Raw genomic sequence first — 144,179 nt, 5'->3', positions numbered from 1 at the left:
CAACAGGCAGTAAAATATATGGTAGTTTCGCTCCTCTGAGGCCTGGGAAAAATAAAAGTTTATGGCGACAGAAGAGGAAAGAAAATATGCTTAAGCCTTTCTGAGAAATCAAGAGCCGCATTTAGAGTGGATCATGATTAATAGCATGTTTTTCTCCCTGAGCACAGTTGTTTAAAAATCTCACCAAGCAGATCGAAACACCAACAACACACTCCAGAGGTGTCCTTCAGGGGATTTTATGAGCTTACAGTATCGACCTTTCCGGCGTAGAGATAACAGACAGGCAGGATCTGTTTGGCTGGAGCTACCTCACCTGATGGCACACTCGAGACTTTTCCAGGAGGTACTGCTCCACACGAGCGCCTTCGATCACCCCGTCTTTGTTGAAGAAGATCTCCAAGTACTTGCCGAAGCGGCTGGAGTTGTCGTTGCGGATTGTTTTGGCGTTCCCAAAAGCTGAAAGAAGCAGGAAACCATGGTGTTTTAAAAAAAAAAAAAATCCACGACGTCTGCTTTGTTTGTTCACACGAGCCTAAGGGGAGCTAACAATGGATCGACACTAACTTTGTTTAGTCCGCCTTTTATAGAACGCTGGTTTGTTTGAATAGAAAGTCCGGTTCGTTTGGGGAGGTGTGAATGCACAATCCAATTCTGATGCGGACCAAAAAAAGGAAACTCCGGTCCACATCAGTCTGATTGAAGTGAACTCTGGTGCGATTCGAATGCATGTGTGAACGCCAAGCGAACCAGAGACTGCTCCAAAAACAGGCAGTGTCCAACAACACAGGGCATTCTGGGTAAATAATACCAAAAACAAACGCTTGTGTCTAGCGATACCTTGTGCTCTTTTACCAGTGACAAATGAGAAATCCTACAACTGCTCAAATTTGATGTTACTCTATTTTTGTTAACATTTTCTGAAGGAGGAAGTTGCACTCAGTGTCTTCTGAGGCTTTTGTGTCGTTTCCTTCAGTGGTTCTTGGTGCAGAGGAGGGAAACAGGTTCTTCAATTAGTTTGGGTCGATTGACAGAGTGCAGTGTGAAAGCAAACCGCACCATCTGAAAATGTTGAAAAACAAACGTTCCAACACTGCTTCCCAATCAAACCAGGTCTACCAGACTATCAGTTGTAAAAACACTCTAAAGGTGCTGCTGGCGTACCTTCCAGAATCGGGTTGGACTGCAGGATCTGATTTTCGATCGATTGCTGGGAGAGTTGCCCGCTGACCGCTGCCAAGTACTGGAGGATCAATTTTGTGCTCTCCGTCTTCCCAGCTCCGGATTCCCCGCTGAGAGAAAAGCAGAGAACATGGATGAACAGGAAGCAAGGGAATACAAACAAGAGCAGCGTAACCCAAGGCAACGCGTGGCAGTCTCCGACCTGATGATGCAGCACTGGTTTCTGAGGTTGCGCATCATGTTGAAGTAGCAGGACTCAGCGATGGCAAAGATGTGCGGGGGGAGTTCTCCGAGCTTCCGGCTGTGATATAAATCCACCTGCAGAACGGCAGGAGGTTCACACCGGGAACATGATTGGTGGAGACGGCTGCAGGTTGTAATGGATGGAGATAAGAGGCAGAAACCTACCTGCTCGGGTGAGTATATCGGAAAATCCTGGTAGGGATTCACTGCCACCAAAACGGAACCTATGAAGGTCTGGAGAACAAAAGAATAAAATGATCTGTGGTCAGCAGAAGAAAAATATGGTTTGATATGAGGAGAAGGATCAAAGGTTTCCTATTTATGAATATATAAATTGCAAAAATAAATTGAAAGTATAGAATAAATGCAGAAAAACAAAAATCCTTCACACTGAGTGTCAAGAGCTTAGCTTGATTGTGTTTGGAAAACCTCTGTGATACACCCTTGTTGAGATTATTTCAACTTTTTTTTTTCCCCACCTTCAATGTGACATATTTGTACAGTTCAAAACAGAACATGTTTTAATGTTTTCAGCATTCAGTCCTTTTGAGTTCACAGCTGCCATCAGTTACAGAGAATCTGATTAACCAGGAATAAAGCTAAATCCTCTGCTGGGATTTTTCTGAAATTTGCATAGTTGCTTATCTTTAGCTAAAGCTATTGCAGAGAGGTCATTAGCTATTGTTAGCAAGCAGCCAATAGCTGTTGTTATCTATTGTTAGCAAGCAGCCAATAGCTGTTGTTATCTATTAGCTATTGTTATGGTTGTGTACCAGGTTGTGGTACAAAACAATGTTCTAATAGCTAGCTGTTAGCTGTGTACTAAAGGGCGTACACCCACACAACCAGGTTATAGCAGCCACATAGTTATTTTCTTCAACGGATTTATTTTTCCTTTAAGTTGTACAGAGTATGTGTCTATTAAAAGATAGGGAAAGTGATTATTTTTTATTTTGGTCTCATCTTCTATTTTACAAAGATCCACCAAATGTATTTTTGGGTAGAAATTGTATTTCCAAAGAAAGACATTTGAGTAACTAGTGTGCAATGCCAGCCTGGTGGCTCAATAAAAATATTCTAACTAGGTGAATACTCATATAATTTCATTACCCAGGCAGTTATTCTACTTATTTTTCTGTAGAAACCTTTAATAGATGGCTCCACATGAACAAACTGGTGTGTAAAGTAGCGTATTTTCCGGAAACGAAAGGGAAAATCTTCCACGGTGTTTTTTTCCTGAGCGAGCGTGTGACTCACGTAGATGTGGCCTTGCTTGTGTCTGAGCAGCAGGTTCCTGAGGAGGGCAGCCTCCGTCATGTCCCCGAGCTTGATCATGTCATCCACCCCCTCCACAGATGTCGGGTGCATGATCTTGAGCGAGGCTTCCTCCTCCAGGGACAGGGGCCGCTCCTGAGGGAACATCGAGAGAAAACACGCACGGTGGCAGATGGAGACATTTTTTATTTTTTTTCCTTCTTTTTCTCGTCATCAGTGGTTACGTACATTTCCCTCATCGTCCACCAGTAGCCTCTGACCAGATGGCGTTTCTTTGACCCGGGCTCCAATGGGCACCCCGATCTTTGAGTCCACCCAGACCCATTCTCCCTGGAAACAAAACAATGGCAAACTCATTGACAGCTTCGTGTAGTTTCTGGTATTCTACAGGCTACTGTGTGGCTAGGTTTTAGGAATAGACACAGAGGTGATGTAACAGCCAGATCTGATAAGCTAACTTTTTAAACATAAAATATAAACACAAGACACCATATAGTCTTACCTTTCTCAGCATCTTGAATTAGGCGTTTCCAGCTCCCTGAAATAAATCCAAATGTGAAATCCGCAAGTTTCTCAAGTTAACTTTGAGCTGTGTCACCGTAATTCATTGTGTTCAACAAAGTCCACTTGTGAGTTCTGAGTTAAATTGTCAAATATTTAGAGGGGGGAGGAGAAAAAAAGAGAAAAATACACCATAAACCAAAAATAATTAGGAAGAATACCCCTGGATCCTTTGGTTCGTGATCCTCATTAAGCCTCCCGACTTGGCTTGAGCTCGTTTAGTAGCCGACTCAGTATAAGGAAGGAGGAAGCACAGCTCTTCTATGACTGATGGACAGTTTATGGTGCTTTGACTTTGGACTGGCTCTGACGGGAAGGAAATGAAACTTGGAGGTGAACAGCTGTCTTCCCCTTTAATGAGCTCTTTCTGAATCCGCCCTCGTCCCCAGGGTGGCATTTTGTCAATTCTTTCCCCCTCAACTTGAAAGAAACTTTTGTAAAATCACTGCCTTTGTTTGAACACCGTGCAAACAACGGTTTGATTGACGCAGGGGAAAACAGGCATCCAAATGCTGAGACTAAATCTATGAAGTTTTAGTATAGAAAGCTGCCACGACATCAGCATCGATGCTTCTGTTATTTAATAGTTTACATAAACAGCCTTGACGTCGATTTTCCAGGGTCAGTGGTGAAATGAGTTTATGTCCAGCCTTTGGACCCTGCTTGTGTAAATCCAAGGAGGCGTAAGGGAGCATCTCACTGCCACACCAATAAAGATAAACGGCAGAGCTTAAAAACTCCTTCCTCCTGGTCTTATAGCTTCACTCAGGAGTTCAACCCTGACTGGTGACGTTTTTTCTGCTCACTGGATCAGCAAGTCAAATGTAAGACTTAAGATGCGTTTAATGCCACTTTGAGTTAAATCGAAGCCCACAAAACATATAAACATAGGAGATGGTTGGATTACAATCAAGCATGGCATATATTGATACATTTCTGTAGTACGTTTGTGGCTCCCGAGGCTTTGTGCTTCTCACACGGTATGTCGTCACCTTTCTAAAATAATGGCCTACGTTATTTTTTATTATTTTTTTTTTTACCAAAAATAATTTGGGCAATAAATAAATAAATAAATAAATCACCACCTCTTTTTTTTCCCCCACAAGATTTTTTAGGCAAAAAACAAAAACATTTTTGGCGAAAAAATATTACTCGGGAGGGGGGGGGCCATTATCTTTATGAATGTGACGGTATGTTTCTTTACAACCTTAACCCCCTAATGCCAAGCTTTTATTTATGCTCATAACTTCGTAACGTCGTTCAGGCAACTGGCTATAATGTGTACTTACCCATAACAGACAAAAAAAGAAAAAAGCCAGCTGGGAAGTGTATTTTGGCTGCTGGCGACCAGCAGCCGCCTCGTGTCACAGAACAAGAGTGAAGATGTCTGCGCGTGACTCAGACTTTTCCCTGACATAAAACTTTGGGAGAATATGCGAGATTAAATTGTCCCGCCACGACGTGTTTAAGATTTGTGATCAGCATGTTTAAGACCATTTAAGTTTTTTCATGACTTCTTATGTGGCACAAAAAGTGGGTATGCACTACGCAAGGCATACCCACTGCTCCACAGGGGGCGCCAAAACAATGATGGAAAATGATTCCTACTCAATAACGTGCTAAGGAAGGAGTTTTTTATTTTTAATTTTTTTTTATTTCATTACCGATTATTCACCAGCGTCACTGTGATCAGGCTCTGATGAAGACCTCCCAGGAAGTCGGGCATCCCTGAATGTCCCAACAAGCTAACAACAACAACAACAGAATGTTTACTTGAAGTATTCTGGTGGCTGCTCTAGCTGTCAGTATCTTAACCAACACACCCAAACTACAGCAGCAGTTTCTGTCCGGCTTATTGGTGAAATCCCTCATCATTGTACATTAATATTGGTCCCGCCCCATTATCAGAGTGATACTGCACCACGGCATTTATCGCTAATTGATAGAAGACACGCCTTGGAAACAAACATGGGTCTTATCTGTTTATCCGCTTTAAGTAAACAGCATAGGTATGTGTGCCAGCTTGTTGGTGAGTAATGAGCAGAACTGATGACTCGATGTTCTCCCTGTCCTGGATTAGACATTGTATCCCCCTCCCTCTCTTCAGCGACTCCGCCAAAGACAAGTGAAACCTAAATAAAACAACACAGTTTGGGTTAATAAGTGTATTGTTCTGAAGCCACAAACAAAAAAGACATTTGAATACAATCTTTGGGAGACAGAGTGAACAAACATTAAATGCTGAACATCTAGGTTGTAATTGACAAGACGACGTTTTCAAAAGGTTTACAAAAATCCGCTTTTGGATTTTATTTTCTCCTGTGACTAAATCACAATTTTCTACCGTCACTTATGTAAAATTAACAATTGAAAATCATCCAGGTAGTTCTTAAAAAAAAAAAAAGTGACAATCTTAAAAAAAAGAGGCCGAAACAGTAGTCTGCGGTGCCCAGTCTCTCCTGATTTAATCATTTGTTTAAGACTCAAATTAATGTTTGATTAAGGACAAGTGGATTGCTGCTGCAGAAATCTAATCTGTAAATCTGTTAGAGCAAAAAGAAGAAAAAAAAAATAGGAGAAGAAAGCAGTCGCAGTTGGAAGCACGCTTGCAAAGAAGAAATTCATTAAGGCCTCAAAGGCCACCCGCGTTTTAGCAGCTTTCACATTCAAGTCATTCCAAGGAGTTTCAGCTTTGGCTTGACTGGCACGCTGAACCAAGAGAGCGTGAAGTTTTGTTTAGACAGCAACAACACGTCAGATCCTATTTTACTTTATTTTATTTTTTTAGTAACTGAAATAAAAGTCTTGTGAGCTTCTAAACAGACACCTGCAGAGATCCTCTTTTCTTCAGAACAATAACACATAAAATGTAAACAGAAACTCTTAGGGGTTTGAAAGCTAAAAGTGACTCTTTAAAAACAAACCAAAAACGCTGCATTATTATTATTATTATTTTTAATACTATTAACTCTTCATTCTAATTTCTAATAGGACTCCATACATATCAGCGTATAGCTCCTCTCAGAAGTTAACTTCCACTCATCGCTGGTAGGATTTCCACGTTCACTTCAGAGTTTATCTGAAACTTTCTACTTGTATTGAATTCATAGTACAATATCCAACTTCAATTCTTCTGCAGACAACAACTGGGTGAATGAATGAGTGAGAATTTAGAGAAGTATTTATACGATTGATTTAAAGCCCACTCCCACTAAGATACTGATAAATAACCCTTGGCACACTGCAGACAAACTGTGGCTTGTGGCATAATTCTGGGTGGGGTGTCCAAACTATTTGCCAAGTGTGTCAACATTGCAGATTTAAAAGTAGTCGCGGATAAAAAAAAAAAACAACAAAAAAATAAAAACCCCAACCTAAAATCAGGCAAATAAAAGAAGCCCAAAATTCATAATAGATTCAAAACGTGAAAGCAATTTTTATGACGGTGTATTAGGGCCATTGTAGACAGGGAAAAAAAGGAGTAAATTTCCACCATTCTAGAAAAAATTTCAAAGGAAATTCTTGGACTTCAAATGTCCAAGATTTTTGTAGAGATTATTCTCAAAATTTCCTCTTTCTGGCATAAATTTATTACTTTCTACTACTTTAATTGTGCAAGTTTGCTGTACTAAAAGAAAGACGCATAGATTTAATTTTCTATTGGGCTTGATCAAATAAATTTAGTTTCAAGAATTAGAACAGAGTTTGGGCCGCTTTCTTTCGAAATGCTTGCTATGTGTAGCCAAGCTTAAGGCAAAATAAAAGCTGGTTTGTGTGCAGTGAAGTTGGCTTTTTAGTAAAATAATAATAACTTGGTTTTATCTTTTGTTAAAACTTAGTCATAAGAAGACAAATACTTTGTGTTATAAGTTACATTTTCCTGTGTAAGAAAATTATGTTGGTAACAATTTTTACCCTGATTACAAATTAAAAGTCTCCATCTGCATCGACAGGCCAAATTCGAATCATTTTTGAACTACAGTTGGGGGGAACGCACAAAATCAGTCCAAGAGCCACAAGGGGTACATGGGCCGCACTTTGGACATCATTAAACTAATCCTCTCATCAGAAATAGCACTAGAATTGGTTTCCAGCACATATTACTCAAAAGAAAAAAGGAAGAGAAAAGAGAAGAGTTGCAGTCGGAGGAAATTTTTACAGCCTGATCTTTGTCCTGAAGGACCAGACTCAGGCGGCGGAAAAATAGGTCACAATGTTCAGGAGAAACCCAGGAACTACAGAGGTCAAAGTTGACTGCAAGCTCTCGTTTTTCAATATTTTAGCATCTACACTGCTCATAAACCAAGTGTTATTTGGTCTAGTTCCTGGTGCAAATATCTTAGTGTTATTGAAATAAGACAAAACTCACTTACATGTGACTTTTCAGCCAGAAACAGGAGCTTGATTCAAGTAAACAATTCCTTAATATTGATGAAAAAGTTCTAGTTTCATTGACAGATTATTTGACTATTACTTAAGATATTTTTTCCCCCATTTTATAGGTGAAACAATCTGCCAGTGAAAGAAATGTGTTTTCAACAGTATTAAGGAATTATTGAATTAAAACAAGCTCATATTTCTTGATGAAAAGTTACTTGTAAGTGAGTTTTGTCTTATTTTAAGTGCAATCAGATATTTGCACTAGAAACTAGACCAGAAATACTTGCAAAAGTGCAAAAGCTATGTCTGGACCAGGAAACCAACTATTTTAAATGAATCTGGTAAGAGTGGAAAAATATCCATCCAGATTTGCACCTGATAGATTTTCTACAAAGTCCAAAAGGGTTTTAAAGCAAATACTGAAGGGTGTGTATGAATACATTTGATCCAGTTTGAGTAAATTTGTATTTTGAAGGAAATGCTAACTTCTGTTTTAAAAGGAAAAAAAAAAAGAAATTTAATTTGTACATGGTATCAAATATACCAAACATTTGCTCGTGTATGTAAACTTCTGATTGGTACCACATGTCAACGTCGACGTCCAGATGAAAGAGCAAATAATATGCTACAAGTTTGCTATCGTTTCACCATTTGAGTCGTGCTGGTCAAAATTCGTCCGAGCGCAAAAGCTGGTAGAGTGTAATACAACGCGGGTTCTTGTGAGGGTACGTCTAACACAAAAGCTTTTTTCCTCCCTTTTTTATAGAAAAATGTCACCAATGTCAAACTGAAACAAGGTTTCAAAATCTGGTTTCATAAATGAAACTGAACTAAAATCACAGCACGTCAAAACTGACCTAATCTGGTCAAAAAAATAATTAAAGATCCTTTCTGCCATATTCAGAAAGTTCCAGAAAAGTGTTTGAATCTTCCATGTACACAGAAACACTTAACACCTTTTAGTAAGATTCACACTGCAGCTGCCCATTTTCCAGAACACTAACTGGCAGATTCTGAATCTTTTAAAGATAATCTAGTGAAATTAACAACATAAATGCCGTTTGTCCGATGTAAAGAGAGCTGAACATTGAAATATTTATGCTATATGGTGATGGAAACGTTTTCTAGGAGCCTACGACCTTGGAGAGTGGGCAGCTGCTGAGTGAGGTCAGTTAAAAAGACTAAAAACTAAACCTTCATGAAATCTTTTCCTTTCACAGGAATTGTGCTGAGGTTTGACTCTGATAGGACGGCGGCTACAACGCAGAACCACATCTAAGCTCACAATCACACTCCTTCTGAACAAAACGAAAATGTGCAAGTCTCAATTTTCTGCAAGGTGTTGTTTTATGAAGCAATCTTTTCTGGCCTCTTGAGCAACGCGCTGTATTTCAGAGGCACTTCATCCGTCTTGAGCTGCACGTCCACCACAGAGAAGATGGAAATTACCTGGGGAGAAAAAAAACAATACCATCGATTTGCTTCCATGTAATCTTGATGCATCTTTGCTTTTACGTCAACTGACTCAAATATAAGATAAAATGAAAAGACGTCACGCACCGATCGACTTTTTTCACTTCCGATGCGATAACTGAAGTTTAGTATCGGCCGAAACCGATCTGACACAGAAAAGCAACTCGAAATTGACTTAAGTTTCTTTTAAGCAGACATATAAATGTAATAAATCCCAAATTGATTTAATAACCCTGCACTACAACAGCACGCTTAAATACTCCAACAGCGTCACAAGCTTGGTCAAACACGTAAAAACAACTTTAATTTGTTCAGTCAGTGCAATTAGGAGTAGAACCGCCAATGTAAAATAAATAATAAAGAAACTGAAACTGACAGTCGGTTACATAATGATGAAACGTAAAAATAAACTGCAACAAACTTTCTTTCAAATGGTTCAGAAAGTTAAATTAGGAATTGCAAATATAGTGTAAAATAAGTAATAAAGCATGACGTGGCTCAGAGCAAAATGCATAGAATTAGACTGAATAGATTTGCCCTTATGGATCGGACACATTGTCACCAATACCCGATCTACAATTTCTTTCAATATTTGGAACAATATAGATATTAATATCGGATCGATACAAATACTAAAATCGGATCGGTGCATTTGAATGAAAACATCACTGTTTGCTCCATGAAAGCATCACTTTTTTTTAAAATTAAATGCAGATAAAGAAAAAAAAAGAATCACACTCCTTTATGTAACTGGTTTCCTTGAGAAGCCTATATGTTGTTCAAGAGCAATATTTGTGTTTATGGGGCTATGATTGCTGTGTCATATGATTGCAGTCGTACAGTTACCTAGAAAGAATGCAAAGAAGCTATAAATACTGTTTTTATCATTACTTTTATCATTATCACATTAGTGCCACACGATATTGCTTTCTATAAGCTGTCAAAACGTACAATTTGTCAGGGTCCTGAAACAGTTTAAGGCTAAAAGTGCCATTTCTTTGCTTACAAATGTAAATAACATGGTGTAGATTTAATAAAAATGGATTTTCTCATCATTAGTTCCTTTGGACCTTTAACCTCATCAAGAAATCAGATTTGAACCTTTGAACACGACGCCTAATAACCTACCATTTGCAGTTTTCTATGTTGGTTTATTAATGCTAAGCACGTTAACCGTCAATATAAGAGACAAAGCTCTATAATTATTTTACTGAAGTATTTAATCATGCTTTTATCATCTTCATATTAAAAGAAGAGAAATTCAAATCATCAAAAATTGGCATCGGAAGGTAAAAGCCATAAAAATCTTTAGTGGATATCTAAACTCTAACATAATTTGTAATAAAAGAATGAACGTCTTAAAGATGTAAATAAAAAGAAATCATGGAGTAAAAAATTAACATTACAGAGTTAAAGAGTGAAAATTATGAGCCGACAATCTGAACATTTGTTCAAACTTCTTCAAATGAGTCGTGTTACTGACACTGCGAATACAAAAATATAAAATGTTATGTTAATTGGCGTAATAATGTAAAAACTTAAATAATAAACAACTTTTTTTCTTTTTTTTACTGTTTCTTATCTGATCTAATTCCTAAAGACAGTTAGTTCAACTTATCTAAAGTTGCAGCAATAGTTTAATATTTTTTAACTGAACAGTTAAAGTTAATCTAACTTAACCGAGTTGAAGCAGCAACAAGGAAACTAGACTGACTCAAGTTGAGTCAGCAAATATTTTGATGACAGAGTATATTTCACTGCTAACCAGAAAACCGATGATATTAGAAACTCTAAATGTGTCTGTGTGGTTCTCACCTGCTCCACAGGGGGACTTTCTTCATCGTCACTCGTCCAGACCAGCACGAGCTGCGGGACCTTCTCCACCTTCCGGTAGCGGTACGAGTCCAAGCCCGCGATGGACTGACAGAGAAGAGAAATGATTTAAAAACCGCTCCATAAAACACCACTTATTACTGTAAAAATGAAGGTTTTACAGGCAATGTGTGAAAGAAATGGTCGTAATACCATCTCAGACAAAAAAAAAAAAAAAAAGTTTAAAGAAAGTGAAATCTGGACTTAAAAATAATACGCAGCAAAAACACATTTTTAAAAAATTGGGATTAAACCAGCATGAGTGATGTTGTTTGAGCTGACCTTGCAGTAGATGCGTTTCTGGACCCCGTATTTGATAACCAGAACGTCAAAGGACTTATCCAGCACACCCATCACCATGGCGTTGGACTCCAGTGGGCCACACTCCTGTGGAGCAAAACAACAAAATACTTACAACGCATGGACATGAGGACATTTATTTTAACACCCATTTCACTGCTTTACATCAGCACACTGCAGGGATCGATGAAGCATTTGGGCTGAAGAGTGAAAATAATTGAAAACATTATTAGGTCGTGCCTGAATTTGCCTTAAAGCACCATAGGATGTATGCTGGACTCCATTTTATCTTCCCGAATAATGATTATATTGGCTACAGAAGGTCCACCTTAGTGTACTGGGCTATTTGATAAGCATGGTGGCGGAATGCATGGTATCATTATCATGCTGTTAATGTGTCTCACTGCCAGTGGTCCTGATGTTTTGAACAAAATAGTTTAAATATTTAACTCAAGTCTATAAAAAAAAAATTAAGACGGAAATTGTGGCCATGCTAAAAAAAAAAAAAAAGTCAAAAAGCCGTAACATCACGAGAAGAGAGTCACAATATTACGGGAGTAAAGTCAATGTTTCAAGAATAAAGTTGAAACCAGAAGAATGTCGTATTATTATGACTTCATTCTCATAACTCTACGACTTTACTCTTGTAAAATTATGATTTTATTCTCATAATTTCAGTTTTGAAGTTTGAAGTATAATAATTTTTTGGTTATCGTTTCTTTAATGGAAATCAAAAACTTCACGTCGCCCACCTTCACAAACACTCCGAAGTAAAGCTCAGAGCTGAGCTCCTGCACTTTCTTGGACAAAGTCTTCTTGTCGTTGCAGTGCGACGCCCGTATTTGGACTTCCTCTGTCGACAGGCCCAAACGAGGCCCGAGGTCTGTGTGCAAACGTTCAGCAATGAAAAACAAACATTACAAACAAGGCGGATAAGGGAAAAGCACGTGAAGACGATAAAGGAGAAACAGTGGCAGACAGAAAACAAAACAAATGCATCGGGTGATCTGGAGGTCTGGGTGTGTTTTTCTGTCCCTCCTTCAGACAACAGAGGCAGCCATTTATATATTTTTCTTTGCGTCGTTTGTGGGACGTACTCAGAGACGCCGCCAGCAGCCGGTGCACGATGATGTCAGGGTAGCGCCTGATGGGCGATGTGAAGTGTGTGTAGAGGGGAACGTTGAGAGCGTAGTGCTGAAAATGTTCCCTCTGCAGCCTCGTACCAGTACAGAAGTACAAGGCCAGCTGAGGACACAAACAGCACACATCCTTACTGCGTCTTCCTTTTTATCAGTAATGTTAATGGTGATGGAGCCATGTTGGAGAAATGTTCATTCAGAGCAAAAACACTTAATGAAATACTCATTTTTCATTACACAAAATGTTTTTCCTCCCTTTTAAAATCAGTGTTTTTTTTTAAAGTAATAATTTTGGGTACTTGTGACAGCCTTACATGAATCTAACTGAAGCATTTGCTTAATTGAAGCTTTAAATTGTTAGTGAATCGATGTTCTAGTTAATAATCTGAGACTTTCAGTTTCACTTGGGTCTAAATATTACGTGACACAGATGGGTCCATCTCTTTCATGTCTGGAAGTGATTCATATTCATCTTTAGATAAAAAATTTAAAAAATCAATCTATAAAGCTCACTGTTGCATCTAGGCGCCGACTTTTGGAGGGCAGCCATTCTCCATAGCAACCAATACCTGCCATCAATACCGAGCGATTGTCACAGAGCAATGCTGGGAAAATTAAAAAAAAAACAAAACTTTTCTGTCCTACCATCACAAATGTAAAACATGGAGTTTGTGTGCTTTGGTTAGATGAGAGTAGGATCGAGTTTTCCTATAAAGTAGCCTTTGGAATGAAGCTGCTTGTTTATGCCATTAATAAAACACTTAAATGAAAGAAGAATGGTGATTTGTTCTGACCTGCATGGGTCTGGAGCACATGTTATTAAGGACTTGTCTCCTGTAAACCGAGTACTCGTCATCTCCATAAATGGCACAGAGGCTCTTCTGTTGGGTGGAGAAACACCGGAGACATTTTACTGAGCATCATCAGACAGATTTAGCTCATTTAGAAAAAATTAAAAATCCGAATAGGTTTTCACCATTTCTTATTTAAAAAGCAAAGCTACTGACGTGTATGGTTCCTGCAGAGGTGAAGTCCATGTTCAGGCCCAGCTGGTTGCACAGAACCTCCAGCTCCTTCACCAGCTTGGCTTTGGGCGGCGGGTGGCGCCGCAGCAGCGCCAGCGTAGGGAACGCTCTGTAAATGTGGGTCGCTGTGGCCATGTTAGCCAGCAGCATGAACTCCTCCACCAGCCTAAAGCAACAAAACAAGACTAATTCAGAGATGTCTCTCCAAAAAAAAAATTACAATTTTCCAAATATGAGGAGAAAAACAATTTGTGATGTTTCAAAAATGAGTTCAATAGAGGATTCTCACTTGTTGCAGTCTCTGTATTCGTAAATGTAACAACCTTGGGGCGTCATGGTCTCTTTGTCAAGTGTGAAAGAAAGTTTTGGCTGAAACAAACAGAACATGAAACACACAGTTGGATCTGGGTTTGGATGATTGACTTCTGCCTCAATAATGGGTCGCTTTATTTAACTGCATAAAGAAATTTCTTGGGAGATTAGAGCTGGGACAAAAGACACCAAGGGTTGAGAATGTTCTTGCTCCACATGGCTACTGTTGAGGCCAACAGTGAAATGCGCTGACCTGGTCCAGTCTAAGAGCGCCCCCTAGAAAGCGTTGAGCTCGAAGGTTCTTGGCAATAGAGTGCAGGTGGAGCACGGCTTGGTGGATCTCGTCGACGGTGTGCTCGGCGTCGATGGGCGGAAGCTCGTCGGGAGGGAATAACCTCTCGGGAGCCTCGATCAATCGCTGAGCGTTGTCGTAGCTCAGCTTCACACAGGAGTGCATGACCGAGCGGCCGAACCACTCGTCCAGGATCTAAAGACGCAGGTTACGTTTGGTTTAATGGAACATTGTCAAAAACGCACTTTTGTTTTTAACCGAGGCAGGAACCATGTTTTCGTTCACGCATACCTTTCCCTCGGGTGTGAGTTTCCAGATGACGGAGAAGGTGAGTCTGTCGGTGAGAGGATTCAGGCTGCACAGCTCCTCGCACAGCAGCCTGGGCAGCATGGGCACCACCTTAAGCAAAGTCAGTTGTCGTTTGTCGTTTAGCGTGAAAAATTTCTACATCGTGGGAAGAATTTTGCTTAACCGTTTTCTGAATAAAATTTAAATTAATGTTACATAAAAAAAAAGAACCTGACGGTGTTATCAGAAATGTTACTTTTACTATTTTCATCGCTTCCATAAGAGCGTCAATAAATGTCAGTTAATTTGAAATTTTGATTAAACCCGGGTTATAATGTGCAATTTAAATCTCACTCCCTTAATAAGTGGCATCCTGAAGAAGCCTATTTCAAATGGAAATGGTTTTCAGGAACAGTATTTGTGTCGCTTACCTAAAAAGAAAAGTAGTAAATTGTTTTTTATTGCAATTTTTATAATTATTGCAATAGTGTCACAAAATATCGTGATAAAAGTCATAAGTCCATATCGCCCACCTCTACACCAAAACCTCAAAAAGAATAGAGAATTTAAAAAAATTATACAAAAATCAAAGAATAAAAAAGTCCAGTAAAACCATCTCACTCCAACAAATACACAACCAATGTCTCTGACGGACCTGGGTTCACTGCATACTAACCATTTGAACGAGATAAACGCTGGTGGCTCTTTGGGAGGCCATGTTGTCAAGCGAGGTGCCTTCCTTCACAAAATAGCTGACGTCAGCGATGTGAACTCCGACCTCAAAGTTGCCTGGGATTAAAAATTGCGTTTTAACTCTGCGTGCTTTCAGTATCACACACAAGCTGGACAGAAAGTAGCTAAGTGGAGGAGAACTAAGAGAGTTTGTGAAAGAGCAAAAATGCTAATCTTTCTCTGGTAATCAGCCTTCAAATATGGTGTAACGTGGAATTTATAACGTTGTGCTTCAATTGGTGTCAGAAAAAAAAGGATATTTCACATTTTACTAAGATGAACATATTTAAGTTCTCGGAGCTGCAGTTTCCAAGCTTCCCCTCTCATGCGACTCCCACACTCAGATCCTTCAGACTAGCCAGCAGCAATTAGTAAACACCTGGTAGAACTGCACATCTGCTGAGTTCATTATAGGAGCTACTTCTCAGTGCAATGCTGGTAAAAACGTTGTTAAACGGTTGATAGAGGAACCATGTTGTGATGACTTCCTGAAAGTAGAGTTTCAAAAAGTCGTGTTTGCTATATAGCATTTTTATAACAATTCAAGGTAAAAGCTTCTTGATAGTGCTATAAAATGTGCCTAAGAATACATAAAACTGTCTCTTTAAAAAAAAAAGTTTTAATTTTGGTAAATGCCATCATACCATGAAAACCTGGCATGTTTACTGAAGCTCATCTTACAGTGAGAATCTCATTTTGACTCATGCCTGGTTATTATTATGAGAAACATTTTACTCTTTTCAGCTTACTTCTATGCAATAGGTTACATCTGTCCATCTGTGACTGAATTGTATAATAATAAATAGTCTAAAGCAAACAGATTGAAACTGTAGTTTCCTCTTAAAGGGGCTAACAGAGTGTGATGGGCAGCAGCGTACCGTCTGGGAGTTGTTTACAAGACAGGGCGTCGTCCAGGTCTCTGGCAGTGGCAGGATCGATCGTGAAGATACACTCCTTCCTAAAAAAAAAATATATATATATATATTTATATATAAGTAATATATGTATTCAACATCATGAGTCATATTCCCAATGAAAACAGAATTTGGGGTTCTACCGGAGGTCCCTCCTCTTTTCAATCTCCTCTGGTGGGATGGTCCACGGGAGCGTCTTAGGAAGACAGTCCAACACCTCTTGTGGGAACTCTGAAAAATCCACGTTGTACTCGATCATGATTCCTTCCGTCTCCGGCTCAATCTCTCCTGCTTGACCCAGGGTCTTAGCAAGTCGGCTAAAAGGAGAGAATAAAAGAACGAAAACAAAAAGATAAAAAAGTAGTAGGTAGAGCTTTCGAATACCAACAAGTTCCTTGCCATCATTTCAAAGTGATTCCTCACCCTTCGGCAAAGTTGCTGTCGGCTGCCCAGTCGGTGATCTGGCAGATCAACAGGGTCTTGGCGAAGTCGCCCGGGTTGGCTCTGAACTCTGCGGGACAGTCGTCGAGTTTGACGTTTATTCGTGGCACCCGGTGGTCTACGGGAGAGAACATGGCGAAGGGCTTGTCTGGTAGGAACTTCAGATGGCCTGTGACGGCTCGGGAGTGTTTTCTCTCAACGATGTAAACCACCTGGTAGGTAAAGGCACAGGACTCTGAATTAATAAACTACAACTTTACTGACCTTGCGTAAATGTTGGCCACCTGCCAGAAGAAGCAAATTCATCTCTTCATCTCTTTAAGACAATGATGTGCGTTTCTAATACAAATGTGCACGAAATACTGTCAAAATTCTGCTAATGTCAAAAAACACTAACTTTGATACAACTGAAAGACAAAAATCACCTCATTTAGCACAAAATCCTTTGTCAAAAAAAAGTGTGCTTTTTTTAAATTATTCTCTTATTTCCATTAAGCAAATTTATTCTTGTGATTCCAATTTGCACAGTCACTAGCTGCTGAAAACGCAGCTAATGACGAGGATGATAAGGGAGGTAAAAAGATCCAGAGCTCACTGTGAGAGAACTCCTCCATAGTCAACATAGCAACCATTAGACGCTGTATATGCAGGAAAGCAGCTTTGGACTCCAGGTGATTATGGCATAAAACAAAGCATAGACATAAAGAAAACTCCTCCTGCCAACTGAAAGGTACAGTGGAGGATTTATGATGCTGTGGGCAAGTTCCCAAGCCTTTGAGCCCAGTGTAGAGGAGAACCCAGGAATCAGGACTGAAAATAAAAGTCTTTGCAAAGGGAATGTTTGTTCTCTTGGGAGGAACTCAAACACGAAGAAAGAAGCCAATGTAGGAAACCCGACGTACTTTAGCCGTCTTTTGGAGGATGTCAGCGTTGGCTCGGGATGTTGAAGGATCTTCCAGATGTTCCCCTGAGACAAGATGAAAGTACTAGTACGAGTGTCGTAGTGCACGCTTACAACAGACACATTATTTCTTTTACTGCAGCTGATTTGCACATGACCCCACTTCTCCACAGTACCGGTGTCAGCGCAAGAGACATCAGGACGGTTCCTAAGCACTTCCTCCGGGTCGTTCGACTGGTCCTCCGCTCTGACATTAGGACTCGGGCCGTGCCCTGCGCTCTTCTGGGCCGTTCGCAGCACATGCTCCGTCTGTGTGTCCGACTCACTGGTGCCGTCGCAGTCGGTGTCAGACTTCACCACCTGCAGAGACAAGTATTCAACCTTTTTCAGCAATGGAATGGACTGGAGTGTTTAACCGAACACTGGAGGATGTTAAAACCTTAATGTGCTGTTGAAATTTATGAGAAAATGTGGGGCTGTGGCAAAGTTATAAAAGAATAACATTAAGTAACTTTTATATTCCATATTTATTGCGCTTTCGAGCTAGTTTTGTAACATCATAAAATATTTATTGAGGTACCAATAAATACCAACTTTTAACCAATTAACCATTGTGTTTTTCAACCAAAGAAGTCGATATTTTGTGTAATACTAGCTACTGCTGATCATATTCAATGTGTTAGTGGTGGAAATTAGGATCCAACTGATGTAAAATTATATCTGTATCCTCATTTCAGATTTGTAGCCTAGTTAGATTAGCCATCAGTGCATGCAACCACCTTGGTGGTCGTGTTGTGATTGAAGTGGCTTATGATAAACACACGGTTTCTGCAGGATTCACCAACTCAAATTTAACACCTTGTTGGACCATTGTGAATGAAATGTAAGACCTGAATCACAACAAATGTACAATAAATACAGAGATTAATTTTGTAAAAAAATGTTTTACAATACTTTAACTAACCCGTGATGAAAACAATAAATATTAGCAGCTACTTAGCGCAACCGCCTTGAGTCACAGAACGCAATGAAGATGTCTGCCTGACAGAAAAGCCCCGCGACAAAAATCCCCCAAAAAACACCAAACATATAAGAGATTAAATACTGTAGTTCCGCCACAACAAAATGTAACAGCTATGATTAACGTATTAAAGGTCAACATAAAAAATTCACTTTAGATAAATTTTAAACTTTTTAAGGATGCGCAGACACCCTGATAAGTTCAGCTGGTGAAAAACAAACTCACAAGTTTATTGAATTCAATCATCCTCCATCAAAATCATGTTCAGAGTCAAACAAAAATCAACCATAAATCAACATTTTAATCGCACAATCACCTCAATGACCATCTATATTTTTTAAACAGTAAAAGGATCACTGTTAGTCACTTCAGGTTTCACCTTCCACTGTTCCCGAGGGAGAATCTGAATCACCACTATGTCTCCGTTAAGCGCCCTGTTGCGGGCAACGACTCCGTCCAGGAAAAGATCACGCGCGTCGTCCTGGAAACATAAAAACATGGCCCTGGTTTTCTAACCGCCTTCGTTTAAACATAAAGGATCCAAACTACACCGTAGTTCGGGGTCGTACTATAAAGAGGTTTGCATTTGAACTTACAGGAGACGGAATAAAGGCTTCATTGTAATTCTTGGGATTGATTCTTAATTGTCCCTGGAGAGGAAAGAGAAAGAAATTACTCAAGCACATCAGTTAGAGATAAATAATCTCTAGTTGAGAAGAAATGCAGTGGGGCGATAGTGCCACCTTTTTGCGGCTCATACCTGGTAAAGCTCTCCTCTTTTCAGGCCATGGGAAACCTCCTCCAAGCTCATGTAGGACTCAAACACCTGCTTCTTTGATCTCCCGTCTCCTTTGTTCTTACCCTTCGCGCCTAGAGAATTTCCTCCTATAGCCGAAAAAGATTTCACTCAGGGACATACTGACCTAATAGTGACAAAGAAGATTTTTCTTTTAAGCAAGAAGGACCAAGAAGTCTCCTAGAACTAACCTGCAGGCTGCTGAGGTTTACCCTGTTTTGGTTTAGGACTCGGTGTTTGAGGATCAGCGGATAATTTTAAAACCACCTCCCTGTTTTTCTCCTCCTCTGGTTTCTTCGGTTGGTTTTTTTTCTTCGACTTCCTCCCTTTCTCTTGCTCCTGCTCGCTTGCACCAGCGTTCGTTGTTGGGGTCTGAGGCCCGGCATAGACCTCGGCTGCCTTGAGGCCAGCGCTTTTGTTTGGATCATCCCTTTTCTTTTGCTGTTTCTGCTGTTTCTTTGGGCCGTTGCCTCGCGAACCGGCAAGCTCCTCGCCGGATTCGATGTCTCCGTCCTGGCTGGTGGTGGTGTCCCTCCTCTGGCCCCGTCGTTGTCGCTCACTCACACCTGGCTTCCTTTCGCACTCCTGCTGGTCACTATGACTGCTTAACTTCTCCATATATAAGGACAGTGAACTCTCTTCCCCTTTCTTTTTTGAGGAGGACGGAGAGAACTCGCTTGAGTCGGGGAACTCGATCAGCACATGGTCCTTTTTTTGTTGTGGCAAGTTAAGCCTGTCGCTGTGTGCTTGGAGCGACGCGCTGGAGCCGTTTTCCTCCTTTTGGGTTAACGAGTCCTGTGCGTACTGTGCTAGATAGGAAGCGAACATACTGCTGCGGTGCTGGCTCAGCAGCCTGGCGTAGGCGTCCTTTGGAGGAGTCGCCGCCGACTGATTCTGGCTGCGCCTCATCCCTCGATGCCGCTTGGTCTTGTTGGACTGCTGAGCAGGATCCATAAGACAGTCCTTCAAGGGGCTTTTTCTGCCACGACATGGAAACAATGAACAGTTGATATCTTGGTAGATGTCAAGCAAAAAATTAAAATAAAGTTTAAAAAAAAATACAGGAGATAAAAATATTTTAAAAAGGGCAAAGACATTTACGCCAGAAAAACATAAATAACCACAAAACAAGGGTAAGTGAAGATTACTTTCTTGAAGACAATTGATAATAATGCCAGTAAATTAAGATATTATTTTAAAGTAAATAATTATTCAAATCTAACTAGTCATTGTCAATCCGATATGCTTGTCGGATGTGCCTGTTGCACCGAAAATCGGTGGTATTTTATTGATATTGTCAAAACAATTTAATATCTAATGCAACGTGACTAGGATTGCAAACAATCGACTTACTATTAATTGTTGATTAATGGTTTATTAGATTAAAATTAGTTCCAATAGAACCCTCTGGTGCTCTTAAAAGACCAGGTCAATTGGACCTTGCAAGCTTTTTATTATTTTTGTGTGCGTGTGGTTTCGGGAAGTGACGGTCTGACAGGATACATGTCCAATCTGACATCTACCGCAAAGATGGCGGGGCCACTCCAGAACGGGAAAGAGAAACTGGTCCAAACAGAGTCGGTTTGGGAAACATAAACACTCAAGTTCCTTGAGTTTCACCTTAATAGCGCTCATTCAGCCGAGATGCATTGTGGAGCAGCGTAGACTTCTCATTCAAAAATGATTGATGTGCTACGAAGGTGAGGATGTGATGACAGAAAAGCAAAGGGCATAACAGAAAAATTTTATACTTAACAAACAAAAAACATGATGCCATTAAGCAAGGTTGATTTTGAGGGTTGTTGCAAGTTAATACAGACAAAATAAACATTTATGATTTTTTTTCCCCCCTGTAATTTCACTGACAAATTTAGCAAAAGTAGAGTGAAATGTGTGGCTTAAGATTGGACCACAAAAACACCTCAAAGCAACCGTCAGCACGGTGATAATTTGACATTGTTTTACCCACACTTGAGACAATCACAACCTTATAGGTAGAGCAAAGTACGGTAGAGCCAAATGTAGGAGCCATTTCTCCGACTGGTGAAATCGGGTCATCAACATGACAATGAAAGTGGCCCAGTCAAAGCCCAAACCTAAACTTGATTAAAATGCTGTGGTGAGGCACTAGAGGGCTGTGCATTCAGTAAAACTGAGCAAACCTCAGTGTGATATAAAAGCCCTCCTGAATGATGTGGAAGACATGCAGGTCATTATTTAACCTTCATTCAGGGAAAATGCCAGCAGCTGTTTGGCTTGCTTTTGTAACTTGGGCACAATGAAGCTTGTGAACACCTGCTATTCATTTGTCATATTTAAATTCAAGAAAACACATTTTAAAAAAATACTTAAACATGGACTCTGGACCCAATAAGAGCCAGTAAACACTACGTTTTAATCGCAGACAACACGAAACATTCACCATTTGACTAACTCCGGTTTAAATGGCTCTGTTAGAACTAGCCTTTGCTAACAGTTAGCAGTGAATGAGCTACTTTAAACGTCAAATTGTTGCTTAAACCTTCACTGCCGACGTCTCTTGTCTGAGAGAAAACGACATGCTTTGCAGTAAACAAGAAGCGAAACAATGTAACGACTGTCAAAGTGTCTGATAAAGATATTACCTCTCGCTGACTGTGATGTAGGTTATATGAAGCTAGCGTTTGTCGCTAGAACGTTACAATACCGTGCACTCACTTCCTCCGTCGTCATTGGTTGGTTACATACGCGCTGCATTTGAGTGCTTTGGAAAATGTAGGAACAGTCGCGAACGTCACATTTATTGTGCGACCAGTACCTGCTGCAAAGCAAACGGAAAAACTCAACTGCTTTCGGGGCTATCTAGTCGTTAGATGTCTGGTATATAGGTTTTGAAAAAGAAGTTAAAATTAATACCTTCAGGACACTGACTCCAATGAGTCTCCCTGTGGTGTACGTCATTAACCTCTAGATGGCAGCAAGTCATTATTTGACGGTCAGAAACTGGAGGAAATTATAGTTGGTTGTGTAAACAGCATATCGTGTGATTTGCCAGGAATATTATCATATCAGAAATGTCTTTGTGTTAAAGTTGAATGGGTGGTGAGATTCGCAGAGTCTTAAGTTTATCGCCATATTAAAAATGGGAGATTCCAGCTTTGTTCTGGCGAGCACCTTCCACGCGTGACTGTTCCTCCTTCATAGTACGAGGCAACTTTGAAGGTCGTCAGCGTGGGTGTGCTTTTGAGTAAACACGAACTAGGTGTATGTGTGGAATCAGATGAGCCATCTGTGAGTATTATGTGAATCAGAATCCCATCTTGTAACTTTAAAAGAGACCCAGAAATGCTCGGAAAGCCCACACAAAAACATTTACACACACGGATGATCTTTCTTTTTCATCCTCTTCTTTTAATTCGTGATATTTGAAATCCCACTCACTATGTATTGCAGCATTAGATTCACTCTGCATCTACATCTGTTCACCATAGCTAACATGTATTGTATAAATGAGCTTCAAATTAAGAATTGGTATTACAGATATTTGTACTGAAGTAAAGTGAGAGAAAAGAAACCCACAAACAACAAAAAAGGCCTTACAAATACAACCAAAAAAGGGGGAAAAAAACATAATTTGGCACCTTATAATATGCTGGTGATGGACACTGACCATTTGACATATTAACGTTTGTAGTTTTAAAATGACTTGTGTTTACTCCTGCCTTCTAAACTAACATTTTTTTCAGTAACACACAATGTCTTACCAACATAACATTGCCCCTTAGACTTCACAACTTTGGTTTGCTTTATTGACATTTTCTGTGATAAACTGAGAAAAAGTGAAGCTAGCTAGCTAGCGAATAGATCTATCTATCTAGCTAAACCTTTTCTCAGTTTATCACAGCTAGATAGATAGATAGATAGATAGATAGATAGATAGATAGATAGTGTTAAGGAAAATAATTATTTTCTGGTGCTTAATACAGTTAATCTTACGACATGTGTAAAGGTATAGCCAACACTCTTATTTGGAACAGTTTCTGTTAAGCATTTGGGAATTCAGCTGAAGAAGCAGGCCGAAGCAGGGCCCTTTGCCTCCCCCACACACAAAGCAATAAAATTTACATTCCAATGGGAGTGGGGACTTCGGAGGTGTCTGTGAAATCTCATCTTAGGACGTTTGGCGTCAGGGATCTGCCCGTATCAGACGGAGATGAGCACGGAGTGGTCCGCCCTGTTGCTTGGACAAAAAACAGACACCTTTGCCACAATGAGGGGAGGTTTCAAGTTTTTCTGAGTTCCTGAGGGAGTTTCTCTGAGTGGTCGAACAACAGAACGCCTTCTTTGCATATATAAAATAGGGAAACACCTCTTTCATTTAAAAGTACAGGTCAGCAAGCGAACAGAGAGTTTTTTCCATCTTTTTCTCCACGTGGGCGCCTTTTGTCTGTCTCTGTGTTTCGTGTTGTCTGTTTCCCCTTGTCTGTATAAAATGTATATCTCTGTATCTCTGCAGCTCTGTTAACGGATTCATGCGTTGCTTTGTATGAATTAAACTCTGTGATCTGTGACGTCAACACGCTTTGTTGTTTCGTTTTAGCAGCACGCGGTCGCTGCACGTCGCCCACGGAGAACGTCACTCGCCAGGGACTCGGAGAGAAAAGAGGAAAGAGCCAAAACTTTTTGTCCACAGCTAGCATTAAATTGATCCTCTTTTTTAATAATAGATAGATAGATAGATAGATAGATAGATAGATAGATAGATAGATAGATAGATAGATAGATAGATAGATAGATAGAGCTTTCGAGTTAATGTGAGCAAAAAAATGTGAATTGCTTTAGAGAATTTTAATTTTAATAATTTTAAATGATTCAATTCATTTTAATCTTTTTTTCTTTGTTTTTCCATTATTTCTTGATGACCTTTTTGCTCTTCTTAAGCAAAAGTAGTCTAAAGTAGTTTGGTAAACACCTCATTTTAAAATTTTTTTATTTTGCTGTATCTTCATATTTTATGGTCTACTGCATCCTAAGGGGGAAAAAAAATCTCATTGAATATCATTCATTCACCTTAAGCTCAGCTTTGTGAGCACACACAGAGATAATTTTGTGTCATGTTTTACCGCAGAGACTGAAACTCTGACACTTTAAAATCATGAAAAGTCTACTTGTGGTGAACAAAACACAACTTTGTGAGATCTGGAGGTTTAAAACAGCGTGTCTGAGCTTGGTTCGTCGATGTTCCGCTGCAGCTCACTGCACGGCTGCACCAGTGAAACATGGCTGCTGCGTGCAGGAAAACAAAGTGTCGCAGGAACAAGGAATGTGCTCTTCCCCTCTTCTGAGCAAAGCTAAAAGAACCTCTGGGAGAACGTGGGTGAAAGAACGGCCGCCTCTGCAAGTGTTGCGCTCGTATGGGCCCAAGTTGGAACGCATGCAGATGAAGCAGCAAATTCCCATCAAATATTTATCAAGCCAGGGGAGGCAGCAAAGCCTTAAAAAAAATGAAGATAAAATGGGAAGCAGGGGCTGTCACTTTGCACTCTTCCTCACCAAAACTATGTTCTCTCTAAACCTTTGTATTATTATCCATTAGAAGATGATTGAGTATTTAGAGCTGGGGAGTGTAACTTTTATTAAAAATGTGTGTTTTTACATATTTATTAAAATTCTCTTTATGGCATGTTACAGATAATCTGTAAAAAAAGGCTCCTCCTCCCCATACCAACTGCAGAAATACACCACTCAGTCAGAAACAACCAATCACAGCCAGGAGGAGGATCTTAGTGCTCTCAATCACTCTCATTCTCACCCCGTCCCATTTCTCTATGCTATGCTACGAATGCTAGCAGGCATTCGTAGCAGTAAAAAAGCTCCTCACTGCATTGTAATCATCAGGTTGCTGAAAGTGGCTAAGTCTTCACACATTTTAAGTCTGTAAACATAATATCAGAGAATGTTTTGTAGCTTTTCAACGTTTACATTGTTTATGTATGCAGTACTGGCTCGAGTTTATGTAGTCTGATAAATGGTAAAAACCTGCATAGAGTCACTTTTAGTTTTTATTTGGTCCATCAGCCTTCAAAGTCTTCAAGTAATGGTGGATGTTTTTAAAATCCTTCAAAAGTACATGATTTAACAAATGCAGTGCCTTGTAAATTTATTAACACTTGTTGAACTGCATAGAGTCACTTAAAGCTCCTCCTGCTTCTCCCAATACCAATGCTAGTTAGCATGCTAGTTAGCATAACCGCTGATGTTGACGGATAAACGATTTTCCTGGAAAGGTAAATTGCTTCTCTGCCATTAGCACATTTAGCAGAGAGTACATGAGGTTTATTGACTTCACTAAGACCCTCCTCCTGGCTCTGATTGGTTGATTTTGATCTGGAGCGGTGCATTTCTTTAGCAATAGTATAAGGGAGGAAGTCGAGGTGCTTGATTTTTACAGATTATCTGACTAATATTATACTGTCATGACATAGTGACAGTTTTGACAATTATGTTTAATAAAAGAAAAAAAAGATATATTTCTGTAAAAGTGCAGATTTTAGGCAATCTGCACAAAAAAAAGGATTTTGCAAGAACATTCATCATGGTTACCTGGTTAAAAAAAGGAACAACCAACAAACAAAACAAAAAAACATGTCTGGCTCACATATTTTTAATCACACTATCATATGCTGTAATTGTAGGCAGCAGTAGACTCACATGCCCAGAGAGGCTCGAGCCCATGGTGCAGCGAGGACTCCGTGCCATCACCTTCCAGTGCCTTGGCAACGGCCTGCAAGTCACCCCGGGCGAGCTGCGCTCTTTAACGCCAATTCACAATCAAGGGCTGACTTCTGATCATCAGCACCCAGAGAGCATTGGAGCACCGTGAGATTGATGTGCGCATGCAGAGACACACACGCACACGCCCACACACGAACGCACACAACTAGAGATAACACTGTCTCGGTTTTCTGTCAGGCAGAGACAGTCAGGTGGTGTGTGTGTGTGTTGGGACAGAAATAGGCAACACAGATTGGCATCTCTACTATCATGTGGCAAATAAATAAATGGCTAATCACATAACTTCCACCGACCACTTCTGTGTGTATAAATTACATCAGTGTAGCTGTTTATGCACTGAATAGCTGCTGTGGTAATATGTGGCTGTAATTTGATCTAATTGTCTTAATAGAGACATTACGCATCCGGACACAGCGTCATATTTTAAAGGACATTTTGAAAAGAGAAAAAGAAATCTCATCATCACCTCACATCAAATCAGGAATTCAATGCTGATGTGAACGTAACTTAATTTGTGTGTGCTGTTTTGTTTTTCAATCTAGGACAAATTGTCCTTAAGTTTATTGTTGTTATTATTACCTTTATTTAACCAGGAGAGTCTCAGCTAGATTATAAACTTCTTTTTCAAAAAGAGTCCTAGCGAAGAGGCAGTAATGTAAAGCCTGTGTGAAACCTCAGTTAAAAAAGAAGTTCCTCTACCGCCTCCATCTTCTGGTCAGCATCAACCAATTAGATCCAGAAGGAGTGTCTTAGCGCTGTCAATCATCCTTGTGAACATGTTGTGTAATGTGCTAATGGCGGAGAAACAGGAAAACTGTTTATCGGTGGCCATGCTAACTAAATTTAGCATTCGTGGCAGGCTCGGTTGTGGTAAACCAGCAGAGAGAATGGGGGAAGGTTGTGAGCTATGCTACACAAGCATGATTGACAGCGCTAAGACCCTCCTCTTGGCTTTGATTGGTTCTTTCTCACCCGAAGCAGTATATTTATGTGGGTGATAGAAGAAGCACGGTGAGGAGGCAGAGGAGATTGTGGGTTTTTTTTTTTCACATGACATGTCATGACATAGTTATAGTTTAAACAGCTATATAAAAACAAGACCATCTATAATAACACATACTGTGTCTTTAAGTTACTATAAAACACAGATCCACAATAACTGCTTAAGATGCAAAAGATCTTTAAAAAAAAGTCAGAAAGAAACCAGCGTTCCCATTTGAGTAATTTAATCGCAGGAAGAAAAAAAAAATCTGCAGTTCTGTGAAGGCCTCAGAGGTTTGTTGGAGGACAATAGAGAACAAATTGCATCCAAAAGACAGAGGAACACATCAGACAGGGGAGAGGTCTGAAGCAGGGTTAGGTTATAAAAACAACATCACAGACGTTGGAGCTCTCACAGAGCTCTGCTTGACGACCATGTGGAATATGAGGTGCTTTGATGAAAGCTGAATGCTCTGGCCTCCGTGCACATCCCCGTGTGAGGCAGAAAACAAACCCGGCCCATTGTGTTGGCATCGTGTTGGCACCACTGAGCTCAAGGCCAAACGTTTCTTTAGCAGGGAGGCAGATGTTCAGAGTAATTGGAAGCAGAATACAGAGGAAACTTGGAGGGGAAACTGTTTGAAGTTACAAAACACTTGAGACTGGGGCATAGATTTACCTAGACCAGAAGACAACGGTCCAAATCACTTACCTAGAGATACAATTACAATAGTTTAATTGAAAGAGAATGGAGCTCCAAGTTAAAAAAAAGACAGTCTTGAGAATCTCACTTCACTTCATTCAGTTTGAAAATGAATTCCTGTTTCTATTTGCCTCCGGTTCTCCACCAACAACAACCTCCTCCTGTCTTCCCCCTCAGGGAAGCGGTCTACTCTCAGCACCGGACAGCTCCCAGTGTGTTCCCACGCCCCGCCCACCGCTCCTGCAGACGCGCGCTGAGAAACAACCACACACACAGAAGACGGCGCGCGCGCGCGCACACCGTGGGCGACGCTTAGCATCGCTAGGTTGTTTTTATTGGGAGGGGACTGAAGTTCGGGAACATTTCGGTGCCGCTCCTCTCTTCCACGGCACCACTCCGCTCCCGGGGAGAAGTGTTCGTAGATTTAACGGAGTTCCGAGGATTTTTTTTTCTTCTTCTCTTTTTTTCCGGACAGCCAGCAGCTTTATGAAAGTCTACGCTTTCCTTTGAAGCCCCAGATTAGAAGTGGTGGTGACGGGGATTCCTGTCGTAACTGGCGACGTAATGGCTATAAAATTCAGGACCTTCTGTGGTTTGTGTTCGACAAAGACTTTCTAATAGCAGCATTGAGAGACACCCAGAGAAAAAGAGAGGCAGAGAGAGAGAGAGAGAGAGAGGATTTGGCGATGAGCGCAGCTTGCCAGGTGCCCGCGGTGTCTCCTCTGCGCCTGTGAGGAACCACCATGGCTCTCATCCTCTTCGCGCTGCTTCTGCACACCGGGCTCGTTCTGGGATCAAACTACGGCTACGTGGAGTGGTCGGATAACGACAGGGACGAGAAGCACCCGCCGGCGCCGTTCAGCACGCAGAGCGTCAACAAGGAGCCGCCCCACCGTCCCACTCCGCACCCGCTGCAGCCGACGGAGCGCGCGGTGGTCGCGCACAAAATCGAGGAGGATCTCCCCCGGGTGGTGACGGCTTTCCTGCACACGGGAGACTCCTCGGCGCTGAGGCAGGTCAACTGCTCTCGGCGGTATGAGCTGAGCAGCCTGCGCGGCGGCCTCCACGTCGCCTCCCACTACTCCCTGCACAGCGTCCTGGACACGGTGGCGCACGCGACCAACTTCCTCAACATGATCCTGCAAACCAACAGGTCCCGCGAGCGAACCTTCCGCGGGGACACGGGCTGGTACCACGCGCTGGTTCAGAGCATCCTCGAGGGGGACCCGAAGATCCACCGGGCGGTGGTGACCCTGCACGCGGACGCGCCGACGACCCCCGGCCCCCACGTTTTCCTCCAGGCGACCAGGACCGGAAACGAGGTGGTGCTGCAGGACCTCTCCGGGTCCGCGCACCGCCGCCTGAAGAACAGGAGCCCGGAGTCCGACTGGTTCCACGACTTCAGGGACGTGAGGAGACCGCAGGCGCACAGCGGCGTCCCCGAGGGCTCGGGCTCCGGCGGCGGGAGTTACCTTCTGAACAAGAGCCAGATCAAATGGTCCGCACCGTACCTGGAGTGTGAGCACGGGGCTTTCGTTCCGTACTGGCTGCTCACCTTGTCGGCTGGGTTTTATGGACTGAAAAGCAACTCGGCGCCAGAATTCAGGTGAGAGAAAAATGCAAAAATATTGTTTTATTAGTAGTAGCAATATTACTGGTATTATTATTCTAGACTAGGGAAAACGTGCGACACTTAATGAACACACTGCCAAATGTAACATGTCGCAAAAGTTTTCACACCACTTGGACTTGTTAACTTTCCGGCGCTTTAAAGCACACACTAATTATATTTTATTAGGACTCTTCTTTTTGTGAGAAATCAACACAAAGTAGTTTAAGAAATTGCAAAGTAGGAAGAAAATTAGATGTTGTTTTCAAAAGCTTTAACACCAAACAACCTGAAAAGTGTGGCGTGGTGTGGTGTGGAATCAACACACACCACAGGGTCTGGACAAACCATTTCCATACGTTGCATTAAGGAGCCGTGGGAATTGGAAATGTCGTTTAAAAGAGAAAATATGCACACAAAAAAAACGAACCCTCCTCCCCCAAAAAACCCAACTTTGAATCAGACAAGGTTATTATTTTAACGTATTATTTTTTTTTTTTTACTTTTTCTGGTAAATCTTGTGTCTCTTAAGGTTCAAAATTTCATTTAGTTTCAAATTTTTTCAGTTTTAAATATGTTTCTGGCGTAAATTTTTTAAAATCAATTTTTTAAAATTTATATTACTTTAGAATGTTATTACCTTATCAAAACTGTACGTGGAGTTTTACCTTGATTCTTTCGTGCTTGTTTGAGAAATCCTTGAATCTCCCATGGCAACCATTCAGCGGTAGAAAGATGATCCTCATCCTCAGGGCTTCCGATCTTCTGCCTCACAGAACAACCCTCCTCCGCGACTGCACCACTCAGCTCCTTCAGACTAGCCAGCAGCAATTAGCAAACACCTGGTGGAATTGCGGATCTGCTGAGCTCATTATATGAGCTACATTTCAGCGCAACACTGGTAAAAACATTGTTAAAGGGTTAATAGAGGAGAAATGTTGTGTTGACTTCCTAAAGGCGTAGTGTTGAAAGGCCAGAAGTTTCTTAAAGCGACAGAAGCTCAATTTAAAGGCATTAAATACAATGTCAAATTTTGTTTAAGTCATATTTGATACATACAGAATTTATTTTAGAACAACTGAATGTAACATAGTTACTTGATTGTGCTATAAAATGCCACTATGTGGCTGGAAAACACATAATGCTGCCCCTTTAAACAAATTTTATGGCCTCAATTTTGCTGCATAGTTATTGTGTTGACAGATTCTCCCACCTGAGCCGCTTCTCCAAGATTATTTCCGGATAGTAACATGATAGAATGAGCCCAGGGACGTGTAACTCATTGCATATTTGACAATAAATAATGACAGTCGATGCAGACACGGCCCTGCAGGTTTTTAGCCCTGTTAACAGATGGGAGTAAAGACATCTTCCCAGACGCCAGTAGACCCTCTTCATTTAACATTCCTACCTGTCAAAGCACAACTGTGCTGCCTATAATTTGATGAACACTAGAGGATTTATACAGCGTGTCTTTATGAAGGCGTCAAGCTTAGCTGGTTGTGGATGACGGGGAGGAAGAGCAGAAGAGGGAGGGCAGCACTTACACACAACTGGCTCGTATTTCAAGCCACCAGTCTAAGAGCGTCTTGAAACAATCGATACAATCATGAATAAACGATGAAATATCAGCAATTCAGAGCCACTGTCTGCTGCATCAGTGAGCAGAGGTGTATCCTTAACTTGTCTGTGTCAGTATAATAATTTATGATTAGTTACAAAGTAATCTCAGCCAAATACTTTGATAAGTATTAAAGATTATTGTGGCAGTAGTGGCCTTTTTTTGGTGATTCAGACAGAAAACAGGCAAAGAAAAGATGAATTTTGGCCAATATTAACAATCGATATCTTTTACCACCTTGTTGTGGACAGTGAAAGTAAAAACTATAGTGATGCAGCAGAGGATTGTGGGTAGTTTAAGTGAAGCAGAAAAGCGATGGTGAAGAGGGCAGTGTGGTTGTTTTTTCCACAAGTTGTCAAAAAGGGTTAGTGAAATATACACAATATTGGTAAATACTGGTTATCGGCCGTAAGAACAATATTAGAATCACATATCAATATCGACCAAAATTTTTATATGGCTGCATCCTTAGAAGAGAGGAAGAAATGTGGCAAATGTCAGGAGTCGAGCCAAATCAAAATCAAAATTCAGACAAGAAGACAGAATGGTTGTAGATTTTATAATTGAAGAAAAAACATACAAAATGGTAGCGAATGTGGAGAAACAGGATGACACAGAGCCAACTGGAGTTCAATTGAGAGACCAGTGGAAAACAGAAGAGCTTTGTTTCCATTTACCACAAAATTGCGTGAGTTGAAATTCTGAAAAAAAATTAATTTGCTTAATGGAAACATGCCAATTCTGGGAAAAAATAGCTCAAGTTTTTCGATAAAAAGTTGTGCTATAATGAGGTGGCTTTTCAGCCGTATTGAAATAGATATATTTAGCAAAACTCTTTTGGAAACACCTTTTTCACAAGTCATCTGATCAACAGCCGGATGTTACTACTGGTGAAAATAATGAAGGAGACAACAGGAAATAATAGGTGGATGATGGTTTGTTTTTGGTTTTTTTGGACAATGTGCAGCTGGCTCCAGCAGAGCTCTCACAAAATGTTGTGTGTCATTTGAACGTGTTGAATCCATAGCTCTTCTGTAAAATCACAGACTACACTTGCAGACATAGCCGCTCCAAAGAATAAGGCGATTGTCACTCCAACGCCTGAATAAGACACCATATGTTTCCTCTGACGGCTGAAATACGAATATATTTCATGTAAGTGTTTACATCTATCGCTGCCATGATTTTTGATGAAATATTGCATAAACAATAGAATAGAATAGAATAGAATTAAGCTTATTCATGTGTGATTTTAATTTCTCTTTTTATTTAATGGAAACAGAGCAATTGCCAAATTGTTATAAGTTTTGACATTCGCAGAATATCGACAAAGATTTGTGCACCTTTTTAATGAAAACGCCGCTAATGTAACTTTAGTCCTTAAATATACTGATTAGAGAGTGGACATAACCAGACGAGCGAGTGACAAGTTAGTGGATGCAGCTGGAGAAAGGAGCAGGTAGAGGCAAATGAGGAAGAGATTAACAGCTGGGAAAGGGAGCACACTGGAAGGCTGAGGTGAAAAATAAGCCAATCCAGCAGGATGCAAAGGTGAAATGAAACCTCATCTAATGTACCAGTCAACAGAAAGAAATACTAATATAAACAAACAAATCCAAAACACAATCAGACTAACTGAACTGACACCTGGGATACACTAAGATCTCCCATAATGAAAAAAAAAACCCAATAAACTTTTGATTAAAATATGGACATAAGTGACACCAATGGATCATACCTAACACATTGAGGACCAACGTATAACATCCGCTCTGTCGCAACATCACACGCCGCTGAGATGTTCGCAAATCTTTTCAAATCAACGTTAAACCTAATTAAGTCTCATACACACAAACTAGTCTTTACTTTGGAGAAGGCATTCAAACCAGGAAGTTCTGTTTCACGTCTAGGCAACAGTAGATTCGTCCGTCCGTCCGTTTAGCAGATCCCAAAAATGCTTACTTGGATTAAACCCTGGAATAATAAAAGATCAAATTGAACGAGTTGATCTCCACTCCTTCCTCAACAAGAAAGTTTTATTCTGCTGACAGAGCTCCCTGCCATCAGGGAATACAGTCTCTGTAAAGTTAAGAGATGCTTGACATTGTTAACATCCATCTAAAAAGCAGAGCCTCAGGTTTCTCAGCAGAACATTATCTGAATTATCAAGCTGCAAGCATCGTCTTACTTTATCTCCACAGTGCCGTGTTCTACAGAGTAGGTGAGTAACATGCTTGATTAGGGACATTCAGATAATGTAAAGGTTATTGCGACTCTTGAGAAGGTTTTTATCCATTGATCCAGGCAGGAGTTCGTACATACCCTGAAACGGTTGTAATTTCAGTGAATCGTGGTTCGACTAATTACTGACTTAGGGGATTGAATACAAAAACACATCACATACTGTATTTAACTGTAAAATAACCTAAAAATAGTGTTTTTCATTTTCATTCTAGTTTATAATTATGCAGCATTTTGTGTTGCCCAGAAAATTTCCTACAGAACCAAAAGGTAAAAAAGCTCCAGTGATATGAAAATTTCATTAAAGTTACAGTATGTAACGTTTATAAAGAACATGTTTTTTTTTTGTCACCATGTTGTTATAGAAACAACCAGTCAGAGCCAGGAGGAGGTTCTTAATGCTGTCAATCAATCTCATGTACTCACTGCTAAATGTGCTAACGGTGGATAAACTGATGACGGTTCATCTGCCGTCATCAATGGGTATGCTAACTAGCCTTAGCATTCACAACAGGATTTGAAAAGCTGTAGCGGTAACAGAGAGCAGGGAGCAGAGAGATGGCAGGGCGAGGGTGATTATGAGATTGTGATTGACAGCTCTAAGCCCCGCCCCGTGACTCTGATTGGTTGTTTCAAGTTAGCTCTGGAAGCGCTGGGAATCATTAAGAAAAGAAAGTAGTTTCTTTTCTTAATGAAAAAAAAGTCTTTCTCTTTTCATTAAAGAAGAGGACTTAAGAGGACTTTAATGAAAAGTCATTTCATTACTCCTTTAATGAAAAGCGGGCAGAGAAGCTAAATTCTTTTCTCAGATTATTTCCTACCATGCTCTGACAACATAGTCACAGTTTAAACAACTATTTAAAATATATATATACTCTTAACAAAACATAAATGACCACAGTTCCAACAGGATGGCTAGTGAAGTCTTAACTGCAGCTGCAGAAGACAAGATATGTGAGGGAGTCACAGCCAACTTGTGGTTTAAGTATCTTTGCGAAACCACCGGTTTTAGCTTTTTGGGGGATGCTAAAACCAAAAAGCTTAAAGCTCTGTTCTGACCGCTACTTATGAGTTAAGCATCTTTCTCAAAGCCCACATGCGGTTTCAAACTGGCTGCAGCAGTTGTGCCTCACTCTGATGTCTCTGGCTCGTCCCCGCAAATTATGAGCAGCCTGCCTGGGACGTCGCACAAATAAAACAATCGAGGGACTGCTGCGAGGGTGTTTATTATGCTGGGAGATGTGAACAACCTGCTTGCTTTATTTTATCCCGAAGACATCTGGAAAAACAGGGTGATTAAGTACATGAAGCGAACAAATTCATTATTAAATCAATCGACTTGTTTTGCCTCTGCCAAGAAAGGGCTGGGTGGGTTTAAATGATTTTGGCATTACACAAGCTGGCATTTAGAAGCAGAAAAGTCAGGCATTAAATCTAATTTGTATAGTTCCAGGTCAGTGTAGAGAGAGTGCAGCTACTATATAGAGCAGTAATGCAGTAAGACGCTGCATTTTTAATGGGGGGATTTTGAAGAGAAAGGGTTTCTTTTTTCCATTAAATGGAAAAATGTGAGGAAAAAAGTAAAACATTAACTTTTTTGCAGCATTTTGGAGCATTGGAACATTGAGGAGATTGTCAGGATCTGGGATTTTTTGAGTTATTTTAGAGTTTGTTTCTGTGTCCCTTAGTTTGTGATTTTCAGTAGATCAGTCTTATTTCTGTTTTTACTTTAGTTCAGTCCTTTCTTAATGATTCTAGTTTATGTCTATTTCTTGTGACTAGTTATTCTTTTTTACTCTTAGTTTAATTATGTTTACTGAGTCCTGTTAGTCTTTTATGTTAGATTAATTTTCCTAGTTCCCCTATTGTGCCATTTTCGTTCTCTCTCTCCATCTCTCTCTCTCCTCACACCTGCAACTTGTTCGTGAATTAGTCTGGTCTATTGTTTCAGTATTCACACTCCCAGTATTTAATCACCTCTCTCATTCCTCCTCACCGATTTCTCCTGTTGAACCTCGTTACTTCCCTGGATTATCCTGCTGGCTTTTTGTTCTGGATTCTTGTTTTTGTCTGACTCTGGCTCCCTGTGTTCCCTGTGAAGCTCTTTTGTTCGTCAATTTTATTTCATTAAATCATCATCATCTGCTCAATGCCTCTGCCGCTCTGCGTTTGGGTCATCTTTAAACAACACATTATTTGTTGTTTTAAGATGTCCTTATGAGCATACAGTTGAAATCAGAAGTTTACATACACCAGATAAAAAGACTCAAACCTTTTTTGTTTCACTAACAGTAAATTAGATCAAACTTATCTTGTTTTAGGTCAGTTAAAATTACTGAAATTATTTCTAGTCCAGTGATTCTTGGTGCAGCGAACCCCACAGGGGAGGGGGATTTGTAGCTTTTTCAATTGGTTCGGTTTGTTGGACAGTGTAGTGTGAAAGCAAGCCGCACCAGCTGAAAATATAACAAATCAAACCGGGTCTATCAGGCGTAAAAACACCCTTCAAACTGAAAAGATTAGGATGTAACCTTTCAAGGCAAGCAAACATTGGCAAAACAAAAAAATAAATAAAACACAGAAGTGAGGTGAATTATTGGGCTGTGTTTCCTTTGCAAAATTCAACACAGAAAGATTCATGTGTTTAAGAGCTCTCAGAATAAGCTGTAAGGTCAGTAGCCAAGCGGGGAAAAAGCACACCAAGACAAATTGAGTTCAGTGCAAAGAAGTTGCCAGAAGTGTCACACTCCCATCCTCTCTTGACTTTCTGTAATCCATTGGTCTCTGCAGCTTCCTCCGCGCCAATCCCTAGTCTTGAGATGAAGCTCCTAAAAATAGAAGCAAAGTCGGGTTCGGACCGAACATCACGAGCCGTTGCCTAATTCCACCACGTCTTCTCCACCCCGAATCAGCCTCCCTCTGAGTCGGCTTCACACGGACAGACCTTAAGGCTCCGTAAAGCCGATCAAAATTCAAGCGGAGACGTTTGGGTTTGTTGCGAAATGTGGAGGCATTACCGTGAGGAAGGGAGAGTGCCTCGAGGCGGCTGCTTAACACAGATTACTCAACATTCAGGAGCGCTGTTGAAGGTTGAAATGATTGCTTCCTTCAGGCTCTCTGCCAAGTGCCAGAGCTGACTGGAAAGGTGCAACAAACAGCAATCACGGCTCTTTCAGAAGCGAAACGTAGCTCAGACCTTTGAGTAAAATACAGCAAATGTGTCTCTGACAGACTTGGTAAAGTTGGACGAGCAGCGAAATAATAAAGAGCAAACCAATGGAAGGCCTAACATGTTCTGCAGAAACTCGTACGGCCGTACTTCCTGAAACTTGTGCAGTATTTTACCGTCCGATATCAACACGTTTTTTTGTCTTTCTCGATGAATGATAGCGACTATCGCGTCTTGCCATGGTTGTTTGTTCCTCTTCCCAGCAGGCAGATGGAGATAACAGGTGTCAGGCTCCACATCACAGTAAAGGATAGCGAGAGTGTGTGTGATTGTGCAGCCTTTCTTTGTGATGGAGAAGGAGACAGCAGAGTGTAATCACAGAAGATTGAGCCTCCTGAATAAATGTTTGTGTGTGAAGAAAGAGAGAGACAGAGAGAGGGAGACAGTCACGGACGGATATAGAAACCGGGCTCGGCTCCAAACACTGCAGGTTAGACGGAAAACATTAAGCTGAACTAAACTCAATCGGTTATATAAGCAGGCCGAGGTGTATCGCTCAAGCTTTTCGGGAGAGTTCAAGCCCATGCATTTCACATTAAGACTCTGTTGCAAAGGTTTTCAGCCTCTGTGTCCAGAAATACTTGTTACATTGTCCTGAGATCTAGGAAACAGGACTAACAGAGACTTTGTATGTGAGGAATTGTGTAAAATCAACTTTTTTTGCTTTATTTCACACTATGTTATTCCCTCATCAGAAGCATGCAAAGAGTGTTGCTTTGATTCTTTCATGCATCTTTGAGAAATCCTTCAATCTCCCATGGCAACCATTGGAGGGTGCCTGCACGCTATTTCAGCTCCTCCAGACTAGCGACAGCAGCAATTAGCAGGCCTGCTGAGCTCGTCATAGAAACAAATTCTTAGTCCAACGCTCCTACAAACAGTTGTAAACAGCATCATGGAGGAGCATTGTTGTGATAACGTGCTGAAGACGGAGTGTCGGAAACAAACAGGCGCTTCTTAAAGAGACAGAGTCCAATTTCAAGGTGTCAAATTGCAAAGTCAGATGCCTTTTAAGTTATCTTTGACACACAGCATTTTTATAACAATTGAAGGTAACATAATTACTTGATTGTGCTATAAAACGGCAGTATGTGAGTAGGAAATGCATGATACTGCACAATTAAATCAGAAATTGTGCTAATTCAGTTCAATTCAATTTAATTTTTTTTTCATGTTTGGTGACACTGGATGAAAAAGGTGGAACAGCATCCCAAACTGTGAGGCACAGAAGGTGGCATCTATATTTTGAGTAGACGTTTTGCTTTAGGAGGGACTGGTGCGCTTCACAAATTAGATGGCATTATGAAGAAAGAATATTATGCAGAAATTTGGAAGCCAGGAAGTAAAGGTTTGGACGTAGAGGATCTTTGAAGTGGAAAACGACCTTAAGCATACCACCAGATTAGCTACAAAGTGACTTAAGGGCAACAAAGGCAATGCTTTTGAGTAGAAAACACAAAACTCTGATCTGAGTTGCTTATGTTGGAATGTAAGCAAACTGTTGTTTGTAGGATCATACCCAAAACATTTGACCTATGTTGACCTATGTTATGTAGTTTAAAAGGTAGCCCTAAATTGAGAACATTTATTTAAAATGATTTATCAAAACATTTAATATTTCTATTTGGCCTAAAGCAGAAAGTAAATGTCTAGTAGTGTGAAAATATTTTTTTTACACTGTATTTACATCTTGGGTTATATTTCCATATATTTTCTCGGGTCACTATAGATTATTGTGACTTTGTGTGGATCAGAAAAACCCACAATAAATTAAAACTGGCCCACACCCAATTCTCTTTTCTCTGCAAAAATCCTTGAGGTTGTGTGTTACACAATCACTGCACCTTGGAAAAGAAATGGGTTGAATAAATCAAAGCCCAAAATTTCACTAAAGATGTGCATCTTTAAAAAGCCCACATTGATGTTTCGCAGAGAAAAATACAAGGAGGAAATGTGTAGGAACAATTCGTTTGCACAATTAGACATTTTGCTTTAATTGACAAAGCATGCTCATCACATTAGTAGTTTAACCCCCCATAGACACCAATTCCATAAAAAACATAATATTTTTTAGCAAAAACACACAAAACATTCACAGCAAAGACGTTTCTAAATCATTTCAAAGTGATTACAGTTAGTCATTGTTAGTTACATCAGAAGATTACCTAGCGGAAAATCAAATTTAATCTGACTCCAGTTTTTATTCTGGAATGTTTATATCTGCTCTTCGTCATCTTCATCTCCATCGCTCTGCATTTCTTTCCCATTTCGATCCACTTCTTTCAATTATTGCTGCCTCCAACAGATTTGGCCTGACTTCCTCTGAGAATGGCTCTTCTTGTTAATTTCCGTGTCTTTCATTCCAGCCTCCCGAGTCTCTGCGTTTTCCTCTGGCCTCTTGTCCCTCTTGTGATTTATCTAATCTAAAGCAATTTTGTCGGCTCTTCTTTGTCTCCCATGGTTCACTTGGGTCCTTTTCCCCGTCTACCCTCTCATGTACCTCAATTATTTCCCGTCTCATCTTTTATTTTATTTTTTTTTACTCTTACAACATTAATCTAATTCAGCATTCTCATTTTCATTTTTATATGTCCAACTCCCCACTGATTTCCATGCAGTGATTTACATTTCCTTTTTCTTATCTCTTCCTGTTCTGTTTTTTATTTTTTTCATCAACAGGGGGGTTATTCGTGTGGATGTGAACCTTCAGGATGTGGATATTGACCAGTGTTCCAGCAGTGGCTGGTTTGCCGGGACTCATCGCTGTAATCTCACCAGCATGGAGGTCAGTGTCCGCAAAACAAAAAGCCGGAGGGATTCTTTGTTTCACATTTTCTTGCTCTACACCACTACATTGTACCTCTGGTTGTGTGCTTAGATAATTGAATATTTTAGCTAAACCTTTCACGTGTGGATACTGAAACCTAACTTAGCATAGGCTTGCTTTTTGGGGGGAAAAAAAACAAAAACAAAACGCTAGCCACTGAAAAATTCAAGATGGCTGCCGTGGTCATCAAAGAAAATATATTTTTGTGTTAAATTTGCCAATATTTGCCACAGATGAATACTTTTGGTGTAGAATCCCACATTATTCAACCCATAGTAGTTTTATTTACAGATACTTTTATAATTTTCCAAGATGGCCACCATGGTTGTCATGGAAAAATAAGTTTGCCCTAACATCACCTATTAGATGGATGTGTTTCGTGTCAAATCATATTACATAATAATAATGGTGTCATAATCATAGCTTACATATTTTGAGCAATATAAATCATATGTATTTTCTTGATCTTTTGCTCCCATTTTCTGGTGGACATTTTTCAAAATGGCCACAATGGTTGTAATGGAGAACATATGTTTGAAATAGAATCCTAGAAAAAAGTTAGGTTTACTAACCACTAATGGACTAAATAAAAATCTTATCCATGCTAAACAGCTAAACACATAAAATTAGCAGAAGTTGGTAACGCTAAGTCGGAAAACATAAAAAATGAGCGCCACTCATGCTAAATTGCTAAGTATTAGCACATCAAATAGAAGCTAATGCTAACCACTAAGATGTCTATTTCTGTCACATATTCATCTCCTTCCAGCTGGCGACTGGTGTGAGACTTGCAAAGAGGAAAGCTCTCAGTTTCTGCTTTTGTTACATATTATTCCTCTAAAGCTGTGTGAATAGAATGACCACAGTTGAACACATATATGGCATAAAATTCATCCACATTATGAAAATGGGCAACCTTTTATGTCAATAATTGGTTTAAAAGGCTCAAATTGTGGCAATCTTGAAAAATGGCTGTCACTTTGAAATTCAATTGTCAAATGGGAAATATGAAAAAAATACGACCTGAGGAGTAATCACGCTAGTTTTTATGCTTGTATCCGCACTTGAAATACTTTTACAGTAACATGCTGCACCTTGTTGTCCTGCTACGAGCCTGGCTCTTCTGCAGGATTTAACAGGCTATCTACCATCCTGTATTCAATTTCTCTACCTTCAAATCAATTCTAATGGCTTTGCACACATTATATGACATCTGAAGTACCAATGTAAATGGAGGTTGAATACAAATTTACGGCACACCTTTCAGATTTTTTTTTCAGGGGATATAAATACTTTGAGCCACTTTGAGCCAGATCAATTTGTCATAATATTGGATCTTTTTTTATTCACGCTCAGTCACTTTTGATCAAGACGGCCTGTACATGATGCTATGAATCAGAAAAGTCCAATTTGTTGAGCAAAAGCTTAAAGAAGACATCTGGCTGTAGCTTTTTAAATGATTTTTTTTTTGTTTCACACCACTTTGCTCACTTTGAGAGCACCAGCTGAAAGAGCAAAGCCATAATTCTGCTCACGTAAAATATGAATCCATGAAAGGCTGGGTAGGATGGAGGCTTTAAAGAGTTTTAAGATGCGCTCCTGAAGTATTTTAATAATTAACACCGTGTTTTGATTTTATCAAGAAGGTGTTTTTCTGACATAATATTCTCTGAAAGGTGCTTCACTAGAGAGTGTGCCCTCCCCACTTAAGAAACTAACAAAATACCAAGTTAAAGGTTGTGATGTCTTAATAAGTCATTATTCATTATTGTTCATCACCTGAATTCATTATTTTTGGCATACACAGAGCCAGTATGGGCATGAACTGTTTTTTTATTTGATCACATTACAAAAGCAAACAAAATGCGTTTTATTGGCATTTTATCTGACAGTATAAAGCAAAACGAGGCATTGTAGTAAAGTGGTAGGGTCATTTTATTCAGTTTATTTTAATAGCGCCAATTTGCAAAAAATAATAAAATAAAAGATGATAAAAAATAATAAACTGGGCCTAATTAAAAGAGTAGAATGCATAAAAACACTATTCAGTATCTGGAATAAAGCCAATGCTATGAATAATCTTGAACACAGATCAAGACCAGATCAACATAAAATTTTGAATCTTTAGCAAGATTTGAGAATTGATGGTCACAGATGATTACCATCTGATCTGACTGAGCTATTTTCTAAATTAGAACGAATAACATTTCCGACTCTGGATGTGCAAAGCTGGCTGACAGGGCCGGACTTAAAACAATGTGGACCCCTGGGCCGGAGCCAGTTTTTGAGTTTTGGTGCCTTGTGCACTAAGGAAAAATGATTTTACTGAAGCAGATTACAGGTAGTCTTCCACATCAGCATATAGAAATAGGTAGCCAATAACTCCATGTTGTTCCCAAAGAAATTTACTATAACATTATAATTTTCAAATATTTATTTTCATATATATTTTCAAATATATATTGTTTATAGTAGTACAAATCCCAAAAAGTATTAATAAAACTCACCTAATTTAGTAGTTTTATACTAAGTAAAATATTTGCAATATATGCATTAAAAAAAAAAATCTTTGGTCCCGCTCCCAAAAATCTGGGCCCTGGGCTACTTCCCTTGTGAACCCTTTCTATAGTCTGATCCAGCTGGCAGAGATATTACCCAAATAAAGACCAGAATCAATGATTACATGCATTTTTTTTCTAATGGTATTGGCTAAGTGAGACTCAATACAAAATGACACACTTTTTTAGACTTTGATCACCGCAAAGATAATAGAAATACCTTTAAAATACATAAAAATGTCTCTCTACCCGACTATTTGAAACAATCTTGAGGTGTGAATACTGTCAATAGGCGCTGGACGTGGACGGCCCCTCCATGGGGGTTACGATGAAGAACACGTGTTGTCAAGGAGGGCTGGTGTAAATAAGAGCCGCTTTCAGCGTAACCGCTGAGCTGGAACCAGCGGCAGGCATACATCACGTTTTGCCACATTGACTGATGACAGAACGGCATAACGGGGGAGATGGATGTGCATGTTTGGCGCGCTGGAGGAGCGGCTCCAGGCTGTTTATATGCGAGCGGATTCGCCCTCACCTTCGCTGCAGCGTGTCTGTAGCACAGTGCTGGTTCTGGATGAGGCGATGCAGGGGAGAGGGGCTGTGCAGGCATGTTGCTGGCATTAGGATGTATAATGCATGCAGCGTAACGGATTGCAGAGAGATGAGCTGAATAATTAACCACGTTCTTGGTATGTGGACCCCCCACATACCCATGTTTGTATGTAGTTAGACGGTTGATGGGAGGGTTTTTTAATGTTTGACCCCCTGCATTGTTTAAATTTTTATAAGCCACTCTCAGCTGGTGGTAGCTGTCTGCTCCAATATGACGGGTGCTGTTTCTGCTGCACAGATGGTGCTTCTGTTTGTATGGCATCTTCTGTCCTCATCACAGGGAGCTCAAAATAAAGGCTTTATTTTCTTCTTATTATTATTGTTCTTCTCTTTTCACCAAACCCAGTCTGAGTAGCACATTGCATTCAGCAAAGAAAAAATAATAGACACCTTATCTCATAATCTCATAGTGACATGTTTTTTTTTGTTACTATGACAAAAGGTGTCTATTTGTTTTCTTTGGTAAATGCAGCGAGCACAGCTCATATTTATGCAAGCCACAACTACAGGTTGTGTTTCCTGTCGGCTGACGTACACTGAAAAACTAAAAAATGCATTAATTGGTCACGAGTAATAAAAAATAATAAAGTTAATCAAATTTCCTTTTTGTGTTTAAAGTTAAGAAATTAATTTGGATAAACTTAATTTGATTACTTGTGACTTATTTACACAATGTTTTGCACTGTCTTTATTAGGTGGAGGTTAATAAATTTGAATATCACCAAAAAGTTTATTTATTTTTGTAATTTAGTACAAAATAGATACTCATATTTACGTATAGTCATTCTGCACAGCGATATGGATTTCAGCTGATAAAATTTAGCCTCTCATATGTGAGAACTGTTTTTACTGTTGCAATACAGCATGCGTTTTTAGACTATCACTGCCTGGAATCCATTATTAGCTAAATTAACTAATATAAATACTTGAAATTTGTTACTACGTGTGTAATGAATCATTTCATTTTTAATTGAAATAAATTAGCTTTTTGACAACATTCTAAGTTTCTGAGATGCATCTCTATTTGTGTATGGAATATGCATATTTGTAATGAATCATTTTTCAAAAAACAAAATCGTGCTTCTCCAAATGTGAATAGAAAAAACTTCAGACAATTCAGTTTTAGATGGTGTAGTAGAGTAACATTCACTACTGTTCTCTGATTGCCATTTTAGAAAACACGGTCAAACAAAAGCCAACATGAGCAGAAAATGAAACCCGGAAAAACCTAGAGAATTACGACCAGATTCATATTCACTCAGTAAGCAATAAGAGCAACAACTGTTTCTGGTATTTAGCTAATTAGTCATCACCAGATGTTCGCTGTGTTTAAACAGCCGGATGATGATGGTTTTAAAGTGGGAGCAGAAATTAGTATTTGTTTTGGTGCTCAAACAGCGTCCTCTTGGCTGACAATGGCGAAAGTTCTGGAAGAAACCAGCATAATAAATAGAAGAGGATATGATAGTTGGTTTAGTGGAGACAGGAAAGAAATGGGAGATTAAATTGGAAGATCAGAAATGTTACATTACACAACAAAGAGCTCTTTAAAGCTGGTTACTACCACTCAGTATGGCTTTTGCTTTTCTCTTTTAAAGCAAGAGAAAGGTCCAGGCTTTCATTTCTTCCCTTCTCTTTACATTTTTGATTCCATCTCTCCCTTTGTGCTTCACTGCTTCCATTTCTTTCCTCAACTTGTTCACTGCTTTGTGTGATCATTCTCTGAGTTCTGCTGTTTAGCCAGACTATTACCCATACTTTAATGTGCTGCTTTGGGACCTTACCAGCGTTTTCCTATAGCAATCTGAGCCTGAACAGTCCAGTTGTTTCCTATTTTTTGCTAAAACAGTCTGTTAGCAGACCACAGGCGCACATAAGACAGATCATTTCAGAGCTTTGTTATCTACAGTTTTTTTGTTGTTTTTTTTGGGAAATGAGCTGTGGAAAGTCAATGTGAGGCTCATTGCCTTCTCTCCAGCAGTACAAACATACCCCGAGGCTCAGGGGAAGAGAAACATCATAATGAGATTTTAGTAATGTGAAGGAGCCTCATGTGATCTCCAGAATTCGCTGCTCTTCCTCTCAGAGCTGACATTGCCCAGTGCGGCGGCTGCAGTACATTTAACTTGAAATTCTGTTTTTAGCAACATGAGCTCTGCTTGGTAAAGATGTTGCTTTTCTAAACCAGCAGTGGACTGGGAAGCTTTCACAATGTGCTGCTTTTTAAGTCTTCCCAGTGTAAAGTATTAAATTTGGCTCCTTTTCAGTCCGTATGAACGCTTAAAGGTAGCTTTTGCTATTCGGCGGTCATTTATTTTATCATTTGCACTGACTCTTAGGCATCGGCTCCAAAACATTTCCATGCCATGGCCTCCCAAACACCATTAGCCTCTGGCTGGGGACCCTCTTAGAAAACCCACAAACAATGCTATGAAATATTTAAAGACACATTGACTTTTTCCTCACCTTTATTCACAAAACCTATCAAAACCTTAACTTATATTTCATAATTATGATTGTAAAGCAGATTAGATTTTATGATTAAACAAAGGTTGTTAAAAATTCATGACTAAAATAAATATTAGATTAAATTCTTTTATTTGTGATTTTTGTTTTCTCATCTTCCCTCCAACTTTCCGAGGCCCCACTAAAACGTCCTAATGGACCCCGAGGGGGCCACGGCCCCCACTTTGAAAAACACTGCCTTGGGTTGCGTTCACACAGCAGTCAAATGCGACCCAAATTTGTTTATTCTTCAGCGGTTTTCGACCCATGTCTCACTTTGTCACTGCACTGCTTTTCTTTCCCTAAATCCTTTTTTCAACACTCGCACAAAAACATTTGCAGATTTGCATGTTTAGGCTGTAGTAACGCTGAAGTCTTTGGTGTGCAGCATTTCCTAAAAAGTGGTATTTTTGACTGTCATGAGGAGTTCATTTATGTCTTGATTATTTTGTTTATTTAGTTTATGTTGAGATGAATGTTGTTTCATCCAGCAATCAGTGATAGCTAGTATATTAAAAAGACTTTTAACTTTTTAATAGTAGGTCACGATGCACATTGCAAATGAAAATGCAGCATATCCAGATATTGGCACCATTAATACAGATTTTCCTTTGTTTTTCCTTTTTGCATTATCATAATCTTCCCTACAATAAACTACATTCTATATAGCCTAACTTTTATGTGTTTATTAGTTTTGGTCAATACTAAATCATCTATAAGAAGTATAATATGAGGATATATGAACAGCACGGAAAATACTTCTATCTTTTTGTCGTTAAGTGGTCATGAATTATTTGTATTATAAGTAGCGGAGGAAAAGTCACACAGAGAATATTACTAATAAAAAAAGACAAATGACAGCAGTGTGAACATATTAAGCCTGCAATATATTAGGAACTAAAGTTAGAAGCATTGCTACAGAAGAAGTCTCCATGGGTTTTTTTTGGGGGGTAATGTAGAACCTTTTCTCAACCAGAGTATATTTCTTCAAAAACAAGCTGCCCGCTTTTCAAATCCAGCTCATCCCAAAACAAACTAAGTTGGACAGCTCAAGAGGCTAAAATGTAGCAACTTTACTGTAACACATTCTGCCTTCCTGTTCCAGTCGGTGTTGCTCTCTCCCAGCCTGACTGAACCACAGAAATGTAGGCTGACTGGCAGAAAATCCAGTTTCCTTTCAAAAAACTTCTTACAAATATGTGCTTCTGATTTTGTTTTGAAACGCTGCACTTATTTAGAAATTAGCTGACCCTTTATCTCCTTCCCACACTTAACAGATTCCAACCCGACTATTGTTTTTGGCATGATCTTTGAGTTCTTAGGTATAGTTTTGTCACTACTAAAAAGAAAAAAGGATCAGATTTTTGATTTTAAGCTGACTCTGATCTCAGTTCTGCTCTAGAAAAATAATTTTTACAAATAGTAGTTACGGAGGATGCCGCATACAAAATAATCCACCAAAAAAACATGCACTATTGTTTGCTAGTGTCATCAAAAAAATTTTTCATTTGCAAAAACACAGACTTCTATTTATCACATTCATATTTAATTATAAAACTCAACATACTTCCACTGTTAGCTCCTGTAATTGTTAGGAAGACGGCACTAACAAGCTCGATGCTCTCCGTTCCCACGACGTTCCGTGATTTAACCTTTATTCTCCGCACCACCACCATCGTTTCAGCGCGTCTGTACGCAGCTTTCCAGTTGGGTCATCGTTCGCCGCCTTCCTGGACTGTTTCGCGTTGTGCCCAGATACAGAGGGAACGGGAAGGAAGGTAGGATGTGTCCTACCAAATACAAGACCTCATGCATTATGGATGCAGTCAGTCGTAGGGGGAAGATTCTTACATAAGGATCCGCTGCTTATATAATTAGACGAAGACGCGAGGATGATGATTGGTGTGGGTGATTTTTGACTTGATGCATCTTAGTAGGTTTATGTAATTTATTTATTTTTCCTGTATATGTGAGTGTCTTAGAGTAGTACTGAGTAGTCTCTCAGTCTTCATGTGTGTTTTTTTTTGGAGCCGGTCGTGTGAAATGTGCCGATGGAGATAGCGGGACTTCAAAGCCAGAGCTCAGTTAATGAGCGTAAAATCCTACCACAGCCAAAGAGGGTTACCCCTCTGTCTCTTCCCTTTGCCCTCTGTTTATGTTTAGGTGTTTTTCGTCTTCTTCTTCTTTTATTGGCCTTCTCTAAACTCTTGCTGCTTCCATTTTTTACCTCTCAAAGCCTTGCTTCTTATCTGAGAATCAAATTTCTTGAAGCAAATAAACTCCTCTGAGGGATAAATAAAGACCAGAAGGAGATTATCACCCCATCTGCTAACATAGCATCATCTCACTTCTGCCAGCTTTGCACATGAAATAGTCACATGAACCTCAAGCGATTGTTATGTAATTGGTCTTCGTCATTCTTTTTTACTTTCCTATTCTGAACCTGTGAGCTCAGCGTATTGTTGATAACAGAAAGAGAAAGAACGATAATTTAGATTCTGCTCAGATTACTTTAACAAGGGTGCTGGGACTTGAAAACAACTTTAGGCAATTTTTGCCGAAATTCAGCAATATTGGACTGGGAAACAAGTAGATGTTGCCTTACTTTGAATGTTTGGTTCCGTTTTAAAACAAGAATGGATGACGATCTAAGAAAAAGCCAATTTAGAACATGAATATAGTGATGAAAATAACTATTTAGTCCCAATCTAGTAAAGTAAAGTTTACTTTACTTTACCAGATGTGTACTTTACTTTACCAGATGTGTCTTTCTTAAGAGGCTAATGAAAGAAAAAAATCCTTGCAGTTTTAGGTAGCATAATAAGTCCTTTGAAACTGACAGGTTCAGATTATTTTTTAAATGCTCCAAATAAATGGCAATCATGCCTGTGATGAGTGTATATAAGCTTTTGAGCAGAGCGGTAGCAGTTTAGATGTTGCACAAATAAATGCGGAAATTCTATCCACCTTTCTCGCTCTGCCAAGAGAGAGGGAGTTTTTGTGATGCCGAGGATGTTTGTCAGGGTAATAAAGCCTTCTTCCCACTTCCCACCAACCAAAGAGCCACCAAAGGCAGGAAAGACTTCAAGTTAAACGACACGGTTTAAAACTGGTGCAAAATTGGCCGAAACAGGCCATCATGTCTTGCAAACTGAATCTGCTAACTACTTTATGAGAATGCAGGAGCTTCTGTGATGAAGAACATCAATTTATGCCTCAAAGTATAGAAACTGCCAAACGGGATGAAAACCATTTTTTCTCTCTTTTTGAATGATTGACTTCATCATTTATACATCAACGTAAAAATGCATTAATAACTACAGTTTTATTCTTGTTCTGTGTTGAAATCGTGCCTTATTTGTGAATGAAGTAGCCAAATGATAAAATACATATATCTTTATAGAGAGCTAGATTGTGGATCAGTGTAAAACGAAGGTCATATTATCATTGAAATAATGTATTTAAAACAATTACACTATCAAATGAATCCTGTTTGTTAAGGATGTAGCAATACTTAGCAATATTTTTAAATGATACCAGAGTTAAGTTATGTCAAACTGTCACCATACGCCCTGCATTCCCTGACAGAGAATCCATCCTACAATATGCTGCAGAGTAATGGTTAAACTCTCTAGACGGCCGGCTCATTGAATTAAATAGGAAAATAATTACGTTTCAGCAGTTTGCTGCAGTTTGGTGCAGCTTTGAATGTAAATGCTACTGATGGCTGAGATGATAAGAATGAAAAATGGTTCTCAAAAACACACTTTTGTCGCTCAGTGGAGCAAAAATTGGCTAAATCTTTCAGTATTTTTCTAAACATTCCTGTTGTGGAGCGCTGGCCTGAGTGCAATTCAGAAGACAGGAAGGGGAATAAAGGGAGAGAAAGCTGCGTCGATGCCTGGTGGTAGTCTGGACTTAAATGGGATTGTGATGCAGTGACCTAAAACAGAACGCCTGTGCTCTAAAGTCTTCTAAAGAAGCTGAATTTAAGCGACTCTGGCAAGACGTGTGGGACATAATTCCTCCACATCATTGTAAAAAAGTTATTGCCAGTTGTCATCAACTCATGGTGTCGCTCATTATCGCCCAGGGTGGCAAGAAATTACTTGGAAGTCATTTTTCTGATTGATTTTTGGTTGATATTCTCACTTTATTTCTCTATTAGAAAGAAGCCATTATAAAAGACTCTTGTTTGTTTGAAAGTTTATAATTTATATTAGTTTTTGTTATTTATTGATTATTTGATATAATTGCACTGAGAGGAGAACTGTGGCCCAGTTTGGTTGTGCTTGTGAAATGTACAATGACAATAAAGACTTTACTTTACATTTTTTGTTAATGTTAAATTATTTCTTTGCTGTTTTTAAATGTCCATATAAAACTCAGAACAGTATTCCAAATCCAGCATTTCCCCCTTTTTCTTTAATTAGGCTGAAGTAGAAGGAAAAATGTGTGAGTATGAGAGTCACAGTCACCAGGGAGGTTTCATGCTCCATAAACATACACTATTCACTTTCTAATCTAACGCCTGCAGCTTAATGGCTGCCAATGAAAGGCTGTCAACTCTATAGCAACCGTCAGATCTTTACTAAGAGAGACCCTCCAGCTCAGTGCGATGTGAAGAGCTGCAGGGACTGCCCAGCTAGATATCTGCAGCCCACCTGATAAGTTTTAAAGTCCTACATTCGTTTAACCAGGACAGGGCAATATATCAACTTAATCGATTAATCAAATTTTCTGTTTTTGATGATTTAATTTTTGGGAAATGTGTTTTTTTTTTTTAAATCACCAATCCACTCCTTGGGTTTCAGTAATTCAGAGTGATGTCAGCACACCCATTACCTAACATCTTGCTTTAGAGTCATGTTTTATAGCTCGTATTTAGTTGGACTTTGAATTCAGGTCAACTCCTAGAAGGGATGATTGAAATATAAACAAAAATATTTTATGTCATTTGTAATTTAAAAAGAAAGGAGAGAAAAAAACCCCATCTATTTAGATTTTAAATTAGAATGAAAAAATGTCAGAGACTTTATTTTTAGGCTACATCATCCAACACTCAGCTTAACATTTCTTTGTTTTAAAGATTTTATTGGCTCCAGTGGCCTTTATTTGACAGGAAAGTGGACAATGGGAGAAGGGGGAAGACATGCGGCAAAGGTCGCTCGCGCCAGGCGAGGAGTCAAACCTGCAACAGCCGCGTCGAGGACTAAGGCCTCCGTATGTGGGTTGTGTTTTACGCCTGCGCCACCACAGCATCCTCAGTTTAACATTTCACTCCTGTCATGTTTTTCTGGCAGCTCATTTCGTGGAACATCTTTTTAAATAAGTTCAAAATTACAACCCAAAATGTGTAAAAACTAACAACGTGACTAGGTTAGGAAACCCAGCGTTTCCAGTCATTATCTTGAATCTGCACAAATTGGAAGTACAAAAATAAATTTGCTTAATTGGAAAAAAAATGTTTATGCACTAGAATGGGGTAGTTTTTGAGCTGTATGAAAATGTGCGTATCTTGCAAAACTACAACGGAAACATTTTTTCCGCATCCCATGAGTCACATGGTCAACAACCGTCCGTTACTGCAGTCAGAAAACACGAAGAAAACAACAGGAAGTGGAAGGATGGCGGCATATTTTTTAATGACTTATCACGTGAACAAACTTATTAAAGTGATTTATAATATTGGAAACACCGCAATTGCGAAATTATGTTTTTTTAACATTAGCGGAATATTATCAACGTTTTGTGCACGTTTGTAATGAAAGCTCAGCTAGGGATATTCCAGACAGACCAAGGTCTTCTGTCCTCCAGTGTTTCAGTGCTCAGTAGACTCTCTGTGAAACAACAGCAGGCAGCTTCATGTACACTGGAGACGGAGTGATTGTAATGCTTTCAGGGTTTATTGCTTCCAGTGTATTTATAGATCTCCAAAGGGTGCCGCTCTCATTCTCTGCCTCTTTTTCTCTCTTTCTAGCTGCCACCTATTGTGTCATGTTCACAACTTCATGGTGAGGAAAAATGTCAAAAGCAGGCACGTCAGACTGCAAAGCAAAAATAAAGGTGTTCTCTAATAAATGTAAAGATGGTTTATTTTTTCAATTGCAGATTGCTTCTGGCAAAAGAAACCAGATATCGTACAATATTTATTACACTTCCCATATGAGAAACTCACTGGTGTTTTTTCAGGGCCCTGTAAAAATGTATGGCCGTTTCTTGAGCAAGATTTAAAGTGCTATATTTCTTGAGCGGTAAGATGGACGATCAAATCTGCTGTGAAGGTCTAACGCAGAAAGAGTTTAATTTTACCTTTGCGGCCATTAAACTCTACAGAGTTTAATCAGACAGGTTGCTCTGGCTAAAGCTATACTTTAACTGGAGCTAAAGTATAGCTTTGGTTTGGTATCTGACTTTGATTTATCTGCTTTGATCATTTCTTCAAGTATTTCCAACATCTGATGTTGCACTTTTAGTTCGTCTCTGGAATACAGAATCTGTATTTTTTCCTGTGTGACGGCTGTACGCTGCTGTGGCGTCCATAACTCTCCTTCTGATATGTTGGCTGTTTTCTTCTGATTAAAAAGTTTTGACATAATTTGCAACATAAGAAAAATATTACTGTAAAATTGTTAATTATTATTATTGTTGGTACGTGTGGTGGTTATAGAGTCTTACAGCTGCTGGGATGGAAGGGTCTCGTAACACTTCTTTGTGCACCTAGGATGCAGCAGACTGTCACTGAAGAAGCTCTACTTTATGATAGGCTTCTCTAACCACGTCCTCTCAGCTGAATTAAAGACAATTTGAAGGAAATAATACAATGTTCTTTTGAGGTTATTCTTTTGGAATTTAGCAAATATAAATAATTTTGGCAAACCAACTGACCTAAAATAGGAAAACTTAAACTTAAAACAGTGAGAAAATAAAGGTTACATTTTCTTTTTTTTTTTTTTTACAATGTATGTAGACATCTGGTTGAAATGTAGTAATTAAGTGAAGATCATAAGATCATGACCTTCCTAAAATGATGACCAAAATATTTTTTTTTTCCAAAAGGGTTTGGAGGAAAATCAAAACAAAGCAAAACAGCACTACTTTTAGTGCCAAAAGATGATTCAGGCAAACCCCCCCCCCAAAAAAACACTTTTGGTAAAACTGACTTTGGCCACTACTTTAGAAAGGTGTGACAATATGTTTGGAATCCATAAAATTACATTGTTTTCAGCTTGTATTGCTAATTCAATCTGGAGAGACTCAGACGGAGATGAGAAGACAATTAGAAGAGTTTATTGACAAACAGAATTTAAAGTCTTTGGCGCTCGGGCCCCGGCTGGGGATAACGGTTATCGCAGCGTTAGCGATAGGCTTCAGATGAGCATCCCTGATGCTGTTAGGAACGTCATCCCCCAGGGCCCGGCACCGGTGGTGGAGGTTGAAGAAGGGTGCGGGCCTCAGGACCGGGCGAATGGAGGAGAAGGGGTGGTGGTGGGTTGAGCTCGGCTGGAGAGCGAAGGACACCATGAATGAAGGTCCTTATCAGCTGGGACTTGGTCGATGATTGGACGTGACGTGGCTTGGTCCGGCGTTGATAGGTCGACGATTGCGGGCAGGTCGCTTCAATTAACGGGTCCCGGTGGGGATAAAAGAGTCTTCCAGTTTGAATTTGCGCCTAGGCTTCATTAGAACTGCTATTTACCATCACAAAGAACACTATTTTAGGGTTTCCCCCAGAAGACCTGCTACATCCGATGGTAGTGAGCTCTAGGGCAGTCCACCAGTGCCTACAAGCTACAAAAATTTGGAGGCGTATGAGCAGGCTTCATAATTTGGAAATAACAGTCTGTGAGGCCAACGGGCAGGTGCAGAAACAGCGCAATTGGTTTGCACTCCCCCAATGCATCAACTATAAATCTAGCTTAATCTGTTTTTCCTGATGGTGTGGGGGGAAAAAACCCTATCTAAAGTATACAAATGACACTCAGCCTGATGGCCCGCCAGGCTTATAATACACTGGGAGAAATCCTGCTATTTCTTTGGTTTGGTATCATTCCCAGCTCCACGTTGCCACTTCAGACGTAAATAAGTGGCCACTAGCACTTGGTTCTGGGTTCATTTCTGAAGTTGTGTCCATTGCTGGTTTGAAAGTTTGTGATTCTCTTGTGATCTTTTAAATTATGTATTTTGTTTTTTTTTAACCACCATGCAAAGACAAAGGCAAATTTCCACCGGCATTTATAGACAATAGAGATTATTATTATAATGATTATTAGCTTCAGTTTATTCTGAGAGATATTCAAACTTTCTCCACTCCAATTCCTTGTGAGTACTTGTTGTTCATAGCAACCACCTACCTTTCCACTGCTACCGCCACAATAAAATTGGCTGCGGTGAGTTTGGTGGAGTAGATGACAGGTGGTGACATTAGGCTGTCACGGCCAAGGTCAACCTGTGAACAGCCCAGGTAATTTTATTCAGCAGAGATGCAGGGGGATGATTCATCAGGTTGTGTTTCTACAATTGAAAATATAGTGTATAATTTGTGTGGTCCTTTCATAGCTGTTGATAAAAAACAATCCTGTGTTTTCCTTCTATCTCTGTGAGCAAGTTGCTAAGCTAAAGCTATGCTAAAGCTAAAAGAAATGACATGTTAGAAAACACCCTCAAAGATAAGATTACAGAATACTAGAAGTAAGGGAACTTTGGGGCGTAACTCACGTAGAGGCTAACAAAGGAGATCACAACCCCTTCTGGGGGACCATTTTGACTTGCTTCCTCCTAAAGGTGGCATGTGAAATGGAGCAGCTGTATTTTGGTATTAATAAATGGAATTCATGAATTCATACATCAAGACAGGGCGCCGTATAGGGGGGAAAAGTTAGGACAATTCCTAGGTGCCCCTCCACAATTTATTTATTTATTTTTTGTTTATAGAAATTAAAAAGAAATTGGGGCCCTGTCAATTACAAAATTAATCATATTGTGTTTTCTACAATTGTTTTTTTTTTAGAGGTAAAAATTTAATGTTCTCACTCCCAGACCAAAAAACACATATTTGCCCTGAACCCCCCTGGATCTGCATGAAATGCTTCGTTCCTGCTTGGCGCACTTGACCGTCACGGTGTTCAGCAGCATCCAGTAGAAGACAAGAATGACTGTGGCTGTTACTATGCTGCCTAGAAAAATTATAAAGTCAGGATTTAAAAATAAATAAATAAAAAAAATAGAAGGAGAAAAAGAAAGAGTGTCAATTTATAACCCAGTTTTTCTCCAAGAGAGGTGGGCAGACTGTGTGAGATTATCAACCATTTAGCATAGTTAGCTTAGCTACAGACTATTGTTTGCCTCCTTTTCACAAGCATTAAATGAATTAAGGAAAAAAATTACCCAGATATTCATATATTTAATTTGTCCCTTGTACCTTTTACCACTTAACAACAGATGAGTTAGTCAGCAGCAGCTCTAGTCCACATCGCTCCTGACCTGGGGGGGCCCAATAAAATTTTTTGTCAAGGGGACCAAGATTCTTGGCGGCACCCCTGAATCAAGAACTCAGCATAGAGAACGGTTCATTCTCCACATAGTGCAGAGACTTTGTAATATTCAAACGGTTAGGGCAAAAGGGTCAAAAGGTTTGACTTCTCACTTGGAGACTGAGAGATCTTCAGTGACTGACTGTTTTCTCTTATAAATAATGGAAGCGAACAGGAGAAGCACTTGTTCAGATCTAAGTAAACAGGTCATCATGAAAAGCTCAGCTTTCATGGAGTTTCTTTTATGGGGGGGAAAAAAATCAACCTGACTGCTTTTATATTGTACAAATATATCAAGCATTTTAGCTTCCTCTGAATGCCCTGAACTCTGTCAAACTAGGGGATTGCAGTAAATGTAACCCTAACCATTCTTTGAAAGGAAAATGCTCCTCTCGCCTTGAACCTGCCGTAATCCATCACCCTGAGACGTGTCAAACGACTCTTTCATTGCCCTTTCATACTTGCTAAGAAAAAACAAAACAGGCTGGCCTTGTGTTGCTTAATTGCTGCCCTTTACAAGCCTCTTTGTGGGTTGCTACATGGTTAATTGGGTTTTCTGCTGGAAAAGTGACACTGGTGAAACCACACTTGAACCGACAGTGGAGAGCCAAAGGTTGAGTTAATCCGAGTCAAAGCCCACGTCTTAAAGCGTCACGTTGGTGCTTTCTGTATTTCATTTGTATTTGTGTTTGGAAACCAATTTCAGATATCTGTGTTTGTAGCAGGTAGTTTGAGTTAAAAAAAAAGAAAGACGGAAATAAAGTGATAGTGTTTCCTTGGAAGCATGGGGCGCAATAAAGTCTTAAAATAAACCTCATATATCATTTTTTGCCCACCCCAGAATCCCTGGGCATGTCTTATTAATGAGTCCTCTCTTTCTTTGAAGTAAGCAGAAGATGATGTTCATAATACATTCTGGTGTGCTTCTCTGAGTCTCCCTCAGATAAATTCTCAATTAGAAAATGTGTTTAGTTTTGAAGTGATTTTAGAATAGCACTGAAGACAATCTTTTAGTTTCAATATCACTTATCAGATGGAGTCCTGTGCTAGTTTTGCTCCAACAATGCTCGCTTTGAAGTCGAAGGAAATTTTAAATTTCACTTTTAATATACAGTTTAAATTCAGCTGAATTGCTGAAACTTAGTTGTAAGCTAAAGATGCCATGTGTTTTGCACACAGGCATCCCAGGTTTCTTCTTGCAGCTATCCCTCACTCCTTTCATTCAGCTCTTTCTCTCAGTTACCTCAAACATCTCAGTGAGATTAAAATCTGCACTTTGACTCAGACTTTGTCTTTCTTAATTCTCATCCATCTCAATTCTTGTCCAGTCCTTGATGAATTTACTGGTACGTTTTTGGGTCACTGTCATGTTGCAGGATCCTGTTCTGCTTCAGATCAGATTTTTATTTGAGGTGATTTTACATTTTTCCTAAAACGCACCCATATTCAGTAGAATCTTGCTGCAGCAAAGCATCTCCATACCATGCCACTTCCACCCCCGTGCTTCATACCCAGTCTAACATTCTTTTCCCGTACTGCTTTATGTGGTTTCTGTCACACACGTCTCTTCATGCCTGAATAATTCAGTTTTAGAATATATTTTTTAAAGAAAATTTTCACTAAATTCCTTTTTCTATCACTATTTCTCCAGAAGTGATATTAAAAATCCACATATCACAACATATAGGCATTCTAGGGTGTCCTTTTTTCCCCCCACAACTGTTTATGACAACATCACTGTTTGGCAACTTGATACATAGAATAGAATAGAATAGAATAGAATTACTTTATTCATCCCAGCAGGGAAATTACTCCGCAGTTACAGCATAGAGACAAGACACAACAACAACCACCACTGAGTAGCAGTTGAAGACAAAATAAAAAAAATAAAAATAAAATATAACATGCTGTCAATATAAAAAGCAACTTAGAGCAGTCCTTGCAAAGATTCAAAAAAATGCAGATACAGTATGTATATGTAAATATATGTACAGCAAGTGTGCCACAGTGCAGTTGTGCAAAATTGGACTGATTAGTGCAGAACAATGATTTAGCTTTTATTGTACAGTGAGATGGCATGTGGCAGGAAGGATTTCCTGTATCTGTCCCTACGACAGCGGAGCTGGAGCAGCCTATGTGAGAAGGTGCTCCGCTGTCTGTCCACTATGTGGTGGAGAGGGATTTAGTTTTTCTCTCATTGTCACTCAATCCATCCTCACTTTGACCCAGCATGAAGATTTAGCCTTTTACACTGTTTATGTGAAAATATTACTAATATGCTAACGAGAAGATAAAAAAAGTTCCCTTACAAAGGACTACTGGATTATTCTTACATTTCAAACATTCATTGCGTATTGATGTGAATACCTAGCTCAGCAATATTTTTTAGGGTAATGGCACGGCGTGTTTTCTTGCAAAAATGGAAATAATGGAGGCATCATGGCACCTTTGGTGGAGCTGTTGCCTTGCAGCAAGAAGGTCCTGGGTTCGATTCCCGGCCCAGGGTCTTTCTGCACGGAGTTTGCATGTTCTCCCTGTGCATGCGTGGGTTCTCTCCGGGTTCTCTGGCTTCCTCCCACAGTCCAAAAACATGACTGTCAGGTTAATTGGTCTCTCTAAATTCTCCCTAGGTGTGAGTGTGTGTGTGCATGGTTGTGTGTCCTGTCTGTCTCTGTGTCGCCCTGCGACAGACTGGTGACCTGTCCAGGGTGAACCCCGCCTCTCCCCCGGAACGTTAGCTGGAGATAGACACCAGTACCTCTCGACCCCAATAGGGACAAGGGTGTTAGAAAAAGGATGGATGGATGCATCATAACTCTCATGTCTGCCTTCCCTATCTCATGTGACAACCAAGCACTGATTTGCAGTATCTGTTTATCCTGCCAACTGTTTACTCTCCAGACCAGGCATTTACACCCTCTGCAGCACCTCCTTCTCGCTTGCTGCTTCCCAGTTTGGAGATATGAGGCTGTTTGTCAGCTTTGGGAAATGATCTGTGCAGACATTCTGCAGGGAGCTTCAGCATGCAGAGTTCTTCGTGGACACAAATCTACCAGTATGTATTTTTCTAAGTGGAAGACAAAGGGAGAAGAAGTCTCTAGAATAACTCACATATTTGTGCCCTCAAGCTGAATTAATTAGTGATAGATGTTTACTTCTATTCTGTTCTGGGACTCAGTGATGTTCTACAGCAGCTTCTGTTGTGGAGACCACCACTTACAGCAGCAGTATGTGACTTATTTTTTTAAAATTATGTTTTATATATATTCATATATATATTTGAAAGTATAGTATGAGACAGATAACCTGTGAAAAGATCAAGCTTCTCTGCCTTCTCCCTATGGTCCTGCTGTCATCTGAACAAATACACCGCTCTGTCAGAAAACAACCAATCAGAGCAAGGAGGAGGGACTTAATGCTGCCAATCAGGCTACTGCTGGTTTACCACAACAGGAGTCTGTCACCAATGCTAAAGCTAGCTAGGCCATTAGCACATTGAGCAGCACATGCACAAGGATGATAGACTCGCCGTCAGGCTCTGATTGGATTGTTTTAATTGCTCATCTTTCCACAGATTACCCATCTCATATTATAGTGTCACAACAGATTGACAGTTTTAACAAATATGTAAAAAACATATTTTTGTAAAAGTTACATTCTGTCGTTATCAACGAAGTGTGGAATGAAATGCACCATTTAAGAACATTCATTGAAAATGTTTAATGAATTATTTAGTCACAATGCTTTGTCATGCGGGTCCACAGTTTGTTTCTGTACTGTGTGCGAATGTGTTCATGTTTACGATCCAGATGGTCAGCAAGCTTTTGTAGCTCCCCCGGTTGTCGACTCAAGCCGGAATTTTTACTGCCGCACTAAAAATCCGCAAACAACCCCTAATTCCTAATTTAGATATTAATTAGTTTCCCGGTTCCTTGGCAAAGCCCAGTGATTTCCCCTGATGTCGGGCATGTTTGCAAGTGCCCCGCTTGCAAACATGTCTGCAGCTTTTGCTCTGCAGAGGAGCGTGTAGAAAGATGCAGGAAAATCAATAACATGCCTGAAACAAGCTCATTACTGAGACTAAACACTGCAGTGGGAAAAAAGATCACAATCATCAGTGTGGACGGAGCTTTGGTTATTCAGTGTTATGTGAGATATGTGGCGCCCTTTGCTGTCAAGTGTGAATTTTTCACTTCATTGAGAAGAGAGAAAGCTTGCAGCCTGCATTGTATGGGTAGATTTCCACAGTTTTAGTTCCTTTTTTTTGTAACAAAACAATGAATTGTGGCATTAAACACATTTTTATACAAGACAAAACTAAATGGAGAAAATCCAAAAATCCATTTTCAAACAGTTATTTGATTTGTTAAAGGGAAAAAGTTATCCAAACCAACATTGTCTTTGAGAAAAAAAACAATTGTCTTCATTATTCAATCATAAATCAACTGTAATTAGGCATATTTTTGGTCCAATTTCCCCTCTGACCTTTGGAAGAGGAATAGGGCCACTGAAAAAAGAATAGAATTGTGACTTTAATCTCATAAGATTAAATTTAGAATTGTGAGAAAAAAGTCATTTTTTTCAGTGACTCTAATCTTCTTCCATACTGATATGTAGAATCAAGAAATCATTTAACAACAAAAAATAAATTGCTTGTACTTGTGACAGTGCAATGTCAATAAAGTTGAATTCTATTCTATTCTTCTATTCTAAATCTTTCTAAAATCATGAAGCCAGCTAAGATATATTAAAAAGTAGCATTTCATGTCCCAATCTAAGAATAGAGCAGAAGCAATATCATTGACTCATATCTTTATTATCTATTGTTATTGTCATGTGTTAGTCAGAAAAGTGTGACAAAGCCATTCGTAATCCATCCAGACTCACCGAATCACAAGATCATTTTCAAACCTTTCTAACACTGAAAGTTGCTGACTTTCTTCTTCCCTCCATTATACGTAGCATCCAGACCCATGAACGACGTCGTTAGTGAGCGATGACAAAAATAATACACACTCTCATATTTCACTGGACTGCCTTCAGATTTTGTTATGGCGTGCATCCACCCTGTAGCCATTACGTTAACCTTATGTCCCGTCCAGATTTGCCTTCGTTTTCCATCAACATGTTGTAGAGGTGATGGGAGAGTTATACCGCTACGGACCAACTCTCTCCAGTAATTTTCATGGGGTTAAAGATTGGGCTGTGGTGGATAATCCATGTGTGAAAGTCATGTCCAATGCTCCTTGAACCACTCCTGTACAATTTAAGCTCGATGACTCCTCGCATTAACATCTGCAGATAAGCCTGTAGATGTCAGGGAAGAAAACGTTCACTGATGGAGCTGAATTTTATTCAGGCAGTGAGCTGATGCGTTGGCGTCGTAATGTTGCAGAGGCCAGACCTGACCAACCCCTGATCATGACCATGATTAATTTGTCATTTTAAATGACAACCAATAGAAAACCACACAAACAACAAACAATACATGATATGTTGTAAGGCTGCAAATAGTTTAACAAGTAATTAATGTATTGATTATTTTGATGGTTATCATATAAAAATGTTTGCCTAAAATGCAATAACAGCATTCCCTTGGTCATTTTGAACCAAATGAAGCTAAATCTGCTACTTAAGGAGTTTTGGCTGAAACATATTTACAAATGCATCTTAAATGCAAAATATACATGTATACTTTACAGTTTTGGCTGCTTTGACGTGTTGTGTTATTTTTTTCAGCAAATGATCTTTTTTGACTCTGTATACTGCAAATAAACGATCAATCAATTACTAAGTTAGTTGACAACTATTTTTAATAATCAACTAATCACAATTCATGACGATTAATCCGATTAATCGTTTTAACCCTTGTTTTGTTTAGTTCTGCTACTTATTGCTTTTATGAAGACTGGTTGCTATATACATTTTCTCTATATAAAACTGTAAGGTGTATGTGGATAACTATGCTCCTTCTTTGAGGAAAAGCACATTAAAGAAGACGCCGTTCTTTAAATCAGAAACACTTAGAAGCTGAGTGGATTCTTTCTTCTCTCTCTGCCTGCATATGGAGGACTGGCTCAGTCAGTGAGGTAAATCGCTGTTTCTTGCTTCTAAACTTGCTCAAGGCCGAGACGAGAGCACACAGTCATCCGAACCGCTGCACCCCATGCAGCAGACAAATATTCTGCTGGAGGCTGCTATACGGAGGCAGCACTGCTGCATTAAGAGCATGGATTTCTAACCTTCTTATCAAAACATCACCCCAAACTTACCCTCATCCCTGCTCCCTCCTGTGACACGCTTTCTCATGACAGCATTTTGATCCGCTGTGTTTCTCTCTCTGTCTTTGTTCTTCCAGTGCACTCCCGTTGGCGGCCACGGATTTGTGCTGGACAAGTACAAGTGCCTGTGCAGGAAAGGATTTTACCATCCGAGCCGAGTGGCACTCAATGGCTTTAAAAGTAGGTTACAAATCTTGTTGTATTATAAAAATAAAGAATAATAATAATAATTTTAAAAAACTGGATTGTGCAATTTGCTGCCAGAACAAAAGACTGATTGTAACTCAGAAAAGAAACAATCCCCCTGTATAGCTGACAGGTATACCCTTTATCTGATGTTCTTTTCAAAGCTTAAAGTGTGTCCTCGGCTTCTACAGCTGGGAAACTTCAAAGTGAAACAGGATTGTGACTTTGCTTACTGTGGTATTGCACCATGAGTTGGTCTGGACTCTCAAAGGGGAATAAGTGACATTTAACTCATACCTCGTCCAACATATTCCCTGTTACAACCACAACCTTCATGTCCTTAATTTTGTCAGTGCAATGATTGCTGACTCTATTTTGTGACACTGAATTTTATATATATTTATATATAAAATGTTTAGTTTGATTTTTATTTATTTAAAAAACCTAATATCCTTTTACTCCCACTTGACAGTCATGAGTTATTTGTGATTTACAGCATACGATTCCATAGAAAATCTTAAAATTTGGTGGTTTTTATGTGACTAACTGTGGAAAAAATTAATCTCAGGGGGTTAAATTATTGCAAATGTTTAAATAGAAATTTACTTGTGGATTTTCCCACTAGTAGCAAAAAGTTTCACATTGGCAAGACGAGTTTGTGACCCACCTTAGTACAGACGGGCAATCGTCCTGTTGCAGTCAGGTGTATTAAACAAGCACAAGTAAAACCAGATATTTACACACACTCTGTTACAGTGTTTTGTTTTCTCTCAATATCCAACATTAAAGTAAATTTTTCCTGTTTGAGGTTAAATTACCTCTATTTGCTAAATGTTATGATGCTCAGAAATGTTCTGGGTCAACATTTTATCACTTCTGCTTCAGAAAGTAGTCAAATTTAATAATTTTCCTTTTCATTATTATTATTTCTAAATCCTCAGAACACCAAGATAAAATAGTATGCTTATGATAAGTTAATTAGCAACATTTGAATTAAACTGAGGCTACATCTAGTTTGATTTTAAGGCAACGCCTCAAAAGCAGCTTTTCCACTATAAATGTGCACAAAACTTTGTTAATATTCTTCTGATGTAAAAAGCAAAGTACACACAGTTTTGCAGTTGATAAAAGATGGAATTAAAATTACACGTAAATAAGTTTGTTCACGCCATAAGTAATTAAGAAACACGCGGCATCATAATCTTCCCAGCACTTCCTGTCATCTTCTTCGTCTTTTCCGGACAACATTCGGCTGTTGATCATGTGACTGTGTGATGCAAGAAAAGTGTTTCCATTGCAATTTTGAAAAATAAACCAATTTTGATGAAACTAAAAACCCAACATTCTAAAAAATATAGTCCCATTTATATGTTCAAACAATTATATGAAAAGTCCAAACAGCCAGGAAGTTACAATAATTTGGGGTGGTCACTACAAAGTCCTCATTTTAATCCAATTGTCTCTCATTTTTTTAGCAATAGATTTTGTAAGTTGTAGCTGATGTAGAGCATGAGAGGTTTAGTTTGATTTAATGTGGCAGGGAACAAAAGGTTATGTCTTTTTATATGCTGTATGTTAATTTCTGATTTCAGCTGCGCGCACACACACTGCGCTGTGAAAACGAAACCGATTTGTCCCGAATCATGCATTGCATTCAAACATCTTCATTCTAAGAAGCTGACTGAGAGCGGGGTCGTGTGGTCGGGCAGAAAGGTTGGCCCTGATGAGGAAAAAATTATCAGGCAGTTCTGATTGGTTCACACTCCCGACTCCAACATGCGGCGCCTATGGGAGGTTAATATGCTAAGCTGAAGTTTATTATAATGCCTTTTGATGAGGCGAGTAGTCAAGAGGCTGCGTGTGGGAAGACAGTCATTTTCCAAACCCCCATGCAGATTGTCTCTTGTTCACAGCTGATAGCAACTTTGATTTTCCTGCCTGAAACCTGAGTTTTATTCTTTGCAAAAGAAAAAAGTAGATCAAAGTGGGAACAGATTTTATGTTGTTCCCTGGCAACAAACTGAAAGAAACAGCGGGTGCCTATGGATAACCTTCCCTCTGTCTTTCTTTGCAATGTCTTGAAAGTTAGAGTTCATTTAAAGGGATAGTATTATTTAAGATTGACTTATTTTAACATTATATCATGTTGTAATGTTATTCCCTCATCAAAACATACCTGGAGTCTTGCCTTAATTCTTTCATGCATGTTTTAGAAAACCTTTAATCTCCATGGCAACCATTCAGCTGTGCAAAACATCTGTGTGGACCTAGCTCCACCTACAAGGATGAAGCTCCTCCTCAGAGCTTCAGTTTCTATATAAATGTGCACAAACCTTTGTTAATATTCCTCTGATGTAAAAAAACAAAGCACACACACTTTGTCTGTGTGCTTTGTTTTCTCAGATCATCTCAACTTCCTCCTCCAGGAAGTATAGATGAAGTTGAGGCGGAGTTTCAGAAAGAGCAGGAGCTTCTTAAAGAGACAGAGGCTCAATTCAATTTCAAGGTGATAAATTACAAAGTCAAATTTCTTTTGAGTCATATTTGATACATATAGCCTTTTTATAACACCTGAAGGTAACATAGTTACTTGGTTGTGCTATTAAATGCCACTATGTGGTTGAAAAACACACAATGCAGCCCTTTTAAAACATTGCTGATGAAAGGTGAGCTCAGCAGATCTTTAGATTCAGAACAAAAAGGATGTTTTTGACATAATTTAGCTTCTTCACTGACTTCTGTCTTAAATTTACCAGAACATCTTATCATGGAGATGTAACTCAGTCAGTTTTATCATGTTTTTTAGCAGTTAGAGGCTCAGTTGAGGATAGAGCTGCTTCACTCCCTTTTAGTTTGTTCATGGTGCTTTTCTCTCAAGTCTCGTTTGCTCTGTGTGTTTTCCGTTTCTGTCTTTTAATGACTTTCTCTTGTATTTTCTGGTCTCCTTGAGTCCCTTGTGATTTCTTTTCCTTCCTTATTGTGCTTTTCGTTCAGACATTGCCTCGACGCTGGCTTTAAATTATTTCCTGTCATCGCATTGGTCCCCGTGTCTGTACTTTATTCATCATCCTGCCATTTGTCAGCTTGGCTGTTCATCACCTCTGTCATTGCACGCACATGAGGCCTCACTGTTTCTTAAACATTTATCAGGTGGCTTTTGGATTTTCTCTTTGATTTTTTCCACACCGTTTCGATTCACTCTAAAGCGCTCACTGCTAGCATAATTGGAAAGTGACAAAATGTCAGGACCCATTTACCAGATTGTTTGATAGCAGAAGGCAAGACTTTTCCATTTCTTTTAACTTTTTACCAGAAGAACCTTGCAGAAGAACCACAGTTTTATATTCCCAGGAGTCTGAAGCTCCAGTCTTTAAGAACAGGTGTCCTGCAACTTTAAAAGCGTCTCTCCATCAACACATCTGTCAAATAATGAGGTCATTAACAGGACTCTGGAGAACTTGACAGATGGCTAGGTAATTTTGCCATCTGATTCAGGTGTGTCAGACCCAGGAACACATCTAAAAGTTGCAGGGCAGCTGACCTTAACGGCTGATATATGAGCAGATGTTTGCTGCTGGTATTGCTTGCATGCTCAACAGGATTACTGCACCAAAGCTACGTTCGCACAGCAGGTCTTGATGCTGTTCTTGAGTGCGGGTGGCAACAGAAGTGAGTCAGTGACAAAAACGAAAGTTTTAGCCCAACTGGCGATAAATTTGCACTTGCCCATAATAGACGCAGAAAAGCTAGCTAGCTAGCAAGGGTATATTAGCAGCTACTTAGTGGTAGCCTCACCTGGCTCAAGTCAGAACTCAACGAACAGGTCTGAGCGGACTCAATCTTTAGCCTGACAGATAAAAACAACTTAAACAAGATTAGATAGTCCTGCCTCGACCAAATGTAAGACCTGTCATTAATGTATTTAAGGCTACATCACATTTTTTTTCTAAATTGAAGTCATTTTAATGGATTCATTTTAGATACATGAAATTAAGACTTTTCAAGGATCTGTAGACTCTCTCAGTAAACAAAATCCAAAACTATAAAATCTGCAAATTCTGATACCAACCTGAATTCTTGTCAATTCCTGCTTGAACTGTATTTATTGATTCCCACAAAACCTCCATACAACTATTCAACAATCTGAATCATATTCTCTGGCCAAAGATATGCTTTATATTGTTCAGGCATACAATGTGGTGAGATTAGGATTTTAACAAAGGTATAAACAAAGATTTTTAAAAAGGTATAAATTATAATTCTTTTCTGAACTAAAAGTTGCTTTCAGTCCCACTATTGGAGGAAGTTAGCCCCAGATGCTTTTTTCTTTTATATTTTCTCACAAACACAGGACTATTTACATTTCCAGTGCACATTTATCCAAACATACCTCTACTGTTTACACAACTGCTTTCTTATTCTTCAATTGATTAAATCAATTCATTCCTTTTCTGTACACCTTGGTCCCTAGTAGGGTCGGGAGGTGCTGGTGTCTATCTCCAGCTAACTTTCCGGGCGATAGGTGGGGTTCACCTTGGACAGGTTGCCAGTCTGTCGCAGGGCAACACAGAGACAGACAGGACCCACAACCATGCACACACACACACTCACACCTAGGGAGAATTTAGAGAGACCAATTAACCTGACAGTCATGTTTTTGGACTGTGGGAGAAAGCCGGAGTACCCAGAGAGTACACACAGAGAACCCACGTATGCACAGGGAGAACATGCAAACTCCATGCAAAAAGACCCTGGGCTGGGAATCGAACCTTCTTGCTGCAAGGCAACAGCTCTACCAACTGTGCCACTGTGCAGCCCCCATTGATTAAATATTACTTGAAATATTTAATTGTTTTTCTGGGCTGGACCTAAATTATTCTCATTGGCAGAAAAGCCTTTTTGTGCAAAAAATTAAAAAAGTAATGTATAGACAGGACAGTTTTCTATATCTGATATTCACATGCAGTCTGAAGCGCGATACAGATTGCAACTGGCACAAATTAAACTCTCTGGAAAAGCGAGGGCTAGAGATAAACAATCTCATCGATTTGCAGCAAAAATGGTGCAAATGTTTCATTACGATTACCTTCTGCCCTCTCCTTTACAAAAGTCTTAGACTCAGTCACGCTCTCTGCAAGAATCAAATCACTTTGTTAAATTAATAAATTGTCTCTTGCAAAAAAAAACAACTGAGCCAAGGGTATTGATTATGTCTTGATGTTGAACACATTCTCATGGAGCAATTCTCCACCAAAGTTACAGTGGGAGTTCTTGAATTAGGATCAGTTTTATAAATGTTTTTTCTGCGTCTTTAAATGTTCTTTATTAAATCCAGGGCTCAAAATACTCAACCATGAGGATGTGAAATGCAACAATATTGTCTGCAGGTAGAGCTGATTAACAAATTTAAAAATGACAGGTGCTGGTTTAAGAAAGGTTATTAAAAGCAGCAGGATGACGAGGACAGTTTCATCATGTTTTATCTTCTTTTCATTCATTGTTACCTTGTCTGCTTAATTAAAAACTGAACTCCTTTAATCATCGCCCAAGGCTCTGGGACTTATTGGGCTAATGATTTTTAATCTCCTACACTGATAAACCGAGCAGTTAGAAAAAGTCACAGTGGAATGAGAATAAGCGCACTAATAATCCTCGGAAATCCTACTGTATATTAGCCATGAGACGTGGTAAAAAATGAACATCGTTAACGTGTGTGCAGTAAAGCTGTCGAGATTTAAAGGAAATGATAACGTGTCCTCCCTCCCTCAGACCGGGAGCACAGCTCCTACAGAGACGAGACGTCTGACGTGTCCAACAAGTGTCTGCCGTGCAGAGAGGGCTGCAAGTACTGCCAAGACGACACCCCCTGCCTGGTGCAGGAGGACGGCGGACTGCGGCTCGCCGTGGCCTCCTTCCAGGGTCTGTGCATGATGCTGGACCTGGCGAGCATGTTGGTGGTCTACCACTTCAGGAGGAACAAGGTGAGTGGGACAGCAGGGCGTCGGGGAAGAACGCTGGAAGTTCACTTTGATTCGTAATGCGACTCTTTTGGGCTGTGAATGATTACATTGGAAAGTGCTTTGGAGTCCTCAGTCTTGATAAACACTATACCATTTACACTTTCATTTGTTTCACTTGTTTCAGATGTTGCTTTGGGTTATTTAGCTAAACTTAGATACAGTCAAAGATCAGACTTTGGGTTTACAACTTTAGGCTCCATGGTCAAAGTTTGATCTGCCAGTTATGATGAAAGTAAATTTGGATTTGTTTGTTTCCTAGCCTTGCTGCGGTGAGTTGCATTAATTATTTATATTAGGAGCAGACGAACATCAAGAGCAATCATAGACAATAGAATAAAGAGTTCATATTTCTAGTTATTTTTACAATCTTATCTTAGTGATTGGCACGATTAGCGTTAGCCTGGTAAAAAACAGCGGCCTTGTTCTATGTTTTTGCTAGAGTGTCTGGACTTTAGGCTATTAAGAAACAATTGCTTGCTATAGGCGTGGATTCGGTTGAGGTTTTAAAATGTACCCAATCACTAAGGTTTGTCTGTGATGTATGTAATGTGCCAGTTGGACTTTATGAAGCTTACTGGAAATGGCCTATGCCAATCCAAATGAGGCGGCTGTTAATGTTGATTCAAAATTTGGAGGCGTGGCCAACATGGACTGAACAACTTTGTTCACTTCCTCCGCCACAGGCAGACTACAGTTATAAACAGCACAGAAAATCGACATCATCGTTCACCACTTCTCCGTCTGATCGCTGATTCTTTGAAAAGTCAATGGGAGAAAGTGTAGATGGAGCAATGAAGGGAGATGAGAATCGAGTAATATTGCTTTGGAAGGCAATGGCCAGGCTAAGTTAGCTAGCATTACATAAATAGTAGTTTCTGCGTCTGTGTTCATTATGCAAAGTGTAGATCACTGGAGTAGTCCAAATATTTTGTCACATGGGTCAAATTGAAAAGTGTCAGAGAGGAAAAAATTTAGAAGATCATAAAAACTCCTATTTTTTCACCTTCTTACCAAAAAAAATTATTTAATTGAAACACAGTAGTCTGATTTGGGCAGACAACTCATCTGTAAATCTTTATAGAGAAGAGCTACGAAGGGTCTTTGAGGGTTTCTTCCCTTTTTTAAGGAAAGCGGACCAATTCCTAATTTTGGGGGGTTGAATGTGTTCTATTTTGCTTGTTTAAAAAAAAAAATTAAGCTGATTTCTGCAAAAAGACTATATATTGGTCACTCTTGTATTTAACCAGGTTTAATAAATAGGTCTGGTTCTCAATCACTGAGAAGCAATACTGGACATTTGTGGACCTATTTACAGTCAAAGTAAAATGAAAAAGACAAATACCTTTTTTCAGCATTTTACATTTTCTGTTTTAATCTCGCCCGAGAAAATAGCAAAAAAAGTATCCATCTGCATTTGTTGGGGCACAAATCTGTGTCTTCACTGAATGAAAATTGTTCCAAGGACTGCAAACAGTCACCCAGCTGCACTTTGGACACTCTAAATATAGAACCTTACCTTACCACAGACATTTCCAGACAATTCTGAATCTAAAATGTCTCATGACAGACAGGGGCTGAGAGCTTAAAAGGAACAAAATATATATAAAAAAGAGCAACTTTGCTGCACGCCATTCAGCCTTGCTGTTATCTGTTGAAAGTCTTGCTTTCTCTCACAGCCTGAAGAAACAGCAAACTAGAAAATACAGTTTCCCTTTTAGTGGTTTTATGTAATGCCATGCATCCTGCGACATTACTTTAAACATTTTACCATTTAGTCACTTTTTCCCCCTCTGTCTAACAGCTGGTCAATCAAGCTGAAAATCAGCCACTTGCAGTGACCGGCTGATTTCTCTGTGCATCTCTTCCTGCCTCTACTCATAACTTCTCCTTACTTTTCAAGCAAACAGAGGCTAATCAGAACAAATGCTATCGCTCATCTCAACACTTATTTCTACATCAGAAATCTACCTTTTCCGACTCGTTCTTTTTTTTTTTTTTTTTTTTTTTAAGAGTTGTGATTAAAGTTTCCAAATCTGCTCTCATTCTGCTGTTCATCAACCTCCCACTTTCCTAAGTGCCAAAAACTACTAAGGGCAATCAAAAATGACTAATTGCAGGTCAAATCAAGACATAGAGGTGAGCAGCAAACAGCAATGAATGTAGTTTGAAACGAATATACAATTAGCCAAGTGTGTTTAATGCTTTATCCTTAGCCTAAAGAACAAAGGGTCTTTATGAAGTACTTTTAATATTATTCTAATCCACAAATATTTAACTTCCACTGCACATAAGGCCTTGTTTCAAGTTGTTGCATAAGATGCTCTTTGGCAGCAGAAATGAATTAAACACTAGATCCTCCCAGTGTAGCTCGACTCCAACCAGCCTTCAGGCAAATATGAGCTGGAACTTTTATAAGTAAGCTAATTATAGATCATCTGTGTTATTCCCTCAGAATCTCCCAGTTTACTTTCAATTCGCAAAAAAAAAAAACCCACATACAAAAAAAAAAAAAACGCCCCTGAGGGCTTTTAGAATCACACAGCAGCAAAGTCCTCAGTGACTTTTATATGGATAATTAAATGCAACCCAGAAAAATTCATTTCCCCCCCCGACTCCCTTCCCCGTGCTGCTTCAAGATAACACAAGATGTTAAATAAATATATATTCTGAAACCCTCCTTTTTCTGTTGTTTGCTTTGAAACAGGCAATTATTTTGTTTGTTTTTTGGTTGTGTTTTTTTTTTTTGCTTTTGCCTGGAAAGAAACTGAAATGCAAATCGGTACTCATTACGGCTGAATCGGAGGGTTTGATTTTAGACAGCACAGTTTAAGAATTAAGTTGTTGAATGTGCAAAACACTGAAGCCCGTACACTGGGTTAAATATGAAAATGTTTGTAAAAAATCTGTTGTTTTTCTGCAATAACAAAAGAGCTAGATTAGAGACTCTGCAAACAGGATTAGTCTCTTGAGACTTCTCATGCTGCAGAGTACTCAAACGTTCACTGTCTCCCATCATGTACTAATGAACATTCGTTTTGTTCTTCCTTTACAACAGAGCATTCGTACTTCTGGTCTCATCCTGCTGGAAGCCATCTTGTTTGGGGCGTTGCTGCTGTACTTCCCAGTAAGTCTCTGGTTTGATCTTAATGGGACCCGGCCTTGCAGAAGTATCCAAACCCTTTGAATTTGGGAATATTTTGGCACATTAGAAGCACAAACTTAGTGTATTTTTTTGATTTTATGTTATGGACCAAGACAAAATTATGCCTAATACTAAAGTGCAAGTAATATAAATTGTTTGGAATACATTTTACTGATGAAAATCCAAAATCTGAAGCTTGCATCCCCTTAGTACTGGTACTCCTAAATAAAGACTCCAGTGCAGTCTATCGAACAAACAACAGCAGCATAAAGAAAAAAAAGATTTTGGAAGCAGGATTAAGTTATAAATTAAGATCACAAGCTTTTAACACCCAAAAATAGAACTGTTTGAACATAGCACCACCAAAATCTTAAAAGATGTGGTTATGCATTTACTAACAGGTCACGTCTAGCTTTAGTCAGAGAATCAGCAAAGATGTCCTTGGCAACTCTACATATGCTACAAAAATTCAAAGCTCAGGAGGAGAAATCTGTAAACAGGACAAGATTTAGTCATGGATTTAACAAATTTGACCTTTCTGAAAGCAAGGTAAGTAGGAAGTCATTGTTCAAAGACATCTGTTTGCCTCAGTTCATGTAAAGGAAACAGGAAACACAGGATGGTGCCTTTATGCGTCTCTGAACGTTCGGAGTCACATAGAGATAATTAGAAAGTCGGTCTTCTATCTCCTGAGGAACATTTCCAGGATTAAAGGACTAATGTCGCAGCAAGATCTAGATAAACTTATCCATGAGATTAACTTTAGTCTTATTGATTACTGCAACAGTGTCCTCACAGGTCTGCTGAAAAAAAAACAACCAGACAGCTGCAGCTGATCCAGAACACTGCTGCTCACTAAAACCAGGAAGATAGAGCACATCACACCAGTCAAAGGAAACATCCCAGCGCAACTTCATATTTCAAAAGACAAGTTGGGCAGGTTTAACTTTGTTTTTGACCTGGAGCCTGTCAGTCAGATCAGATCAGCTTTATGGTTAACCCTGGAAGTAGCCTCTTTGTCAGAGGTATCACATCCATTGCTGCTGATATGGATGATTCTATAATCATAAAACACCTCATGTACTGCTGCCCGAATCCATTAACTTCTTCAAAGTACAGACAAACAACTAAGTAGGCCGAGGAGCCTGCGTATAGCATGGAAAGTACAAGAACAGCACAGTGTGGATGCAACCAGCTGAATCAGAAGCACCACCCACAGAATCACTCATCAGATCGCTTACATGTGGCATGAAGTAGCAGCAGATATGGAGCATTGTTGCTGCGATGAATCGTCTATGATTTTAGATTTGGCTGTCATGTAACTAGGCTGCTTTTCAACTTTTGCTAAAGCTATTGTGACAAAAATTGACATGTTTTTTACTTGACAATCTAGTGAATGCTGAGCTGATAAGCCAAGTTGGAAACGAATGCAGTTTGAGATGTGGGACAAGCTGACTCATGTCACATGCTAGCTAATGCAGTTCTTAAACGACTTGTTTGTGTGTTTTTGTTAGGTTTGTGTGGGAGACGAGTGGGAGGATATAGCAGAATGTCGCTGCTGACTTCACTGTTACTTTGTCTTCTGTGTTGTTTTTCTTCATTTCTGTTTTGTTTCACTTGATGCTACAAAGTACTTCGGGTCCTACAGCACTTTTGTTTTTTGTGCACTGATCCACTTTTTTCACTTCTGATACCGATATAGGTATCTGAGAGTTAGTATGGGCCGATACCGATCAAACAGAAAAACAGTGCTGAATTGACTTAAAACATTTCTTTTTTAAAACACAGACATAATGTACTTTATTACAAATTTATTTAATAACTCTGCACCAGTACAGCACAGTTAAATACACCAATAACTTAACAACCTGATTTGTTTAGTCAGTGCAATTAGGAGTAAAACAAACATTGTAAAACAAATGAGAAAGAAACTGACAAAGACAATAGGTTGACTATCTTGGTCAAATGTGTAAAAATAATCTGCTGCAAACCTTCTTTCACAAGGTTGAGAAAGTTCAATTTGGAATTATAAATATAATGTAAAATAAAAAATAAAGCATGACCTCACTCAGTGCACAAAATATAGAGTTAGACCAGATAGATCTGCCGTTATGGATCGGGCACATTCTCACCGAAACGCGATCTAGAATTTTTTTACATTTCAGGGCCGATGTTGATGTTAATATCAGATCGTTTCATCTCTAGCCCATGAGTCTCATACTTGAGAAACACTAATGTGTAAACTATGTCTTCAGTTTCTATGTGACTTTAACTAAACAAACCTTCAGTATCACCCTTTCTCTAGCATGAGCGTTGCAGTTTATGCCGCATATACAGTGCAGCTCATAAGCTCCACTGCTACGTAAATGAGACCTGATCTGATTCTAACTTATGCAGACTCTCTGTCTACATTGATGAAGATGTGTGCAGAGGATTAAACAGTTGCCTATCATTAAGTATGGGGAAAAACAGAAATTTTGACCCCCATGGCAAAAAGTTCTTGCATAGTCATATGTTGTACAATACACCCCAGAGCGAAATACACATCAGTACATTTTATTATTGTCAGAAGTTCAGACATTTTGTAGATGTAAAACAATTTAGCAAGATTTCTTCAGATAGAACTGACATCAAAATGATCAAGTCAACCTTGCCATTTAATGGAAAACGTTTATTTTAATCAAGATAATCTGTCTGGATATGCAGGTTTGTGGATGGTGATGGGTAGCATCCACATACTAACCATATATAAGTAAAATTGTTTAATGGCAAAGAAGATAAGAAATCTTTACCAATATTGTTAAACATAAACTGCTTCATTATAGATGGCAAATAACAATAGGTTTGTTTTATACTTACTTGTACTGTGATGAGAGCTAATTGTGGGGAAAACCAAATGTGGAGTTTTTGCTTCATACTATTACATAACCATTGCTGATCTAAACTGACACTCCGGGCATTTGAACAAAAGACAATCCCCTATGGAGCTGAGAAAGACAAAAACATGGAAATGGGTTTATATTTAACACAAAAATCTGCTGGAAGATAAGCATCATGTTGCACAGTTGGTTAAAAAAGCACAGCTTGTGTAACTAGTGATAAAGAGAAAGGACTGTGGGGTGCTGACCTCAGGTGGGACACGGCCAATAAAACCAAGTGTGTCACCATTGCTCATTAAAAACTAATTCAAAGTCCAGTGCGTTAGAAAAGTTTTTATGGCCTTAAAATATTTTCAGATTCTCTTATGTAACAATAACAAATGTAATTTATTTTATTCAGTTTTTATGGGACTTAATACGAAAGGAAAAGGCAAATCTTTATTGTCAGTGTGCAAACATAACGGGCAGTAGAACAACAATGTTGGAGTATTGAATCGCGAAGAGAGTCACAAAGAGAAATGGTGTATGGAATCAGAATAAAATTAATAGTGCATAAATACTGCAGTCATAAAAGAGAGAAAAGCTGAAATGAAGACAATGTACCGCATAGTTGTGAAGTAGAAAGAAAATTGTTTAGAATAAGAATCTGAAAAGTCTCATGCATCGAGACTAGAGTCTACAACTTTTTCTCTTTGGGAAAATATCCCAAACTCAGTGGGATTGGACAGAGAGTGTCTGGGTGCGTCAGTGTGGAAGTCTCGCCAAAGATTGTTGGATTTGAGTGTGAACTTTGACTTGCTCGTTGTGTTTAGCTTCATCACTTCATCATCACATCACTTTGGTTGATCTATCGCATACAATACATAGATTGATATGTTTGGTCACGCTCTGACAAAATGTCACTTATTCAAAAAGACCTGCCTTCTTGAGCTGCGGCCCACTATCCATGTGCTCAATGTCTGTCTGGACAATAACAAAGAGCAGGGCAGCTTAGCTATGAGTGTTCCTCACTTTGTGCGTGGCTTAGCCAGGCTTTGTGGTGGGTGGGTGCCATTGTGCTGTGTGTGTGTGTGTGTGTGTGTACCCACAGAGCACCTGCTGTGCTGAATCAGAAGCTCATCTTTAGAAGGGAAACAGATGGAAGAAACCTGTGTGTCGTGTTAACAGTGAGGGAATTCACTCTCCTTATCAGAGAGCTCTCCTGTCTACCAACAGAAAGCTTATTGGCTGGATGTCAGCCATTTGAAGGAAAAATGGTAAATCCTTTGAGAAAAGAGCTTTGTGATATTTGTTTTGTTCTTTTGAAAAGTTACAGTCAAGGTTTTTATGTGTTTCATAGTAGAGTTTAGATTTATGGTCCGAGCCCAACCCAAATCCATCAAAAATTATTTGCTCGAAGGCCGGCTGGTGTTGGGCTTTTGTGTTGGATAAGCCTGCAATACATACAGCAAAGGAAAAACCAAACGAGAATGCGCAATATAAAGTTGTATTAATCTAATCATTATAGTCTAAGTATAGACGTAACAGGTTAGTAGTTTAACCAAAGAAACATAAAGTGAGTAGACTGCGACAAGCTCAGTGAACTGCATGCACACACAACTCCGCTCTGCTAGGATCCTTTCAATCACACATTCCAGAAAATTTGTATTTGATTCATCATGTGGTTGCAACAAGCCACAAAGTGGAGCTGGAAGACATGAACCAAAAGGTAGAAACGGGAGAAGTTACACTGCTTCCTTAAAGGAGCTGCATCATGTGAAATCTGCTTTTTTGAGTTTTATATCATGTTATGTTATTTCCTCATCAAACAAACCTGTAGTGCTACTTTGATTCTTTCATGCATGTTTGAGAAATCCTTGAATCTCCCATGGCAACCATTTGGCTGTACAAAACACATGGAGGGACCTAGCACTGCCTTCATGGATGAAGCTCCTCCTCAGAGCTAAGTTTTTAAGCTATCAAGTTTCTGCCTCACAGAGCCTGTCTCCCCCACGACTTCCCCACTCAGCTCCTTCAGACTAGTCATCAACAATTAGCAAATGTCTGGTGGAACTGCACATCTACTCAGCTCGTTGTACAACCTCCTTCCCAGTGCAATGCTGGTAAAAATGTTGATGTGTTGACTTCCTGAAGGCGGAGTTTCAGAAAGAGCAAAAGTTTCTTACAGAGACAGAGGCCCAATTTCAAGGTGTTAAATTATGTAGCCAAATCCCTTTTAATCTACATTTGATATATACAACTGAAGATAACACAGTTACTTGATTGTGCTACAAAGTGATACTGTGTGGCTGGAAAACATTTAATACTGCCCCTTTAAATGAACATCTAAAAACAAAATCTGCAAAATTTTAATTAAAATAACATAATACTAAAGTGATTTAGTAGGGTTGGAATGGGCTAGGATACATTGCCTGTAGGTTTAGGTAAAGTTGGATTTTTTAGACTCGATCTTAACTCTATTTCATAGTGGCATTGGAATGGCACTACCCCCAAACAAGCACCCAAACTTCAGGTGTATGTTTGGGTGTTTGTTATGAAGTCATCGGTGAAGGTAGGTTCATCCTTATGAGATCAAACCTATCTTGTTTTGTTTTTTTTAAATCCACCTACTTATCCTTTTCTCTCTGCACCCCAAGGATACCTCCAGTCCCAAAAATAGCTGCACTAAAATTTCCTGCCACTGTTATGTTCACACAGTCGAGTGTTATTTCCTTCCCGCTATATCTCACCATCTTTTTTTTTGCTGTACTTCGCAGCATCTTCCCTGCTTGTCTCAAGCTTATCCCTGCCCTTCACGTCCTCCATGTTTCTCTTTTATAACCTCGTTTGCATGTTCCTTTTCCCTCTGCATCCTCATCCTCCAGTCTCGACATTTGTTGCCAGAGCTTATTCCCTTCTCCTCTTTTTCCTCCTACTTCTTTCCCTCTGCCGCTACAAGTCTTCTCAGCTGTAGCTGTACCACTGCGGTGCTCAATGCATTTTTAAACAGTCCATCAAGTTCTGGCACAACTTGTTTTAAAAATACCCCTGCTGATTAATTGATGGAGGAGGCTTCAGAGGTTGGAGGCAAACCAAGACAGCCACCTCCTCTACTAGATGATATTAAAAAAAAAAAAGGAGAAGCTGTCTGCCGTTTCAGCGTCCTGGCTCGGAGTAATGAAGGGTTTGATCGGGCTTGGGACCAAATATCTGTGTGTATGTTTTGGAAACAAATCGAAGGCGTTGCATATGTAAGTTCAGATGAGTTGACTGGCATCAAATGGTAATAGCAGAAATAAACAATGGCTAAGAACAAAGAAAATAAGCACAATGCTTCCTTACTACAGATTTTGTAGAGAAAATGTCAAAATTAGAAATTTGCTTTCTGAAATGATTTGTTTTAGATTTGTTTCTGGTTTAACATACAGACTCAAAGGACAAGGTTGCCTCCTCAGCATGGAAACAGGAACTTCAGAGTCCTGCTAATGAACTAATTGATTCAGAGACACAACTAAAGGTTTTCATGTGATTTAGATAACCCTTTCTGTAATAAATACAATCAAAATTTTAATAATTTATTTCCTATTCCCACAAATGATGCTGTTAAAATTAGTGGCAATTTTAAAAAATAAAAAACAATATTTCACAGCAGTGTAGATAATGATATTACCATCCTATTTTCTTGCTTTGTCAAGTTTGATTTTGATTGTAACAGCAACAACAAATGACAAAAGTATATCAAAGTCAAGCAATAAGTAAATTTCATGCTTTCGAAATCTTGTCATTTGGGTTTATATTAGCTTGTCACACAATGATCGCGCACAATCACTGAGGCATACTCTAAGTGCTGTGTAATTAAAACATTGTAATCCTTTAGCTGCTAAAGGTGGGAGCCATTTTAATTAGCAGCACTTTGAGTGATGCTCATTAGTTTCAGCACGTCACTCTTCAGGCTCACTTTTTTTAAATTAAAAATGGAAAAAAAAATTGAGTTAATTTGTATGGCATATTTATATATATATATATATATATATATATATATATATATATATATATATATATATATATATATATATATATATATATATAAGGCAGTTCAATAATGTCCTTTACATAGTATAAACATCATTTTGAAAACATCAATTATGAAACGAGCAATTTTGTTAAATGCCATCAACAAACTCACATACATAAAATGTATTAAAATATTTTCTGGCTATTATTAATCAGAGGCAACAAACAGGGGCGTTTCAGCCTTGATTTAAAGGAACGTAATGTTTCGCCTGTTTTGCAGTTTTCTAAAAGTTTGTTCCAGATTGAAGGAGCACAAAAACTTAATGCTGCTTCTTGTAACTGTCTTTATGTGACTCTGAAGGTCCAGGTCAGAGTTCATCGCTACACCCAGATTTGGAGCCTGGTCACTTGTTTATAGCTGTGATAACTGAAGGCGTGTGCTGACTCTGTGTTGTTCCTTTCAGGTCCAAAGAGAAGCTAATTTAATTCTTAGTGTCAGAGAAGCTGTGATAGCCTTGGTGTACTTTCCTCTCCACTGTAAAGTCTGACTTTGAAATATTAGGAGATCATTTTATGAGACTCATTTTATGATGTTCCAGTTTCTTATTGTTGTACCAGTTCCAGCAGCTTTGACTCTGTCACGCTCCTGCTGAGGAGCCGCGCCGGCGTGTCGGAGCCGAACTTGGAGCGAACACGCCGACGACTCAAACAAGCAATGTTGTTATGACAGTCTAACTGCTCGCTGATCTACACTTTGGCAGCATGTGTGAAATCCATCCCACCAATTCCACAACGATAACGAGGAGGAAATAAGCTTTGGATTAGTTCACCGCTCACGATCCTGTGACATTTGCTTTGAGTCATCTTTTACTCGTAACATCCTCCGTAGCTGCATAATATCTTGTCAGATTTAATATTTTTTTCATTTCATCATTTTTGTCTTCATCCCACGGTCTCTGAGCCGCCCTCCCGTCGGCCCGATGGAGCGCGCGCGGTGATTCATGTTCCTTATCTCGCATTAGCTCCCCTTGTGTCCCAATGCATCTCTCAGCCAGACTGTTGCTCTCCCAAGACTGGCTCCCTATTTTGTTGAATTTGTCACACATGTTCTGCTTCTTTTCAGCGGAAAAACAGCTTACAGGTGTTGGTGTTACTTAAGCCTCATTACACAGTATGCTCGGCGTTTCTTGAATGCCAAGACAGGAGGGGAGCGGAGATTTTCCAGTTCTTTCATTTCTCACTTTATTCTGTGCAGTTTGTGCTGCTGCTGATGTTGCTGCAGTCGTGACTTCGGGTTTCTGCAAAATGTGACATTCGGTGGAAAAATCCGACCGTACGCTCAGGGCCAGCCTAAGTCTTTTTGGGGCCCTAAGCAGATTTTTACTAGCCAGTCCCCCTATACCAACATGTCAATACAAGATGCTTTATCATTCCAAAGCTACTCTCTGTGTGAAAGATACCGATTAGAGTAATTTGTAATTAGCTTACATCATTCCAGTGTTTATAATGGCTATTGATTAATAAACTAAAAACAATGATTAGGATTTTTGAAACGCAGAGTGGTTTTTAAGTGTACCATATTATTTCAACTATTTGAACATAACATCAACTGATAAACAATTCATTTACAGTAAACAAATGAACAAGTTTCATATCTTTATTTCCCCTAAAGTGGCAGCAACCATCCAAAGGAAGAAATTAACCATTATTTGTGTAAGAACTGTAGTAACAGTACAGTGAACCCTCGTTTATCGCGGGGGTTACGTTCCAAAAAGAACCTGAGATAGGCGAAATCCGTGAAGTAGTAACCTTTATTTTTTTTTACAATTATTATACAATAAAATACTCAATAATACATTGAAACCAAAGAAAAAACCTTTTTACAGTCCCAAGCATTTGTTTAACAAATAAAACTACTGTATAAACTGTTTTTTTTTACAAATAACTACTGTACTGTAAAATAATAATTTTAATCATAAATACGAACTGAAGGCTTCAAATTGCGGAGATCAGCGCCGCCCCACCGCGACCCGAGTCATTGGATTAGAACGGGAGAAAATGAAAAATGAGTATGAGAAAAAATACAAAGTACAGTAGGACAAATAGTGACTCACGTGTATTTCACTGCTTTTTTGACTGAGCCGCTGCATCCTGACTCAACTCTGTTTTTTTCTTCTAAAGCCCGCGGTGCAGGTGTGTTTTTTCGAGAGAAGAACATAATTATCGGTAGTTGTTGTCGCTCTTTTTTCTTCTGGGCAAAAAGATTCTTATAAACCGACATGCCACCATCGATTATGTTAAATATGGCAAGCTGTGTTACGTAGGTGTACATATTAAACTGCAAAGTTATTGACACACAGGTAGAGAAGAAGCGGAAAGACTGTTTAGCCAATCAGAACACAATGCATGATGCAAATCCGTGAAGCAGCGAGACCGCGAAAGGTGAGCCGCGATATAGCGAGGGTTCACTGTATAGAAATTGCTTTTCCATGTGAAATAGCATTTAGTTTGTATTATTCAGTGTTGTTTTAAATATAAATATATTTTTTTATTATGCTAGCTTGGGGTTCTTGGGGGGCCAGTGGTGGTGCGGGGGCCCTAAACAGCTGCTTAACACACATATGCCTTGGGCCGGCCCTCCTCACACTAATTAAAATATAAGTAAATAAAAAAAAGTCAGAACTAAACGAATGAAATGCTAAATTTCTGTTTGTGGAACAAATCTTGTAACGATACCAAAGAGAGTAGATCCATTTTTACTTAGAGGAAAATGATAAAATATAATTTTCTATCTCGGTATAATTAAGTATATTGATTCAGTAAAGTGCTGTATCATTACAGAGATAATATATGTTGTTTTCTTCTTTGTTATCACTATTTTTATATATACACATTGCCTGTTTTGTGTTTAAATATAAAACGGTGTGGATGGTTGATTGTACTTTAGTTGTTTATGGCATGCTGAATTGACTTTTGAATGAAGGGGTGAATTATATTAAAATGTTTCCCATTTCCATCGGTGAAATCTTCATTACAACTTAATGTTTAGTGATCTTTGAGAATGTGTTCCTGTATTATTACGCCACTACCACTATATTACTTGAAAATGGTCTCAAAACAACATTATAATTTATTGCAATAACTTCTGGGACAATTTATCGTCCAGTGAAATTTGTTATAGTCACCGCAGCCTACAATTAACACAGCCATCAGGCATTATATTATGACCATTATATTATGAATAGTAGGCTGGTCTCCTTTCAAAATAGATACTTTATTTATCCTGAAGAGGGAAATTCACAGATCCAGTAGCATCAACATAAATTATAGCAACACTAGAAAGAAAATAGAATCAATACATATAAGACACAATAATAATAAAACTACTAAATACTACTGATTGGTTGAGGCATGGATCTTTCTAGAATCCTGACGGAGATTTAGTGGCGAATGTTTCATGTCCTGTAAGCTGGATGCCCTTCATGCACCACGTCTGTTTGCACAGCACATCCCACAGATGCACAACTGGACTGAGATGGGGAGAATTTGGAGAGCAACACTTCAAAGTGGATGCTGTTTCTGAAGCATTTCAGGTTTCTGGCAGGGTGTGTGTTTTCCAAACAGAGTCGACAGCCGTCAGGGAATATCTGATTTCTGCCTTAACTGATCCCCGAAAAAGAAAATAAAAAATATTACTCCTAAAGAGAAGGGAGTTGTTGAAGTAACTCCCCCTCCAAAGAGGAGGCCGTGGGCAGGAAGTGTCTCCTGTCGCAATCTGTGATGCAGCAAATTGGAAGAAGCTTCTGATTGTAAACACTTTTACAAAATTATTATTCTGGAAAGAGGATGCACTGGGTTAAATTGTTAAATTTGTGGTACATTAAAAAGGTGTAATGCACAGTGTATTATTTTAAACTTTACCCAATGGCTAACTTTTGGCTGTTGAGTACCTAATGCGCTAATTAGTGCTATGAAGCTTACCAGAAATTTTCTGCCTTGTAAACAACCATCTTCCACTGCGAAGAGAGATGTGCCGAGCCAAACAAGATGGCTGCCGATGTTCATTTAATATTTTAAAATGTGGCCAACATGAGCTGAACGGCTTTGTTAATTTCTTCTACTGCCATTTCTAAAACTACAGTCAGAGTACAGAAAACTGACCTCATCGTTCACAACTTATCCTTTTCACTGATTGGTTGAAATTGTACCAGAGAAATCCAAGTCAGTGGGAGAAATACAAGACAGAGCAGTGAAGGGAGATGAGAATCAAGCAGAACTGCATAGGAAGGCAACGGCCAAGCTAGCTTGTCAGTAGCTATGGAGTCTTTACAGCACCAAGACCAATGCTGTATTCTGTTTTTCTGGCTAAACTTTCTAAATCAAAAGTTTTTTTTCTTTTCCAACTCTCAAACTTTGCTCCAAGTTACCTTACATTTACCTCCGGACTCCTACAGAAACTTTAACAATCACCAACTTCCTTCCAAACATTGCCTCAGGGGGAGGAAAAGGGCGTGGTAATTTTCTTCAGATTTCCCTAAACAGCAAAAATAATGCAAATTCCTGAAAGGGTCAGGAGGGGGGCGTACCAATTAAGTGGCTGATCCAAGCTTCATTTAGTTCAGAACGGTGGCCGCTGGAGATTTAATACATGGCATCCTGCTGAGCTGCACGCTAATGAAGTGAAATGCAGAAGTGCAAAGGGAAGCTGTGATTTTTCTCGGTATGCCAGACTTGCCTCCATTAGCCTCCATCGCACCCTACTTCAGGTAATAGTTGCTGGGGGGGAAAAAAATCTTCACATCCGAATAGAAAAAGGTGAAGCAATAATTTATGAACTGTCACCAAATTCAAAGCTTTGTGACAAACCGGAGAGACGATTCGAGACTGGATCAGGTCAGAACATCAATATTTATTTCTGGAAAAACAAGAGAAGAAAACGCAGAATTTTGAGTGAGATTTAATGTCGTGCCCTACATATAACCCACATGCTGCTTTCAGTCGATGTGAGCTGTGGAGGCGTGAGCTCTCTGTGATGCCAGGTCTGCCTCCAGCTCTGCTTCTCTCTTAGTGAACACTGAGTTTCTGTTAGTTTTGGGTTTTTTTTGTGAACTACAGAGAAATGTGATATGTGTGACATTATATCACTGCAAAATCCCAACATTTTCTGGTCTAGTTTCTAGTGTAAATATCTTATTACATTTGCAATAGTATACTATTGTTTTGAACTAGTTGCTTAAAACCAGCACTAGTTTTAAACAACATTACTTGTTGAAAAAGATTATTTCAGATTATTTATCTTATAACAAGACATTTTTTCCATGTTGTAAGTGAAATAATCTGCCAGTGGAAGTAGCACTTTAAAAAAAAATCAATATTAAGGAATCATTGACTTAAAACAAGTACCCTGATCTCTCTGGAAATGTACTTTTAAGTTAGTTTAGTCTTATTTTAAGTGTTTTTCAAAGTGGGGGTAGTCAGAGGGCGTTATGTTGGAGGGAAAGTGAAGAATAAAGAAAGCAAAAATAAAAAACAAAACTGAATTCTTAAAATTTTTTAAATCCATTTTTCATTATATATATTTTTTCTATTATAAAATATTTTTTCTTTCTTTTTTTTTAAATGAAATGTAAGTTAAAGTTGCTTATTTCAGTCTTACTTCTGACGCTCATCTTCTGATTGGCTGCTGGTTAAAGTCATTGAGCTGCTTTGCTTCTCAACAAATGGAAAAGTTTCTGACAAGAAAGAGACTGAAGGAGCTCAGCTGCGAAGGACATATAGCTGCAAAAATCCATAAGAACTGTGGGAATAAAGTACAATTTAATGTTAATTTCAGAGGATTTTGATGAAAGCTTGTATTATCTGGATAAGTCATAGTATGTAATCTGATAATAAAATTTTGAGCCACAGAATTTGTGGCCATTGAAAATCAGAATGAGGCAGCATTTATGCTAAACGATTGTAATAATTGTTGAGTAGTGAATAAAGAAAACAAAGTTAAACTTAAAGTTTAGGTTTCTTTATGGATTTTGTAGCATTGTCTTAAGCTTGCTTAAAGGATTCCTGAACAAAAGCTAGTGCTGTTTGGAGGGGGCGTGGCATGAAAAACTTTGATAACTCCTAATCTAAACCAGAACTTGAAACTAAACCAAAAATACTCTGAAGATTTAGCATTTTTGCAGAAACCCCGGCATGACCCATAATGCTGGTGTGTTTGTCTCTCGCTCCAGGTGATGATCCTGTACTTCAGCCCCAGCGTGTTTCGATGCATCCTCCTCAGGTGGGTTCGCCTCCTGGGATTCGCCATCGCGTACGGCACCATCATCCTCAAGCTGTACAGGTACGGCTGAGTTAACGACAACAAAGAGCGTAATCTGTATCTGAGATGTTTCTCTTTTTCCTTTCTTTTTCTATGAATTATTCTGATGGGGATATTAAATTGAAAGCAAAAACTAAAAATAGGCAAACCCCACTTCTCACTCGACGTCTCCTATCCTACCATCTCCTCCGCTCCTTTCTCTGTTTCAATAATTCAGCTCCCTCTCAAAGATTGCGTGCTTTCTTTGGCCCGTATGGACATTTAAATTTCACATCAGGTCTGATCTTTCCACGTCTGCCTGCATTCATACACACATACACACACACAGCCCCACTCTGGGTTCCTAATCTGCAGCTTGGAGCGAGTATTACTGAGATGGGAGAAGGAGGTCAAAGATTGGCCAGAAAGTTCTCTTGGCAAAATTACCAATTTGACTTTTTTTTTATTATTTCTTTTTGCGAGCTTGTTAGATGGAAAGTGTGCCTCAGGGGGAAAAACTCTTACAGCCTGAGCGGCAAAACTGGATATCAGATGAAGCGGATTTGTCACAGTCCGGACTGCCAATGAGGAGCATTATAAACAGAGAATGACATATTTTTCAAACTTCACTGCTGATTAAAGGCATTGAAATTTTGAGATGCAGGCCGACACAAAGTTATGCAAAACTGTATAAGAAAATAATACATAAATGAAAAAGTACACTTGCAAACCCACTAAGGCCTGAAGGTTCACTGTAGCTGGACTGGAGAAAGTCAGTCAGAAAAGCTCGAAAGAGAAACTGCAGAGATTTACAGCTCAGGTTGAGGTTCAACTCCGGATCTGTCCGTAGTAGAACTATGAGATTTGCAATTCATAAATCTGGCCTTTGTCGAAATGTGGCAAGACAAAAGCCTTAAAGCTGCAGTGTGTGACTTTTAGAAAGAAATATTGTTGTTTTGTTTTTTTAACATATTTGTTAAAACAATTTCCATGTACAGACAGTAAAATATAAGACAGATAATCTGTGAAAAGTTTGAGTTCCTCCACCTCCTCCCAGTGCTACAGTTGATGTCTGAAGAAATGCTCCGGCAGGGGGACGGTCTTAGTGCTGTCAATCATGCTTGTGTGCTTTTGCTAAATGTTCTAATGGCGGAGAAACAATTATCGTTCCAGGAAAACAGTTTTTCATCATCTCTGGCCATGCTAACTCGCCTTAGCGTTCATGACAGGCTCTGTTGAAGGGGAGACGCTGTAGCATAGCAGAGAGCGAGAGGGAGGGTGTGAGCAGCATGTATACAAGCTTGATTGGCAGCACTAAGACCCTCCTCCTTGCTCTGATTGGTTACTTCTAGTTAGCACAGGGAAACAGCAGAGGAGCTTGATTCTTTCACAGATTATCCATCTCATACCAAACTGTCATGACCCAGTTTTAACAAATCTGTAAAATATTTTTTTATTAAAGTTACTTACTGCAGCTGTAAGAAGCGCTGTTTGTAGGTTGTCAATCAATGCAAAGTACAGAGCAAACGATTCCTTTCCGACAGCAGCTCCACAATTAGCATCCAACCACAAATCCACCGCTGTGGATAATTTCCTTCCCCCTTCGTTTCATACAAGTAAAGTCGCAGAGCTCCTGGGCCGTGTGTGCTTTCAGAACGAATGGCTGGGATTGTGGAACCGAAACCAGTGTGGGTTACGACTGCAGCACTCACCGGAGCAACATGCGTGAGTCATTTCTCACGGGCAAATCCACCAAGACCTGAAGTCTTATAAATAAACCACCCATGCATTGTTCCAAACACATCGGTAGCGAATTTGTACGAAAAGCAGATTCAGATTGTTGTATTTTATATTTTATGAACAAGAACATTTCTTCCTCTTGCTTTCCATTTCATCCAGTACAGGAGCACAGCACGCTAGATAGACTTAAATACATAAAACCGAAATGGATATGTTTCGGTTCATGTGAGAATGTCGACCAAAGCAACAATCTAATAATACATTTTCAGTTCAAGTAAACTGAAAATGTCGGATAAAACATCTACTTCTCAGCTTTGGGAAATAATCTTGGAGTTTTTCCAGATTCAGACCATGTTTCCTTCCCTCAGGGTCCTGAAGGTGTTCCTCTCCCGCACGGCCCAGAGGACGCCTTACATGACTAGCTGGCGCGTCCTGCGGCTGCTGGCGGTGATTCTCCTCATTGTGCTGTGGTTCCTGGTGGCCTGGACCTCGGCTGTGTGCCAGAGCCCGGAGCTGAGTCGCAGTCTGATAGTCGCAGGCTTCACACCAGAGGGAATGCAGTTCAGCATGTGCCTGCTGGACCGATGGGACTACATGATGGGAGTGGGTGAGTGTGTGCGTGGGGGTTTTTTTATTTATTTTTTTTGGCAGTTTGGTCAAGAGGAAAGTCATTGATTGGGTCAAATCCGTGACCCTGACTTCCATGCCTGCGAGTCAATTGTAATCTTGTTACTTTACAAACAACTGAGAGTTGTTTGACTCCTAGTCATGGGAGTTCAGCTGAGAAATGTTTGGAGAAATATAAATCTAATAGAAAAAATCAAGGAGTATTATTTGTGTTTTATTTATGTTTATGTTTATTTATGTTTGTACCTCAAGTTTTCAGGTTTTGTGTCCACCGTGAATCGATTTGTACCTGCCAGTGGGCTTCTTTCATATCCGCTTTGACAAGCAACAATTTAAATACATTTTCTTTAATCTACTCACAGCCTGCGGTAAGGAGGTGTAACGATATAATTAGAATAATAATAGAAGGTAATACAATTTTTTCAGATGATAGGACTTGAGAATTGTGCAATTTAGTGACCATTTTTCTCCATTAATAAGGCAGTTTAGTACAAGCGTTTGCCATGTAGGTAAAAAATGGTTTATTTTCAGGAATGAAAAAGTGGCAGGAAGGGATGAAATAGAGATGTGGATATGTGTTGGCAAAAGGCAAAAGTGAATTAAATCACCTGCTCCACATAGCTGGCATATTTACTCACTAAAGGATACGAACATTTTTCAGTCGTTTCGATCACTCCCATGTTCAAGAAAAAAACAAAAAAAATTTTTCACCAGAATTTGGTACACATGCACGTGAGATATAAAATAATATGATCACGGGGCGTGCTGTGGTGGCGCAGGGGGTTAGCACGCCCCACGTTTGGAGGCCCTAGTCCTTGACGCGGACGTCGCGGGTTTGACTCCCGGTTCCGACGACCTTTGCCACATGTCTTCCCCCTTTCACCCTCCTTCCTGTCTGCCTACTGTGGAAAAAATACGAGCCACTAGTGCTGCAAAAACTCTTCGGAGAAAAAAATAAATAAATCTGATCTCTCCCGTAATGCCTAGTTTCATTGTTGCCTTTCCTCTTCTCGTATGTGTTGTGTGTTTGGCACCGCCCTCTGACTGAGGTTATTGTTGGAATTGGTGGTATAAATTACCTGTAGTAATGTCAGTCATTTGCCTTTTTATAGGTCTTCTACTCTTTTTCCTTCATATTTGTTGTAAACATGATGTCGTCACTTATTATGTGGAGGTGATGATTCCAAAACCAAACATCCAAGCATATAGTCACACTTACAGGTGACACTTTAGTTTGACTTCTTCTAATTATCTGCAAAACTTTACAAATTGGATTCTTGTTCAAATGCAGCAGACATTAACGGGTACCACCGTGACCTCCTCTAAATCTGATAAACCTCTCTGCTTTCATGTGTTTCCTTTTGTAGATAAAAAGAGCTTTTTATTTAAGAAAGACTCAACGGGCTCCAAAACCTACTACCTCTTTCAAAACTGACAATTTCAGGCTGTAATTCAAAGCACTTTCACAATTTCAAAATTGAATATAAAATTATATATTTCGGGAGTACAATTTACCTTTTCTCCGCACAAGTCTCTTAATAATTGTTTTATGATGGAGTAATCCTTTCAGGGCTCTTTAGCCCTGAAGAGCAGAGCTGGACTGTTAATCAGGATGCTGGTCCAGCTCACAGTTCGCATGCTGCATAAGTGGCACACAGCAAACAAGTAGAGTAGAAAGGAAAAATGTATTATAAACACAGAGGGAATTCTCATAGGTAAACACAAGTATTTATAGTTAACACACTTGCACAAATGGCTAAAATGCTTCACTATGGACGGCAAACTTTGTGATTAGCGCTCAATTAGGAATGCACGTCTACTTTAGACTGTTTGATATCAGATGTTGAATTTAGGCAGATTTTATCTGCAGCGCCGTCTGCTGTTTGGGTGAAAATCCCAGGAGCACAGGACCCCTCAATCTGGAAGAAGTCTAGATTTGTCCTCCCCAAATAAATCATAAAAGAAACATTTGTATTTAAACAATATAAATATGAAATAGCAAAAGAAATCCACTATTGATCAAAGAAAAACAAAGTAAGGATGAATTTTTAACTGCAGATGGACAGAAGCATGTTTGTCAATCTCAAATTTATTTGTATAGCACATTTAAAGTCAACTATGAAGCCAAAGAGCTTCACAGTTTACATTGGACTCAAATGATTAATCGAAATAACCATGATTAATCGATTATTGAAATAATTGTCAACTAATTAAAATGTATATATTTTGGATTTAAGATAAAAACTAGCTAAAACTCCTCTAGTGGTATAGGTTTAGTTGTACACAGTTCAGATTTAGTAAAGGAATTTTGCAGTTTTGCATTTTAGAAAAAAAACCTAATGTTTATTTTCTTATTTAACAAAAGAATTAAATTTTTCGTTCATTTGTATTTTTATGTGTTTTGAATAGTGCATAAAAAGGATTAAGTGGTTAAGTGAAAAATCTCTAGGAAGTGTTTATTGTTTTTCCCGATTAATCGTCAGAATAGCCGGTTAAATGCTAACTAAAATAATCGATAGCTGCAGCCCAGATTTACAGCAACAATCGTAACAGAGGAAACAGAAATATATACGTATATACATGTGTGTGTTCGTGTACTATTGATGTTTTGACAAATGGCATTGTCTTCGTTTCATAAGAAGTGCGTATAGAGAATTTCAGACCATAAGTCTTCTTATATAACCACTTTTTTGAAAGCTTGCTTACCATCTTATCACCAACGCACATACATATTTAGGAGGCTCATCTGCAGAGAACATGTACCAAATAAAATCGTCAGGGCCTCATTGTTGTCCTGGATTGTGTGGATAAAGATTCCTGAGTTCGTACTTTTCACCCTAAACCACACCGCTCTCATCATAAATTGCAATAATTCTTGGAACCATGCAGTGTTTCTGTTCAAGATGACCCAGATGGCCTTCAGCTTGTGTTACAGTGCTTGTTCTTCGGTGACTGATTCTAGAGGCAGGAGGCAGCGATGTGCACCTCACTGGAGCCAGTCTGGCAGCAGGGGACACTAATCCTGTTTGAAAAGGGAAAAACGAGGAATCCCTCAGAGATCCTACTGAAAACTGACAGACATGCAGACTGAGAGACTGGAGGTGGCAGGGAAAGAAAAGACGGAGTGAGGGAGGGGAAATGCTGGTGGGTAGTAGCCATCGATGCGGAGAGACATTTCCACCAGAACTTCAGAAAGACAAGCATGTGGAGGGAGAACAGCTAAGGACACTCTGGAGACGGCACAAAGTATCTACAGAGAGAAATGGGTGTGTGTGTGGGTGTGTGTGTGTGTGTGTGTGCTTCTGCAAACCGGCAACATCTTCAAACAAATGTGTGCGCTTCGTTTCGGAGCGCGCACAGGAATCCCTCCGGTTGTTCCTCTGAATGTGTGTAGACAAGCTAGGAAGAGAGGAAGCCCTGCTGTTTGCTCTGACAGCCGGAGAGAACGCGCCGACGTGCTGCGGAGACTGCAGAGGGACAGGGAGCACCTTCTGAAGCAGCTGCAGAGCATTTCATCAATGCTGCATGACACCCCGTTTTTGAAAAGCAGTCCTGTTTTTTCTTGCTTGTTCTCGTTGGCAAGTGTTGTAGAAAAGCCCTCTTTGTAAAAGGAAAAAAATGTTTGTGTGGATGATTTATATGTACCTGCATGATGCAATAGTTATTTCTTCCTGAAATATATATATATATTTTTTTATATGACTTAAAGACTGATTTAGCCAAAACTCTCCAGGCGTTATAGCTGTAGCTTTACCCGGATCAGATTTACTACAGGAATGCAACAGTTTTGCATTTCAGGCAATAAAATATTTATTTTCTTGTTTAAAAAGAGAATTGATTGTTTTTGTTCATTTGCATCCTTTAATGTATTTTAATATAGCATAAACAGGCTTAAGTGGTTAGGTGATATTTCTGTAGAATGTGTTTTTTTTTTTACCCTATTAACTGATTAATCGTCAGGATACTTGATTAATTGATAACTAAAATAATCATTGGTTGCAGCCCAGATTTACATCAGCCATTGTAGAATAGCAAACAGAAATATATGTGTGTGAGCGTGCACTGTGGGGGTGTGTGTGCGTGCGTGTGTCTGCGTGTGTGTGTGTGGGTTCTTGCATCATCATGTTTTGACATATGAATACTTTCTGTGTAGTTAGTGATGATTTAAAGACAGTGCATACTCCTAAATATTAATTAAAAATAAGATTGAGATTTAATTCCTCAACCTGCCACAATAAGCAAAAAAAAAAAAACCAACAACCACCACATGATAAATTAAAATGAGCACACACATTTTTATATGGACAACAATTGTTAAAGCGACATTCCTTCTAATATTTTTGCAAAGCCGCCATTTTCAGAAACATTTGTCACCCAGTACAAAGTAGTCACTTTGCACTTTCTGGCACCTTTGCCTGTTTTTCTTGTGCAAACTGAATGGTTATTATTATTTGAAGTGCAGTTTTGCTTTCTGAGACTTCACAATCCATTTGTTGTTTTTGTTATTTAAAATGTTTTCCAGCCCCAGTGTTGTTTTCTTTTGAGACAATTTTTTCTGTATTGTCCAGCAAAATTTGTTACAGTGACAGGCCTCATGTCTTATTTGTGATAGTTTGTTAATTTTGCAAACAGAAAAAAAGAAAAAAAAACATAATCTAAAAAAAGTCAGTGAATCACTTTGAGCCTCATTGGAAAGTTCACAAAAAGGGTGTGCAAAATTAAATTTATATTTCAAATGACTCTGTTTCTGCCAGTGATAGATGATGCTTTTATGTTTGATCATACTCTATTGATCCAGAACATAATTTCACAGTGCAGAGACAGACTCCGTTGCTTTGCATGCTACAATAATCACTTTAGATTTTTTGATACTTTAAAATTTCATTAGGTGATAATGAGCAAATTTGCAGCCACACACTGGATCGCCTGTTCTGAAATATTGTCCTGTAACAATGAAGGCAGGCGTCTCTTCTCAACGTCCTCTCTGTAAATTACCCTATTTTATAACTCGGCTCCATGATAAGAGGATAACAAACACTGCCGTCATGGGAAGAGGATTAATTTATAATTCTTTATTGCTTTATAATAGGATTTGGAGGAGGGGTTGAAAGTTTAACCGTATTTAAAGCAGTATATTGCTGTGTGAAGGACTATTCATACCCTTTAAACTTTTTTCTTTTTACTTTTACACCCGTCAATTTCAATGTTTTTTAGTAGGATGTGCTTTTTTTATATCGTTTTTCACAAATACCACCATTTTGGGCCATATTGAAATTGGTCTATTTCACAAACCTACACTGGAAACATTTTTGCACGTCACACGAGTCACGTGATCAACAACCAGACGTTGCCACTGGTGCAAACCACGAAGAAGACAGGAAGTAGTTGGAGGATGATGGCGCCTTTTTTTTTTATAATGACATCACATGGACAAACTTATTAATGTGTGATTTCTTAGTCAAACGAATTTCTTTTAAGTCGTATTTGATATGTGCAGCATTTTTATAACCAAAGGTAACATAGTTACTTCAATGCTCTGTAATAGGACACTATGTGCCCGGAAAATACATAACACCGCCCCTTTAAGGTTAAGTGCATGTGGTTACTTTACCTGTAGCATTTGATTGTGAATTGTTTCAGGTGATGGGAAACTATTCTCCTCACTAATGTGGTGCTACATTTGCAGTATTCCTGATGTCCTTCATGTTAGGAGAGCTAAAGAATAATCCCAGTAACACGACCACAGCTGTCTGATATAAGGACTGTGGATGGCTCATTACAAGCACAATGGATACAATGTTTTCCTGAAGGGTACATATTGCCGAGGCTTTCACAAAGATGACTATTTCATGGAGGGAGTTAAAGGTAGGTGACAGAATGCCTGCAGCTACTCAGAGAATTATATACAATATGGTCGCTAATGGAAAAGGCTTTTTGTTGTTTGGCCTCAAAGTTCATCCTGGGAATAGTTAGCAAAAAGGGCTTTATGAAGAGCACAGTGGTTGCGGCGGCAGATAACAGGTAATCAGCTCTGCGATGTTTTCATTTCTTATACTTTGTGGCAAAAAACTGAAGTCAATCAAAGTGAATGTTGAACTTTGGAAGCGGAAAACATCTGAAAGATACAATGAAGGCATCGACAAATGTCAGTTATCAGTTCATGTTTTCTGAAAAGTATCTAAGATCGTGAAAAAATTAGCATACCCCATAAGACCAGGTGTTTTTATAACACTGTCATGAACTTTTCCACAACTTTCCTTCCCTGAGTGTCTGCTGTGTTTCTCAGTCTTCATGATGCCTGTTTGTTAAGTTCAAGTTTATGTTTTAAATTGGGACAATACGTAATAATATACGTGTAAATACAAAAGATTATAGCCAGGTGGCTAATTTCCATTTCTAGCCCCAGTGGCAGGTTGATGTTAAAGCACAAAAATGTTCTCTAACGAACCTTTACAGAACATCTGGATTTGTACTGAGATAAAGAAAAAAAGACATCTGGTGGACATCAAGCAGATCCACGCTAGATATTTATTTATTTATCTTTTTTTAATTTAGAAAATGAGTACAGTAATGCATTTGACATTCAAACAACTTCAAATCTGGTGAACCTTTACCAGCTGGCCTGTCTTTGTTTCAGCTGAGTTCCTGTTCCTACTGTGGGGTGTGTACCTGTGCTATGCCGTCCGCACCATCCCTTCTGCTTTCCACGAGCCGCGGTACATTGCTGTAGCCATCTACAACGAGCTCCTCATATCAGCCATCTTCCACATCATCAGGTGGGTCAATGTGATGGATCATCAAACTATTCCCTCTTCATTACGTGTGCTTCAAGCTGGAGTATGTGACTTTTATAAACAATATGTTTTTTTTTTTGCATATTTGTATCACTACGTCGTAACACTGTAATATGAGACAGATAACCTGCGAATGAAATCGTCCCCCTATACTCCTGCTGTCATCTGAACAAATACACAGCTCTATCAGAAACAACCAATCAGAGCCAGGAGGCGGGTCTTAGTGTTGTCAATCACTCTTGAATGCTCTGCTCACAGCTTCCTCTTTGCTCGCTGCTACACTACAACCGGTTCGCCACAGAACAGCCCGACATGGACGCTAAGGCTAGTTAGCTTTGCCACCAATGACTGCGGATTAGATGTTTTCCTGGAACAGTAAGTTGTTTCTCAGCTATTAGCACAATTTAGCAGCACATACATGAGTGTGATTGACAGCACTAAGACATGCCTCCTGGCTCTGATTGGTTGATTTTGACTGGGAGCGGTGCATTTCTGCAGATGACAATAAGAGCACTGGAAGGATGCGGAGGACCTTGATCTTTTCACTGATTATTTATTAGTATTATACTGTCACAAAATAATTTAACAAATATGTATTTACATATTTTTATATTTGTAAATTTACATACCCCAGCTTTAGGTCTTATCAGATAATTTATGTGACAGTATCTCGCCCGGGTAGCTAACTAGATACATATACCCAGATATCTATTTATCTATCTATCTAGCTAGATAGACAGGTACCCATCTATGTATCCATCTGTCTATCTAGCTGTCTAACTATCTATCTATATATCTATCTATATGGATAGCTGGACAGCTAGATAACTAGCCAGATTGACAGATATGTTTTTGTCCCCATAGGGAAAATTTGTCTTGGACATCGTGTGCTAATAAAAGCTGCTACCACAATTCAATACACTAAAAAAATAGAAACACATGACTAATAATAAAACAATAAAATCAAACTTTGTACAATAATGTCAAGATCTTTATAAATTTAATATTTAACCACTTACATGTAGATATCTTCTTGTTGAAGCTGTACGGGCACATATCATCTCGGGGAAAAGAAGACATCTTTATGCAGCTCTTTCGTCAGGGAAATGAACAGAGTCAGCAGAGTACAGGGTGAGACAGTTTAAAGGATAGCATAAATTATATCTTCCTCGGGGAGAGAAAAAGCAGCGATGTACTGTGCCAGAAACTAAAATAAACTCTGTTTTTCACACGCTGTTTGTTGATGTCAGTCCCTGTCGCACTGAATTAAGCAGTAGTTCTTCCACTGCTCATCAGGTATGCACATAACTATTTTGAAGTTGTAGGTTAAACAAAACTAATCTGCTATATGCTGGATTTGAATACTAAGGTCGTATAAATACTCCTTCCAGTTTGTAAGGTTTTCCTAAAATTAACAGCTAGCAATGTTTCACTAACCAGTCCTGGTTAGTGAAACACAGAACCGGATTGCTAGAGCTGGGAATTTTGACTCATGATGCAGCAAATTCCCAGCACTGCATCAAACCTTCAGGTTCATTCAAACTAAACAGTCTTAAGAGCTCTCCTGGGAATTTATGGGGACTAAAGGATAACATGGCTTAAAGGGATTTTTTCCCCCTTAAACTCAGTTGCACAATAGATAGAAACAGTGATACTGTGATGCAATGGCTTGTCAGTGGTTGTAAAGTTACATTCAAGGTGGAATTCCTCAGTAAATGCTGGGGTTCACTGTTCAGGCATTTATCAGAGTCTTAGTTTTCTTTTTTCTCTTCTGTTTTTAAATTGTATGAGCAATTTTTGAAGCAGCGTTTGCATCATCCATCCATCCATCCTAGCTTAATTTTGCTTGGAGGTGCAGTAGTGACCTGGGTCATGGGGCAAGAGGTGGAGTCCCTCTTGGGCCGGTTGCCAGTCCATCACAGGGCAAGAAAAATACAGTGTTACAGATAACAATTCATACATATTCACACCTAATTGCAATCTACAGTGGCCAATCAGTCACTTTGATGCATCTTTTTGGAGACAGTGGGAGGAACCAGGCGTAAAACTGGAAAAGTATGCATCTTGAAAAACATAAAACCCTCAGGTAATATTCACTGTTGGCAACTTTTCTGACCTTTAGTGACTTAAATAAAAAATGAAAAGAAACTCTTAATATATCTTTTTCCTGATTCTATTGAGGACTCTACACTTCAAACTCATCTCAGTACAATGTGGGCGTGAATGAATCACGGATGTGGGGAATAAAACCTGTTGCTGAATGATGATGCTTTTTGCTTCAGTCTCACACATTGCTGTTGACGAGGTTTTGTGCTTGAATCTTCTTGATCCATTTAAATCGTTGATGTAGACAGTTTACAAAACATAATAAAATGCCACATTGTTGGTGAGTTAGAGGTAAAATCAAAAACAAAACCAGTAGAAAATCTAAAATTTATAAGGGAAGCAAAGGAATATACCCGTCAGTAAAGAAAAAACTTATGTTACCTTTATGTCATTTTTGCAAATCCCAAACTTTGATAAACACAGAGGATCGTTAGAGTAGTGACATTTAAAAACATATATCTAACATGTTGACAAATGGAAATTATTCAAATTATGTTTTGATGTCTGTTAGTGATTTCTGGGTAATTTTTTGAACAGACAATAATAAGTTTTCTAAGTGAGGACTTGGGAGCACTGATAAGATTAAAAATAGATGCGCGTTCTTGCTGTTAGGCAGAAGCATTAAAATTAAACAGTAACGCAGCACTGATGAACATTCATATTTTAGATGCAAAGATGCAATCAAACTACAGTGCCTTGACAAAAGGACAGAGATAAAAAAAAAAATCACACATTATAGAATGAACGTCCTGTTAGCTAGCTTCTAACTTCCTGTAAGTAGCCAGTTGTACCAGTCTAACTGGTAAGTTAGAAACATATCAATTAAAACTTTGACTACATTTCATATTAGCAGGGATGCTAATCTAGGCTGTGTCAACTGGATGCTAATCCAATTGATCTTGGATTTTTGGTCATTGTCCAATATATTAAAACTCATTTGGCTGATACCGAAATTTTTTCCTATACATACTTACTGAAACTATCTGGTTTTTTCTACCGTGGAAATAAAATACTGCATTGTTTTTGAGAATTTAGCCTGCTACCAAATACATATGCTACAAAAGGAGGCTGAAAATGATGCAACACTTTCAACTTACATTATGTTTAGTGTTAAATTTATTCAATGTAAAAAAAAATTATTCTCCACGACAATGACGACACTGAAACAGAGCGAATTTGACGTGCTGAGCTGCAGGCACCATTGTCACTGGTTTGTCATATAAAAACAATGCCTTTTATATCGAGGAGTTATTTCGACAGAATGGCCGATATTAAAATTTACAGCTAATATCGGCTGATACTGATACCACGCCGATAATATCGTGCATCCCTACATATTAGCATTGTCTCTGTTGGAGACCTGGAGTACCCAGAGAGAGAACTTACAGAAAGACCCCTGTCATGCAAAATTTAATATTTTGTGATAAATGTGATCCACTTACTCTGCAGCTCAGTGTTTCTCAGCGATCTTCGTCTATTTAACTTTGAAAACAGGGGAGTTGGCTCTTTGAAGTTAGAAAGATCGTGACTGAAGAAGGCTTGAATTTCAGCAGTATTTATAAAGCAAAGGATGTTTCATCTGAGTCACAGCAGGAATAAAACCTCAGCTGCTGTTTGCAGTTAGTTGCCTTGGGAAATAGGTTTCATTTGTCACACATTCTGCTGTAAAACTTTCTGTGATTGACTTTTCTTTTTGGTGACCCGCTTTGAGCTCAGCCAGGCAGAAAGGAAAAGATCATTTGTTTAAATTTTCACAAAATTGTACATTCTCTTCCACTGTGCAGGCATTGAACAGCGGGAATATCGTATAAAAAGCTGCTTTCAGATGAAATTAAAAGCAGCACAATCCAAACTTTAACTAATTTGAGCTGCTGTAGAACGGAGATAAGACTGGATGTGTTTGTTCCTGTGAAATCAAAGACTAACACCGGAATAGTCTATTTTAATGTTTTCTTTTATCTCAGACTGCGCATTATTTCTTAGTAGTCACGACACAGCCTAGAGCTGGACAAGTTACCTTTTTAATTTATCAGTCATGGTAGTCCTTTCTACTGGATATTTGAATTACTACAGACATTTAGAGTCTTTTTGTAAGCAATCCAAGCAAACTACAAACATTTAATTAATGGGGCTTTAACAATTGGAACGTGACACAAACAAGAACCTGCTGCAGGTTCGTTACAGGCCGCCAGATGTGACCAGTTGGGACTCAATGTTTCACCCACAAAGTTTCCATGTAAGCAGATCAAAATCAAACTACATAATGGGAAACTAGATCATTTAAAAACATTAAAACACAAGCAAATAAATAAAAATTAATACCACAAATCTTAGACCTGTTGTTTGTCTTGTAAATATACTTTTTGTATATTTATGTTCTTGGTTTTATGTTCTTGGCTTTTTGTCCGCCATGCGACATTTTGTCGTAGTTTATAACAAAAAATTAAAAAAACCTTGTAGCTGTTCAGAAATATTTACAATCATGGTGCGAAAATCATTACTCTTATTGAAATCAAAAATTAAGCTTAAAGGAGACTTAAGCATCAAACCTCAAAAGAAGCAGCAGTGAACATTATAATAACTGCAATAGTTGACCAGTTCTGTTATGTGAATAGCATTAGGAATAATTATCATTCTGCTGTTTTAAATAAAAAGCTCTTGGTTTGATGTTTACCTGCAGGTTCTCTCTGGCTGCAGGGCTTCACCCGGACTGGATGCTCATGCTGTTCTTTGCTCACACTCACCTGACTGTGACTGTAACTCTGGGGCTGCTGCTCGTTCCAAAGGTAACAAGACGGTTTTACAAAACATGTCGACTACCGTTCCGAGTCGGGGCTCAACTCTGATGTTGTCAGCGAGGCCAGATTTATACTGTGTTTTTATATGAATCCAAACATGTTTAAGTCTTTTGGATTTGATATATTTTCCAGTGGTGAAGCAATATACAAAAGAAAACTGTATTCAAATGTGAAGGAATTCTGTTTTACTCTAATTGCCAAGGATTGAGATCATTGTAAAAAGTTACATGAACCATACACACGAAAGAAATAAAGCGACGCATAGCTTCTAATTTTTTTCTTTTACGTACTCACTTTGATTTTCAGTCATTTGAATGGCCTAATAAATCTTTCAATGTATTTTTTCTTAACTTTAGATTTATGGGGGAATATTTTAAAATGTAGTACTAAGTGCAGGACTACTGATGAATACTATCACCCTTTTCATGCCTGACATTTCGATGGTTTACAAAGCAACTGTTTTAATTCTGTTATTTTATGGAGGTGTTTTTTTTTTATTATTATTATTTCACCAACAAATGTACTCTGACAGTAATAACTTATAGATTTATATTGCAGCATTTCAGCAAATGCAGCTTTATGCACTGATCTGATCACTTTGTATTAGTAGGCTTCTTTTGACAGATTTCTACGCCAAACAAGAAAAATCTAATTTGTATTTGAGTTGCAAAGGATCCATTTTCAAGTGTCTCACCCAGGGTTTGCCTCTGATGACCCTAAAGCAAAGATGAAAGCTGCTGTTAACAGCAAAGCTGTAGCAAATACCAATGATGAGAAATATTGGCTTCAGAAATGTTTTAAATAGATTTTAATGCAACTTCACCACCTGTAAAATAAGTCAACGTGGTATTCGACGTGTATCACTGTAAATAGTTATGTAGTAGTTATTTTCTAGGACAGTGGATTTGATTTAAAAAACAAACAAACACATGTAAATAAAGAGGAAACAAGAAAATAAAAAATGGATTTTCTCTAAAGACGCTTTGCCTCGTGTGATGTCAGCAGAGGCATGAGTGTGGACATTTTGTAGGTTTATTTCAATTAAATAGTAATTTAAAAAACATATAAAAAACTAAACACCTACTGAAGTTTAGTAGGTGACCTTCTAAACATCAAACAAGTCCAATTGATTTTACATAAAAGTGCAAATTAGTAGCTGTAAAACCTTCTTTTCCACACGAGAACACAATCAAATTTCTTTCTCTTTGTGCTTACTTTTTATAAATAAAACAAAGTGAAACCCTGCTCTCAAATTGCATAACAGCCCGCTCATAAACTAATAATATCAGACTGAGAAAATGTTGCCGCTGTATTGGAGGATGGATAGCATTCAAAAACAAATCTCCATCGAGGAGGCTGTTCTACTAACGCGCTGTAAATATCCATTTACGGCACATTATTCATCAGCCTAAGTCCATTTGATATCAGCAAGCTGCGACGCTCAAATCCACACTGGCTCATTTACCATCATTACCTTAAACTCAATCAGACTGTTTAAGTGGTTATTGTAATTTAGCTGAGTACTCCTGCGGGTGTCTTTAGGGCTGATGGGAAACGTTTCTTTCTCCTGCTGCGTGAGAAATGTTCTCCCTGTTTTTTTATGCTTTCTTAATTAGGCTCCTCAGAAGCGCAACCCAGTTGAGCACGCTGGGATAATTGAGCGCAATGGGAGGACGTTAATTTCATAGAGCATCTGTTCGTGGAGCCCGACCAAATATTTGGACATCCTCTCTGTCCCCGTATGTGTAATTCCAACAAAGGTGGAAATTTAATATCTGTTTGTTGTGTTGTCGTTTATATTTCTACATAAATCTGATTGTCTTGTGCACAGTTTGGAAAAAAAAACCCTGAACAAACGCTACAGAGTGGGGTTTTTAATAAGAAGGCAGCATCTCTCTCTCTCTTATCAATCCTTTACGTTAAGAATCGCTTCATATTTTATTTTTAATAAGTACATGACATAAAGCATTTTAACATTTCTTTTGTTTTAACGTTTTCATCTTTGTTTTTTGGTTTTAATTTTGATCCGTTTCCTCATTTCCTGGAAAGTTAGTCCTACTGAAAATTAATCTTATTTAATTTAATTTGTTTATTACCAATACAATTTGTTTGATCTTGCTTTTTGTCTTTTCAACATTCTTAATTTCACTAGTTTTTGCAAAGAGTCAAACGCGGAAAGTCAAATTGAGATACTGTACATACTCATCCTTTCTGCTGTTGCTCAAAAACCTTGCATCGTCTGCGGTATATTTGACCTCAAGCAGTTAAAACGAGAGAAAATACGTAGTCGTGTTGTATTTATTGACTGAAAAAAAAAATCTGTTCAAATATTAAATAAACAAATACCAACATCAGTGTGCATTTTTCACACCCTGCTGTTCATGTTCTCTTGGGGCGATAAAAGTAATTTGCTGAGGATTAGCAATAACAGTACTGGTCGAGGATGCAAAAATCTATGAAAAAAAAGCAGTTTTATTGTGCAATCATTACAGTTAGATTTATATAAACTTATAACACACATTAAGACCTATACTAATGTTTTTGGATGTATCAAAATAAGAAAATGAACAGGAAGAAGGTAAAGTTAAGAGTGCAATGTTCCTCCAATCCCACAGACATAACTTAGAGACCAGGAAAGCATTAAATAGAAGATAAAACTAAATAAACACAGACATCTTTTCTGATGCACCTCCATTTGTTATGAGACCAGATTTTATATATCTGTGCAGAAAAGAACATACTGCAGTTCGCCTGCCCCTAGACAGCAACCCTATTATCTTTGTAAGTAGTAAAACATCACTTAATGGTAAAGGACCGTTAGACCGTCAGTTCCCGAAACCACACACACAAAAAAAAACCTCTGTCAGTGTGACCCCGCCGGACAGTACACACAGTAAAAAACAATGTGGGGTCTGAATGACCCCGTCTCTTAAGACCGCGAGACGATTCAGCTTAGAGTTAGCTTACAGTCACCTTCTATTTAATGAATTAATCTATTAAATCTGCGATTTTTCCATTTGGAACATGAATTCCCCTTCATCTTTGAGATTGTAGATTCTAATTTAAAACAAAAAGTGAACCGTAAAGTGTTTTGTTGTGGGGTCATACGAAGCCACGCCCACCTAGCAGTAAACTGTCGCCATTCAGATCCGTGAAGTAACTCCTGCATGCAGCGCATTTTTATGACCCCACTGGGACTGGACCAAGTCCTTCTCCACTTCTAATCCATCAAAACAGAAGAAAAGACCAAAAAGTATTTACATACCAGATTGTATTAGCAAATGAAATCTAGGTTTTATATTGATTTGACGTGTTCAGTGCTGTCCCTAATGAAAGGTCTCTACTGATTCTGTGAACTTTAGTCAATCACTTTCATTTTCAGTCGTGGTGCTTTCAGGGTGTCCTTGTGTTTTGGATTCTGATCACTGTCACTGATACCTGCGTATTTAGCGTCATTTCCCTGCCTGTCTCTTTATTTCTCTCTATCTCGCTGCTTTTCCCTACAGCTGCAGTCTGTTAGCAGCCTCCCTCCTGCTCAGCATTTGAGCAATCGGCCCTCCCTGGCATTTAAGCCTCTCTATTGAGCCATTCCCTTGCCAGATCCTTCCTCTGTCAAACCTATTGTTGCTCCTGTTGTCCTGCTGTCTTGTGGTCTAAATTCGCTTTGTGCTTCATGTCTTGCCTGGTATTGTATTAGTTTTGGTTCTTCAATGCCTTTGTTTCACCATTCTTGTTTCTTGGCACTTAGTTTATGAAAACAAAGCTTTCTATGATTCTTACATCCTCCTTCCTGCATTTGGGTCCTCCTATACATTAATGAGAAACTCTTGACTTTCATGGCTGAAGGTTTTTGAAGTACAAAATGTTTTTCTGGTTTTTCTCCATGTTTCAAAAGTTTACCAAAGAACATCAAATCATTTCAAGTTCTCAGGACTTTTGTTTGCAAATACATTGAGTTTATTTATGCCTGCCGATTTACCAAAAAAAAAAACCAACTAATCACAACAGAGAGATGAATTAAATATACTTGATGGTTCAGCATTTCATTGTTCGCTTTTCTTTCTGCAGCTCAGTCTGGAACGCTGCGTCTCACCTCCTGGGTCAGATCCTGACTGATAGTGACTCATTCTCATCTTATCGGTGCTTAGAGTTGTTCAGCCACCTGCTTTGTGAGCGGCTCTCGCTGGGGTTTTAATCTTTGAGCCACTTTGTTATCTCTTCGGCTGCATTACGCGATGCTCAATAATGCTTGAAATACAGAGATCCTCACCAGATTGTGTCTGGGCTGTTGGAAGAAGTTCCTCCTTGAGGACATTTTCAATCTATTCTGTATTCATGCGTGCTTTTTGCCACAGCCATTGGAGAATGCACAGCCTTGGATGAAAATCCACCTCACAGATAAGCTGTGTCAGGATTCTACAGTGTGAGTCCAAAGTCAATCTGATGGTAGATGTCACCTTAACTTCTCCATATTCCAAACATTCAGAAAGAAGACATACATTTTTCACCAGCTTACCATTGTCTGTTTTTTTCCTTCTTGCAGAATTTCACTAAGTGCTCGATTTTTTTTTTTTTTACAGAATTTTTCTTTCAGTAGAGGTGTTTCAATTACAAATGGGCACAAAAAATAAATAAAATTTTGCAATTGTGGTGTGTCCACTGAATAAGAAATGCAATTAAAATCACATGTAAATATGTTTGTTCACATAATAAATCATAAATAAAAACATGTCGCACCACGATTTTCAACCTACTTCCTACCGTTGTGGTCTTCTTCGTGGTTTGTACCAGTAGTAACACCTAGTTGTGACTTGTGTGTTGCAAAAAAAGTTTTTTGATTGCAGTTTTGCGAAATAAACCAATTTTGTTGCAGTATACAAAGCACCTAGAGCCAGCTTTTTATCAAAAATCGACAGGTTTTTCGAAATTGGTGTGTTTCCATTAAACAAATTTATTTTCAAAATGTCAAATTGTGCAGTTATATGGTCAATGGGAAGACAGTTTTTGCTACCTTTCTTGTCACAAGGCCATTGTTCAAAAGTCCTTGACATAATATGTGTTTAGCAGGGCTCATACTCACTTCCAGTCAACGCTGGACAAGTTTGGACCTGTAGGGCTCTCCTCTAGCTTGCTGGGTAGTTGTGAACGTCCTGAAGTGTTTCTGACAACTGAGTCTCTGGTCCTAAAGTTATTGATGATGTATAAATTTATGCTTTCAGATGTAATGTTCTTAAGTGTCCTTGCACAAGAGGCCCTATTGTTTTGCAAAGGTGGGTCTACATTGTTCTAACTACCTTAGGTCTTTAAAACCAGAAAAGGAATTAGATCAGAAGATACTTACTTCTACTTATCTACCAACCCTGAATAGAAGTATCTAGTTTATTTACTTTGGATCAACATTATTAGCTTTTTCTTCTTTTGCTCTTTCTTTTGGTTTGTTATTTTGTTTGTATTTCCTTTTAAATCTTGTAAAGCACTTTGTATTGCCTTGTTGCTGAAAATGTGCTATATAAATGAAATTACCTTTACCTTCTCCAGTTGTATCCATTGCTAACAAATGACAAGAAATCTTTTAAAATGATAGTGATTTCAGCTGGACATTTTCATTGCTTCATCCGTGCTTCTAACTGCAGTATAACAAATGAAGGGGTCCTTGAGCAAAATATACATCTGCTCAGTCTGCATATTATCCTAAACTAATGGGAAAGTTGGGGGGCGGTACACGGTTATTCCACTGTGGACTCAGTCTTAACACTTTGTTTCCATCTGGTCTAGTTCCTGACCAAAGGCACTCAGGCCCGAGATGATATCGCCACTGAGGCCTATGAAGAGGAGCTGGACATGGGAAGATCTGGCTCTTACCTGAACAGCAGCATCACGTCCGCCTGGAGCGAGCACAGCTTGGACCCAGAGGACATACGGGTGGCGCAGCTTTTAAAATCCTGACCAGAAATGAAACTTCAATGCTTTTAAAAAAAACAGGATTTTCTTTAAGCACTGGATTTCATTCAGAAGTCATTTTGAAATAATCCTTTTAAACTTGCATCTAATCATATAGGTGCATAAATGTAACAGGACATTAACACAATTCTCATACAGGAAGAGCTGAAGAAGCTGTATGCCCAGCTGGAGGTCCACAAAAGGAAGAAGATGCTCGCCAACAACCCTCACCTTCAAAAGAAGCGCAACTCAAAGAAAGGCCTGGGTCGCACCCTGATGAAGCGGATAACAGAGATCCCAGAGACCATGCACTTACACCGCCAGTGCAGCCGAGACGACGGCAGTGAACATGGCAGCAACCGGGGCACCCTGAGGAGAAACCAGCTGGAGGCGAGCCATCAAGGTAAGTTCACAGATACAAATCTGGATGTAGGCTAGCGGCAGGACGGAGGAAACACAACCTGGTTTTCAATTAATGTCTTGTTTTTAAACTTGATTTTAGCTTCATATCTGTCAGGAAAGCAGATAAAAAATATATTAAATGCTCTTTAATTTCTTTGAGTTATGTTCAGTAGTCTTCTGGAAATGAAACACTATTTTCTGGAAACTTCTCAGATCTTGTCAAATGCAGTTCTGGTAGTCAATTTACACACAGCCGCCATCAGCATGAATGTCATATTAATAAATAAACAGTTCTTAGTGACTTCAACATTCAATGATTTTTATCCAGTACTAAGCTAGTTCAATCTGGAGAGACTCAGACGGAGATAAGAAGACAATTAGAAGAGTTAATTGACAAACAGAATTTAAAGTCTTTGGCGCTCGGGCCCCGGCTGGGGATAACGGTTATCGCAGCGTTAGCGATAGGCTTCAGATGAGCATCCCTGATGCTGTTAGGAACGTCATCCCCCCAGGGCCCGGCACCGGTGGTGGAGGTTGAAGAAGGGTGCAGGCCTCAGGACCGGGCGAGTGGAGGAGAAGGGGTGGTGGTGGGTTGAGCTCGGCTGGAGAGCGAAGGACACCATGAATGAAGGTCCTTATCAGCTGGGACTTGGTCGATGATTGGACATGACGTGGCTTGGTCCGGCGTTGATAGGTCGACGATTGTGGGCAGGTCGCTTCAATTAACGGGTCCCGGTGGGGATAAAAGAGTCTTCCAGTTTGAATTTGCGCCTAGGCTTCATTTTTCATCCGAGTTATGTGCGTTTTTAGAACATTAGTCATTGTTTCATAGTTTCAACCATCATCTTACCCACTCTGTCACCTTCAGATGTCAGGAAATTGATCAGGTTCAGGAAGAAGCAAAGAGCCACAAAAGCTCACTGGAGATCATTAACTGGAGGATGCTGGGATACCAGTGTTACTGTCGTGAGGGAAGCTAGAAAGAACGAAGCCCCTGCTGCAAACTTTACATGTTAAAACATAAAAGAAACATACACCTGCCAATATGCCACAAACTTTATGCAATAATGTTCTGTGGCCAGAGACCAAATGAAGCTATCTGGAAAGTGTCGGTAGCGTCACGATAAAAGTTTATTTTATCACAACTTAACTTATTTTGGTGAATTGCACAAAATGGATGATATAAAGTAGGACTACCTTCAGTTTCTTTACCGTAATTTAATCAACACTTGGTTCAGCAGGAACAAACACACTTGGCTTAAATAAAGAAGGCTAAAGTCAAAGCTTCTGAAATATTCCTGGCCTTTTTAACTAATCTCTACCACTTCTGATAAGACTGGTTAAATTTCCAAAAGCTGAATTAATATATTCTGCACACATTGAGTTATGACCTGGTAAATCTGAATACTGATAAACCCTAAATTACAGCATAAAAATCTGAATATCACATAGTTTATGCTTTCTGTTGTGTGCACATATTACACGGATCCTTACAATGATGAGGGAAGTGGTTTTTTTGTCTGCAACAAAGGAAAGTAATGACAGACAGTGAGTCTAACCATCTTTGAAGAACAATAGGTACCTGCTTAATTTAACATCACAGAATGTGACTTCCTACGCTACTTTTCTTCAGGAAAACTTCAAGACGATTCCCTGAAGAACAAACTCACCGGTCTGACGAAGTCGCTCAGCTTTGACCATGTTTGTGAGCAGGATGCAGAAACAGCGAGTCAAACCGGCTCGGTTCCAGGAGACAAAATGACTCCCGTTGGAAGCGGCGGAGACGGCTCTCTCCTGGGTTCCCTCATCGGCCGCAGATACACCAAGAAGCAGCTGGAACCGGCCAGCACTCTGCCGAGGCTGGAGCCGGCCGAGTCCACAGAGTCCGTCCCGCTCTTCTGGAAGTCGGCCAGCGCCCACAACCTCACTCACGAGAAGAAACCCGTCCACCTGCGGACCTCCATCATGCAGAAGTCCCTGAGCGTCATTACAAGCGCCAAGGAGAAGATGCCGGGACTTTCCAGCAAGACGCAAAGTGTGGAAGATGCCAGTAAGAAGGGCCAGAAGGGGCCAGAGGAGAGGACTCTGTCAGAAGTGGATGAGACGCCCGAACATTTCCCCAAAATGATCATCAGCCAATCGGTGGAGTACTCAAAGACTCCTATGAAGATGGGAATCATGAAACAACAGGTAAATCTGTGCATATGTGCAGGTAACTGATGCATGTTGAACTGGGCCATGTTCTGTCACAAAGCTCAGTACATTTTATTTGAACTTTCTGTGACAGACCTGCTTTCTATTTGTCTTTCTGCTTTGTTTGGCTGTGAAAAGACTATTAATATGTGGCTAAATGAATTTAGCTCTGATTCATTATCTCTTCAAGGTAACAGTTGTGTGTTTGAATATTATCTTAATGTTCAAGTCGAATCATTTTTTCTTTGTATGCTGCCACATTACAATGGGAAAAGAATTAAAATATTTAATTTGAAGAGGTACTCATCAAGTGCAGAGAAAGTATTAAGTAACTAAGTAAATATCAGGTTTTTTAACGGCTACTTTTATCAATACATTCTTCCACAACCGCCTCCTGGTGGACATTTATGATCCTGATGTGGTCCGGAATAAAAATTTGTTGGACATCTTTGAAAGATTTATTTATGTATTTATTTATTTTTATTTTGGCCCTCAAGTCCCTTTGACTTGATGGTTTTGGCCCACGTGACAAAAAGTTTGTGCATCCCTGTTGTAGAGCCCCACATTAACTCTGAGATTTTCCTTACAGCTACATGGGGACGACTTTTTCTCATTGGTAGCATATTAGATTCTAACAGTCCTCATTATTTATTATTTTAATTCTATCAATATCTGAAAGATGTGGGTTTGATTCCAGTCTCTTCCTCATATGTTGCACTCTAGGCAAGGCACTTAACCCTCAGTTCCCTTGACTTGTGTATTAGTATATAAATGTGTGTGAGTTAGGGTACAATTGGATAAATGTGGCCCTATAATGTGCTTTGAATGGTCAGTATTATTTCAGAAGCACTTTAGTCAAGTCATTTTATTTCTATAGCACATTTCAGCAACAAGACAGTTTAAAGTGTGTTGCATAATAAAAATAGTCACCAGTTGCGAAATAGGTAATAAACATTATATTTTGTCAAATTATCAAAATCATCAATACACCAATCCCCAAATCGAACTCTAGCTGTAAGCTCAACAGTTTAAGAAACCAATCTCATTGTTTCCTCATCTTTGATTGTTTGTTTTTTCAGGTGAGTGGCAGCCAGCCGTCCATTTGCTCTGAGACAGGAAGGAGTCTGTACGACGTGTCTGAGGTTTGTCCCTGGGAGCTGGATGAGGCCCAGACTCCTTCTGAGGCAAAGACCCAAAAGCACGTGTCCATCGCTCCGGTAGAACCCGCCGCGGGCCGGAGAGGCAGCAGCAGCAGTTCGGGAACGGCTAAAGTCAGCCGGTCTCAGCAGAGACAGAAACCCGGGCAGTCTCCGTCCAACAGACGGCGCTCCAAGGATAAAGGAGGAGAAAGAGAGGACGGTAGGGAAACGAGGAAGTCCCGGCCGCCCAAATCGCCTCTTCCTCTCAAGCCGGACGTGAGCCCCTGGGAGTTTGACGAACAGCCCATGGTGGGAGGAGATGCCGACTCTATCTCTCCGGACAGGATCAGGAGGAAGAAAAGTGTCACCCCCACTGATGGGAAACCCAAAGGGCTCCATTCGGACCACTCCAAGTCCACAGGGAGCCTCCTCCAGCCCCCGTCTCTTATGGTAGAAATTTCCCCATGGGATTACGGAGGGCCACCTTCCCCCAAGCAGGAGAAGACCTGCAACAGTCCCACCACACACAAAAAGAAACGGAAGGGCTCCTCCTCGTCGAACCACAAGTCCGACAAGGACCGAGCGAGGGAGAAGAGCAGGGAGAGGCGGAGCTCGTCCAGCAAGCCGCCGTCAGAGAGGAGACGGGTCAGCCAGTCGTCGGAGGGCGGGGGGCCAATGGAGCGGCGGAGGAGCTCGACCAGAGACGCCGAGGTTTTCTCCCGAGACGCCGAGCACTCGCATGGCAGCCTGGCTCAGACTAAAAAATCCCCCGAAAAGAAGAAGGAGAAGTCTTTGCGCAGTAGTTACAAACCCGCAGTTCTAAGTGGCGCAAAAATGGTTGACGTTTGCCCCTGGGACTTCCCAGAGAAGGAGTCGGGGGAGAGGGCGTGATGACTGCTGGTACGACTTGATCTTTTTGTACTCGCTGACTGAGAGCTCGCAGAACAAAGGGAGGCTAAAAATATACCAGTGTGTTTGGTAAAAGGCTTTTCTTTTCCCCCTTCATGTTGTCTTGGTGAAGAGGGTTTTGGGAGCCCTTTCCATAACGCCGCTCTGAATGCAACCTTGTCACTTTTAAGAGGTCATTTGTTTTCTCTGCACACCTGCTTACACATCTGTGAGAGTTTGTATGTTTTATCACCTTTAAATACATCTTGAAGATTTTGTAAACGATTCACGCCTGCACTGGCCAGCCCAGCAGACGAATCCACCAGTGAGTTCTCTGCATGTTGAAGACGCACGAGGAACAAAAAGATAAACTTCAGAAGAACGGAGAGTATGGGCTGAGATGCTCTGAGACGCAGGAGAAAAGCAGCTTGTCTTTGGGCTGAATGCATAATTAATGTCATGAAGACGATCTGTTCGATCAACCAATCGTGGGAATAACAAAGGTTTGCAGCGCAGCTAAATGAGGAAAGCTGTGTCTTTGGGCAAAGGTTCTCCATTTACAGCGCCTTGCAAAAGTAGTCATATCCCTTAAAGCTTTTTCACCATTTTCCATGTTACTACCACAAACTGATGCATTTGTATTAACCCTTCTTTATCAGTGTGTCTGTGCATCTTTAAAAAGTCTTAAACTCAAGTCTTAAATTAAATTAAGGGCTTAAAACACCTTAAATTTATTTAAAAAGTAAGTTGGTCTTAAATCTAGTAATCACTGTTTTTTTTCCCTCTCAAGACTTTTCTGTCAGGCAAAAGTTCAATTCACACTCAGACTTTTTCATTGCCTTCTGTGACTCAAGACAGTTGAGGCTATACCGCTAGCTAGCTGCTGACATAGCTCTTGCTAGCTAGCAAGCCTATTTCATTTATCATGGATAAGTGCAAATTTATTGGCTGTTGGTTGGACAGAGTTGATACATTTCTGTGGAGATACAGGTCTTAAATTCCATTCAAAATAGTCTTAAGTCTTAAATTTGAGTTGTTGAAACCATCTGACACCAAGGTTTATTCTAATAAACCTAAATGAAAAACTGTCAACTTTTGTTCAGACATCAGCCTATTTGTATCCAGAGGAAGAACTAGATACAAATAGGCTGAATATGCAGCAAAATGTATATAATGGAAAAAAAAAACTCAGTATTTCAACCATTCATTTCCCTTGCACTTTAAAAACATGTCTTACTTTCTGTTGGTCTGTCATGTAGAATCCAGATAATTAGACGCATTAAAGTTTATGACAAAATCTGAAAATGTTCAAGGGGAATGATTAATTTTACAAAGCTCTGTGTATTATTTTATTTTTTATTTAATTCATTAATTTATTTATTTTTACAAAAACCACCGCATGTGGTAAAACTATCCAGCATCAAATAACTAAATGTTTACTGGTGAACTATGACAGTGGGTGTTTCGATGTTGTTGCGTCCGGTATTTGTCCACTTACAAAGCACACGATGCTTTTTGAAATGGCGTGCATTGCTGTGTCAGAGTCCGCATTTCATATGGCATGCCGTTTAAAGTTGAGCAGTACTGAAGTTGGTATCTATTTGGTGTTTACTCTCCTGGCTGGGGTGTCATATTTTTGTATGGATAAAGAGACACTCTATCTATCATTGGCTGTAGTTTTTTTTTTGTTCTTTTTCTACACATGCAGTGAAAAACAAAAGGACCAAATCTGAATCTGCCTATCGCAGATGTTGTGAATAATACATTTCCTCCCCTCCTTAGCTCATTTCAGCTGCCTGGATGCGCCTCTCTTCAAAACTGCACACTTATTCAGTCGCTAAGATCCCTTCGCATGACTATTTTTTTCTCTTTCTCTCTAACAGAGAGAGTAATTAATCATTTTTGGCATCGTCTCCAACATAAACAACAACAGTCAGCCTGTCCGTCCTGCGGTCAGCCACCCACTACTGACAACTCATGCCATTGTGTCACACACAGCATTCAGCTCAGCTTCAGGTCGGTTGTGTGTGCATGACAGTGAGAATATGACCCCATAAGTTCCCTGGAAGCATAAAATAATCATTGCATATCTTATAAAATACTTAAAAGGATACTTTCAAGCACATTTATTTAAATTTTAACTGTATTTATCATGCACTTTGATGTGTAACCTGAACGGCTTCATAATCAGAGGCCTTTTTTTGTAACGGAATGCCATCGTTTGCCCACTACACGTTATTTAATGCTTGTTTATGCAGTATATTGTTGCTCCGGCAGCTTAAAAATGGTTGTGCCATCCACATGCGGTTATTTGTACAATGTATTCTTATTGTGTTGCATGTAAATAAAGTAAATAATGTTCTCAATTTGAAATTAAAGATTTCTAGAAAAGCCAACTTGCAGCGACTTTCAGCTCTTTCCAGGACTGTAGTTAGCCATCGTTGGGATGTGACTTTCTCCATCACAAACTCAAAATTAAAACATCTGTCGCTCGCCACAGAGTTAAAAATATATATCTCAGTACAAAACTACATGCTCAACCTGCTTCTTCAAGTAAAATTGTTTTATATAAATTATACTAAATCTACTAAATTGGAATTGTCATGACAACACTGCCACCATGTGGTGTAACAGGTTTATTGCATGTTGTTTACTTGCAAGTTCCCTCTTGCCAAAACTGCAAGTCCATTGAATTCTCATTTTTATAATTTTGTAAGTTAAAAGCCGGAATTTCATAATTTGTTAAAGGGACAGAACTCTACTGTAAAAATGATGGGGCGCTTTACCAAAGATGAATTTAGTTATCACATTGATTTATGAGGTACTTTTTAAACATGTTGGTTATGAGGTAAAAGTGGTGTTTGCATATTTAAAAAGAACTTATTTAAATAATTCGGTTAAAAAAAGAGAAAAACTCATTTATTTTTAGATGCAAAAAGTGATAGGCTTATATTTCAAGGAGCAAGAAAAAGTAGCAGAATATTTTACTACCCTTGACGCGAGAGGCGGCCATATTGAAACGTGAAGTCCGCCTTGTAAGTCGTAACTGGGAGTAGTAAGAGTTGCTCCTAGTTTGATTTTCCAGTTGATTTTTCTGACTTGGAAGGCGGAATTTCCCAGTTCCGCGTGCAACTGGAACTGGAAAATTCAGCCTACAGGGCGGGGAGGATCTGGACAAAGAATCTTGGTTAATTAAAAGCTAAAGTTTAACAGCTGAGGCTGAATGTAACTGATTAATTAACACAGGGGAGCAAAATAAGGATTTAAAGACACCGTAAATATAGCAGGGAAAAAAACATCACAAATTTAAGAGAAATAAAACCCAGACAGACAAGAGCAATATAATAAGATTATCATCGATGTCACAGTCACTGTTTCTCTGTACAAGCGAGGTAAGTCACAGACAATGCTGCACACAAGCAGACCAATGGGGAATAAAAACGTGTGGAAAGATTACTGAAGGAAAAGACAACTGAAGAGTTTGGGGAGGATTCCCAAGGCATGGGCTGCATCCGGGACAGGAGCTACAGCTGTTTCATTCCTGGCACGAAACAGACCTGAAAAAGACAACACTACTCTGCTGCACCTGAACGCACAGAGCTCCTGTCAGACTGAAGGACAGAGTCACATCAGTCACTATGGACAGCTTCCAAGAAGAAGGCCTTCCTCGCCTTGTGGAGAGACCCACAATTAGATTAAAGAGTGCTACAGAAATGGCTCCCTCTAGTGGTCTGATTCTCGCCGTGCTGTTTTAATGTGCCGGTACTGCTCTGATTTAGTTTGTGGAAATGACATAAACAGAGAAAATGTAAAGTTATGTGAAGGTACTGGTACTTTAGTAAGAATTTTTTTTAAAATAGTAAAGAGACGCCTATAACAAAAAGTAGTTTGTGTAACTGGCTCTTCAATTAAAAGGGACAGAGATGAAAATAAAAAAAATGAAACAAAAACTAATCCAAACTTTATTGTATTTCTTAATCAGTTATCTAATGACAGAATGTATCATCGGATCTTATGTATGTCCAGTTTCCGTAAATCCCATCTGATTTTGGTTGAACTTACAGCTAAAGACATTAAAAAAAAACCCAACAACATTGATTTATTTGTATGGCACATTTAGCAACAAGGTCAACGTGCTTTACATCATGAAAACAAAAAAATAATAAAATGTCATAAAAACAACACACAGTCACAAATAGAGAAACTAACATTACATTTTGTTAAGCATCAAAATCATCAGTGCGTCACAACATGTTGGTCCATGTTCCATTCATCACGGTTCAAAAGAACTCCAAACAGGTGAGCTTCTAGCCTTGATTTCACATGTTCTGCGTGTTTTAGATGAGCCTCTATTCCAGAACGGCTGATCCAAATGACCTTTTGACCTTCCTCTGCAGAAGCCTGTTAATCACCCACAGATTCAATCCAGGTGTGTGGCAGCAGGGAAACACCTAAAACATGCAGGGCAGGAGGGCGTGAGGACCGGATTGAGAAACACTCATTTAAAGGAACTTAAAACATCAGTATCACGACAAACCAGGCAATAAGTAGAAGGTATTCAAATACCAATTTAAAAGCTCAGATTATTTGGTAATAAAGCGCAGTTTGCTCGTTGAATTGACTGTCTGCTCCATAAATTCCCTTTATTGCTCCTGGTGCCTCGTTGGTATTAAAATGTTCCATTCAAATTGACTACGATGTCCAAAAACTAGAAAAAGTTCCCCGCGAATTTTCTCCTCTTCTTCTTCTTCTGTTGCGTTTTATGGCAGTTTACAGACTTTGTGCATTACCGCCATCAACCGGACGGAGATGTAACTTCAGAAATTAATTTTTTACTATACATCTTCAAATAAAAAAAACTCTCACACACATACATACTAAATCCTCTCAGCTAATTTTGTATCTTTTAAATAAAATTTTCTCCTCTATGCCGGGAGCATAATTTGAATATTGAGTATTGTGACTTTAACATACCTCCATAAAGGTGACGCCATCCTTGAGCCAGCCAGCGGACATTGCCGAGCTGCACCTCGGCAGCGCCCGCCCCTTTCCGGCCCAGCCCGGTCCGGTCCGGTCCGGTCCTGCCCATCCCGACTGCTGCTCACGCCACGCGTGACACATCACAGCACACAGCAGCAACACATCAGGACGCTAAAAGCAGCCAGTTCATTCCCCAGCCGCTTCACAGCAGGGATCCGTGCGCACAATATGGGCAACGTGCAGGTAGGTAGTAATTATTATTTTGTTTATCCCCCAACTTGTTCTGCTAATTTACGCGACTACTTTGAGGAGTAACATTTTTGATTTTTTTTAAATATATTGTTTAGAAAATGGAATTTAATCAGTTTTACGAGTAAAATTACAAATCAGAAGCCATAATTTCACAAAAAAAAAAAAAAAAAAAAGAACTCGGCTTTGTCATTTTCTCCAATTAGACAATTAGTCTCAGTGGAAACCGCATGAAACGCAAGTGCGCAGTAAACAGGGAGTGTGCTCTGCCAGAAGCGGATACATCAGGGAATTTCAGATCAATGAGGCTGCATTGTGTTGACGAGAGGGAGGGAGAGGAAGAAGAGAGCAGAGGAAGAGGCCGCTGCTGCTGCTGCTGGCCCATGACTCAGCACAGGCAGCAGCACCCTGCTCCCGCGGGAGAGACTACTTCCTGGATGCAACACCATAACAAATCCTCTGCAGCGTCTCCTTTTAACTGTAGTCACTTTGTGATTCTTTTTTTCTGCAAATAAATATTTCAATCATCTGTCTCTGTTTTCTCCCCTCAGCCCACCGTAGTCCCATTTGAGGACTTTGACGTTACGGCTGACATCAAAGACATTAGAAAAGCATGTAAAGGTTTAGGTAAGTACACAGAAACCAAAAAAAAAAAAATCTTTAGAAACATTGTTAGAAAACCCTTTTAAAACTGGAACAAAAGGGGCAAAGTAACTTTTCTATAGCTTTATATCACGCTATATTTTTATTCCCCCATCAAAAACACACCAGCAGTGTTGCCTTGACTCTTCCATGCATGTTTGAGAAATCCATCAATCTCCCCTGGATGCAGAAGACGAGTGGCTGCCTTCCCCACTGAGATCCTTCAGACTAGCCAGCACCAACCAGCAAACACCTGGTGGAAATGAGCATCTGCTGAGCTCATTCTAGGAGCTACTTGTCAGTGAAACGCTGGTAAAAACGATGTAAACGATGTAAGAGGGACGTTGTTGTGACGACTTCCTGAAGGTGGAGCGTCAGACGGAGCAGGAGCTTCTTAAAGAGACGGAGACCTGAAGTCTCGTTCGATATTCACACCATTTTTTTTTAAAATAACAACTGAAGGCAACATAGTTTCTTGATTGTGCTACAAAATAGCACGTTGTGCCTGGAAAATCCATAACACCGCCCCTTTAATGAAGAGCCTAAAGTGTGATTAGTTGCGTGGGAGACGCTCTAGTTTCTAATTTCTGTGTTGCTTCATGTTTTCCAGGCACAGATGAGGAAGCTGTCATCCAGATCCTGGCCAACCGCTCTGCGGCTCAGCGTCTGGAGATCAAACAGGCCTATTTTGAAAAGTATGACGACGTGAGTGCCCCGCCCTCCTCTGTTCTGCTCTGTGTGTGTGTGTTTGCCCTCTGACACAAACCCGGCTGAGCTGTGTTGTCTGTCAGGAGCTGGAGGAGGTGCTGAAGAAGGAGCTCACCGGTAGCTTTGAAAACGCCGTGGTGGCCATGTTGGACGCGCCGCAGGTGTTCTTCGCCAAGGAGCTCAGGAAGGCGATGAAGGGGGCGGGAACAGACGAGGCTGTCCTGGTGGAGATCCTGTGCACGGCTACGAACGAGGTGGGCAGCGAGTTGGGTTGGTGGTGTTGAACAAAAGGAGGAGTACGTTGTGTTTGAGCTTTTGTCCTTTTTTATAAAAAAAAACCCAACAAAACAAACAAACTGTAGAACTGAGATCCGGTGTGTTGTAACTGTGTGTTGGTGTTGACTTTCACTCGGCCTCGTCTTCGTTTATCCCACAGGATATCATGAGCTACAAGGAGGCGTACGTCCAGGGTAGGTTTTCAAACTGTCTACCAGCTTTGGTTTTCTGTTCGTTCTGAAAAACACAGCCAGCTTAACGACAGGAAGAACTTTGTCACATTTCGTCGGGTTCCGAAAATTGCTACAAAGCAAAAATAAATAAATAACTAAATTCTGCTGGAAGGCGAACTTCTGCTCAAGTCTCTTGGTAGTGTGCGTTTGTCTGGTTTTCTAAGTGTTGTTTCCTTTCAGTGAACGAGCGCGACCTGGAGGCGGACATAGAGGGCGATACCAGCGGAGACGTTAGGAACCTGCTGATCTCACTGCTGCAGGTACAAAAACCGACCATTGTTGGGGTTTCGGTTGTCGAATGAAAGCGCTCCCTCCTGTCCCGCCCCCCCACTGAGTCTGGAAGGAGAGTCCAGGCGGGAGAAGAACGCTGCTTTTGTCCTTCCTCCCTCAGATTGTTTCTCAGAGTCGTTGCCGGTGCCTCAGCTCGCCCACTGCCACATTCGTCACATAGCTTGGCACGCTCGGGCTCCCCTCCGACTCGGCATCCTGTCTGTTTCCTTCCTTCCCTGGGGTATATAAAAAAAAATAAAAATCAGGACAAACAGAGAGAGTGACTCACGTTTTACAGCAGTGCCGTTCTGGGGAACTTCAGTGGCCTTCAACAGTTTCCTATTTATGAGCTCCAGATAACTGCTATCTCATTAAATGCCTGGTGTTGTTCTTGTTGTCCACTCTCTTTGACTTGTCCCTAACGCTCTCTCTCTCTCTCTCTCTGTTTCTCTTTCCACCCATCTTTCTGATCCTCGTCCCTCTCTTTTTTCTCTCCCACGTCTTCCTTCGCAGGCGAGCAGAGATGAGGGCTACGAGGTGGACGAGGGTTTGGCCGAACAGGACGCCATGTCTCTTTTTGAGGTGTCCAGCACAGGCTTCTCATATACGTTACATTCAGCTCAAGAAAAACATGAGAGTGAAGTGGAAAGAATTGGGCTCACGGTTTCAAAAGTTCCTTTCGAATACAGAATCAGAAAAGCAAAAGGCATTCAATCAGATTTAGGCCCCTGCAAACCCCGACGCACCTCAATACAATCCGGTTCCACCAACTGCTTTCAGAAGTCACCGACTCGGCAGATGTCAGTGTAATTTTCCTTCTTCATAAAAATGCATTACTTTTAAAAATATATATAAATTCATCACCTCTTCACGATCATTCCTTAGTCCTCAAAGAACTTACAACCAGACTCCTAAAACTATGTCTTCATTTCTCTAACGCCTGGCCGAGATGGCAAATAACCGTGAGCAAATAACAGTCCGAGAGAGACATCCAATACAACTGCAGACACTCGTATATGTTGCCGTATTGTCTTCGTTTTGTGTACACAACAGGCAGGTGAGGGCAGGTTTGGTACGGACGAGTCGACCTTCACCTACATCCTGACGCACAGGAACTACATGCAGCTTCAGGCCACCTTTAAGGCCTACGAGTCCGTACGTACCGCACCGTAGCGAACCTACTCCAAAATGAGTCCGTTCGCTTCCTTTCGTCAATTTCACGCACGTTCATGCTGCCTTGTTCGCATGCAGCTTTCGGGGACGGACATTTTGGACACGATTGACGCCGAGGCGACGGGAACCCTCAAGGACTGCTATGTTACTCTTGGTAAGCAGAAGCTTTTGATCACTTTATTTCATTACAACCGACGCCTGCTGATTTCATGTGTGTGTGTGTTTTGACTGACAGTGAGGTGTGCCAAGAACCCGCAGCTGTATTTTGCTCGACGCCTTAATGCTGCAATGAAGGGACTTGGCACTGATGAAGACACGCTCATACGCATCATCGTAGGCCGCTCCGAGGTAAAGTGTGTGGGGGTGTGTGTTTGTAATACCTTATGGGGACCATTTTCCTGACACATACTACGTTGTGGGGACCAACTGCTCTTTGTGAGGACCGAAGCCTGGTCACCACAAGGGGAAACGCTGTTTTTGGGTCAGGGGTCAGATTTAGGACTAAGTTGTGAATTGAGTTTTGGTTAGGATACAGGTAGGGTTTAGGCTGTAGTAATGAATGGAAGTAAATGGAAAGTCCCCACAAAGATGGCCCCGCAAACGTGTGTGTGTGTGTGTGTGTGTGTGTGTGTGTGTGTGAAAGGTATGATTGCGACGCTTCACTTCTTGCAAAAATGCAGTGCTATAAATGTTTACCGCCTTTCTGTACAGAACTTTAGTCAGACATGCCTAGGGTAGGTAATTTCTAATTATTAAACGTTTGATTCTTTGATCGGTAACTCAGTACTTGAGCTTCTTTTTTACTAAACGCATTTTTACTCTTGAGTCATTTCTTGGACAGCTACTTTTTACTTGAGTAAAAATACAGTTAAAGTAGAACTTGAGCACAATTTTTGGCTTCTCTAGCCATCCCTCTAGCAAAAGACGATAACTTTTTACACCGACTTGAAGAATTTTCCATTCATTTGATGGTACATTTATGTATCTTGAGTCATTGATGATGCATCAAGCAATAAAAATATAAATATTATGGAATATAAATGTTGTGGATGCACCACTGTCCTTGTTTCCAACCCTCAGATCGACCTGGAAACGGTGAAGGACATGTACCTGGAGAAGTACGACGTCACCCTGAAAGACGCCCTGGACTCGGAGTGTGGGGGAGACTTTAAGCGTCTGCTCATTGAGATCTTGCACTGAATCACACATTTGCATTCACGTCCACGCCTCACCCGGCCTTATTCCGCTGTGACGTAACAGGATGCCACTACATGCTCTGTTTTCTATCACTCTTCACTCTCTACTCTAGCCTCTCTCCGTCTCGGAGAGTTCACTTTACAGCGCGGACCAAAAAAAACCAACTCGACGTAATCCAGTTCAGTGTTTCGGCGTGTGGTAATTTCTTTTTTACAGGCTTTGTTAACACCTTTGAGACTTTTCAGAAAATCCGCTTAACTTGTTGTCCAGTTACTCAACAACACGACAGGAGAGCGGAACCAACAGCATCACGTTCGTGCGTCTTAAAAGTTGCAGCGAAGTCATCGTCGTCTGGTGTTTTTCTACTTTAAGCTGCGATCGTTAAGCGTCTGCTAACAGAATAACAGGCGTTCGTCTCTCGTCGATTCTTCACGTCACTATTTGCCCGAAGGACAACCTTCGCAAGATTATAAGCGATGCAAGTTACTTTCCGCTGCAACACAGAAGTGCCCGATTACCTTTAAGATCCGGAAACATTTGAGCATTCTCTTAGAACTTCAGATGTTGGCACGTCTTTATGAAAGGCTCGGTCGTTTAAGGGATTCGCTGCAGGCTTTTTGGTCGCGTATTTCAAAAGACTAGCGAGACGTGCAAGTGCTCCAAGTCGTTTTTAAAAGCTCACATGTTGCCTTGTTAGATTTCTAGACGCTCTTAGACTTTTTTTTTTTCCCCGAGTTGCATTGAGTACTTGCATTCACTGCTTAAAAAATAGCCCTAGTTGATTGAGACGACACCGATCAGGACATAACTTTTGAAGTGCAATGTTCTAAAGTAGTCTCACTGAGACTGAGCTCTGTTAAGTAGAGTAGTACGAACGCTTTGAGGCATAATTGAAATATTGCATATTACAATATAACTGATGTAACTGTATACATGTAACAAAATTTAGCTGATGTCTGTTAGTGTTTGTACAATACTGGTATGTAATAGATATTAATAAATTTTAACCACCTGAACTGAGTTCATTTTTCCTGTAGAGGGCAGTGTTGAACCATTTCCGTAATGGAGGGGGTGGAGGGGGGGAAACAACCAATGACACTAATGATGTAAAGTCAAATATTTTCAGCCCCACATAATATGAAATATAACAGGGTGATAATATTGTTTTGAAGATGATGCTAGTTGCTCTTCTAAGTGACGTGTGTTTAACGTCTATATTTCAGGCTTGCACAGAAGTTTCCGTCAACAAGTTTGACCCCAATCACCTTTTGATTTATACCAGAGTAAAAATCCTGTGTGATGTTGCCGGCTGGGTTGAAACTGGACAGTAAAAAAAGTAAATTCAAGTATGAAATGATTCCAGATGTGCCGCTGTCACATAAACAGCCAGTGTCTCTCCCTCTGCCTCTAGATTTTTTCCCCCCATCTCTTTCTCTCCAAACTTCTCATGGTTTATTTCACCAGTTTCAGAGACCAGTGTGCACCTGTTTTCTGTGCTTTCTGTATATATGCTTCCAGTCTGTGCACCATATGTGGCCTCCCCGACTCTGGCTGGCCATTTATTTGTCTGGCTGAGACGTGTTGGCCCCACCACATGTGGCTGCAGATAAATAGAGAGGTTCGGGGTCTGTAGACACCAGTCTGGTGCAGGATTCTTTGTTTTTTTGAAGGGAATGAACACTATTGCTGTTCTTTTTTGTTTAAAAACGAGCTTTCGACGTTTATGTGCTAACGCATGTGATTAATCTAAAACGTTTACCTCGTTTGTAGCTGCGTTTCCATTTACCATAATTGTGCAATTTAACATTTCGAAAATAAATTCACTTAATGGAACCACACCATTTTTTTCGATAGTTTTGGCACTATGATGTTGGGTTTTTTTTTACCGTACCGAAATTGGTTTAGTTTGCAAAACTGCAGTGGAAACACATTTTTTGCATCACACCAGTCACATGATCAACAACAGGATGTTGTCGCTGGAGGAAACCACGAAGAAGACAACAGGAAGTAGCTGGAGGATGATCACGCAGCATATTTTTTAATGACTTATCACTGAACAAACTCATTTCAATGTGATTTTAATTCCATTCCTTATTTAATGGAAACATCGCATATGCAAATTGTGTTTTTTCGACGTTGGTGGCAAATTGACAAGGTTTTACAGACATTTGTATATAAAGCAGCTACTGTTGCATAATGCAGATTAATCGTACTACCTATTTTGAGCTAAAAGCGTCAAGTACACCTCGCTGCAGCAAACAGAAAGGGGCGGGGACGGACCACTGTCAGTCTCATACCTTATATGGAAACGGGACCATTGCACACCGGAAGTGAAGGGGGCGCTATTTCCTATATGATCAGCAGCCTCCCGTTTTTATTTTCTTTTTAAATCTGCAATATATTTTCACCTTTAGGAAGGATTTTCACTCTCAGCATGTATTTGAACTTCTCTCTTTCATTTACTTCAGCGCAGCTCACAGTTTTTAACAAATTGTGTAGCTTTCGGTGTATTTCTAAATCTGCTCCTTAGTCGCATCTTTTCGGGCCTCTACTGCCTCTAGTGGCGAGGGGGTGGCAACACATCTAATCTAATTACGTTATCAAATCCTCCTTCATCGGGGCATGCGGGGCAGGTGTGAAATAATTAGAAATAAATGCTGTAGATGTATAACATTGTGTGCAAGGAATCCATATGGAGGCCAACTTTTAATATTATTGAAATAAATTAGCTTTTTGATTTACTCATTCGAGATGTGGACATTTACAGTTATTTAAATCAAGTTCTGAATAACTTTTTTTTTATATAGAACAAATCTGAATGTGTTTTATTTTGCCGGTAATTATGATGTCCTTCTGGTTTGATGCACCAGTTAGTACTGCACTTTGCTTTTACTTTTTATGTGTATTATGTCTGTTACAAGTAACTTTTACACACAACAGAGGAGATTGTTTTAAGTTAATAATTCCTTAGCATTGATTTTAAATAAGTATTAGTTCAACTGGCAGATTATTTCACTTATGGGGAAAATATCTTGTTAAAAGTTTGATCCGTCAGTGGAACTAGTACTTTTTAAAAATGAATTTAAATTCATTTTTAAATGAAAATGTCTTACTAACTTGTAGTTAGTAAGACGAAACTAACTACATGAAGTTAGTTTTGTCTTACTTCATGTACTAAAAAACTAGACCAAAACTACTTGGTCAGAGTTTGTGTTTTCGCAGTGCATTTATTACATGTTAACAGATCAAGAAAAGAAAAAAAAAAGTAATTGGCTGAGTTTTATTTTGGAATATCAGAATGCCACACTTTTCAAACAATTATAATGAAAAACTGTTCAAAAAATTCTTTCTGCTTAAACTTTGCAAATATATTAATTAAAATTCAAACAAAATACGCTGAAGTTTGTGTTTATAAGGCAACAAAAAGTAAAAAAAACAACATTTAAAATCAGTGTAAAAGCTGTGGCGTCTCTCAGCTGCTCCTCTGTGAGGGGCAGCCAGTAAATGCAGGGAACAGTTTTAGTGTTGCCAAACAAATCGTCCAGCAGCCTTGCAGAAGAATCCTCGGCTATTTTGAGAGGAAAAACAAAACAAAACAGAAAAAAAAGACAGAAGTTCAACAAGAATTTATCATCAATCACACCGTATCCAGGTAAAAGGATCTAACATGAGCCGTGGTTCTGACCACCTGTGCTGCCTCGTCGTTTCCTACCGCAGCAGGGATAAATAGCTCAGTCGGTGTAAGATGTTTACAGACCGAAAACTATAGCAGGCTGTGTTAATGTTAAATATGATCATTTCTGATCACTCATTTCTTTATGTGACGAGACTGAAGTGGAAGCTTAGAAGTTGTGCTTAGCATAGCATTGGAACAATTTACACGACAAAAACACAAAAATATCACTTCATCAGAATATCCTACCCGTTTAAAATGAAAAGCTATCGCAGATGTTTGCACTAATCCTTTTATGAGAATTAAATATTCAAGAAAGAATTTGATGTAAATTATACATTTTGTGATTCATATCCTTAAACTGTTGTCCACTTGTTTTGGCGCTGTAACTTTGTTGATGCTTTTTGGCAGAATCTGTGTGACTTTATCCACAACAACATAGAAGCACAATTTATTCTGTTATGGGAAGATTTCTTACTTGGCCTCACTAAAATCATGCTTAACAATTCTGAGTTTCTCATAAATCCTTTATTGTCACCAGCTAAATATCATATTCATTGTTCCAGGTAGAGAAAGCCATGCCTTGCTGCATTTTACAATGAAGTTAAGTTTTATATCCTGACTATGAAAGACTCTGACAAAAAATAGCTATTAAAACAATTTAAATCTGTACTGCTTTGAGTTGGGAACCGAAGCCCCTTAGCTTTTTCTTGAATATGTTTATCTGTATTTGTTTTTCTTGAGGCATAACAAATGTTTCACTCTGTCGTTATACAGTGTATCTGAGAATAAAGTTTAAAAAAAACCATTCCCCCCCTCCCCCGCAACAGACTTCTTGTGGCTTTGATGTGAAGCAGTGATGTCACTCATCCTGTCTGTGACATCACTGGTCACTGTCTCTGTATTCCCAGATTCCACAGAAAAATTCATTTGCGGTTTTAGGTTCGACACGAAGAGACACGTACCATGGCAGAGAAGGATTATTTTTTGGCAAAAGTAAAGACTACTGCAATGGGAGGAAACGTTTTCCTGGTGGAAGGAACAAACATTTTGGAGAGGAGCTGCGAGAAATACGAGCGCGAAAACGAGCAGCTTAAAGACATGGTGGCAATGTTGAGTAAAAAAATCGGGTGTCTCCAACGTAGCCAGAGCAAGAGCGACGTTAGAAACTGTCAAACAGTGAACGAGATGCTTCGATGTCGCAATGAACATTATGAACAAAAAATCAGACGACTCAATTTAGATTTGGACGAAGCCAGGAATACGACACAACGACTACAAACTGACTACGACTCCATGGCGAGAACCAATGTGCTCCAGGAACGGACAAACAAAACTATAAAAGAAAACGCACGGGATTCTCTGAGGAAGATAACAGAAAAGATTGAATTCCTGGAAGCGGAAAATGACCAACTAAACAAAGAGATTGTTGTTTTGAAAATTAAGCTGGACAGAGCCAAATCCAGGATGGAAAAGAAATCAGAGGATGAGATCTTGGTGCTGGAAGAAACTCCAAAGACCACAATATTTCACAGAATCGGGCACGCTTTTCTGGATATGTACGAGTCGGGAACGATAGGAAACTGGTTGTCATCATGGTTCTTTTAATTTTTAAAGTCTTCTGTGTCCGTTCCAGGAGCACATTGGTTCTCACCATGGCCTGATTCTACCCCAGAAAAGGGTAGAGTACCTTCTCCGGGTCGGGGGGGGGGGTGTCCTGCCCCAAGTGGAAGAGTTCAAGTATCTCGGGATCTTGTTCACGAATGGGGGAAGAAGCGAGCGGGAGATCGACAGGTGGATTGGCGCAGCGTCTGCCATTAAGCGGGTGCTGTACCAGTCCGTCGTGGTGAAGAGAGAGCTGAGCCAAAAAGCGAAGCTCTCGATTTACCGGTTGATCTACGTTCCCACCCTCATCTATGGTCATGAGCTTTGGGTCATGACCGAAAGAACGAGATCGTGGATACAAGCGGCCGAAATGGGTTTTCTCTATAGGGTGGCTGGGCTCTCCCTTAGAGATAGGGTGAGAAGCTCAGTCATCTGGGAGGGACTCAGAGTAGAGCCGCTGCTGCTTCACGTCGAGAGGAGCCAGTTGAGGGGCATCTGGCCAGGATGCCTCCTGGACGCCTCCCTGGTGAGGTGGCTCGGGTACGTCCCACCGGGAGGCGACCCCAGGGAAGACCCAGGACACGCTGGAGGGACTATGTCTATATGAGGGGCTATAAACAATGACTATGGCCTGGGAACGCCTCGGGATTCCCCCGGAGGAGCTGGAACAAGTGGCTGGGGAGAGGGAAGTCTGGGCCTCCCTTCTGAAGCTGCTACCCCCGCGACCCGATCCCGGATAAGCAGAAGAAGATGGATGGATGGATTTGCAGTGAGTAGCTTTGTCCCATGTTTATTAAGATTGCGTCTGCCTCTTCCAAAAAAGGTGAAAGCGCTGCCAATAGATCTAGAGGTTATTGATGAAGGTCACTGAGCTGGCAGAGCAGGTTTTAATCAGCCATTTGTTTATCATGCCCAGCCTGGAGTGTTTTTTGTCTGATGGAATTGGACCACTGAGAAATAACTTCATTTTTAACTTTCCCATAGTGTTCAGAAGAATATTAAAGTCCTTTTTCAGAAGTTTCTGCTTTGCCAGATTGTTGGCTCCAACATGCACAACTAAAGTAACATAAATATTTGGCCGATCAGCGGTTAGAGAGAGAACTTTACGAGTTAAATCAGATACAGTGTCACCAGGAGAAGAAATCACTCTCATTTTCTTGGGATTGCAAACGTGACTGATTCCATTTACTGCCTCATCTCCAACAATAAGCACTTTTGGGATACCTTTTGTTTAGCTGGTGGTTTACCTGTTTTGTCCTTTGGGGTTTGGGGGGTGGATGTGTTGGTCTTGCCTCATTGTTGATGTTTGAAGGCGAGGTTTCACTCAGAGGCTCAGGCTGGAGTGCAGAAAATCTGTTTTTCAGTGGGATTCCCACAGAGTCAGAATGTTTTGAGGCCCGGGCTGGTCGCTCTGTCCTTGGGAGCGGGGTCGGTAGAACCGTTTTGGTTGCAGCTGCTTGTTTGTTTTCTTTTGGTTTAGCAGGTGTTGAAGTTGAAGGTGGGTTTCGGCTCAGAGCCGGCCACGCTGATTCGTCCAGGTGAGGGATTTCTCCCTGTTAGTTGTCTCCACGGATCTGCAGTGTGAGACTTTTGCTTCGGCTTGGCACCCAGAGCGTTCCAGGGTGAGCTGCTTGATGCGAGGCGTACGGCCTCTCCGTTGATTTGAGGAGTTGTCTGATTTCCACAGGTAGCGTTGATCTCAAAGTTCACCTCCAGCTGTTTGATTTTCATTTCTATAGACTGAAGTCGTTGTATAATACTGCTAATGTCCCTTGGGGTTAGCTGGAGGCATTTTGCCATGGTTCAACTTGGAGATGAAGAAAAGTAAGGTAAAAAAATAAAGGTAAAAGTAAGAAAGTCCCCCAGTCCTTAGGTTTGAAGTAATCCAGTTATCATGTCGATAATGTAAATATAACTATAAAAACTGTCACTTTAAAATGTAACTCACAGGCAAAGTTATCAGTAAAGACGAGAGAGAGCAGGATAAGCTGTTCCTCCTTCAGCTACCACAGCACAATATGTCAAAATTTAATCGATAGATTGATTTATGACCTTAATAATTAATTGCTTTTAATTTCTGGTGACTGAATGCCTCCCTCTCTCCCCCTCCTTAAAAAATAATCATTCTTTTGACATCTGTTAATCCCATCTTTGTGACACTTTGTTTTCATAAACTCCTTCTCACCTCTATGATTGTTTAAAAAGAATACAATTAAGTATGAAAAACAATAAGTGTTACACTTAATCAGTAATAATATATAGTATATATTATACCTAGAGAAATGTAAATAGATTTGGAGTGTTGTAATACCTCTAGTTTTAAACAGATTGTCTTCCTGATACACAGTGTGAAGGGGAGAGGGGTGACCCCTGCCCTGCTCAGCACACCATCTGTGTTTCTGTGTGTTGTGAGAGGAAAAAAGCCCTTGTCCTTCCGTAAGAGTGAAACATACCTCTAAATCACAAACATCTAAAAAAAAACCCCTACAGTTTAACTGGTAGCATGACTAGTCAGTGCTGACTACGAGTTTGTGATTTCCTTCATCCATTCAAAAAACTAAATCTGTAAGAACTAAACTCTTACATACGTATAAATTGCATATCATATATTTGATATGCAATTCAAATATATGCTGCATATCAAACACAAATTCAATCAGTGAATCTGTGTTTATTTCTTAAATACCTTTTCTCGCTGAGACTTAGTTACATCTTCTATCACTGGAAATTAAAGGCAATTAATTATTAAGGTCATAAATCACTGCAATGATTAAATTTTGACATAAGGGTGACTCTATAGTCTCTATTGTTCACTTATATATGTTGTTAAAGCCTGATCCTAATGCTGTGAAGCATTATATTTAGTATCTGGGTTAAGGTGTAGATTAAGTTTAGACTGAGGTTAGGAGTAGTTTTGTGTTCTGGTAACGTCAAGGTTTGGGGTTGTCTAATGGTGCGTTCACACAAACGCGTTACGTCAAAAACGTGCCAAAAGCTTCAAGTTCAACGAGTGTCCACTTTGCTGCGTTCACACCAAACTCCTTTTGAGCGTCAGGCGCGTCTGGTTTACAGTCAAAGTCTATGTGGAGGCTCGACGAAGGCCGTTGCGCGTTTTAAATCGTTTGGAGAGTTTGAGGCGTCAAGAGCGTCCAACGGAAAACAACGGCTAGAGCTGACGTGCCCTCGACGCGCCTCCACAGTCTTTTAATGTACACCAGACGCACCAAATGCTAGTTGTCAAGCATTTGGCATCAAGCGTCTGCATTCAAAGTGCGCAGGCGTCGACCTTGAAGCATCGGAGGCGTTTTTGATGCAAGTAACGTGTTTGGTGTGAACGAACCATTATGGTGCGTTTACCACGAGGCAATAAACCACTTTAAATATACAAGATTACAGTCCTGTTCCCACTAAGTTACTGGTATGATTTTCATATCTGTATTGACACATTTCGAGCTAAAAAACAGGGCTTGCAAATATCGGCAGGCTAATAATTTGCTGTACCAAAATAAGCATCCCTGCTAACTCAGACACATAGTAAGGCTTTCTGCATAATCACACCTATTATACAAACTACTGGTATGAGTTTTATATAAATAAGATTATATTTGTGGGAAGTAGACAGGCCATGTATATATCGGCAAGCTAATAATTAGCTTTGCCAAAAAATGCATCCCCCTCTTATCTTGAAGAAATAAGGAGTTAAGTGGGATTTCACCTTTTCTACATAATCACACTTGTTCTCTAAACTACTGGTATAAGTTTTATATCAATAGGACAATAGACAGGAGATGCAGATATTGTCAGACTCAGACATTAAAATGCAACTTCTCCTATATTAATAGACTGGACAGTTAAGGGTGATATCAAATGTCCTACATAATGGACCTCTGTTTTCTCATGCTTTAAGTCAGGGGTGTCAAACTCACTTTTTTTAGGGGCCACATACAGCTTAGTCTGATCTCAAGGGGGCCACACTAGTAAACTGGATCTGCTACTTCAGATGAGATGTAACCTAGGGGTTTTGAGTTAAGCATTCCCTCGATTTCAATCAGAACGGTGTGCAGCACTTCTTCAGTGACGATTTGGGCTCCAATGATGACTTGAAGAGCAGTCTTTAGCGAGCGAATTTCACGCTCCCAGCAACCTCCAAAGTGCGGGGAACCAGGAGGATTGAAAATGAACTTGATTTGCTGGCAAGCTAGCTGCTCTTTGAGGTCAGGGTGAAGAGCTTGAAATGCTTCCAGCAGCTCACGTTCTCCTCCTCTGAAGTTTGTCCCCTGGTCACAGAGGATCTCCTTGGGTTTCCCACGCCTGGCTACAAAGCGTCTCAGAGCCATTAAGAAAGCATCTGTGTCCATACTCGGGATCAAATCAAGGTGCACTGCTCTTGTAGTTAGACATTTAAACAGTATTCCCCACCTTTTCTCATGACTGCGTCGGATCTTGATGGTGTATGGCCCAAAACAATCCACCCCCGTGGAATAAAATGCCGGCTTGAATAGACGCAGTCTGGCTGGAGGGAGATCCGCCATCCGGGGTGGGTTAGGTTGACCTTTCCACCTCTTGCACTCAGCGCAGGATCTCTGATGGCGGTGTACTGCTTCACGTCCACGTAGCACCCAATATCTCCTTCTGATCTCAGCGAACACCCTTTCTGGCCCAGGATGTTGAAGCTTCCTATCATAATCTTGTATGATGAGTTGGGTCAGAGCGTGTCTGGGGTCCAGAACAATAGGGTGAACTCCATCTACAGCCAGGTCAGAATTCCGGCGTAGACGGCCTCCTACTCTGATGAGCCCTGTTTTTTCATCAAACTCAGGTGCAAGTAAAAGAAGACAACTAGATTTGGCAATAGGTTTACCGGCCATTAACAGGGTGATTTCCTCCAAGAATGATTCCCTTTGGGCTCGTTGTAGAGCTTCCATCTCAGCAGCAGCATAGGAATCAGCAGTGATAGGGTGGTTGGGGTCAGCCGCCCCGTGATGGTGATGTACGATGGCCTCCAAGTAGCTGTCCCAAGTTTGGTGCTGGCGTGGATCTTGAACACTGGAGCTGGACACAGTTAGACAAACAGCTTGTCGTTTCAGCTCACCTTCAGGATTACTCTGGGGTGGAGGTGATAGGTCAGGCCAGTAACCTGGAGCTAGTTTCAGGAATTCAGGTCCATCGGTCCATCTACTGCCTTTGCAGATGTCTTGGATAGTGAGGCCACGAGTAATATCATCTGCTGGGTTGTCTCTTGAGGGCACATATCTCCACGTGGAAGCTTCTGTCATATCTTGTATTTCTGCCACACAAGTGCCCACAAAAACCTTGTATCTGCAGGAGTCTGAACCCAACCAGGGTCGGACTGTGGCTGAGTCAGACCACAAGGTACAGCTGTGTATGGGAAGAGTTAACTCAGAGCTGACGACTTTGCAGAGCTGAGCACCTGTTAGAGCGGCACACAACTCTAACCGAGGAACAGATTGCTGCTTCTTTGGAGCAACACGAGATCGAGCTGCAAGGAAGGCAACCTCGACTTCTCCTTCTGGACTCTCTGTTCTGAGATAAGCCACTGATCCATATGCCTGTTCAGAGGCATCACAGAATACATGGATATCTCTCATACAGTTGGGCTGGTCTAATCTGTGACTGGTGTAGCACCTACACTGGAAAAAGTGAAGCACAGAGTTGTTCATTCAAGCTAATAACTACCATTGAATACATTGTAAAATAATTGACTTGGTTGTGAAAGTCTATTTTTTTGCATTCTGAGGTGTCAATTTTGATTCAGACTGAATTAATAACACTTCTGAAGGAAAGAAAGCAAATATTTTGGTTCCTCTCAAAACATACTGAAAGGAAATGATGTCATATTTTCAATCTGAGTCACGTGAGAAGAAGTTGGGGAGAAGTGCTTGGAGAGCTTCGTCCGTTTCGGCATGGGGAAGAAAGAATGATTAACGTCCCAGCACGTCATCAAAGAAACTAAGCTGATGTAAACGTGTCTTAACAAGCCTACAATTGTATTAATGCAAAAGAGGGTTACCCTAACCCTAACCCTAGTTAATATCACCTGGTTAGCAAGCTGAATGTCCCGCCTAAATGTGGGTATCCCAGTAAACGCTTTCTTTTTTCGCCGGGTTAAATGTGGTGTAATTTCTGAACTTACACGTATTTCACGAGAAATATTACTATGTGTACATTGTTCGGTTGTAGCTGGAATTAATCAAGGTAGGCATAATTCGTTACCAATCAATAGCTTCCACCACGGTTAGCTCGGCTACACCGTGAATTTGACTAGCTCAACACGTTAAGCCATGTTAGCAATTAGTTAGTCTAGTGTGTTTATACCACTATGATTGTAAAGTCCCAGTTTGTTAATGGTAGCGAGGCCTGTTGAAAATTAATGGTGTTTTGTGCATGCATTATACTTGTATGGTATGGTAGGTGATGTTTCCCAGTGTTCGCCATGCTGGTGTTACTGGCACCAGACCTAGGGGAATCTGAGCCAGTATCAAGCAGTGCAAAGGCACATGAATCCTTTGCAACCAATTTCTGTGGATCACAGAGGAAGCGAGTTGAAACAATGTTACTCTGGCAGAGCTCGTTTATTCTGAGCCGCGCATTTTCAATTAAACAAACACAACCACAATACAATTCAAATGCAGTCAACAACATCCGGAGTTTCCACAAAGAAATAAAATAAAGTAAAATAAAATAAAATCCTCAAATAAAATAACATAATAGCAAAAGAAATTAAGAAAATCTAATTCTAAATTAACATAACCCAACTGAACAAAACGTTCCATCTACAACACACAGTGAACTGACACACCAACGTTTGTCAGTTACAACTGTTTTTTTTAACGTTTGTCAGTTGTAACTGTTACAGCAGCCACAAAAGAGACCAAGCCCAACACAAATAAATACACTGTTATAAGAAACAAAAATATTATAATGCTACCCAAACAATACTGACCGATCAAGTGATATAAATAAATTTAAAAATCCCCAAGGCTCCAACAACAAAAAGCAAGCTACACGCCGACACAGATCAACGGCAATACAAAACTTTGCAATTATACATGTAAGTTATACAATAGACTCTGAAATTAATCTTTATCTATGTACAGATCATTTTACATGGCTTATGAGAGTGGCCTTCTATCTCACCTGTGGATCACAGAGGAAGCGAGTTGAAACAACGTTACTCTGGCAGAGCTCGTTTATTCCGAGCCGCGCATGCCCAGAGCCAGGAAACTCGTTCTCCTCGCTAGACCCACAGCGGCGCGAGATCGCCCCCACTGGCAAGAAGACACACGCACACAACAAACACGTCTACACACACAGGAAAAAAACAAAGACAAAAGACAAGACCAACTCCGATAGAAAAATAGGGGGTGTATTTTCTATTTATTTATTGATTTTTTTTAACCTTTTTTTCTCAACCCACTACACTGGTTTGTCCAACTGTTAAAACGGTTGCACAGGGTATGCTCTCGGTAAGCGAATCTCCTTGTTAAACCTTAAACTTTTTGTTCGGCTCTACAACTGGTTTTCAGGCATTTTGTTCACGACACTGCCCCATTTCCTGTAGGTTAAGAACTGCATTTTCCGAATGCATTGTGTTTTCAGAGATATGTCATGGCATGCTGGCAGGTATCTTATGAAGTGTGACTTCGCACGCGTGAGCCAGTAAAACTGTTGGGTTGCAACGTTCAGAAAAACCAAATGAATGTGGAGACGAGATTAAGTGGACCAAACGATTTAATTAATTAATTTATTTATTTTATTTCAGTCGAAGTGGTCTGCAAGATCAGTGTGGCAGGCAGAGTGCTTCAAAAAGTGAACATGCCAACTTCAACCAAGCTTACTCTATTAAAGCAAATCTCTAATGAAGGGGACAGGGGGCCAAGTACAGTGTTGCATTTGCCTGCAGTCATTTTTACATTAGGGTGGCTCTGATTGTAAGAGCGCAGTAGTAGCTATAATGATGTTGAATGAATGAATTTCTGTGTATATCTTAGTTCATACAAAACATGCAGCTCAATGTTCTTTACTACCGCTAGACTCAACATTGTATTTAGGTATATAGATTACCAGACTGTCATTAAAACTAAACAAACTAAGATTTCTGTTCATTGCATTTTCTAAATATTTACTGGTCTGCTTTCCTTTTTTCAGGTTGGATGTGGAAATGCAAAGAATGCAGCGAGCATTTTTCAAGAAGAGCTCTCATCATCTACCTGGGAGAACGTGTTGAGGACCTTATAAAGGAATACATGGTATGTCCAGATATTTTCTGTCACAATGATGATTCAACTTTATTCATCACGGGAGACCACCTATGCCATTATACAGTATATAGTGATTAATGAGGTGTGCCAGACTGCAGTTGTTCAGTTGCATATTTCGTATATTTTGCCTCAGGTCTCCCAGAAAGATCAAGCCGAGCAGGAGCTGGAGAGGACCATCATGGCAGTCTTCATCTTCAGAGAGAATTCAAGCCCTCTACAGCAGCCCCAAGAAGTTGGGATTGTCATTGATGGTGTGGAAGTCCTCAATGAGTTGCCTTCTCTTGCAGCCGGAGTGGCAATGCTCTTTGGACTTTGCTATGCTCTTAACATGGAGTATCCACAGGGTTTCAGGTTCACCTTTGAGGCCCTTCAGAAGATCCTGATGGAGCTTGGTTCCAACAAGATGACTTCCAAGATTCGCAAACTCAGTGGTGAACTCAAAACTGCACAGTAGTGTATATTTGTGTGTGCTTAATGTGTGCATGTAGTTGCCACTGGCTTCTATTTAAGAGGCAGACCACCTCAGCAGCACTTTGTTATACAGGCTCACGGGGTCACTTTCATGGAGTGCTTTTGTTGGAATTTTAGTTCTTTGATGATGTTTAGAGATGCAACATTCCTTCAAGTTCAGATGTGTTTGAACAGTACAACAACAGTGGATGCTTTCCGTCCATTTAATTTAGCTTGGTAAGCCATATTGTCTTTATTTCATTGCTCTGATATAGAGCAACAATGACATGTTTATATTTGTTTGTCTGAACATGCAACTTTTTTTTGTCCTTTTTTACTTGAGAGGAATAAATGACTGAAAAAAAACTGTTGCTGGAGTGTGTTAAGTGTGATGTGAGTGATGCAAATTGTTTTTGAAACCAAGTTTATGAAATATAAAAAAAAGACTTTCATGGTGCCAATGAATTAACTGGTGTTAATGCCTGAATATTAGTTTGGTGCAATGTATATATATTTGATTGGTTCAATTTCAATATTTTAGTTTGGTTCCAAATGTAAACATCTTCTACTGGTTGGCTGTGGTCTATGACGTGTTTCTGCAACGCGAACGTTGCGCAACAAGGGCTGCAAGTAGTTCCAAATGGAAGTACTTGCCACTCGTATACATCAGGGGGCTTGTCTCGGTTCATGTCCCGCCACAGAAACCGAAGCAGGGGTCGATCTGCCGGTAGGAGCCTCACTTGGTGGAACATGCCACGAATATCGCTGCTGAAGGCCACAGCATGTTCCCTGAAACGTAGGAGCACCGCTAGCAAGGCAGGGCCGAGAGTGAGACCTGGTAAGAGGAGTTGATTTAGGTTGTAACCTTGGTGTTGGAATGAACAGTTGTACACCACCCGGTTCTTCCCATTATGTTGAACCATGTGATGGGGTATATACCAAGCTTCACCAATGGTGTCAGACTGATGGTCCACCAACTTCACTACATGTCCAGATTCTACAAGCTTCTCAATCTCCATCTGATAAGCAGCAGCTTGTTCTGGCGACTTGACTAGGCGCTTCTCTGTGCTTCTCAGGAGAGGCAACACTGCTTCTGGTGTGGAGTTCAGTAGAGGCATGTTCTTGATTCGAAGAAGGGGTGTGGCATAACGCTCAACACCACTGACATTGACTCTCACCGTCTGTTTTTGCAGGAGCCCGACTGCTTCGTGATCTTGTCGTGACCTAACTGCTAACTTCTCACTGCGGTAAGGGAGCACATCCATCTGCCATAACTTCTCTACACAGGAGAACAGCTCTGTGGGTGATGATGTAGACGTGAAGAGACAGTGACTCACATTCGTGATGGATTCCATGGCTTGTGCTGGTCCCTGTAGTGTCCAACCGAGGAGAGTCTTCACTGCTGCTGGCCCACCAGGTGATCCCAGTCTGACTGGCTCCACAGGTGTTATGAGGTGTGTGTAATCGGCGCCAATCAGCAACATGGGGCGGACTCTGTTTAAAGGAGGAAGAGGCAAACCTGACAAATGTTTGTACTTCTCCTGGAGTGAGACAACTGGATGGGAATGCTCTGCTAAACTCAGTTGCTCGGCTGTAAAGGCATTCTGGATGCTGTACACTTTGTCAGGGTTGGCTGCTGGGGAAATTGTGAAAGACACAGCCGCCCCGTGGAGCTTCTCCACTTCTTGTCTGACTGTACGAAGAGCTAACACCTCTTTGCTTCCTTTAAGGCCCAACTGTTTGGCAGCAGGCTGAAGCAGGATTGTCCGCTCAGAGCCATCGTCTAAGACGGCATACGTCTCAAGGGACTTGTCACCATTTCTCAGGACTACCTTACTGATCTTCAGTAGCACCTTGCAGTTGTAAACTGGTCGGTCAATATACATGACTTTATTGGCAGTGTTAACAAGGCAACTTTCTGCTGAAGGTGAAACTGATGTTGGTTCCTCCTCTGCTCTCTCATTCACCTCATGCAGCACTAGCAGATGTCTCCTACCACAGGTTTTGCAGGGAGCTTTAAGTGTACACTTTGCCGCTTGGTGATTACGTCCACAACGCCAACACTTATTATTCGTTTTAATCTATGTCGCCTTCTGTTCTTTGCTCAAGGTCTTAAAGTTAGAACAGTTGTTCAGGAAGTGCTTGTCGTTGTCACAATAGGGACAGTAGGCCGTAACCTTCTCTATTCCCTTTGACTTGTTGACAACATATCCAGGTGTAGGTGGTGCTGCTACACTATTTGATCCAGATACCTTCTCAGTACCCAGGAGGATAGTAGCAGTCTTTCTTGAGAGTTTGGAAGTGTGCTTGGTATCAGGCTTCTTGTTAAACGACTCCTCTCTCCTCGGGGCTTCATGCTGTCTTCCTGAACTTCCAGCTCATATTCTAGCCAATCAGCAAAGTCAATGAGGGTAGGAATGGCTACTCTCAGGGGATGGATAAATCTCTTAAAGCTGGCATTGAGGTCATAGGGAAGTTTACTTAAGAGTCTTGAAACATGAGAGCCACAGACTAACTCGATTTGACCTCTCTGCCCCAGTTGTTCCAACATGCCTACTAGTGACCGCATGTTGAGGGCAAACAGACGAAAGCTCTTCACATCACCACAGCGTATATTTGGACCATCCATTAACTCTGCAATCCGTTGCACTGCAAGCTTGTGGGGCTGTCCATACATCTTCGTGAGAGCCAACATTGTATCAGTGTAAGGTTGCCTTGAGTTGCAGTAGGAGTCTGCTACAAGTGAAGCTTCTTCACACTGGAGATGATCAGTGAGGATCTGGTATTTGTATCTTTCAGTAGCATCGCCTGGTAATAGATTCTCTAAGGCAATCTTCATGCGTGCAAACTCTCTGGGATCTGGTGATGTAAATCTGGGGATAGTGGGCTTCGGCCCCCTGTATGTGGTCTCTCTCTGTGGCTCATTAAAGCTGGGAACTTGGACAAATGAAGAATCTCTATGTGAATAGGAATGTGCGCTCTGCTGTGGTGTGTCTGCGTAATATAGGCTATGAGGCAGACCACCAGATGTTTGGGAAACTCTAGGATTAGTGAAATCTAATGGCAGGTTTCTTCGGGAGCTGAATGTTGGATATTGTAGCTGCTGGTATGCTGGAGAATTGGTAGGGGGTTGGTAAGGTCCATAACCACGGCTGTATACACTTTGAGGTGGAGGAGGTGGGAACAGAGGCTGATGGGCGGCTGGCTGGGACTGTAAAGCAACCATCAGGCTCTGAAACTGTTTACGAAGCTCAGCGTTTTCTTGGCGCATCTCTTCGAGAGCAGCACTAAACTCTGGAACTTGGCTGGTCTGCTGCTCCCCGGTGACTTGCTCTATAGATTGACAAAGCTCTCGTTCTTGCTCCATATCATCCCTCAAATCCATCATGTCGAAGCTCTGGCTAATGGGTGGTGATGGAGATCTGGCAGTTGGACGCTCTAGTCCGCTTTGCTCATCTGATGGTTCCCCTGCAGCTGCTGTCCGGGATCTACTCTGAGCTCCAGGTCCACTTAGGTCATAATCTGACAGGTAGGAAGGAACTGACATTCGTCGTTTGGGTCGAGTGTCCAATGCCTTTGACTCTGAATTCTGCATCTTTTAAACAGTAGTCTGCTCTCCGGCTCGAAGGACCATTGAAAATTAGAGGTTGCTTTTGCTGGTGTGACTATGCAGAACACTGTGGTGAGTCGGTCAGAACTCCAAAGAACGCAGAGTCGTACTCCAGGTGATTCAACTCGTACTTGCGGTTTATTTAGGTAATTGTGTGTGGTTCCTGAAATTAAACAACAATACAGCGTCAGTGTCCGAATAAACTGACTGAAGTAGCATCACACATACTGAATAACTGCACATTTCTACATAAATACACGACACAAAAAAAAATCCACCGTGTATAACTCTTAAGTGTGCACGTGAACAGAGCATGCTATTAATTAAGCATGCCATTAGATAAAAATAGAAAAGTAGATAACATGTATAATTGAGAAATGTATTTTATGCTCAAACTGTTTTTTATTTTCATTATACAGATCCACATATCTATTTGCAACATGAACATAAATATTTCTGTTCCCTTTGCTCATACAAGCTACAGAACCATTTAGCACAAACTGCTATGGTTCAACATAACGGTATGTATAACTACACTTGAAAAATATAAAACATTTTTTACATACTTACCAGTTTTCTAGTGTTTCTCTTTTATTTTTAAAGGTTAATCTTTTTTAAATATGTTTTGTACACCAATGTTAAATTTCTGGAAAGTCTAATATATTTTATAAACTAACAGCTGCCATTATAGGTGGGTGTAGAACCCAGATGTGATACTCTAATGACGAGTAGCACAACTTCAATATAGTTTTAGTAAGTAACTGCAATAAACTACACAAGTAAGAGTAACAAAGTATCTGGTGAAATGGCTATTATTAACTACTGTTTTACTGATCATAATGTGCAATGTGATTTTTTATTTTGTTTTTTTTTTTTGTTATTTTCAGATGCCTCTGAATGTTCTTGAAGCTGTTCTCCAGGAGGTGATACCAGCACAGGGAGACTCAGCTTACCTCACCTTGGCATTGACCTGCAAGTGCTTTGAAGCCGTTGTGTCTGAGCCAGTTTTCAGGAAGAAGACTCACTTTGACTTTTTTCACCTAAAACATGTGAAATTAGATTTCAACTACATGAAATCGATTTTTCATTAACAGGTGAGATCAACTGGGGCAAATTTTCAAAAACATTCAAGGCAGAAAACCGGATTACTTTTGCGGTTGTAACGTGTTTTTCCTGCAACCGGTAATATAAAGACTGTGGGCTTCACCGGCAATGGAAGACGAGGAGAGTACCCTGGTTACTGCTGTGATGGCCGACCTGGACACTGCACTGACTGTCAATACTGAATGCAAGGAGAATATTAGTTGCTTTCCACAGTCTTTCACACATTTCAGTTATCACACATTGTTAGTTTATTTTTTTTGTGACATGCCATTTTAAATAATTTCTGCTAAAGAATATTTGCCTTTTGACTTGTGCAGTCATCCTTTTTAATAATGTGTTCTTTCAATATTATTTACATTTTTGAATGTTCCTTTTGTTGTAGCTCAGTTGATTTACTTTATTTAGTTTTCATAGAAATGGTGCCGTTTCCACACAAAGTTACATTGTAGCTGTAATTTGTTGGAGAGAGTAGAAGCAATAACGTAGTTGTAAATATATTGTAACAGCGTTGTTTTACAATTGGATAACCTTGTTTTAAAAATTTTAAATGCAAGCAAAGCTAATAACTTGCAATATTTTATATGTGTAAATACAATGTTTCCTATACTTTTTGAACAATGACTGAAATCAATAAAACTTTCTTTACAAACCTGACATACAGCCAAGTTTATGTTTTAACAGTCAGAATCAACTTGGGGTTTTTTTGTAATAAAGCAAGCACATTACAGAAACATATTGTTCAGATACAAACAAGATTAAACGAGCAGAGCGAAGGTGTAGTCGGGGTGGAGGTGATGGAAGCTCAGATGAGGAGCAGTTGCACACATCAAGCCGGACTTTATGAAGGGTGGAGGAGATGAGCCCGGCGCCGTTAGGCTGGGATGGAGACACATGATCAGGTGATTGGCTGAGCAGGTGAGATGAAGACAGTTATAGTTAGAATTTACACACTGGTTTAATTTATGTAACCAGTGACTTTATTCAAAAAGGTTTTATATAAAAAAGATCATTCTCTCTGGCAGTTACCAGTGCAGTGTCTACTGCCGGGGTCCGAGCCCCAAAGATAATTTCTTGTCAAATAAACTTTCTAAAACCTACTTTCTCTCTGTGTGAGTCTTTCCAGGTTGAAGCTACATTTAAAGTTTTAATTAATCTCTTTGGGTTTTGCAACAATTGGATATTTAATGTTTTTATTTTATGAATCGATTGCAATTGGTAGAATTGATATGGAATTTCTAAATGGAATAGTGGGACACCAATCAGTTTACTGGTTGAACTGGAGTCCTTATAGCAAAAGTTTCCAATGAGACATTATGGTAAACAATGATAATAGCTGAGCCAGGTCACCTGCAACCAAAAATATTCTAGTTTTCTGAATGGCACTTGTTAGAAGTTCAGACGTCCTTTGGTTTGTTTGTAAATTATATTCACAATGTGAATAATAAGAAAAATATTTGGCAAATAAACAACAAAAGTGCTCTGTGAATGGACGTACTAAGTTGGCCAAAATTGTTGACTAAATGTTTTACCGACCAAACCTCTTTTTCATCTAGTTCTTATTTAATAAGCCAGAGGCTATTATATTTTAGATTGTAACTTATTTATTTTAAGAGTACCATTCACAACATCAAAATATATTATTTGAAACTCTTTGTTTATATCTGTTTTCTTAATCTGTGACGGAATGGCGATCTGTCCAGGGTCAGCAGCCCTCATGACCAACTATAGGGATAATTTATGATAATTAATGGATGGATAAATGTGCTCTTAATGTAATGTACATTTGTCTCCAAAATATTGATTTGATTCATGTTTTATTACTTTTGTTTGAGATAGATTGGGTGTAAGGACAGATAAATACATCTCCATAATGTTTCCTTATTGTTGCTTATTCTAGATCGTTTGTTACTAATATAATTTTAAATAATGATTTGGAAATAAAAAAGTGACTTACCACGTGACAGACATACCACGTGACATATGACGTTTTGTAGCCATTTCTTTACTATTTAATTTGTATTTTTAATGTTGAAAGTGTTCTTGGGTGTTTTAAAAGGCGTTGTCAAATAAAATACGTTATTATTAGTATAATTATTATAACACGATCGGTACAGGAAATAGTGTCACTAGCGCCCCCTTCATTTCCGGAATGAAATAGTCCCATTTCCATATAAGGTATGAGACTGACAGTGGTCCGTCCCCACCATTTCCATATAAGGTATGAGACGGACAGTTGTCCGTCCCCGCCCCATTCTGTTTGCTGCTCAAGTACACCTCGCTGCAGCAAACAGAAAGGGGCGGGGACGGACCACTGTCAGACTCATACCTTATATGGAAACGGGACCATTGCACACTGGAAGTGAAGGGGGCGCTATTTCCTATATGATCTGCAGCCTCCCGTTTTTATTTTCTTTTTAAATCTGCGATATATTTTCACCTTTAGGAAGGATTTTCACTCTCAGCATGTATTTGAACTTCTCTCTTTTATTTACTTCAGCGCAGCTCACAGTTTTTAACAAATTGTGTAGCTTTCGGTGTATTTCTAAATCTGCTCCTTAGTCGCATCTTTTCGGGCCTCTACTGCCTCTAGTGGCGAGGGGGTGGCAACACATCTAATCTAATTACGTTACCAAATCCTCCTTCATCGGGGCATGCGGGGCAGATGTGAAATAATTAGAAATAAATGCTGTAGATGTATAACATTGTGTGCAAGGAATCCATATGGAGGCCAACTTTTAATATTATTGAAATAAATTAGCTTTTTGATTTACTCATTCGAGATGTGGACATTTACAGTTATTTAAATCAAGTTCTGAATAACTTTTTTTTTATATAGAACAAATCTGAATGTGTTTTATTTTGCCGGTAATTATGATGTCCTTCTGGTTTGATGCACCAGTTAGTACTGCACTTTGCTTTTACTTGTTATGTGTGTAACACTTTGTACTTATCTGGTAAGGCACCTGTAACAAAGGAATCGGTGACTATGAATCTTTACAATTAAATAGTGCATCAGAACTAGGTTCAACTCAGGAGGAGCGAGGGAAACAATGTGTTGAACAAAACACATTTATTACACAATTTGACAATAATGAAACAGAACAAAATAGTCAATGTTTCCTTTTGGTAGTCCTAAGTCAAGTCAGTCGAGTTCAAAAGTTTTTCCTTTCTTTTTTTTTTCAGTTCAATTCAGTTTTCAGATCTGAATGTTATATGGTAGCTACCCGAGTAGTGTTAATATGTGCAATCCCACCGATCAAGTGGAACAGAAGAAGGTTCTTCTTTGACGTCGTAGTGGACACAATCTCAATCTGCTCTTTTGGATCCTGGCTCGCCGTTCTTCACACGATGTCTCTCAACACAAAAAAAAAACAACCTGCATATAGCAGAAATGTATTTTACTATTTTGTGATACACCATTCTAAGTCATTTCAGTGAAAGTTTATCTTTCACTCCATGTAAATAAAATAATTTACAGCTGCGATAACCAATTTTGTCTTTTAGCTCAACAAAACATCACAACATAATATTCACTGAATTGACATATCTTTTTCTAGCATTCTTCAATTCCGTACAGTGGAATAAATAACTCACTGTCACTAGATACCTCATCAGTATCAGTATTCCAAGAAGAAAAAAAAAGGCGCAATATTAGCGGAATAGCCTTTCAGAGTTAGCCGTAAGCATTGCTAATTTTCATACAAAACATACATTCTTAATCATAAACAAGTATCTCCGGTTGTTTTTTTTCCTTTCAACATTGAACTGTAAAATGAAATCACAATATAACTTTTAATACATAACAGCAAAATATTAGCTTGTGGCTAATCGATAGCTAACGAAGAAAATTATAGCACAGAACTCACCGGAGATTCGCATCAAAAAACACATAAATGTAATATCAAAAACAAAGTTCTCCCGGGTCCGGTTACACAAGAATCGAAAAATCAACCATAGATGAAAGCTAGCTCTTGAAAAATATTGAAAATAACACAGAGTTTTGTCAATAAAATGACCACAAAACGTTTCTTCCAGTTTCTTCTTCTGGTTATTCTAGTCCATATTCTAGATGTCTGCGGCATATCAATGTAGTTTTAGACTACTTGAAACCATTTGCTGCCACCTATCGACAATGTAGTGTACTACAGGCTATAATTCATATTTGTTAAATTAACATGGGTTACATGTGTATTCTGTCTGTTACAAGTAACTTTTACACACAACAGAGGAGATTGTTTTAAGTTAATAATTCCTTAGCATTGATTTTAAATAAGTATTAGTTCGACTGGCAGATTATTTCACTTATGGGAAAAATATCTTGTTAAAAGTTTGATCCGTCAGTGGAACTAGTACTTTTTAAAAATTAATATTAAGGAATTATTTACTTTGAAAAGTAAATAATTTTTAAATTAAAAATATAAAAATGAATTTAAATTCATTTTTAAATGAAAATGTCTTACTAACTTGTAGTTAGTAAGACGAAACTAACTACATGAAGTTAGTTTTGTCTTACTTCATGTACTAAAAAACTAGACCAAAACTACTTGGTCAGAGTTTGTGTTTTCGCAGTGCATTTATTACATGTTAACAGATCAAGAAAAGAAAAAAAAAGCAATTGGCTGAGTTTTATTTTGGAATATCAGAATGCCACACTTTTCAAACAATTATAATGAAAAACTTCAAAAAATTCTTTCTGCTTAAACTTTGCAATTATGTTACTTAAAATTCAAACAAAATAAGCTGAAGGTTGTGTTTATAAGGCAACAAAAAGGGAAAAAAAATTTTTAAATCAGTGTAACAGCTGTGGCGTCTCTCAGCTGCTCCTCTGTGAGGGGCAGCCAGTAAATGCAGGGAACAGTTTTAGTGTTGCCAAACAAATCGTCCAGCAGCCTTGCAGAAGAATCCTCGGCTATTTTAAGAGGAAAAAAAAAACAAAGCAGAAAAAAAAGACAGAAGTTCAACAAGAATTTATCATCAATCACACCGTATCCAGAAAAAAGGATCTAACATGAGCCGTGGTTCTGACCACCTGTGCTGCCTCGTCGTTTCCTACCGCAGCAGGGATAAATAGCTCAGTCGGTGTAAGATGTTTACAGACCGAAAACTATAGCAGGCTGTGTTAATGTTAAATATGATCATTTCTGATCACTCATTTCTTTATGTGACGAGACTGAAGTGGAAGCTTAGAAGTTATGCTTAGCATAGCATTGGAACAATTTACACGACAAAAACACAAAAATATCACTTCATCAGAATATCCTACCCGTTTAAAATGAAAAGCTATCGCAGATGTTTGCACTAATCCTTTTATGAGAATTAAATATTCAAGAAAGAATTTGATGTAAATTGTACGTTCTGTGATTCATATCCTTAAACTGTTGTCCACTTGTTTTGGCGCTGTAACTTTGTTGATGCTTTTTGGCAGAATCTGTGTGACTTTATCCACAACAACATAGAAGCACAATTTATTCTGTTATGGGAAGATTTCTTACTTGGCCTCACTAAAATCATGCTTAACAATTCTGAGTTTCTCATAAATCCTTTATTGCCACCAGCTAAATATCATATTCATTGTTCCAGGTAGAGAAAGCCATGCCTTGCTGCATTTTACAATGAAGTTAAGTTTTATATCCTGACTATGAAAGACTCTGACAAAAAATAGCTATTAAAACAATTTAAATCTGTACTGCTTTGAGTTGGGAACCGAAGCCCCTTAGCTTTTTCTTGAATATGTTTATCTGTATTTGTTTTTCTTGAGGCATAACAAATGTTTCACTCTGTTGTTTTACAGTGTATCTGAGAATAAAGTTTAAAAAGAAACATCCCCCCTCCCCCCCTCTCCCCCCGCCCACGCAACAGACTTCTTGTGGCTTTGATGTGAAGCAGTGATGTCACTCATCCTGTCTGTGACATCACTGGTCACTGTCTCTGTATTCCCAGATTCCACAGAAAAATTCATTTGCGGTTTTAGGTTCGACACGACGAGACAAGTATCATGGCAGAGAAAGATTTTTTTTCGGCAGAAATAAAACTACTTCACTGGGAGGAAACGTTTTCCTGGTGGAAAGAACAAACAATTTTGAGAGGAGCTGCATGAAATACGAGCGCGAAAACAAGGAGCTCAAGAAATGGTGGCAATGTTGAGGAAAACAATCGAGCGTCTCCAACGTAGCCAGAGCAAGAGCGACGTTAGAAATTGTCAAAGAGTGAACGAGATGCTACGAAGTCGCAATGAACATTATGAGCAAAAAATCAGAGGACTCAATTCAGATTGGACGAAGCCAGGAATACGACACAGCGATTACAATCTGACTACGACTCCATGGCAAGAATCAATGTGCTCCTGGAACGGACAAACAGAACTATTAAAGAAAACGCACGGGATTCTCTGAGGAAGATGAGAGAAAGGATTGAATGGCTGGAAAGGGAAAATGATCAACTAACAAAGAGGTTATTGTTTTGAAAATGAAGCTGGACAGAGCCAATCAAGACAGCAAAAAAATCAGAGGATGAGATCTTGTTGCTGGAAGAAATTCCAAAGGCCACAATATTTCAGAGAATCGGGCACACTTTTCTGGACATGTATGAGTCGGGAACGATAGGGAACTGGTTGTCATCATGGTTCTTTTAATTTCTAAAGTCTTCTGTGTCCGTTCCAGGAGCACATTGGTTCTCACCATGGCCTGATTCTACCCCGGAAAAGGGTAGAGTCCCTTCTCCGGGTCAGGGGGGGAAGGGTGTCCTGCCCCAAGAGGAGGAGTTCAAGTATCTCGGGATCTTGTTCACGAATGGGGGAAGAAGCGAGCGGGAGATCGACAGGCGGATTGGCGCAGCGTCTGCCGTTAAGCGGGGTGCCGTACCAGTCCGTCGTGGTGAAGAGAGAGCTGAGCCAAAAAGCGAAGCTCTCGATTTACCGGTTGATCTACGTTCCCACCCTCATCTATGGTCATGAGCTTTGGGTCATGACCGAAGAACGAGATCGTGGATACAAGCGGCCGAAATGGGTTTTCTCTATAGGGTGGCTGGGCTCTCCCTTAGAGATAGGGTGAGAAGCTCAGTCATCCGGGAGGGACTCAGAGTAGAGCCGCTGCTGCTTCACGTCGAGAGGAGCCAGTTGAGGGGCATCTGGTCAGGATGCCTCCTGGACGCCTCCCTGTGAGGTGTTCATGTCCCACCCGGAGGAGACCCCGGGAAGACCCAGGACACTCTGGAGGGACTATGTCTATATGAGGGGCTATAAACAATGACTATGGCCTGGGAACGCCTCGGGATTCCCCGGGAGAGCTGGAACAAGTGGCTGGGGAGAGGAAAGTCTGGGCCTCCCCTTCTGAAGCTGCTACCCCCGCGACCCGATCCCGGATAAGCAGAGAAGATGGATGATGGATTTGCAGTGAGTAGCTTTGTCCCATGTTTATTAAGATTGCGTCCGCCTCTTCCAAAAAAGGTGAAAGCGCTGCCAATAGATCTAGAGGTTATTGATGAAGGTCACTGAGCTGGCCAGAGCAGGTTTTAATCAGCCATTTGTTTATCATGCCCGGCCTGGAGTGTTTTTTGTTTGATGGAATTGGACCACTGAGAATAACTTCATTTTTAACTTTCCCATAGTGTTCAGAAGAATATTAAAGTCCTTTTTCAGAAGTTTCTGCCTTGCCAGATTGTTGGCTCCAACATGCACAACTAAAGTAACATAAATATTTGGCTGATCAGCGGTTAGCGAGAGAACTTTACGAGTTAAATCAGAGACAGTGTCACCAGGAGAAGAAATCACTCTCATTTCTTGTGATTGCAACGTGACTGATTCCATTTACTGCCTCATCTCCAACAATAAGCACTTTTGGGATACCTTTTGTTTAGCTTGGTGGTTTACCTGCTTTGTCCTTTGGGGTTTGGGGGTGGATGTGTTGGTCTTGCCTCATTGTTTGATGTTTGAAGGCGAGGTTTCACTCAGAGGCTCAGGCTGGAGTGCA

The 144,179-nt window shown here is 39.8% G+C and overlaps 4 protein-coding genes across 5 annotated transcripts in view; 2 read left to right on the top strand and 2 right to left on the bottom strand.

The window, feature by feature from the left end:
- LOC102216410 (unconventional myosin-VIIa-like) overlaps positions 1–3,544 on the bottom strand; it is a 28,522-nt gene extending 24,978 nt beyond the window's left edge. The window contains exons 1-9 of one of the 2 annotated variants that reach the window (XM_023335777.1): positions 3,420–3,544; positions 3,200–3,235; positions 2,926–3,027; positions 2,680–2,832; positions 1,588–1,656; positions 1,382–1,497; positions 1,162–1,289; positions 314–456; positions 1–42 (exon numbers count right to left, since the gene is read on the bottom strand). The exon at positions 1–42 is cut by the window's left edge and continues 72 nt beyond it. In XM_023335777.1, the coding sequence (XP_023191545.1) occupies positions 1–42; positions 314–456; positions 1,162–1,289; positions 1,382–1,497; positions 1,588–1,656; positions 2,680–2,832; positions 2,926–3,027; positions 3,200–3,211 (765 nt within the window). In that variant the 5' untranslated portion in view covers positions 3,212–3,235; positions 3,420–3,544. Of the gene's footprint in view, positions 43–313; positions 457–1,161; positions 1,290–1,381; positions 1,498–1,587; positions 1,657–2,679; positions 2,833–2,925; positions 3,028–3,199 lie in introns of both variants that reach the window. The other variant, XM_014470821.2, reaches the window with a different exon arrangement.
- Positions 3,545–7,867: 4,323 nt separating this feature from the next.
- dis3l2 (DIS3 like 3'-5' exoribonuclease 2) lies at positions 7,868–21,854 on the bottom strand. The gene is made up of 21 exons (XM_005804605.3): positions 21,769–21,854; positions 19,336–20,123; positions 19,109–19,233; positions 18,945–18,998; positions 18,728–18,829; positions 17,504–17,687; positions 17,329–17,393; positions 16,409–16,638; positions 16,129–16,302; positions 15,950–16,029; positions 15,016–15,128; positions 14,343–14,450; positions 14,013–14,246; positions 13,737–13,816; positions 13,430–13,613; positions 13,217–13,303; positions 12,381–12,528; positions 12,036–12,166; positions 11,266–11,370; positions 10,927–11,031; positions 7,868–9,087 (listed from the first exon to the last, which is right to left on the bottom strand). Exons 2-21 carry the CDS (start codon positions 20,096–20,098, stop codon positions 8,986–8,988), a joined length of 3,174 nt encoding a protein of 1,057 aa, XP_005804662.1. The 5' UTR covers positions 20,099–20,123; positions 21,769–21,854; the 3' UTR covers positions 7,868–8,985.
- A 6,010-nt stretch (positions 21,855–27,864) lies between these two features.
- Positions 27,865–110,156, top strand: LOC102216929 (probable G-protein coupled receptor 158). Its single transcript, XM_014470823.2, has 13 exons — positions 27,865–29,208; positions 38,982–39,087; positions 60,696–60,798; positions 66,574–66,785; positions 69,880–69,948; positions 83,066–83,175; positions 85,242–85,480; positions 92,138–92,276; positions 97,081–97,186; positions 102,974–103,120; positions 103,298–103,541; positions 105,174–105,730; positions 106,813–110,156. Exons 1-13 carry the CDS (start codon positions 28,346–28,348, stop codon positions 107,761–107,763), a joined length of 3,846 nt encoding a protein of 1,281 aa, XP_014326309.1. The 5' UTR covers positions 27,865–28,345; the 3' UTR covers positions 107,764–110,156.
- A 2,717-nt stretch (positions 110,157–112,873) lies between these two features.
- LOC102234370 (annexin A13-like) lies at positions 112,874–118,504 on the top strand. Its single transcript, XM_005804590.3, has 11 exons — positions 112,874–112,983; positions 113,541–113,616; positions 114,242–114,336; positions 114,423–114,593; positions 114,776–114,809; positions 115,029–115,108; positions 115,632–115,700; positions 116,172–116,273; positions 116,370–116,445; positions 116,527–116,639; positions 117,372–118,504. The coding sequence occupies exons 1-11, from the start codon at positions 112,969–112,971 to the stop codon at positions 117,489–117,491; spliced, it is 951 nt and encodes a 316-aa protein (XP_005804647.1). The 5' UTR covers positions 112,874–112,968; the 3' UTR covers positions 117,492–118,504.
- Positions 118,505–144,179: the final 25,675 nt, after the last annotated feature.

The sequence above is a fragment of the Xiphophorus maculatus genome, chromosome 6, assembly GCF_002775205.1.
Source record: "Xiphophorus maculatus strain JP 163 A chromosome 6, X_maculatus-5.0-male, whole genome shotgun sequence".
In the NCBI taxonomy this organism is placed as follows: Eukaryota; Metazoa; Chordata; class Actinopteri; order Cyprinodontiformes; family Poeciliidae; genus Xiphophorus; species Xiphophorus maculatus.
This window is presented reverse-complemented; position numbering and strand designations above follow the sequence as displayed.

Excerpts from the sequence above, each read along its gene's own strand:
- LOC102216929 (XM_014470823.2), top strand. The coding sequence starts at position 28,346 with ATGGCTCTCATCCTCTTCGCGCTGCTTCTGCACACCGGGCTCGTTCTG. Across the intron at positions 60,799-66,573 it reads GGCACTCAATGGCTTTAAAA|ACCGGGAGCACAGCTCCTAC; the intron begins GTAGGTTACAAA and ends TCCCTCCCTCAG. Across the intron at positions 85,481-92,137 it reads GGACTACATGATGGGAGTGG|CTGAGTTCCTGTTCCTACTG; the intron begins GTGAGTGTGTGC and ends TCTTTGTTTCAG.
- LOC102234370 (XM_005804590.3), top strand. Across the intron at positions 114,337-114,422 it reads ATTTTGAAAAGTATGACGAC|GAGCTGGAGGAGGTGCTGAA; the intron begins GTGAGTGCCCCG and ends GTTGTCTGTCAG. Across the intron at positions 114,810-115,028 it reads CAAGGAGGCGTACGTCCAGG|TGAACGAGCGCGACCTGGAG; the intron begins GTAGGTTTTCAA and ends GTTTCCTTTCAG.
- dis3l2 (XM_005804605.3), bottom strand. The coding sequence starts at position 20,098 with ATGGATCCTGCTCAGCAGTCCAACAAGACCAAGCGGCATCGAGGGATG. Across the intron at positions 16,030-16,128 it reads GAAAAGAGGAGGGACCTCCG|GAAGGAGTGTATCTTCACGA; the intron begins GTAGAACCCCAA and ends TTTTTTTTTTAG. Across the intron at positions 13,304-13,429 it reads CCTCTGCAGGAACCATACAC|AAGAGCCTCTGTGCCATTTA; the intron begins GTCAGTAGCTTT and ends TCCACCCAACAG.